The sequence below is a fragment of the Marmota flaviventris genome, chromosome 6 (assembly GCF_047511675.1).
Source record: "Marmota flaviventris isolate mMarFla1 chromosome 6, mMarFla1.hap1, whole genome shotgun sequence".
Taxonomy (NCBI): Eukaryota; Metazoa; Chordata; class Mammalia; order Rodentia; family Sciuridae; genus Marmota; species Marmota flaviventris.
In genome coordinates, this window is record NC_092503.1 from 152593044 (window position 1) to 152737222 (window position 144179).

Sequence of the window (144179 nt, forward strand, 5' to 3'; positions counted from 1 at the left end):
TAGCTAATGAGTTAAATACTTGGGCAATAATCATGTGTAAATCTAATGTTTCATTTAATAATCACTTACCATCTAATCCTTTGTTGTCTTTTTGGTCTAAGCATCCTGTAGTTTTTCCAAAAATGACAAGAAAAACCCCTATCATGAATGCTCCAAATATATTCACTGATGGGTCAAATAATGGTACAGCAGCAGTAGTTACCCCTGATCAAACTTTTACATTTTTAGTACCCAAACAATCAGCTCAAAAGGTAGAGCTTAATGCAGTATTACAAGCTTTTGTGATGTTTAAAGATTCTGTATTTAATTTATTTTCTGATAGTCAGTATGTAGTTAATGCTATAGTATCCCTTGAAGATGCTGGTAGGATTTCCCCTTCCTCTAGTGTTTTCTCTTTGTTTTCCACTATACAAAGTCTAATCTGGGACAGAAAAGATCCATTCTTTATACGACATATCAGGGCACATACAGGATTGCCTGGAGCCCTTAGTTTGGGCAATGAATTAGCAGATAAATCTACACATGACATACATATTTTCTCCACAATAGAAGAAGCTATAAATTTTCATAAAAGGTTCCATGTCAATGCTAATACTTTACAAAAGCGTTTTAAAATAACTAAAGAACAAGACAGACATATAATAAAACAATGTCAAAATTGTGTGACATTTTTACCACAAGTTAATCTTGGAGTCAATCCTTGAGGGTTGATACTTAACCATATTTGGCAGATGGACGTCATATACTTGCCAGAATTTGGAAAATTAAAATATTTGCATGTTACAGTTGATACTTCTTCTGAATTTTTGATGGGCTCCCTTCATGCCGGAGAAAAAACTAAAGATGTTATAGCTCATTGCTTACAAAATTTTGCCACTGTGGGCATTCCAAAACAGTTAAAAACAGATAATGGTCCTGGTTATACTTCTACCTCTTTTAAACAATTTTGCTCATCATTTGGCATTACTCACATAACAGGAATTCCATACAATCCACAGGGACAAGGCATAGTTGAAAGAGCTCATCAAACTATTAAAATGTACTTATTAAAACAAAAGGAGGGAATTGGAAAGGGGTATATATCCCCCAAAGATAAACTTAAAATAACCCTTTTTACTCTAAACTTTTTAAATTTGGATTCATCAGGGCTTAGTGCTGCAGAAAGACATTTGTATCCAAAAAATGTACACAAGCCTAAGGTACTTTGGAAGGATATTCTAACAGGACAATGGAAAGGTCCTGACCCAGTGATTGTCTGGAGTCGGGGTTCTGTTTGTGTGTTTCCACAGGGAGAACAGCAGCCAATTTGGATTCCAGAGAGACTAACCAAAGCGATTTCTACAGACCAAAAAGAAGATGATTTGACTCAAATCCATAACAGCTGATATCCAGAGCTCCAGCTTGGCTATTCTTACATCTGCGACAGTGATTAACCAGGATGCTTTTTTCAATATCTATTTTATTATTGCTTTTTTTTTTTTTTTAGGACTTCCACTTATATTTATTTATACTTTATACTTCTAAATTTAATTTTTAGCATTTTACAGTTTTCATATTATTATTATTATTTTTTTTTATTGTTGGCTGTTCAAAACATTACATAGTTCTTGATATATCATATTTCCCAATTTGATTCAAGTGGGTTATGAGCTCCCATTTTTACCCCATATACAGATTGCAGAATCACATCAGTTACACATCCATTGATTTACATATTGCCATACTAGTGTCTGTTGTATTCTGCTGTCTTTCCTATCCTCTACTATCCCCCCTCCCCTCCCCTCCCCTCCCCTCCCCTCCCCTCCCCTCTTCTCTCTCTGCCCCCTTTACTGACATTCGTTTGTCCCCCTTGTATTATTTTTCCCCTTCCCCTCACTTCCTCTTGTATGTACTTTTGTATACCTCTGAGGGTCTCCTTCCATTTCCATGCATTTTCCCTTCTCTCTCCCTTTCCCTCCCACCTCTCATCCCTGTTTAATGTTAATCTTCTTCTCATGCTCTTCGACACTACTCTGTTCTTAGCTACTCTCCTTATATCAAAGAAGACATTTGACATTTGTTTTTTAGGGATTGGCTAGCTTCACTTAGCATAATCTGCTCTAATGCCATCCATTTCCCTGTAAATTCTATGATTTTGTCATTTTTTAATGCAGAGTAATACTCCATTGTGTATAAATGCCACATTTTTTTTATCCATTCATCCATTGAAGGGCATCTAGGTTGGTTCCACAGTCTAGCTATTGTGAATTGTGCTGCTATGAACATCGATGTAGCAGTGTCCCTGTAGCATGCTCTTTTTAGGTCTTTAGGGAATAGACCGAGAAGGGGAATAGCTGGGTCAAATGGTGGCTCCATTCCCAGCTTTCCAAGAAATCTCCATACTGCTTTCCAAATTGGCTGCACCAATTTGCAGTCCCACCAGCAATGTACAAGTGTACCCTTTTCCCCACATCCTCGCCAGCACTTGTTGTTGTTTGACTTCATAATGGCTGCCAATCTAACTGGAGTGAGATGGTATCTTAGGGTGGTTTTGATTTGCATTTCTCTGACTGCTAGAGATGGTGAGCATTTTTTCATGTACTTGTTGATTGACTGTATGTCCTCCTCTGAGAAGTGTCTGTTCAGGTCCTTGGCCCATTTGTTGATTGGGTTGTTTGTTCTCTTATTGTCTAATTTTTTGAGCTCTTTGTATACTCTGGATATTAGGGCTCTATCTGAAGTGTGAGGAGTAAAGATTTGTTCCCAGGTTGTAGGCTCTCTATTTACCTCTCTTATTGTATCTTTTGCTGAGAAAAAACTTTTTAGTTTGAGTAAGTCCCATTTGTTGATTCTAGTTATTAACTTTTGTGCTATGGGTGTCCTATTGAGGAATTTGGAGCCCGACCCCACCGACTGTAGATCGTAGCCAACTTTTTCTTCTATCAGACGGCGCGTCTCTGATTTGATATCAAGCTCCTTGATCCATTTTGAATTAACTTTTGTGCATGGCGAGAGAAAGGGATTCAGTTTCATTTTGTTGCATATGGATTTCCAGTTTTCCCAGCACCATTTGTTGAAGATGCTATCCTTCCTCCATTGCATGCTTTTAGACCCTTTATCAAATATAAGATAGTTGTAGTTTTGTGGATTGGTTTCTGTGTCCTCTATTCTGTACCATTGGTCCACCCGCCTGTTTTGGTACCAGTACCATGCTGTTTTTGTTACTATTGCTCTGTAATATAGTTTGAAGTCTGGTATCGCTATACCGCCTGATTCACACTTCCTGCTTAGCATTGTTTTTGCTATTCTGGGTCTTTTATTTTTCCATATGAATTTCATGATTGCTTTCTCTATTTCTACAAGAAATGCCGTTGGGATTTTGATTGGCATTGCATTAAACCTATAGAGAACTTTTGGTAATATCGCCATTTTGATGATGTTAGTTCTGCCTATCCATGAACAGGGTATATTTTTCCATCTTCTAAGATCTTCTTCTATTTCTCTCTTTAGGGTTCTGTAGTTTTCATTGTATAAGTCTTTCACCTCTTTTGTTAGGTTGATTCCTAAGTATTTTATTTTTTTTGAAGATATTGTGAATGGAGTGGTTGTCCTCATTTCCATTTCAGAGGATTTGTCGCTGATATACAGGAATGCCTTTGATTTATGCGTGTTGATTTTATATCCTGCCACTTTGCTGAATTCATTTATTAGCTCTAATAGTTTCTTTGTAGACCCTTTTGGGTCTGCTAGGTATAGAATCATGTCATCTGCAAATAGTGATAATTTAAGTTCTTCTTTTCCTATTTTGATGCCTTTAATTTCTTTCGTCTGTCTAATTGCTCTGGCCAGTGTTTCGAGAACTATGTTGAACAGAAGTGGTGAGAGAGGGCATCCCTGTCTTGTTCCAGATTTTAGAGGGAATGCCTTCAATTTTTCTCCATTCAGAATGATGCTAGCCTGAGGCTTAGCATAGATTGCTTTTACAATATTGAGGTATGTTCCTGTTATCCCTAGTTTTTCTAGAGTTTTGAACATAAAGGGATGCTGTACTTTGTCGAATGCTTTTTCCGCATCTATCGAGATGATCATATGGTTCTTATTTTTAAGTCTATTGATGTGGTGAATAACATTTATTGATTTCCTTATATTGAACCAGCCTTGCATCCCAGGGATGAATCCTACTTGATCATGGTGCACAATTTTTTTGATGTGCCTTTGTATCCGAGTGGCCAGAATTTTATTGAGGATTTTTGCATCCAAGTTCATTAGAGATATTGGTCTGTAGTTTTCTTTCTTTGAAGTGTCTTTGTCTGGTTTAGGTATCAGGGTGATGTTGGCCTCGTAGAATGAATTTGGAAGTTCTCCCTCTTTTTCTATTTCCCGAAGTAGCTTGAAAAGTATTGGTATTAGTTCCTCTTTAAAGGTTTTGTAAAACTCTGCTGTATACCCATCCGGTCCTGGGCTTTTCTTAGTTGGTAGTCTTTTGATGGTTTCTTCTATTTCCTCAATTGATATTGGTCTGTTTAGGTTGTCTATATCCTCCTGACTCAATCTGGGCAGATCATATGACTTAAGAAATTTATCTATGCCTTCACTATCTTCTAATTTATTGGAGTATAAGGATTCAAAATAATTTTTGATTATCTTCTGTATTTCTGAAGTGTCTGTTGTGATATTGCCTCTTTCATCCCGTATGTTAGTGATTTGAGTTCTCTCTCTTCTTCTCTTCGCTAGCATGGCTAAGGGTCTGTCGATTTTGTTTATTTTTTCAAAGAACCAACTTTTAGTTTTGTCAATTTTTTCAATTGTTTCTTTTGTTTCGATTTCATTGATTTCAGCTCTGATTTTAATTATTTCTTGCCTTCTACTTCTTTTGCTGTTGTTTTGCTCTTCTTTTTCTAGGATTTTGAGATGAAGTATGAGATCATTTATTTGTTGGTTTTTTCTTTTTTTAAGGAATGAACTCCAAGCAATGAATTTTCCTCTTAGAACTGCTTTCAATGTGTCCCATAGATTCCGATATGTTGTGTCTGTGTTTTCATTAATCTCTAAGAATTTTTTAATTTCCTCCTTGATGTCTTCTATAACCCATTGATCATTCAGTAACCTATTGTTCATTCTCCAAGTGATATATTCTTTTTCCTTCCTTCTTTTATCGTTGATTTTCAGTTCCATTCCATTATGATCAGATAGGATGCATGGTATTATCTCTACTCCTTTGTATTGTCTAAGAGTTTCCCTGTGACATAATATATGATCTATTTTTGAGAAGGATCCATGTGCTGCTGAGAAAAAAGTGTAACTGTTTGATGTTGGGTGGTATATTCTATATATGTCAATTAAGTCTAGGTTATTAATTGTGTTATTGAGTTCTATAGTTTCCTTATTCAACTTTTGTTTGGAAGATCTGTCCAGTGGTGAGAGAGGTGTGTTGAAGTCTCCCATGATTATTGTATGGTGGTCTATTAGACTCTTGAACTTAAGAAGCGTTTGTTTGATGAACATAGCTGCACCATTGTTTGGGGCATATATATTTATGATTGTTATGTCTTGTTGGTGTATGGTTCCCTTGAGCAGTATGTAGTGTCCCTCTTTATCCCTTTTGATTAACTTTGGCTTAAAATCTATTTTATTTGATATGAGTATGGATACTCCTGCTTGTTTCCGAAGTCCATATGAGTGATATGATTTTTCCCAACCTTTCACCTTCAGCCTATGTATGTCTTTTCCTATCAAATGCGTCTCCTGTAGGCAGCATATTGTTGGGTCTTGTTTTGTGATCCATTCTACTAGCCTGTGTCTCTTGATTGGTGAGTTTAAGCCATTAACATTTAGGGTTATTATTGAGATATGGGTTGTTCTTCCAGCCATATTTGTTTATTTATGTTACTAAACATGGTTTGTTTTCCACTTTGATTATTTTCCCCCCTTTAGTGTCCTACCTCCCACTGTTGGTTTTCATTGTTATTTTCCATTTCCTCTTCCTGTAATGTTTTGCCAAGGATGTTTTGAAGAAATGGTTTTCTAGCTGCAAATTCTTTTAACTTTTGTTTATCGTGGAAGGTTTTAATTTCATCTTCCATCCTGAAGCTTAATTTCGCTGGAAACACAATTCTTGGTTGGAACCCATTTTCTTTCAGTGTTTGAAATATGTTATTCCAGGATCTTCTAGCTTTCAGAGTCTGTGTTGAAAGATCAGCTGTTATCCTGATTGGCTTGCCCCTAAATGTGATCTGTTTCCTTTCTCTTGTAGCTTTTAAAATTCTCTCCTTGTTCTGTATGTTGGGCATCTTCATTATAATGTGTCTAGGTGTGGGTCTCTTATGATTTTGCACATTCGGCGTCCTGTAGGCTTCTAGGATTTGGGGTTCTGTCTCATTCTTCAAGTCTGGGAAGTTTTCTCGAATTATTTCATTGAATAGATTGCTCATTCCTTTGGTTTGAAACTCTGTTCCTTCCTGTATCCCAATGACTCTTAAATTTGGTCTCTTGATGTTATCCCATATTTCTTGGATGTTCTGCTCATGGTTTCTTAACAGTCTTGCTGAGCTGTCTATGTTCTTTTCAAGTTGAAATACTTTATCTTCATTGTCTGATGTTCTGTCTTCTAAGTGTTCTACTCTGCTGGTAGTATTCTCAATTGAGTTTTTAAGTTGGCTTATTGCTTCCTGCATTTCTAGGATTTCTGTTTGTTTGTTTTTTATAACCTCTATTTCCCTGTATAGTTGATCTTTTGCTTCTTGGATTTGTTTATGTAATTCATTGTTGAAGTGATCTTTCATTGTCTGATTTTGCTGTCTGATGTCTTCCTTGAGACTCCAGATCATCTGAAGCATGTATATCCTGAATTCTTTATCTGACATTCCATCAGCTGCAGCTATTACCTCTTCTAAAGTTGAGTTGACCTGCAATGCTTGTGGTCCTTTCTTTCCTTGTCTCTTCATACTGTTCGCGTTCCTTTCTTCTTGGTGAAACTGTTGTGCTATTGAATTTTCCCCCTATATATTTATATTGGTCTTGTATAGTTGCAAAGTCTCCCTCGCAGGCACGGGCGGCGGCTCTGCCCCTCCGCCAATTGGGGCAATGTGCCTACCACGCCGGCAGGCCGCTGGGCCTGCTCTGCCAGTCGGTAGCAGGTCCGCCGTCCTTGCAGGCGCGGGCGGCGGCTCTGTCCCTCTGCGGGCCGCTAGGCTTGTTCTGTCGGTGGTCGCCGTTCTGCCTACTTTGCAGGCGCAGGCAGCGGCACTGCCCCTCTGCAGGCCTCTGGGGCTGTACTGCCAGTGGGTCGCAGGTCCGCCTACTTTGCAGGCGTGGGGGGGGGGCGGCTCTACCCTTCCTCAGGCCACTGGGCCTGTTCTGTCTCTCGGTTGCAGGTCTGACCTGTTCTGATGGTGGTCTCAGTTCCGATTACCTTGCAGGCGCGGGGGGGAGGGGGCGGCTCTGCCTTTCAGCAGGCCGCTGCTCCTCTTCTGCCAGTGGGTCGCAGGCCCGCCTACCTTGCAGGAGTGATTGGAAGCTCTGTCCCTCCGCGGGCCACTGGGCCTTTTCTGTCGGTGGTCACCCTTCCCCTACCTGGCAGGCGAGGGGGGTGGGGGGCGGCTCTGCCCCTCAGCAGGCCGCTGGGCCTGCTCTGTGATTGGTCCCAGTTCCGTCTACTATGCCAGTGCAGGGGGAGGGGGCGGCTCAGCCTCTCAGCAGGCGGCTGCTCCTCTTCTGCCAGTGGGTCGCAGGCCCGCCTACCTTGCAGGAGTGATTGGAAGCTCTGTCCCGCCCTGGGCCACTGGGCCTTTTCTGTCGGTGGTCACCCTTCCCCTACCTGGCAGGCGAGGGGGGTGGGGGGCGGCTCTGCCCCTCAGCAGGCTGCTGGGCCTGCTCTGTGTTTGGTCCCAGTTCTCTCTACTATGCCGGCGCAGGGGGAGGGGGCGGCTCAGCCTCTCAGCAGGCGACTGCTCCTCTTCTGCCGGTGGGTCGCAGGCCCGCCTACCTTGCAGGAGTGATTGGAAGCTCTGTCCCGCCCTGGGCCACTGGGCCTTTTCTGTCGGTGGTCACCCTTCCCCTACCTGGCAGGCGAGGGGGGTGGGGGGCGGCTCTGCCCCTCAGCAGGCCGCTGGGCCTGCTCTGTCTTTGGTCCCCTTATTATTGCTTTTTCCCACATCATAAAGTTGTATTTTATTTTTGAACTCATACAGACCTAGGTTAATGTTTTTCTGATCAGTTTTATTTTTTGTCTGTGGAGTTTTTAAACATTGCAATGGAGATTTCACCTGTGTAAAGCTACAAGGCCTTTACTATCGTCTTATGTGATGTATGTTACGTGTGCACACTTCTGTTTTGTGTTGTATGTCTGTATGTGCGTATGTCCATATATCATATATGAGGAGCGCTCATGAGTAAATGGATCCGAATTTTCTTTAATTATTCACGTGATTTTAATGGTTTAATTTAAATTGGGTAAACAGCTGTTGAGGATTGTTTTAATATGTGTAAAAATAAGGAGGTTAACAGATCTGTTTGTTTACTTTCACCTTTCCTTTTCATTATACTTAATAATTCTGTTCAGGATAATGTAAATTGTTCAAAAAATTGTTTTCTTAGTACCTGCTGGAATGTTACATAATTTTTTTTAACATCATTGTCAGAATTCCTATCTTCATCCCAGTGCCGGTGAAGACAAAGATGAAACCAAACTACAGTTTCTTCGATAGTTATCACAACAAACTGTATAAACTGATGCATCAACGAATAATAACTCAACAAGTAATGCTCAATCAAGGAATCGATTTATTTTGGGAGGAAATGAACATATTGATAGATTCCTCCGCTTTGAACTGCTTGCAGAACTTGCCTGGACTATGTATCACTTGTATGTATTGTGATCTATCTGTTGATGCAGCGAATTATGGTAGTGCTGGCGTATCTTTGCTGATGTGTCACCAGTGATGCATTTTTTCCTAAGGAGCCATCAATTGGCTTGGTGTCATGGCATTTCTGTATCCTCCTCCCTTCTGCTAGTGATGGTCTAATTTTGGGGGCCAAAAGAGGTGAGGCAAAGAACCTCACCCCCCCACTGGTGCATAGGCCTATCCACAAGTATGGCTATATGCTGGACCGGTAGTCAGTGACGGGTATGATCCAATTGCAGTGGTACCAACCTAAGACAGGAGGCTGACGCCTAGAGGTCAGCTCATCCGATGACGGGTAAGAACCATATGTTGTATTGGACAACCTAACAGGCACGGTACCTAGCCACATTGCTTGTTGCTTAATTAAACAGAAGGGGGGAGATGCTAAGAGTCAGCCAAGTAATATGATGCATGGCATTTTTGGTTGAAAGGTGACGCCAGCAAGCCATTGAGATGATATGATTATGTTAAGATCTGCATTCATATGGATATTGGACTCCTGCTGTCCACCTTGGCCTGCTATGGGAGAGTTCCCATTGGTTGGGGAAGTGCGGTAGGAGGGAATTCCGGAGGAGGGACTTCCTGTTGGGGTCCGGGAGAACACCGCGTGGGTCGGTCGGCCGGCAATTTTCCCGGGAGCGTCCGGGGCATTGGCGGCAGTTTAAAAAATAAAGTTTGTTCCTGCTTGAGTGGCTCGTGATTTTGTGCCCAGCCAGACTGTGGCAGATTGCTACAACTGTACTACGTAATTATTAGTCATTGTTAATCTCTTACTGTGCCTAACTTATGAATTAAATGTGTTTTCAGGCAACCACTGAGGATCTTGAAATATATCCCCCACGAATAAGGGGAGAATACTGTCTTTGTACCCAGATCTTTGATGGCAGATGCTTATAACATAAAGCCAGAACTAGTCTTGCATTTCCATACGACAGCTTCTCTCTTTAAGCCTGGCAAGCATTCCTCATGGTCTAAGTACTCATGGGCATCAGAGTCTATGCCTACGTTTCTGACTTGATCCAGAGACACTGCCAATGGTGGTCTGGGAGTCCTGAGAGGTTTACACTGAATTCTGGGGCAGGAATCAGGTCAACTCTCAGACCTCCCTGACTCTTGTGACTATAACACCATTACACTTATTATTCTCCTCTTAATTCTCTGATCCTTTCTTCTTAACTCCTCTTTTGCTCCCAGATGAACTGTTCCAAGGTCAAGACCTTAGAAACAGACATTTTCAGTTCTGTGAACGTCAGACAGAATGTCACTGTGAAATACATCTGGGCGTGTCTCCTTTTCCAATAGTAAGTAGAGTAGATCTTCAGTGGCCTTTACAATTTGTTCCCTGGATATAACCTGCTCACGTTTTGCAATTTTTACTTTGTGTTGTACTAGAAAACTAGGTTTCCTCTACCCTTTCAAATATGTCATAAAGTGTGTGTGACACCCTAGGGTGACTATTCTACCTCACGCACATCTTCCATTCCTGACGCTGCGTGTGCGCTCGCCTTTCTAGCCCACCTTCAAGAATGATGGGCTTCCTTAGCCTTCTTCTCAGTTCCTCATCCCTGACCTCTTCTTTGAGCCCTGGAACTACAAGTCCACTGTCCACTCCAATCAGCCCCTTGAGCGTTTTGAAGGCAACTCATGCATGTGATTCAACATGGAACCCAGCGGTTCCTCTAAGCCTGCATCTACCCTGCTCTGCCTTATCTGGGTGAACGCCCTCCCCACCTCCCACCTCCCAGCCCTGCCTCCTCGTTGACGCCTATCCACTGCATGTCCTAAGTGGCTCTGGGTCCATGGCTTTCTCCACATAACTGCCGCCACTCAACACCAAGTCACCACGAGTACTTCCCTGGGTGACTGCACTGCCTGCTACACGGCTCCACATATTTCCTGTTGTCCTCTTTCCAGTGCCTTCTCTGGCTATACCCTGGGAAATTTCTTTTTATTTTAATTTTGAAATAATTTCAGACTTACAGAAAAATAGTAAAAATATAAAGAATTCATTTTACCCAGAACATTAACATTCTTAAATCTTTAATGATTCATCATTCATCACCCTACTCCATGACCTCTCTGTGCATGTATGTAGCATGCTTTTTTTCCCCCATTGGAGAAGAGGTTCCACGCCACATACCCTTTCCCCTGTTAAATATCAGAATGTAAAGACGGTATAGCCTTTTAGAAGCCACGGTGCAATTGTTGAAATCAAGGAGTTGACATTGATTGATCCAAGATCTAACGTATGGGCCTTTTCCAAATCTTCCCAATTATCCCACGAACATCCTTTAGAAGAGAGAAGGCAGTTTTGATCCAGGATCTAACCTTGATCACACATGGCCATTTCTTTAGTTTCCCTCAGCCTGAAGAGTTCCTCAGACTGTCCTTGTCCTCTGTTACTTGCATCTTCTTAAAAGAGTCAGGACACTCACTGGGCAGCAGGTCGGCCTGGCTGGTGCCTCTCGAACTTTCCATGATCTGACCCAGTCTGGCCTGGAGCAGAGACCTCTGGGAGGTGAGGTCTTCTCTGGCTCGCAGGGGGAGGCTCGGGGTGCTGCCTCGTGGGACCCGGTGGTGGCCGCTGACACCAGGAAGGTGGGGCCTGCTATTTCTCTGTTCTGTTATTCTTTTCTCCTTTGTAACCAATGAGCACTTGGTGGCTAAACACCCTGTTCCTCACCAGCTCCCACCCACGAGGTCTAGTAGTTTGCCTCGAGCCCTCGAAGGACTTGCACCATGCCCTCGAAATGGACACCAGATTCTTCACTTGGCCACGGTCCTGAGTGGTCTGCTTCCCCTGGTGCCACACCAGTGAAGAACAAGGCAAAATGAACACCGCCTGAGAAACAGGAGCTCCAGCACAGGAGTGTGAGGGCAGAGGGCCAGGCAGGCAGGGCAAGGCCAGGGAGCAGAGGCCTCTCCAGAGCAGGAAGACGGCCCCGAAGAGAGGGAGCCACCAGGCCATCGTCAGAAACTGGCCCCGGGAAAAGCAATACCGAGAAGCACCCAAGAGGCCCCTGAGACGGTGGGGACGGCCACCCCAGGTACAAAGGACAGGAGGCAAACCAGGATGAGACGGTCACTAGCCAGCAACATAAAAGCCCTTCATGAAAATAAACACCACGACCACGTGCTTCAGCGTGAGCAAGGTGACATGGTGACGTGATACCAACATTGACTGTTAGGAGAGTAGAGGAAGGGGACAAGAATACGGAGAGTTGACCAAACCTGAAATTCAACGGCAGGAGGGCGAGCGAGTTCAGGCCGGTGGTCTCTGGGCAGCAGCAGAAGAGCAGAGCAGTGCTCTAGCAGGAGGGGGTCCTCCACCCCAGCTCAGCCTGCCAGCAGCTTTTCCACACCCCGGATCGCTGACGCAGACGGGACCCAGATACACCATGAGGTAAGTGACCACACGTGTGACCAGAGAGGCCGAAGGCGGCCATGCACTGCAGCGTGCCAGGAGCCCGGAAAGGTGAGTTGGGCTTCAATGTTTTTACAAAGTTAAAAGTCCTTTTCTCTGTCCCTCCTTCCATGGCTCCTGGATTTCCACTCAGTTTCACAGAGGATCCTTGACCTTTCCCACAACTATCCACATCTGTGTCCACCCCAGGCTCCTATGGTGGTGCCCCATCCACAGGTGACACATTCCAAGGTCCCAGTAGATACTGAGGGGACCATGGATGGCACTAAACCCTCCATTCAATGACATCTAGAATGATTTAAAGTGTCTGGGAGAGGCAGAGGCCACCTGCAAATACTGTGCCATTTTATAGACAGGCCTGAGCGTCCACAGATCTTGGTACATGCTGAGGGAACTAGAACGAATCCCCAGGGATACCAAAGAGTGACTGCACATGATTTTTTCCTATGCACACACCCACCCCTACAATAAGGTTTCATTCATAAATTAGGCAGAGCAAGAGATCAACAATGGTAATAAGATAGACAACTCATAGCGACATACTGTAACAAGGGTTATCTGAAACGTACAAATCGTTCATTTCTGGAATTTTCCATTGACTATTTTTGGACCATGGTTCACCCCAGGTAACTGAAATCATGAGAAGCAAAATTGAAGATAAGCAGGAACTATTGAGCCAGGGGTGGTGGCACTACCTGTAATCCCAGCTGCTCAGAAGGCAGGAGGATTGCAAGCTTTGAGGCCAGCCTGAGAAACTTTGCAAGATTCTGTCTCAAAACAAAAGATTTTTTAAAAGGGGCCTGGAATGGAGTTCCGTGGTATAGTGCTTGCCTAGCATGAATGAGGCCTGGGTTCAATGCCCAGAACCACCAAAAAAAAAAAAAAAAAAAAAAAGAAAAGAAAAAAAATAGAGGGGCTATTCTTCATTCTCACATTACTATGTCATTCTGTTTCTGACACAAACTGATGTGAAATTCTGTGGTTATATATTAATGCTGGTTGGTTTTGTTCCAATTCCATTCAAATCACTTAATGTTTCTAAAGTCAAATTACATTTATAGATCCTATTGCCTACTAAGCCAACAAGCCTAGCTTTTTCTTTTACCCTGCTAACTTTTCATCTCCATGCAGCAAGCGGACAAAACATACATGTACGGTGCAGAGTGCCACAGGAACTTCCGTAACACCTGTCTAGACCAAGGAACGGCGTCCGCAGCACCTGGAAGCACTCTGCCCCCTCCCACCCCACCTGCCCTCCTCCTCAAGAGCCACTGCCATTACTTCTAGTGATAGGCCTCAGTCCTTCCTGGGTGTGGGACTTTCTACAAAATGGGACACTATCCTGTGTGTTTATTCATCTGTGGAGTTTTTACTTTTTATTTCTCCTTTTCTGTTCACTATCACAGATGTATTTTTGTCTTTAGACGTTGGATTTCAAGACTTCCCAAAGCTCACTTACATCTAAAGCTTTTTCTGTAAATTATTCCACTTCTAGAAGCTCCAGTGCATGTTTTGCAGGGGAACTGCTTTGACATTTCATTGTCCAATATGTTGATCAGTTTCTGCATGTGTTTATTAGATAAAGAAAGCTCCTTTTGATTGCAAAAACTAATCAGTGTGATTAACATTTTTTGAATATTGGGCCAAACTAGCATTCCCAAAATAAATCAATCTAAGCAAGATTTTTATCCTTTCTACATATTACAGGATTTATTTTCTTATTTTATTTAGTTTTTTTTTTAGGATTTTTGAGTAGGATTCAACTGTAGTTTTCCTTATAATGTTTCTCATATTTTGGCATCAAAGTTATTCAAGCATTAGAGATTATCCTTTTTATAATTTTTTTCCTTTCCTTTTCTTTGAGGGATTGCAGAAGTTTAGCATTGATTCTTTTTTTAAATATCATGAAGAACTGACCCCTGAGATTTCTGAGATTAAAGCTTTCCTGTGGGGGAGGTTGTAGCCACAGATCTATTTTACTTCATAGTTACCTTTCTATTTCTTCTTGGGTCAGTTTTGGTCAGCTGTGATTTTCTGAGGAAGGGGTTGACGTCATTTTACTTATCATTTTGCTGTCTAACTCTGCTCGTGACGTTCTTAAGGTCAGGTACCCGTTCACCTCAGGATCCGCAGCACTGTCTCCTCTCTGAGTCCTGCTAACAACTATGCGTATTTTCCACCTCGTTCTCTCGGTCTGTCCAGGAATTTACGAATTCTATTATTTCTTTCCAAGAACCAGATTTCAGCATTATCAGACCTCTCTATAGTTGCTTTCTATTTTATCCATTTTTCCTCTTACCTTTTAATTTCCTTCTTTCTAGTTTTCTGGATGATCTGCTCACATATTTTCGAGTTTATTCTTTCTCATATAAGTTTAGGGTGATAAACTTTAATCATGGTACCCCCATCTGTTTCATTATTAGTAACCACATCTTGGCCACTTTGTATTTATAAGCTGTCAATTATTTTTTTTTAAACTTAGATCCAGCTTTGCAACCCATCTTCAGCCTCCAGACTAGTTCTCTCTTCTAGGCTATATGTATGCATTCACTTGATACCAGGGGGAGGACCATTCCATTGTCTGAGAATGAGCAGCACAGATGCCTGTACTTTCCACCCATTCCTTCTTCACTCTCCCCACCCGAATCCCTCCGCCCCTGGCGTTCTTCCTCAGCAAGGAGTCGCAATGATATCTCCCTTCTCTAAACTCTTACAGAGCTTAATGTTCATTTTACTCATTTTGACACTTGATAATGAATTCTCTCGCGGTGTTACTTTTTCACATTTGCACATATTTTCAATCAGTCTCTGTGACAGGTAGAGGCATGTGGCATGATGCAGACATAGGACTCGCAGTCAGTAACCCCATAGGATGCAGAAGAGCAGGTGTATCCATGCAGGGGACAGGGCCAGAGTACTGCACCTACACCCCAGCATGTCCTTCCTGAGCCCCCCGGCAGCTCCTTACCCTAGTCCCTGCAACCCTTCCAAGAAGCCCCCTCCAGGTAGTGAGCATGCCTGCCCTGGGACATGCAGTGTGCTGGGGTGGTCTCAATGACAAATGAGAGTTGACCTGGGAACACCAGCCTCCTCTTCTCCCAGGTGGCACAGTTCTGAGATGTGTTCTACACTCTTCCCCGAGGTCCCCAGCAGACTGAGCGCCAGTGGCCACAGAGGTGACCTACTAATCAATGTACCTGCCTTGGTTTCGAACTCATCTGCGTCCCCTTCCCCATCCATTTCTAAATCTTTCCAGGCATCACTTCCCAAACTCCTTCTGCTTAAAATTCACTCCTCAGCTCGGGGTCTGTGGACACAGCCCAAGACTATCCCTTGGCCTTTCTCGCTAAAGGGACTAACATTCAGGTACTAATAAAGCCTAAAAAAAGAAAGTCTGAATACAATCCATTCAAACTAATCGCACAAGGAGGATTTTTATTAATATAGTTTTTGAAACTTACAGTTTGTGACTATCAGAACTAGGTCCCAGAAAGAGACCCAGCGTCCCAACGCTGACACCATCTCAGGCTAGAGGGCTGTTTTTGAGAAAGCCACTCAACTTCTTCAGGACTCAGGTTGCCAGTTTAGAAACGGATGGAACACGGGTTCAACTGACCTCAGATTGTTATGGGGAAACAGGGAGAGTGGATGGGAACAGGCTTTAGAAACAGAATCACAGATAGAACATGGAATGAATGAATCCATGAACTGGAATGTCACTCTTCCATAAGGGGCTGAAACTACTCTTGAAGTGATCAAAAAACTAATCACAAGAAGGAAGGAAAGAAAAATAGACTTGCCTAAAAAAAAAATATGTGGCTTTCTAACATTTCCCTGGTGAAGGGAAGGCATAGACTGAATTTGTGAATTTGATCCAAGTTCCCTGTTTTTTTGTTTTTTTTTTTTTTTTTTGAGAAACAAATGACCTGGGAAGGGAGACCTAGGAAAAAACAGGAGGCCAAGGCTTGTGCTAGACTCTCACATGGGAGCAAGGAATTTATTCACTGCACCTGCTGGACACACAGTGGAGACCTAACTATTTGCTGGCCTGTTAATTTGTGTCTTTCCCAAATTTAGAACCTTGCTCAACTGCCTCCACCATAAGACTGAAATACCAACGAAGAAATAGAACATACAAAATGCGTCTATGTTTCTTTAGAAATTGGCCACTCAGAACGTACTACCCAGGAAACGAGATACTTTACCACAAAGCTGTCGGCCACACCATGAGAGCCCACGCTACAACCACAACGGATGCTCAGTTCTGAGACGGAGAGCGCTTCAGACGTGGAAGAAAACGACGGATCAGGGTGTTGGAGCAGGGGCCAGCATGCTGCTCTCCTGACTTCATGCACATCCCTCGCAGATGGTACCATTAATGCCCAACAGATTTACATGGCCCCAAATCCAACGAGTTGGTTATTGTCACTGTGCCACCACTGCAGAAATCTACCAGCTCAGTAACTCACTGTAACTTCCTCAGGGACCCTCACAATCACTGCTATTATCCCCCCAAGAGGTGGCTCTCTTTCTCCAGAGGCACACTGCAAGCTGGAAGCAGAAGCTCACCTTAAACAAAGCCCTTTGCCCCTAACGCCTCCTTCGGGGGCCACCCACACCCCTCCTGTTTTTGTTTGTTTGTGAGGAGGGCAAGGACCTGGCCGGGAATCCATTCAGTATTAGACCCCCTAGGATCGGTCATGAACATGCGACCTTTACTACAACAGACTAGCATTTGCTGTTCAAGATTAGCAGCAGAGAGGTGAAGGTGGCCATTGCCAGGGATTCAGTGGCTGGGGAAGGAAGGAGGAGGGAACAGATGAATGCAGACTTGGTAATTCAACATGGAAGAGCCGCCTGAAATTCCCCCAAATGGCCACAAGGTGTCACTACTTTACACCACTTCAAAAAAAAAAAAAAAAAAAATCCCATCCAGGTCAAGAATTTCAGATCCTTTGTAGAAAGAAAGGATCTGTCACTCATAATTGAGAAGGGCTCCGTTATTTCTCATGTGCTTCAAGACTGCTCCCTTGCTTTCTCTCAAACCTACCTGAAGAGATACTGCAGGGGCTGGGGCTGGGGCTCAGTTGTACAGCGCATGCCTGGCATGTGTGAGGTACTGGGTTCGATTCTCAGCACCAAATATAAATAAATAAATAAAAATAAAGGTCTCTCAACCACTAATAAAAATATTTTTAAAAAAGGAGATGACAAAAGGTGTAGACTTCAAATAAGGCTGAGATCGAATTCTCTAAAGCTGGGCGACATCATCCACTCACCTGTTTCAGCAGAAACCCAGGCAGGAGCCGGCAATGTCGTACCTGCAGCCCCAACTCCCAGGAGGCTAAGGCAGGAGGGTGCTGGAGCCCAGGAGTTCAAAGTCAGCTAGGATAAGTTAGCAAAGTCCCATTTCAAAAACAAAAAATAACAACAAAAACAAAAAAAAAAACACCACTGGCAGGCCTGTTGCCTGTCCTGACTCTCAGCCTGCTCCCTTTGCAAACGTCTCTCAGCACTTTCCTGTAATCCTATCACCTTCACTGTCTCAGACTCACAGGAAACAGCAGTTCAGCAACATCCAAAAGGAAGCATGTGAGGTTTTAAATTGTGCTTTCTTTTGGAAATATTTTTCTCACACTTCCCCCACCAGGTCTGAAGTTCAAGTTACAGTTCACGCACACGTGGACTTGACCATTCAGTTTAGCCCTGTTCTGTGCTTATGGGTGTTAGAAGAAAAAAAAGACTATCATTAGGACCCAGTTTGCAAATCATTGCTTCAAGTTTTTAAAAGTGTTGAAACACCAAAACTACAATGTTTCAAGTCCATGTTTCAACCTCAGCTATGGTTAGCAGGGACAAAATAAACCTTACATTTATTTTAAGTACTTTATTCATATGAAATCTAGTAGTGCACAATATATTTGTGGATTTTTTTTTTTTTTTTGTGGTACTGGGGATTGAAGTAGGATTTTTTGTTTTTTAAAGGTCCAGAAATCTGGGGGAGATTGATGTATTTTGTTTGTGTTCCTACTGAGATTCATTTCCTAACTTTTTTTTAATTGCAGTCGATAAATAATATTTAATGGCCTTTGAGGTTTGATAAACCTGGGAAAGAGGGAATCTCACGCTGTTAGATGTTTGGTAGGTTTGGGGGAAATTATTCAACTTCATAGATGAAAGAGCCGTTTAACCTATAGGCATATTTCCTACACAAGTGCGTCCCCTGTTCTAGAAGGGTAAACAAACTGACCCTTCCCGCTTACCAGTTTAAGTGGTTCTGAGAAACAGGACTCAGTCACCACGTAGTGATGAATTATAAGACATCTCAAAGTCATCTCTTACTGATAAGAGTCTAAAGAGCTAGGTTGGCGATTGATTTATGTTTTAAAAGTTAAATAACTTGCTAGACGATGTTTAAGCCAGTTCTCACGTTAGCCTCCCTGTTTTCACTCCTCATGTGCTCCCTAGAGCAGAGAGAAGGGGATCGACGTGTCCATGGCAGGGGACATGCTAACACTGTACAGTTAAATGAGAAATTAAAATTCCAGACTCTAAGGGAAGTATTAGACTTTTGTGAAAAACAGTAAGTATACAAAAGAATAACTGGAAATACAAACCAAAACTACAAAACGAAAACCAGAGGTAAAATAACAACTGATTTGGGGGTAATGGATGCCTTATTCTGTTTATGTATTTTCAAGGTCTTCTAGAAAGACTATTATTATTATTTAATTTTTACTTATTATTATTTTTATTATTTGTAAATGAACTACTAACCAAGTGTCCAAAATCAGGGGAATATTTTTCAAACTTATGGTATGTTTATTCACAGAATATTATGCAGCAATTAAAAACACCTTTGAGGAAGCTCCTGTGAGCACGTGGAGGAAAGCCCGTGACACAGCCACTCTGCAGCAAGCTGACAAGCCAGACGCAGGGCAGAGAATTTCTCAGACAGGCCAGATAAGAAGTGACCGAGGCCGCTTCCAGGGAGTGGAACCAGAAAGCTCTAGCCGGCTGAGGAAGGAGAGCACATTTTTCCACACTGATCAGATTGGCAAAAAATAAAGGTCTGGTGAGACCAAATACCCGTGAGAATGTGGCCAAGGGAGATCCCTGCTCATCTCAAGGGAGGGAAGAGTTGAGAAGAGCCCCCGGAGAACAGGAGCACCTGGGCATGCTCCACCCGATCCTGAAGACCTGCTCCACACACCTACCGACCACACCCCTGTGTGCTCTAGAGAAATACAAAATGATGCTCAATGGGGCTGGTTTGTTACCATGGTAACAGTGAGAGCAGCCGGAAGGGCTGCCCGGCTGGGCTGTATCCTCCCTCAGTTCAAATGTCCAAGTTTTATGCAATACAAAGGAATGCGACGGCATTTGGAGATACGGCCTTTAAAGAGTTAAAATGAGCTCATGATGGTGAGCCTTAATCCCATATGACTGGAGTTCTTACAAGAAGGGGAGTTTAGGGGACACACACACACACACACACGTGCACGCACAAAAGACCACAGAAGGCACAGGGAGAGGTCCACCATCTACAAGCCCAGGAGAGAGTCTGAGGAGAAACTAGCCCTGGTGATCCCTTGGCCTTGGATCTGGAGCCTCCGGGACCGTGAGGCCGTGAATGGCTCTTGGTTGTGACAGTGCAATGAGATAACTAGCACAAAGCCCGTCCTAGGAGGGAGTGTACACTCTTCTTATGCAGTTAATGAAACACAACAGTCTTTAACAGAATCACCAACTACCAGAAGCTGTAAAAGGCCAAGACGTAGGAAATGAGGTGTCCAGAGGCTGGAGAACCCGGGGCGCCTTCTCAGCAGGCTGTTCTCACTTCACCCAATCCCCAGTGGACAGGAGTCCAAGCAGCACCATGTTCAAGGGAAATCCTGGATTTAAGGAAGAGAAGATATGGAGTTGCTGGCCCGTTGCTGGGGCCATTTGTAGAGCTGGTCTCCAGATGCAAGGACAAGAATCCCAAGATCAATCTTTAAGATGTCCCTCTCCCTCAGCCACAGAAGCAACCTGCTGTGGTGAGTGGAATTCACTCCCCTGTGCATTTGTCCCCAGACCTCTTGAGACAGGGCTTTACTAGGTACAAAGATTCGAAGAAACACAACGTAGGGTTGCCAGGCATCGGGCCGTGGGGCTGGGGAGAGACAAATGGGATCAAGCCAGTCCCCCCACAAGGTAACACTGGGGATCCAAGAGCAGAACCCAGAGGTGACGGACTTCCCAGGGGGAATGGCATCTTGTACAAGGTATTCCTTTGAAAATGTAGAGGCCAGCCAGCCAACGGCTCCATGTTTCCGCTTCCCTCTGAGACCAGGTGTTCCCTTGAATATGGCATAGCTTTGAGCTCTTTTTTGCTGTGGTAAGTGCCTGCTCAGAAAAGACAGGTCTTAGCCAGGTGTGTTGGTGCAACCCTGTAGTCCCAGCAACTCAGAAGGCTAAGGCAGGAGGATCACAAGTTCAAGGCCAGCCTCAGCAACTTAGCAAGTCTCTAAGCAATATGGTGAGACCCTGTCTCGAATTAAAAAGCGAGGGGGGTTAGCAAGGCGGCTCAGTGGTTAAGCGCCTCTGAGTTAAATTTCTAGGGAAGGAAGGAGGGAAGTTATGAAGGAAGGAAGTGGGGGCAGTTCTTCCGGGCAGCAGAACGAAGAACTAAGTCACAAACAGCTCTCTGCTGGAGAGGCGCTTTACCACGGGGGCAGCCACTGGCCTGAAGCAAGGGGCGCACCCAGGCTGGGGAGAGGGAAGGTACGGGTGGGCGTGATGCCGCAGAGAGCAGGAGCTAACAGGAGGTTTCATGAAGAGCAAGGGCCAGATGAGCTGTCCAGGAAGTCCCCAGCAGCAGTGTGGAGATGGCAGGGACAACGTGACAGGTGACCAGGCAGAATCTTGCCTGGCAGCTGGTGACTCTTCCAGACCAGTGCACAGGGAGGCAGGTGCAACCTGTGACTGCACTGGAGGACTTAAACCATGAGCCAAAATAAACCTTTCCTCTTTAAGTTGATTTTCTCAGGTGCTTTGTCATAGCAATGGAAAGCTGACCAGCACAACTAGTATATCTGGGGATTCTCAACGAAGGCTTAGTCAGCACAGATTTTGTTCCAATCTCTAGCTCAAACTGCCTTTTCTGTCTTACTCAGTTTGTTTTCTTTTCTCCGAACAGTAAGCAAAACTGGAATCAAGTATACCCTCTTCTAAGATTAAAAATATTTCTAGGAGGCTGGGGGTAGAGTACTTGCCTAGTGTGCACAAGGCCCTGGGTTCAATTCCCAGCACTGCAAAAATAAAAATTAAAGAAGTCTCTGTAGCCAAGAAAGAAAATTATACGACAATCAGCAGTTAAACACCTTCCTGTTCTTAAAGGCCACCCTGACCTGTCTACTCACTGACAATTCTCCTTCTCCTCAGGCCTACATTTCTGCCATCTCTTATTTGGCTCCTGAATCGACTATGCCTTAATTCACCAAAGTTCCCTTGATTTCTCTGGCAATAAAGCAGGGTCCTCACAGCATACAGGGGCCACCCCAAGTCTCAGACAACCTTTGCATATCTCAAAATGCGTCAAGACTAAATAAAAGGCGGTTTAGTAATAAAATCAATGGTAGAAGGTCCAAAAGGCCTTTTCTTCACCATAATCAAACCATTTGGCTTGACCTCCACCTCCCCAGGGAAAGGGAGGCCCAGAGGGCACTCCAGCTATCCACCTGGCCCCCTTCGTATTGCCCCTCTCCTGGCATGCTCAGGAAGCTCCCCGGGTAGGGCCAGCCAGTCGGCCTCTGGAAACCTCGACCAGATGAGGCTGGAGTTACTTTCACTCTAAAACTTTGTCTCTCTGAAAAGCAACGTGCTTCTGCAACAGAGAGTGAGATGGACCTCAGAGTCAGCCAACCCAGGACTCAAGCCCGGCTCCCCCACTAACTAGCTGTGCAACCTCAGGCACGCTATCTGTGTTCAACAGAGTTTACGGGGGGCCTCTATTTGGGGTCTGGCTCCAGCATCAAGCCCCAGTAGACCTGACCAAACCTGAGTGGTGCCACTCGTGCTAAGGAGGCGGGGCGAGCTCCACACAGCCAGGCTTTCCTGACTACAGGAGGTGTCACTGCACCTAGTGTAATCTGGAAGTCCCTCTGCTTCATCCCTTACAAAACACAAATAAATAACCCGAATAACCTGATGCTACCCAGTCAGCTATTATTCTACTGTTTCCTTGTTTCCAAATGACAAACTCGCTGTCGCCCACTGCCCACTGGGAGCTCCCGTTCTATGTCATTAGAATAGAGGCTGTTTAGTGAATGAATCAGGAAAAAGAAAGACCCAGTTAGAGCTGGAACTAAATTTGTTGTCAGTTCATCTTTCAACACCTGTTACTTCCGGCCTCCACGGCTTGGTTTCCATTTCTGCAAAGAGCAGAAAATACTGCCAAGTTCCCAGAATTGGATCAGGTACTAAAAATGAAAATAGCTGTCAATGAATGCTAATTTTCTTCCTCTTAGCAGACAGTAGGTAACCTTAACTAAGTTTAGGGAACGAGACAAAGCTCACGTGGGCTGCGACTTTTCTAGAAAACGTCTTTCCTGCTGGGCTTCATGAAGGCATCTGCGGAGCCTGGAAATCACCTCCATGGGCAACCGTGAAAGCACAAACCGCTCCTTTGGCAGCTACGACACTGACCGGCATGGGCATGTTCAAGGTCAATGGGCAACTTCAGGGTAAGGGCAAGGCTAACTTCACCTGGACAGAGCACAGAGAGCAGTGATGCTCCTGCACTGCGTCACCTTTAAGCACTGTGAGATGCGGATGCTCCGCACTTTGCGGAAGATGAGGATAAGGCCACCAATCACTCTCCCTTTTCTGCTTGCTCGGGTTCTCCTGGCGCTCCTGTGGCACCCAGCTCTGGACGGCATCTTTCTGAGCCTACTGTGACCATGTCTTGGGCAGAGAGGGGGCCTTCAGCATCTTTTTCTTGCAGTGCATAGCAGAGTGCAAATCCCCTACCAGGCCTGACACATCTGATAAATAAGTAGATGCATTAATTAACGGATGGACTAACCAAGGAGGTTCAGGCTGTGTCAACCGGGCTGCCTGAGTGATTATTTCATATAACTTGCTTACAGAATTCCCTGAAAACACAAGCTTTTATTTCAAACCCTAATTCTGGAAAGCAGAAATGATGTTTCCCAGTGCAGAAGCAGCTCAATCAAAGCTGTCAAGCGCCATGATGCATTAAACGAATCCCCTCACTCCCTCATTCAATCGACAAACACTTACTGAATCTTCATTATGTGACAGGCACCACACTGCGTGCCAGGGGAGAGAGGAGGTTCAGCCCTGGAGCAACCACACTGTGACCGATGTTTTTAACCTTGGCTGTGGTTCCAATGTGAGGAGTCCAGAAAGACCAGGGGGACCAGCCACTCCTTGACTGACCAGTGACCTTCAGTAATGGTGGCCAAGCAGCCCTCCAATTCCGGGGCACCACCTGCTAATTCCTCTCTTCTTGACCTACTCGATTCTTCCTGCCTTTTCCTCCCTTAACCAGTCAAATTCTCAAACAGAAATGTCTACTGTTTTTTGCAATTACTGAACAATATTCTTGCTCCTTATGGAGCAGGGAAGGGTGGGGTGCGCGCGCACGCACACGCACACACACACACACACACATTAAAATAGAGCACTTCAGATTTGGCTTTGAAAGAAAACAGAAAATGTATTTCTTTTCCACTGAAACTCCCCAATCCAATACATTTTGATTAAGTGCACATTACATTTGGGACAACATAGAAATCTAAGGCAATAAAAACAGACCCAACCTCTTCAAACTCTGACCCTCAGTTGAAACATTTTTCTTATGGGTAAACATTCCTCAAGAGAAAAAGGGCAGGAGTCAATTGTCTCTGTACTGTCCTTTTAGTACCCACTAGAGTCACACTGAGAAGCTGGCCACCCTGCGGTCACCCCTCTTCTCATTACCAAAGTTCTTCTCTCAGAAATGAAGACACTCACGCACAGTGACACCTGACCATAAACCATACAGCCAGAAATCACACAGCGAGCTCAGGGACTCCCCTGGAGTATGCACATGTGTCCTGCCCATGGTGACTTGGACCCTTCTCACTAGTGGGCAAGATGCGCATGTTGCCTGGTCTTGCACCTCAAGGTACTCGTGTTGGAAAGACTGATCAATTCTAGGCACCCACATCCCTGGCCTGCCTGGGGTCCTCCTGGGATTGCACTGTGGAGTAGGGTTGCCCCGGGAGCCGGGTTACAGTGGAGGGCCTCCTGCCCTGGCACAGAGGCACTCCTTAGCTCACACATCCCATTATTACGTGGGCCTCTCCTGTCCCCCGGCTTCTCACCTGCTGTTCTACCTCCTCCGGCCTCCATTCCGCCCGGTCTCGGCTTCCCTCCGGCCTCCGCCCACTTCTGCTCCTCCTGCCCCACCACCACTCTCCTCTGCTGCTTTGGCTTCCACCAACTGAAAATATTGGTGGGGAAGGGTGTCTGTGCTTAACACTTATTATTATTATTATTATTATTATTATTATTATTATTATTCCCTAAACAATTTAATTTTTTAAGGGACTTAGGTGTCCCTGGGCTTTGGATCTGAAGGGGTCCGGAGACCAACGCCCCACGGCTGCAGAGGAGGACGACTGTCCTCTCCCCCAGCACCAGGATCGGGAAAACGCACTGAAAGGATGAGCTCATCACTTCCAGGATCCACTATCCTCAGAGAAGCAGCCGCAGGACACTGCGTGGGAAGACCCACGGCCACCGGCTGTCACCAGATGGGCTAGCAACCAAAGGTCAGCTCTACCACTAGCCCTGGCACTTAGCAAATGTCCGGTTACCAGCTTCCTCCTCTACAGAGGAAATGAACCCTACCTGCAAAACTGGGAATAAAGATCACAAATCAGACTAAAAAGAAAAACCATCCAAGTGCCTGACACGTATAGTAAAACTGATCATGCCGCAATGCCCAAATTTTAGGGAAATAAAGCCACACTGCTGAAAGGTCCTACAAAACAATAAAACTTTGTGCACATTTATTAAAACACACACACACACACACTCCTGAATATCGGTTATTTCGAAGCAAAAAGTAAAGCTTACATTCAGAAACATTTTCATTATACAGAAACATAGTATTTATTCAGTGAGAAACTAAACTTTTACCATTTGATTTGAACAAATTTTCTCCCCCAAGCTCTTTGATTGAAGGCACATCATTGCAGCATATATTTTGTTATTATCTTCATTATTTTCCACAATATCTAATAGCATATTTTCTTCTCCCACAGAGAACATCACCCAATAGTAGTTCCCAAAAGGAGCCACGGTACATTCATAACAAAGATAGAAAAGAAAACTAACTTTAAATTTCTGCTTTCCAATATATGACAAGTCAACTTCAACAAAGCTGGATTCAATCAGCTACAAAAATGGAAAAATGAAAAATCAGCCTGTGTGTACGTTGCGGCCACCATCATTAACACCTCCATGAAAATAGGGGAGTGAGGGATCATCTTCTGCTTCTTACCAAACTTCTATGTAACTCTGAATTTCGTTTTAAAGGGATCATTTCTTCAAAGGGCATTCTGCTGCCTGGGATGGGGTATCGGTGTCTCCTGGGGCCATCTTGAAGCAGGTCATGGAAACGGAAATAGCAGCCCCTCCGCGGCTGTGGACACTCATGGGAGAGGTACTCATTTCCTATCTTGGCTCAGTTCAGAAAAAAACGAAGGGAAAGGGTTACATTCCTGGGGGGAATGCAGCCTCTCTGAGGGCACATGAGTTCATTCAAGTTTTCAGGGGCAGTCCTCCATGACCCCTCTCCTCCAGGGTCTTCTGAGTGTAGTCACCGTATCCACAAACCAATAATGTCACACATCAAAGGGGCTGGAGCTTCTGAGGAACCGCCATGTCTGTGACATCTTCTCAGCAATCACCTTCTAACTTCCAGAGCCAATGTCCAGCCTGCGGCATCCAGAGTCCAGCAGATGAAAACCATGTCAGTAAAGCAAAGACCCGGCAGCCCAGACGGACTGTCTCCCCACCTGCAGCCACTGACAGGTCCTAGAAAATGTTAAAACAAATAGACTGCACATGGCCAATTTAACTGTACAAAAAGGCTTCATAAAAATACTCCCTGCAGTTAAAACAGACAAACAAACAAAAAGCATGTAAACATGGCCTCTAAGTCACTGGAGAGCCCTCGAGCCCTTTCATGGTCTTTCCAATGTTTTGCGATTTTACTTGTTCAGCTTTCTTGGAGGTATCAGTCTGTTTTCTTCTTATTAACAGAATTTGCGGTCTGAGGCTGCCTTTGAAGATGAGCTTGTGGTTTGATTGGCAGAAAAAGTATTATCAGGAGACTTATGATGTGTAAGTAAAAGTACATGGACCTAGGAATAAAAAAAAAAAGTTATACTTCAAAGGACCTACACGGGAAATACCTCCTGAGCACCTCATCTTCAGTAGGCAAGTGGAGACACTGTTTTAGAGGTGCCAAGGAGCCTACTCAGGCTGGCCCCGACCGTCCCTCAAAGCTGTGCAGAGCAAACCAACCAGCCATCTGCAGACAAGCGTCATATTGCTCCATGGAATAATAAGCAGACTAAGAGAAGTAGCTCCATAAGCCATAAATCTTCAACATTCAAAATGCACAAGAACCAACTCCAACCCAATACTCTGACCTCAACACAAATATAATAAATACTTTCCCCTGTATGTTCTTCGTGAGTGTGAGGGGTTCTTCTTGTGTGTCTCATGAAGGATTCTGATTTTGAAAACTGGTCTATAATCCTGAAAATAAGTTCCATCCAAACTAATAAGAAACAAGTATTATGCTTGAGCTCTGACTTTCATTAAAAAAAAAAAAACAAAAAACACATCCTTCAGCAGTGTGCACGATGTAGATGCTGATATTTATTGGGCACAGACTATCAATAAATGTGTGTACTTAGAAACAGCCCACATTAGCAGAACTGTTCCGGATCCATTTGGATGCTGGAATGAGTACTTTCTCCAGGAGAAAGGGCGGGGGTGGGGGTTGGTACCAAGGATTGAACCCAGGAGCGCTTAACCACTGAGCCACATCCCCAGCCCTTTTGATTATTTTTTAAATTCTGAAACAGGGTCTTACTAAGTTGCTTAGGGCTCGACAAATTGCCGAGGCTGGCTCTGAACTCACAATCCTCCTGCCTCAGACTACCAAGTCACTGAGATTATAGGCATGTGCCACCATGCCCAGCTCTCCAGTACCGTCTTAAGATTCAAGAGAAATAGTGTGAGAAGAAGGGGGAAACACAATGACTCATGCATCATTCTTCAGCTTTAAGCAGAACGTTAGGCACAGGAGTCACCAGAAATGCCCTCAACTGCCCCCTCCTTCAGCAGGAGGGATCTCCCTACAGTGGTTTGCAGAAGATTCAAGAGCAGGAATCGATTTTCATTCATTTAATGTTTCAATAAACATTTACTGCTTAAGATGATGAAGCATTAGCCAGGCATGATGGTGCATAATCCCAGCAGCTCAGAAGGCTGAGGAAGGAGCATTGCAAGTTCAAGGCCAGCCGCAGCAATTCAGCCAGGCCCAAGCAAATCAGTAAGAGGCTGTCTCAAAATAAACATTTTTTTCAAGAAAGGAGGGGTGGGGCTGGTAATGTAGCTCGATGATGAAGCACCCCAGGTTCAATCCCCAGGACCACACCAAAACAAGAAAAAGAAAAGTGTAGAGCATTAAACTGGGATCTACAAAAAGACATAAGCTTCCACCCCCTCTCTTGGGACAATGATAACAAGACAACAATCCTTCTGTGGAATCATGGGAATTGGTTCTAGGACTCCCCAAAGGTACTGCACCTTACATGAAATAGTACAGCCTTTGCATATAACATACGCACGTACTTTGGAATACTCCAATCATCTCTAGATTACCTATAATACCTTACACAGTGTAAGTGCTATGCAAATAGTTGTTACACTACATCATTTAGGGAGTAATGACAAGAATGGAAGTCTGTACGCATTCAGGACAGAAGCAATTTTTTTCCACCTATTTTCCATCCCCGGTTGGTTGAATCCATGGCTACCGAACCCATGGATACAGAGGACCGACTGGACATGATTAATGCTCACCTAACCAGGAGCAAAGGGTGAATAGGTACAGTAATTAATCATCTAATTTACTTCTAAGAACATTATTGAGGGTGAAAAAGGGCTCCACAGATAAACATGCTGGTTAACACATATACACTGAGGTTTTCTCAAAATGTGCTCTAGTCATAGGTAACTACAGCTTTCCAAGTCTACACACCTAAAATATACTTTGTCCGGGTGTTTTGCATTAATCTTTTACACATGGCCAAATCGGCATGGTAGCAACTATATTAGATTAAATCCAAACACCAGCCAGGCATGGTGGTGCATGCCTGCAATCCCAGCGATTTGGGAGGCTGAGGCAGTAGGATTGCTAGTTTGAGACCAGCCTTAGCAACTTAGTGAAATAAGTAAAATAAATAAAAAGGGCTAAGGATGTGGCTCAGTGATATAGCACCCCTGAGTTCAATCCCTAGTACCGCAAATATAATTAATTAAATAAATCCAAATACTTTGGCAATTAAGGGAAACAAATTTTGATTCCCTAGAGAGGTTTAGTAACCTCTTCTGAGATTCCATATTTTTCTAGGACTATAAAGAATGGGGTCCTAATGAGAATAAGATATATCCTGTACTTTATAATTTTATTAATTAAAAATGAAAGACTATTTCATCCTTTTATTAAGGAAAAACTCAGCTCAACAGGCCAAGGTGCTGACCCAAATCCTCCAGATACAAAAGTGAATAAGGCACAATTTTTGCCCTCAAGGAGTCTGCCATCTGCAAAATTTCTTCCCACATTCCTACACACTGAATTTTAAAAAGCGTTATCTAATTAGAGACAAATTAATGTATGAGGATTTGGATTTTCAAAATGGTTTCACAGAAAGTTTCTTTCATAATACAGTCAAGTGGCCAGGTGCAGCGGTGCACACTTATAACTCCATCAACTTGGGAGGCTGAGGCAGGAGGATCGTGAATTCAAAGCCAGCCTCAGCAACTTAGCGAGGCCCTAAGCAACCTAGTAAGATCCTATCTCAAAATAAAATACAAAAAAGGGCTGGGGGTGCGGCTCAGTGGTTAAGCCCCCCTGGGTTCAATCTCCAGTAAAAAATAATAATAATATCAATAATAATACAGTCAAGTGTTCATTAAACTTGAGACTCACTGAAAATTTAAACAAAAAGTGTTGAGAAATTTAAAGCTGTAATTTGAGGACACTCTAGACTGAAAGCCCAACTAGACACAAACACAAAGCACAGGAGGGGCCTGAAGGCTGAGCAACGCAGGGAGGGCGTCCTGACAAACAGCTTTGCCCACAGCCTTCTTTGGTGGCCCGTGACAGCAGGGAGCCCGAGTGAGGTGCAGATCCACAAAGCAACCGAGGCTCACTCCACTGAATGGCTGGTGATTCTGACTCTTTCATCAGATTCAAAGGTTCTCAAGAGATTCTGAAAACACGTTTTGAGGCGCGATCAATCTCCAATGGCCATGGGTACACATGAGGCTGCTGAAATTAAATGAGATGGAAGGCTCCATTCCTCAGTCATTAGCCCCATTCCAAATGCTCAGTGGTCACACGTGCTCGTGGCTAATACGTGGGCCATCTAATGCCCAGAGAAAAGAAGATGTCAGTTATCACAGATGCTTCTGTTGGGCTGGGCTGATGCAGACAGGGAGCTTACTCATACAGTATGGATTACACGTATTATCATACATGCCAGATAACTTTAGGTCACATCAACTCGAATGGACCAATTTGGAAAAATATTTTGTTTTATCCTCCACAAAGGTGTTTTAAAACGCATTTTAGATTATTTTTTTTGAAGCAATGGAAAGCTGCTTGACAACAATTGGATTCCACCTAAGTGCCGGAATTAGCATGCGCTTTAGTTGGTTAAATGCATGTTATCATAAACATGTCTTAACTTACTTTGATCTGCAAGCAGCAATTTGCTTCCAAAATAGCTTCTCCTCAACAAATTTTTAGTGATTACACTGCTGATCTTGCCATTAAAGGAACTTTGAGTCTGAAACGCAGAGCTGATTCTGGGTTGCTGTGTGAGTTTTATTCCACGCACCCTCTCTGGGTCTCCACTTCCTCACGGGATGAATGGGGAGACTGCTAACCGATCCCTCTCTCTCCCAGACACCGCTGCGCACTTTAAATTCTCTGATCTGCGCACATCCCTGTTTCTCAGGAGTTCAAGGTCTGAAGCTTCCTGCTTCCCCAGGGGCCTCTCCATGCCTTTCCGATCTCAGAGGCACAGCCCAGAGCCCTGCCTCACAGCCCCAGGGCCCAGCTGAAAGGCCACTTCCGCCCAGAGCTGCCCTCTGCCCCAGGGAGGGTCAGATTCCTGTGGATAGACTCCTGAATCTGTGTCTCAGGGTGTGTTTATGATTTGTCACCCTTATCTCTCTCTCCCATCGGGCTGTCACCTCTGTGGGAGCAGGAATGACCTGTCCACTGCACAACGTCCAGCGCGCTGTAGGGATCCAATGAGACTCGGGGAACACACAGTTTTGCTGTAACATGACAAACATATTCCAGGAAAATCTCGTGATCAGAATTCGGGGGCTCCTGGGGGCAGGGGGTCCTGTCCTAGAGGCAGACAACTCCACACCTGGGAGATTCAGGGACCTGGAGGGTAAGCAAGACCCACAGACCCTCCACCTTCATTTCCTATTATCTTAAGAAAATCCTCTTACTTATGGATATTGACACACATAGTGGACAGGAAAAGATTCAATCCATTCCTAACCAGTCCGGGGAACCCTCAGCTCACAAATAAGGTGTGTTTATGCAGGATCTGTGTCTGCAGAAACAAATGGAAAACAGGCAGACAGAGGAACAGGAGAAAGGGGTAGAGATTTGTCATGTGCACTGTGCATGGGGTCACGAGAAGAAAGCCAAGGGCCAGATGGCTGAAGATTAAACATCCTCTCACCACCGGGGAGGGAAGGGTGGAAGTTGTGGGCAGCTCCGGAGGGAGAACCAATGACTTAGGGGAGAACAGGCCGGAATGACGGGCAACCACCTGGGACAAAGGCTGCCGGGGTGCTGGATGCATGTCAGTTTTTCTTGCAAATTATTCTTCTTTAGAGTCCAGCCTTTAAATAAATAGGAGAATTTCAGAGAAAGTCCCTTATTGCACTTCGGGAGGAAAAATAAGGGCAGGAGACTGGGGCCGGGTGGGGGGGCGAGACCTTGGCCCCCCTTTAGTTCAAAGCATTCTGCATGACAAGGCATCAAAACTTGAGGTGTCATTTCCTGAGCCCTGACGACTGCACTGTGTCTCTTTTTTCAAAGTCGCTTTCCTTTGTCACCATACTATGTTCAAAAGGGAACCTGTAAAAGCCTGTGCTGCTCACCAGATAATGAAGCTACATTTACTGAATTCAAGCCATAGGTCCTGGCCTGGGCCCTCTGCAAATCCTCCTGGTTCAATTCTAAGGACAGTCCCAACCACCACACTGGCGGTGGATTCTACTCTTAGCTACTTTCACGGTGAGGCGACACAGGAAGTTTCCAAAGCTCTGGGCCCAAGCATTTCACAGTAGTGGGAAAACCCAACTAATTAACATCAATGTACAACAATAAAAGGAAGCAACTGCAGGTCAGCAGTGCATTTGCAGTGCAGGTGTTTGAGGAGGAGGGTCTGACTCGGGAACCTCTCACACCTCTGGTGGGAGCCTCCCTCTGGACCCTAAATCCCACACACCCCTCTCCACCACGTGCATCAGGAGAACAAACCCCCATGCACACCCCGCAGAGTCAGCACCTCATGAAGGACACAGAGCGCTGCTGCAGACCATGCAAAGGAGCCCACCTGGGCCCAGCTCCGGCCTTCTGACCCCCACTGTGGCCAGGGAGAGCAGCGGAGGCAGAATCTCTAACCTGGATCAGTCCCTTTGCCCCTCACTGCTTGGAGCGCCCCTCATTGGCACCAGGAACACTGAGGTGTTCCCTGGAACCTCCCCGCAGGTGCTGATGGTGTGTGTTGGGGTCCTGGGGCAGGCGCCTCCTCTGAAGGTCCGTGGGCATCTTTCACTCCGCGGTCCCATTTGGGAATTCTTGGTACAGTCTCACTATGCTGATGGGACCTACCCGGCTCTAAGGCCACCACAGACAACAGAGCAGTCGGCCAGGCGGCAGCAGAGGACAGGGAACTCACGTGTACAAGCTGAGGGTAGGCTCCGCGGCCAACATGACGAACGGCGCCACCGTGTACGAGACGGCCAGCTGAGTGACAGCCCAGGTCACCAGGTCATACACACACTTGAGAGCTTTGGAAGAAAGGAAGTGATGTCTGCAGTTGTTCCTTACCTGAAAGTCAAGCAGGGCAGGGGGCGGGTGAGAGACACATCACCAACCTCCAGAGTTCTCCTTCCCCCTGAAAATACCAGGGTGTCTTTCCTTATTGACAAAAAGTAATACAGGTTCACTGTAGAAAAACATTTAAGAAACAACTAAGAAAAAAAAAAAAAAGACTTTTTTTTTTTTTAACATCTTCCTAAGAAAAAAAGCACTGTTTAAAAATTTGGCACATAGCTGGGTGCAGCGTGCCGCGCCTGTAATCCCAGTGGCTCTGGAGGCTGAGGCAAGAGGATTGCAAGTTTGAGCCCAGCCTCATTTAGCAAGGCCCTGAGCAACCTGTCTCAAAATAAAATGTTAAAAAAGGGCTGGGGATGTGACTTAGTGGTTAAGCACCCCTGGATTCGATCCACAATACCCCCTCAAAAAAAAAAAAAAAAGGCACAGCAGCCCTCCAAAGCGTTTTCTGTTTCTATGTATCACACTTATATTCTTAATGGCACTCATATTAACTATCTCTCATGGACTTTTTCATTTAATTATCTACCATGGACTTTTTCCCATGTCAGTAAATAGTACTCTCCATCATAATTTTAAGTGAATTGTGGAAGTTAGCTTGTCTTCTCACCTCCTGGTTTGCTATCACAAACAGCTCTGTGACGCATTCCCTAGTCAATAAATCTCTACGCTGTCCCCTAAGTGTTTCCTTTGGGTGACGGTGAAACAAACAACGTCACTCTTCCTAACTGTAAGCACAGCTCCCACGCCTGGGCCAAGAGCCGACCAAGGTATCATCTTTGTTCCTATCGTACAGAGAAAGACATTCAGACAGCTCCCTGACCTGGGAAAGGCTGTCGGAGGGTGCGCTCACTGCCACTCCTCAGACACTGTGACCGGTGTGCCTCCGGAGGGACATCTCCTCTCTAGATTGCTGAGGACGGGAACCGGCTGACAGGCAGTGCAGCCCACAGGAGGGGGCTCAGGCCTGGTGCTGCCTGGGAGCCAGGCCCCCCGAGTTCTCCAGGACAGAGCCCAGGCTGGGCGTCTGTGGGACACTGTTAGGTGGCTCCCCCAGGCCTCAGACTTCTTGACTGTTGAGTTCAATCTCCTTCTAGAAAAGACGGACGCTCTGCTCCGTGAACCCTCCCTCTCCCCGCCACCACCTGAAGGTGAGAGAGATTTCCAAGCCCCCGAAAGAAAAGCTCTCTGGCTGTCCTGCATAAACAGAGCTTTATTATGAATGGGAGAAAAGAAACCGTCTGCCCTGCTGGTCGTGAACTAGCAGGTACAATAAGCATTTAGTTTGAAAAGTATTTTAATCAGCAAACAGCATTCAGCCCTCTGCCTTGTCTGCATGTGGACCCCGGCACGCTTCTGCCCAGTGGAGGCAGGAATTCCTCAGGGGAATGTCGTGTTCACTGGGATAACTCGGTACCTACGACGCTCACTGGCCCGTGTGTGGCTCCTGACAGATTCACAGAATGAATGAATTGAAGGAGTGAATACACGGGGCTCTGAAATCCACACCTAAAGTCGACTGCAACAAGTGTCATTTAAAACTCCTGGCGTCTGAACTAAGGAAGACCACCACCACCATCAAGGGCTGAGACTAAACCAAATCCATCACCCTGTATTTGGCCACGGAAGCACTTGGAATTGCGATACTTCTATGTACGTTCATCTTCTTGGAAGACGATCACATTTTTCACTCCTTTAAGTCCTGGCTTTCTAACAAGCGAGTGGCAGGAACAACCGAGGACAAACTAGAGGTTTCTCAAAAAAAAACAAAACAAAACAAAAAAACCCACAAGAATTCAATTTGTGAAGTTCACAAATAATTTTGCACAAAATTAACTGGATCCGACTTGAGACCATAAGAGGTGAGGTTGGTCCCCAAGGGCACAGCTCCTGTCCTGCGAGTTCTCTCTAGACTTGGGATAATAAAACGTTAAATTAGGGGCCGGGGTTATAGCTCAGCAGCAGGGCGCTTTTCTTGCACTGTGAGGCACTGGGTTTGAGCCTCAGCACCGCATAAGAACAAACAAATAAATAAGTAAATAAAATAAATATATTGTGTCCATCTTTAAAAAAATGTTAAATTAAGCAGGACATAACCAAACTGAAGTCCTACAGAGCCCACATTCATTAACAATCATCAACGTCTATAATTGGTAGACTGTGTCTTCGTAGGCTTTAATAATTAAAATGTGTTCATCTCTTAAGGTAATAAACATTGCTCCTAAAATTCCTTTTGTTTTACAAAAACCCTCTGTAAATGACACAGAAATAAAATGGTTGTCTTTGTAGTGATCACAGGTTCACGTACACGGAAGTATTTCTCTAATAGGAAGATTTTTGTCTGTTGTTTGATTTTTCAAAATATCATTCCCACTGTCCCTCTCAGCTCCCCCAATTCCTGCCAGGACCTAAAGGATACCAACAAAGACCCAAGCACCGGATGGCTGAAGGGAAGACCCCACACCCGGAGGCAGCTTACCGCCCGAGCTGCTAACGTGACAAGGACTCCAGTTAGGAAGGTGAAGTAGTATCCGGGGTAGACGCCATGCCAAAGGGCGGAGAGGATGAAGGTCAGCATCGTCGGGCACCAGGGAACCCGCTCATAGCACACGCTGCGAAGACAGGAAGGAACAGTGAAGGGTAAGCGTGCAGAGCCTGCCCCTGCCCTCCCCTGCCCTGCCCCTGCCCCTGCCCTGCCCCTGCCCTGCCCTGCCCCTGCCCCTCTTTAGAGCAGGCCCTGCAGAAGCCATTTCTGATGGGCACCGGCCTCGGGCTGTCTAGGGTCTTGCTATGAAACCACAAAGCCTGTGCTGCTCTGGGGTCCCTTGAGCCCCACCAGACAAATGACCACACCTCGGCCTTGGCAGATGTGATCAATGTCCAGCCTCCACAGACTACACGGCCTGGGCCCGTCGCGCCCTGATGAAGGCCTGAGCAAGGTTCCTGCCTAACAGGAGCTGTTTCCAACCGTGGCCTCATATCTAGGGGGACTTGAGTGAGGGCCACTGCACTGAAAATTTTGGAATCGGCGAAGGGTCCTGAGAAATGGATGTCCTCACTCAAGTCTTTCCTGGACAAGGACTCGGGCACAAAAATCAGAGTGCCAGTCACATGACCTGCTCAGGCCTCACTTGTCCATCGGATTTGGACTCAGGATTCTGCCTTGAAGAGTGACAGGGGTTAAGTATCCCAAGAGGCGTTTTGCATTCCGCATGCTTGCAGATTTTAGAACACCTGCATATCCATAATGAGCCATCTTGGGAGTGGACCCAAGTCAAAGGCACACATTTGTCTGCTTCATAGACACCTTGCACGCATACCCTGAAGGTGATTCCATACAATATTTTCAATGTACCAGTGTTTTGACTGAAACCTGTCCCTTGAGGTTAGGTGTGGAATGTTCCACTGTGACATCGTGTTCATGTTCAAAGTGTGTCAGGTTTTGGAGCATTTTAGATTTCAGATTTTTAGGTTAAGGATATTGTGAGGATCTAGAAAATGTCAACAAAGACTGTGGAGACCTTTGGCTCTTAGGCTGTTTATGAAATCAAAATGATAGGGGATTCCCCCCAAACCTAGTCTACAAAGAGCCAATGGCCCTCTAAGGATGCCACTGCACAGTGGATCCAAAGAGGACCAAATAAAAATGGAACAGAAATCCAGTTATCACCAGCCCCTCACTGCTGATTCAGAAGCAACTGATTTACACCCAAACCAAGGATTATGGCTGCCTCTTCATCAGAGGAGACAGAAGGCATTTAGGGAGATAAACGCAAGACCAAGACCCCATTTGTAATGTTTTTTTTTTTTTTTTTCCCTGAAATAAGTAGTAGGCCCAGTACAGTATATATTTGTTTCTTACTCTTTGAATCTCCTCTTTTAAGAGTGAAACATTTTATTGCCAAAAATTTTGAAGCACTGTTGTCAAAGTTTTATGTACACACATGTACCCTTAGTCATCTCAGTCATCTCTCAGCTCCTGACGGAGACTCTTAGCCCAGGGGACTGCCACCCATAGACAGACGGAGTGTGTGTGATGATCCTGTGCAATGCTGACAGATAGCCATCTCACTAAAGCCAGGCTTTCAAAGCCTGCACCTGCTTTCAGAAGACGTCACCTGAGCACCTGGGACGTCACCGTCTCTCCTCTTGCCCCAGGTTTTGACCAATGCAAGAAGTCACACATCAGAAAGAGGGGATCTGTTGGAAGGCAATGTCTGTGCACTCCCACTAGGGCAGTTTCCTGCTCCAACATATCATTAGTGAATAAGAAGAAGAAGAAGAAATGCTTCTCATTTTGAAACAAAACAAAAGGATAGAGAAATCACACAAAGATGCAAATTTTAAAAAGCATAAACGTGTGGGCCACCATAAAGCTTTCAATGCTAGGGATGAGCAGAGCAAGCATCAGGGCTTTGATGCTGATATGCCCTTCCTCACCCCCGACAGACTGTCCTTAAGGTAACAGCAGCACAGCACAGAGGTCAAGAGCCTGGTCCTGCAGACACACCATTTGGGCTCAAACTTGTCACTCATTAGCTGCGTGACTTGGGTGAGTTGCATAACCTCTCTGTGCTTCACTTTCCTCATCTGTAAAGTGGGGCTAATGATCAACATCTTATGAAGCTAATTTGTGGGATAAATGACTGGCACACAGTAATGACAGTAGCAGGAGATAAAATAAATGTTACATTGTGACCTTCTCAAATCACCGCATTTCAACTTTTTTTTTTTTTTTTTCATTTACAGGGCATAGATAATAACACAGAACAAAAGGGTCAGATGACATTACTACCCAGATGACGGCCGATGGCCTGGGATGTCCCTCAAAGCATGCCCCAGGGTCCCGAGTCAGGAGCCTGCTTCTGATTTCCTTACCACTTCAGCCACGCAGCCGTCTGGATGTTCCAGTTCTCCAAGTACATTTTGAAACTCGTGGCAGTCTAGAGAGAAGAAAATCACACCTATCATTAGCTGCAAAAATACCAAGTCTCGGAAAGTCCTCTCCAGAATTTCCCGGGCGGCAGAGCGAGTGTGGTATTTCACAATGACGGTCTCGGGCAAGAGCCGCGGGGCTGCAGCATCCACGCAGGAACACTTCCTGGTGTTTATAACATCAACCTGGCAACTAAACCTTGGCTTCAAAGTCTGAATTCTTCTCCACACTTATTTTCAAATTATAGGAAAACCGAAGGAACATTTTGTGGATTTCCCTTCTGCTCTGATTAAAAAAATTTTTTTAAGTCATCTGAATCTTAAAAGTAGAATATTCCACAAAGAAAGTTCACCAGAGGAAAAGTGCGATCCTGTGAGTTTAATGCCTTTAGGGAGACAGTTTAAATGTAATTGTCATCTTTGCATTTGGGGCCACGTACAAACCAGGTCACTCTTGGCGGTTAATTCTATAAAGAGCTACAAGAGTCGAGAAGCTTCTAGCTGGGTCTGCCAGAGTAAGAGGCTTTAGCTCACAATAAGGAAATGTCATGGCAATGATGAAAGCCAATCCACCTCCGGGGGAGAGATGTCCCCAAATTAACTGTCAACTGGGTCTTCTCATTACAATATGGATAGTGTGGTACCAAAGGCCAGGGCTAAAAAGCGTGGAGCACACGTAGGAGGACCATGATTCCTGGCGCCGGCGGAAGTCGGGGTGCCATGTCTTCCTGCTGAAGTTTATTAACCACAAGAAAATCCTAGTAGGCCACACAGGGGCCTGGTGACACCTACCAGGAAGGGAGCGAGCAGGCAGTGAAAGGGGAGAGGAAGACAGACAGATGGATTGATCACAGGCGTACAGCTAGATCTGTATGATTTTTACTTTAAAACACTAAGGGGTTTGGCTCACCCATTTTTCTAGGGCACAGCCTCAAGGGACCGTGACTGCGCCAGGCTGCCATGTTCTTCAGCCCCTCGCCCTGTAGCTGATACCAAGGCCACGCCGCCTCTCTCCTCTGGTTTCCTTTTATAATAAACACGTGACTGATCATGTGGGCCCTGAACACACACCCACTGAGAGGCCGACCCTCTGGGGCACCGTGGGCACACTGGTGGGCAGCCAGGAGGGAGGGGAGCCCTCCGAAGGACAGTTGCCCAAGCTCCAGGGGGTCCCTGAGCGCAGAGGAGAGAAGAAGTTCAGAAGTGGACAAGGGAGAAATGTCGCTCCTCCAGAACCCCCCTTACGTCATCTAAATAGAAAGGAGATGACACAGACGGGCCCGTCCAAACATGGGACAGTCGTTGTGAAGGCTGGAACTCTGCTTCCGAGCTCCCGGGAGGCAACCCGCAGGCAAGGCTGCCTTCCTCTCTCAGGAGCAGCGCTGGGTCCCGGCTTGTCTTACAGAGTGTGCCCAGGCGCTCCGCCCACAGGGGCCCCCGGGGCCTCTAGCACTATCCGGGAATGAGGGTTTTGTCCCTGGTGGGCACTCAGTAGCATTGGTTGGCTCTGGCGTGAGTCAGGACACTGTGAACCTGAGTTGACTGTGTGCGGCCATGTGGTTGGACGACAGGTACGAGTGTGTCTCCTGCTTCCTAAAAATACATAGATGGATAAGCAGAAAAGAGCAGAACGAGGAAGAGGAGGAGGAGGAGACAAAGAAGGAGAAGAAAATAAAAACCCAGTCCTTCCCCTAAGCCCCTCTGTTCTGTGGGGTGGAGGGCCGTCCTTGCCTTGGGGGGCTTTCCTGAGTCCCCGGGAAGGAGAGGCACCCCCCTCTCCTCCTGGCCCAGCTTCCGCGGGGGTGGAAGGCCACCCATCTCCCCACGTCCCTGACCTCCTGCACCCCACCACGACCCCTCTGCCCACTCTCTCCCCTGGCACTGTGCCTGCCCTGGTGGCAGGAAACTGAGCCCAGCAGAGGACAGGAGCCACCTGGCTAGGGACATGGAGCTGGGTGTGCTGAGAACACGCCAGCCGGGAGGAGGGAAGGCCCTGGGCTGGCCCCGCTGACCACCCTCTCGCTAACAGAGCAAAGAAAACCACAAGTGGGGCGGCCAGGGACGCCATGTGTGAGGAGCAATTTGTGCAAACCCTTGCGGTCCAGAATAAAGACCCGGGAAGCAGAACCACACAGATCCAGCAGCCCGGAAGCTGGACATCACGACGATTCTTCTTCTTCTTCTTCTTTTTTTTTTTTTTCCTTAATAATGTTATTGTATTTTTTAGACCTTTATTTTATTTATTTATTTTTATGTGGTGCTGCAGATAGAACCCAATGCCTCACACGTGCAAGGCGAGCGCTCTGCCGCTGAGCCACCACCGCCGCCCACGACAATTCTCCTTAAAAGAAAACAATGACAACTGTTTCCAAAGGATTCGCAGAAAACACTTGCCATATTGACACAGCAGCTTCCGGTTCTGCACTCTACTGAAGCAAGCAGGATGTAAGCTAGAGAACAGGACAGTGCACTCCCAGCCAAAAGACCAGGAATGTCAACAGCAGAGAGGTTCTCCTGGCTCTTTTCCAGAGTTTGGTGTCGTCCTTCCTTGAAGCATTAAAGCTATCAAGAAGGCGGGATCTTTAAAGGAACAAGGGTGGGAATCAGAGATGCAAAATGTCCAGGGGCTGCAGGACCTGGCCTTCCCCAGAGCAGCTTCCCCTGGTCATCTGCTGAGGAACGTCAGGGAAACCACACTCAGGGCAGACCACCTGCCCCGGCTGTTGCATGCAGCGGCGAAACGTGGGGGACCACTCACCTCTATTTTCCAGATGTTCAGGTTGGACAGCAGATCCCAGCAGCACCTGCCGTCCTTATCCATGCCACTGAACCCAAAGCCAGCCGCATTGTTCACCGCATCAGCTGTGGGTTTAGAACAATAAGTCAGGGCGCGGAACGACAGTCACATGCTGCTAGAAGATTTATCTAACTGGGCATGGAGAGATGGTGCTAGCTCCTGGGGAAAGGAACCAAAAAATTCAAAGGATCTGGTATCATGAACCAGAAGAATCCAGCTGGCTGTTTGGTGACCTTGATTTTCATTCACTCGTCCCCTAGCACCCAGGGAGACCTGCAAAGAAGAAAGACGCTGGAGGCTCAGAGATGGTGAACTCAAGGATGAATTCAAGGCCCAGGCTGGCCTTGAACTTGCTATCCTCCTGCTTTGGCCTCCCAAGCAGCTGGGATTATAGGTGTGCACCACCACACCTGGCTGCCATTATTATCACCAGAGAGAAGATCAGAAATATCGACATGAACAGCAGGATCTACTGGCCAACAGATGTGCGTGAGAAAGAGACACAAGGACACCTGCGCTCAGAGTAGAGATGGGCATAAACCTGGGACCCAGCAGAGCACCAAAGCTGTCACTGAAACCAGCCGGGCACAGACTGGGGGATGCTCTAACCAAGTGTTTCTGAGACCCACTAAGACCTGACGAACTCAACACACCCTCAGCACAATGACCAAGAAGCTAATTTTCTCTTTTCGTTTATCTTGTTTCAAATTTTGTTAGAATCCTTTAAGAAAATAATCAATTAAACCAATTAAGTCCCAGCACTGTAGAGTCTTAGACCTGGAGGAGAGTGTGGAGAAATCCTCCCTCTAAGAGTTCATGTCCAAACCAAGATGGCGGCAGAAGAGCCGTCCAAAGAGAGCCACCTGTCCTGGGCTGGGGTGCGGCTCCGTGGTGGAGCGCCGGCCTCTCCTGTGCCAGACCTGGGTTCCACCCCTGCACTGAGACAAACAAAACCCTCTTCTGCGCTTCCTCCACTCTGGGCACAGCTGGTGACCCCATGGTGCTCCCTCTCAGTCTCGGCCCACTGTAAAGTGATCGGCTTCCTTTTAGAAGAAAGGAGGAAGGAGCGTTGAGTCTTTCTGTATCATCCTCCCAAATGACCAAGAGTCAAAGAGAAAGACAAAATGAGAGAGTGTCAGAAGGCGTCTGCGGTTCTACCCGCGTGGAGACAGGCTTGTGACCAACAGAGGTGAGCTACACAGGAGAGAGCCCTTGAGGCCACGTGGACACTGAGACCAGAGCTGGCTACCTGCGGCTGGCCCGCGCAGTCATCCCTGAACTCCTGCTGCCACCCCCAACGCTGGTCAGACTGAAAGAACAGGACAGTGACCGACAGCTCCCGACATCCCGGGACTGGGCAGCCACAGCTGCGCAGCGTTTCTCCAGTCCTCACAACCGTCTTAGAGGTGGCCAAGGGCAGGGTCGGCTGTGTGCCGTGTGCCCGGCCCCGGGAGAGCCGTCTGCTTCTCGGAACCCATTCCCTATGTAGAAAATGGATACACTAATGGCACCGATCCTAAGAGGCTGTTGAAAGGAGTAAATGAAAATGAGTGTGTGGAGTGCGGAGAGCGGAGCCTGGCCCAAGGCAGCCCGCAAGAAACCCCGGCTGCCGTGTTCTTCCTGCAGTGCCGGGTGGAACCCAGGGCCCTGCACGTGCCAGGCCAGTCCCCTACTGTGAGCTAGGCCCCCGGCCCTTTTTCTCATATATTTTGAGACAGTGTCTCATTAAGTGGCCCAGGCTGGCCTTGAACTTGCCATCCTCCTGCCTTGGCCTCCCAAGCGGCTGGGATGACAGGTGGGCACCACCACGCCCAGCTGCCATTGTTATCACCGGCATGGCCGCCTCTCAGCAGGCTATGAAGGGGCCTGAGGTTAGTGTTAAGTGAACGTTAAGACCACTCGGAGGGGAACGATGCCGGAATCCAAATGCTGCAGCTCTGACGGCACGACCTGATCAGCTGAGAGCCACTCTGAAGAGCAAGTGGTGAGCGACTCCCAGTCCTGACTCTCAGAACCTCCACCTCTGAAACAAGGTCCGAAGTCCCCACTCTGTGGTAGCTTCTCTGGGACACCTTTGTGTCCCATAGCGCTCAGAGGTAGTGAGTACCCGGGTCCAAAACTAACTTCCTTGGGTTGTGCGAGGCTCTGACCTATTATTTCCGATACATTCATTCCAACACCCTTGTATCGGAGTTTGGATCCTTAGAACACAGCCTGGGCTGGAATTGAGGCTCTCTAATTAGCACTAGTGACAGGAGGGGGAGAATAACCAAAATTGGATGCTAAGTCCAAAGAAAATAATTTTATCATTTCAACATCAACAGTAACTAGAGTTAGTGAGGCTCGGCTGAGATGCATCGTGAGCTGAGGCCAGCTTGAAGGATCAAATTCATAATCACCTATAATTAGTACATCAATTATATGTAAATGGCGTTTTAAAGAGCTGGCTCAAACAATTATTCGGTTAAGCGGTTTAAATATTCCCTGAGACACTCTTCGTTGCTTCTTTATTCATAAATAATACAAAGGTTAATTTCAGACCAGCCTGAGCTCCAGCCTGAGCCGAAACAAACTTCAAACTGAGGCGACAGAAACCAATGAGGCGTTCCTACAAAGCACCCAGAACAAGATCAAGAGAGGGTGGGGGGCTGGGAAAGGGGGGGTCCACAGGGAGGCTTCTCCAGGACGGGTCCTCCCTGTGGGGCGCTCTCCGAGCTGGAGGATGCGGGCGCCCCTGCTGCCTGTCACCCCAGGTCCTGCCGGCTCAAGCTGGACTTTCCCTCGGAGGCCACAGGATGGCCCTTCTTCCCTCCTCTCGGCTCCAGGCCCGGTAGGAAACAGGGGAGCAGAAGGAAAGGAGAAAGGGAGAGGGGAGGATGGGGGGAGGAGGGAGAAGGAGGAAAGGGCTGCGCATGTGCCCAGGCGTACCCAGGTTAAAGAGAACCATTAACTGTTGTGCGGAGAAAACCATACCCAGTGTGGCAAGCGGGTTCCCATCCTGAGTAGGTCTAACACCTGGCCACGAAAGAAAGCCTCATTTCTAAACAGTAAAGCAATAGCAGGCCGGGCCTGGGGCACACACCTGGAATCCCAGTGGCCTGGGAGGCTGAGGCAGGAGGATCACAGCCTCAGCCACTTAGGGAGGCTCCAAGCAACTCAGTGAGACCCTGTCTCTAAATAAAGTATAAAAGGGGCTGGGAATGTGGCTCAGTGGTCACGTGTCCCTGAGTTCAATCTCTAATACCAAAAAAAAAAAAAAGAGCAATAGCAGAAGGAGGAATGAGACAAAGTCTTCCCCACGCCCCATGCATAAGGATCATGGTCTCTGGGCCCTGATAGCCCTTAGGCATGTCCACGGTCCCCCAGGTCGTCTCAGTCTTGAGGGAGGGAAAGCGTCTCACCCAGCTTTGAATTCCTCCCAGCCCAAAGCCTGGTGCTCACCAAAACTCCCTGAGTTAAACTGAACGTAATCAGAAACAAAATGCCCAGCATTGCGGATTTTAGAAGATCTCTGCCTCAGACCTCTCCGGCCAAATGGAACAGGAGTGCCGCAAGGCATGGGCACATGGGCCCATGCGATAATCTGGACTGGGAAGAAACAGGAAGTTGGGGTTGAGTGGGTACAGGGTTCCCACCTGGAGATGAAAAAGCTCTGGAGATGATGGCAGAACAACCTCGTGGACATACTTCGTGCCACTGAATTGTACACTTAACGGTGGTTGAAACAGTGAACTTTGTATTACGTCTATTTCACCACAATTAAATAACAGCAAATGGGCAGGTACAGTGGGTGGCCCATGCCTGCAATCTCAGCAACTTGGGAGGCTGAGGTGGGAAGATCATAGATTCAAGACCAACCTCCATAATTTAGGGAGACCCAACCTCAAAGATTTTTCAAAAACCAGGTGCAGTGGTAGACACCTGTAATCCCAGCAGCTCAGGAGGCTGAGGCAGGAGGATAGCAAGCTTGAGGCCAGCCTCAGCAAATTAGTGAGGCCCCAAGCAACTCAGAGAGACCCTATCTCTAAATAAAATACAAAAAAAAAAAAGCTGGGGATATGGCCCAGTGATTGAATGCCCCTGAATTCAATCCCCAGTACCCACCCCCCCAAAAAAAAAGTTTAATACTGACCAAGTTACTCCACAGGGTGGAAAAAAGTGTGATAAAACCAAATAAAATTGAACATTCTACCTTAAACAGTGGAAAAACTTGAAATTGGTGTCAACTGATTATAAAACTAACTTTCTTAAGGCAGTGAGCCTGAATTAGCAGGTGTGAGGTAAGATGGACTCAGCAGGCCTCCTGGGTTGCACAGCATCCAGGAAGACCAGAGGGAAATCAGACCACTCTGGGATTTTCCCTGACTCTCCTCCGTGTTCAATGGCCAAGTGTGAGCGGTGGAAGCCGGAGTGTCCCAGTTCTGACGTCTGTTCATAACACTAGGTTTAACAGCAGCCAGGACAGGCTGTCCCCCTATCGTGATGGCTGGGCTTATGGCGGGAGGAGGAGATGAGTGCTGTGTTGGAAAGTCAAAAATGACCCTGGCTCAAGAGCCTCCGGTTACGGGGCTGGACTGGTTCTGAACCCAAAAGACTGTCCGGCTGAGCCGTCCAGGGAGCAGGCCCTTCCCGCGAACTTACCCAACGTCCACGCAAAATAATACTTGGGCTTTGAGGCTTGCATGACCACATACAGGTAGCAGAGACGCGTCGGGAAGTCCGCCTTCTGGACAAACCAGTCCTCGGCAAGGCAGGTGACCGGGAAGGTCCTGGTGAGCGTCAGGAACAGAAGGAGAGATACCAGCGTGACACACAACTTGTGCATCACAGCTCCCTAGAAACGGGGGGAACCAGTGTGAGCACTTGGAAGACTCAGGCATGGAGGGCAACTTCAGCAAGAGCACGTGGGGACAGGGTGCTGCCCTGACACTGGCCACGGAGGACCCACGTGTCCAGCACGGACGACAACCTCCTTCAGCGTATTCACCAACAAAGGGCAGGTGGTTTTATTATCCACAACATCAGATTGAAGGACAGCGTTGCAGGGTGACAATTTCCCATCAGAAAGAAACAACCCTTTGCCTTCTGCTTTTATAACCTTCAGAACCCAGAAAATGGGCTTGAATTCCCAGCAAGAAGGACAGAGGCTTAGGGTCAGCGGAGTCTAGGCAAGGGAGAGGACACCTGAGCCGGTGTGTGGGCAGGTGATGGACAGCGTTAGCCTCCCGGGGGGCTCAGGCATAGTCCCTTCTAGAATCAAGTCACACTGACTTTTTAATTCCTTTCAACAGAATGACGTTGCCCAGTCTCTCTGACATTCCAGGAAATGTCATTCTGGAGATCTATAGTTTCCAACTTCATAGAAATTGACTTTTATTTGCAGTATGGCATACTGAGAGCACGTCCCCAGGGCGTGGCCTGGGTGGAAGTGGATGGGTATGTACTAGGTCCCGGGAACAGAGCCTGACTCCCAGCTAAGTCCTCCAACACTGAGAACCCCTGCAGATAAACACCAATAATGGCATTTTAAACCAATGTGAGAAAAGTTACTGGCCAAGCTCTCTGGTAAATTGTTCACTTCCCCTTTTTTGCAGTGCTGGGGATCAAACCCAGGGCCTCATGAACCTTAGGCAAATGCTCTACCACTGAGCTGCACCCCAGCCCTGGCTTGTTCACTAAAGCAAGCAGTGAGTCAACCCTAGCAGCAAAATCTGTTCTCTGGACTCGGAGTAAACAGCTGGCACTAAAGACTTACAGTTGGAGAAGGCTCTGGCAAGCTGTGGAAATCTTTGTGCTTCCCGTTCACTTCCAGCAACTTCATGTGGGTATGTCTCCCTTCAATGAATGCTACATAGTCCTTGAAATGATTGCAAGGGCCAGCGATGACGCTCATGAAATTGAGAAGGTAACTTAAGTATTCCAAAAAAGAGGGTTTCACTCTGTGAAAAATAGTAAGAAGAAAGTTGAAAACTCTCTAGTCTTTGATTTTCCTCTAGGAGGTGCAGGTGAGCGAATCCTAAACACAGTCGTTATCTCTGTGGATGACTAAAGGTGACAAGCCCTTTTTCCTGGGGCAATCCAGCAGGAGAAGAAAATTAAAGAAATACAAACAGGAAAAGAAGAATCAAACTATTTCTGTTTGCTGATGACATGATCCTATATGTAGGAGACCCCCCCCCAAAAAAAAAAAACAGACCTCCAGCAGACTTCTAGAACTGATAATCAAATTCAGTGACGTTTCGAGATGCATGATCAACACACAAAATTCAAAGAAACCAAGAAAACGATTCCATTCACATTAGCCTCAAAATAAAATAAAAGGCTTGGGAATAAATCTGACTAATTAGGTGAGACACCTCCACAGTGAAAATCATAAAACAGTGAAGAAAGAAATTGAAGAACACCTTGAAGATGGAAAGGCCTACCATGTTCATGGATAGTAAAATTCATATCGTCACAATGGTCATATTGCCAAAGGCAACCTACAGACTCAGTGCAGTCCCCATCTAGATAACAATGTCTGTGGAACCAACCTAGATGCCCTTCAATAGACAAATGGATAAAAAAAAATGTGGCATTTATACACAATGGAGTATTACTCTGCATTAAAAAATGACAAAATCATAGAATTTACAGGGAAATGGATGGCATTAGAGCAGATTATGCTAAGTGAAGCTAGCCAATCCCTAAAAAACAAATGCCAAATGTCTTCCTTGATATAAGGAGAGTAACTAAGAACAGAGTAGGGACGAAGAGCAGGAGAAGAAGATTAACATTAAACAGGGATGAGAGGTGGGAGGGAAAGGGAGAGAGAAGGGAAATTGCATGGAAATGGAAGGAGACCCTCAGGGTTATACAAAAGTACATACAAGAGGAAGTGAGGGGAAAGGGAAAAATAATACAAGGGGGAGAAATGAATGACAGTAGAGGGGGTAGAGAGAGAAGAGGGGAGGGGAGGGGAGGGGAGGGGGGATAGTAGAGGATAGGAAAGGCAGCAGAACACAACAGACACTAGTATGGCAATATGTAAATCAATGGATGTGTAACTGATGTAATTCTGCAATCTGTATATGGGGTAAAAATGGGAGTTCATAACCCACTTGAATCAAAGTGTGAAATATGATATATCAAGAAATTTGTAATGTTTTGAACAACCAACAATAAAAAATTTAAAAAAAATTAAAAAAAAATAATACATCCAATTCACAAGTTCCTCAAAAAACGAGAAAACTTAAAGAACAACAACAAAAAAAAGATAACAATGTCACTCCCTACAGAACTTAAACTTACATGGGAGAACAAGAGATCCAGAGGAGCCAAAGCAATGCAGAGCAACAAGACTGAGGATAGAGGCACCCCGATACCTGACCTCGAATTATACTACAGAGCCACAGTCACAAAAACAGCAGAGCACCTGGCATGAGAGACAGACAGGAAGACCAATGGAGCAGACCAGAAGGCACAGAGACAAATCCACATGAACACAGTCATCTGGTTCTTGACAAAGGTGCCAAAGAGTAAGTTGGAAAAGAGACAGCCCCTGGTATGGTGCTGGGAAAACTGGATATCCATGTGGAGAAGAACCAAAGTAGGTCCCTACCTCTCACCGTGCACAAAAATCAACTCAAAGTGGGTCAAAGACCTACAAATTATACTCCAAACAGTGCAACTGCTAGAAGAAAACAGGTAACACTCCAGCACATTAGCATGGACACCAACTTCTTTAATAAGACTCCTAAAATTCAAGAAATGAAACCAATAATCAATAAATGGGACAGCATTAAATTAAAGAACTTCTTCACAGCAAGGAAAACCATGAAGAGCATTGAGAGAGCACAGAATGGGAGAAAATCTTTGCCAGCTGCTCTTTCAACTAGGGGCTCATATATAAAGATCTCAAAAACCTTAAAACCAAAAAAACTAATAATCCCCTTAATAAATGAGTGAAAGATCTAAAGAGACATTTCTCAAAAGAAGAAATACAAATGGTCAAAAAAGTATAGGAAAAAGTGTTGAACATCTTTAGCAACCAGGGAAATGCAAATCAAAAACTACACTGAGATTTCCTCTCACCCAAGTCAGAACGGCAGTCACCAAGAATACAAATCATGGGAATTGCTGGCCAGCTCGTGGGGAAAAGATACATTTATACATTGTTGGTGAGACTGCAAATTAGTACACTTTGGAAAGCCATATGGAGATTTCTCCAAAGACTAGGAACCACCATATGACTCTGCTATCCCACTCCTTGATATTTATCCAAAAGAACTAAAATCGGCATACTGTAATGACACATGCACACCAATGTGTATCACAGCGCGATCCACAACAGCAAGTTATGAAGCCAGCCCAGGTGTCCATCAGTAGATAGATGATAAATAAAATGTGGTCTACATACACGTGGTGTTCTACTCAGCCATGAAGAAGAGTGAAATTGTCATTTGCTGGTAAAGGGATGGAACTGGAGAATATCATGATAAGGGAAATAATCCAGACTCAGAGAGCCCAGGGTCAAAGGTTTTCTCTCATGTGCAGAAGCCAGAGAGAAAACAATAATAAAAAAATAAATAATAATAATAAAAAAAAGGAATCTTGCAAAACTAAAAGCAGGGTAGAAGCAGGGGACCAAGGGGAGAGAGGAGAGGAGGGGAGGGGAAAGGGAAGAAGAGAGGAATAAAGTTGACCAAATTACGCTATGTGCCTATGTGAATATGTCACTGTGCATTTCAATTTTATATGTAACTATGATGAACCAATTAAAAATAAATAAATAAAAGGAAGACCAAAACAGGGCAGGGGGAGGAAGGGAGGAAGAGAAAGGTTAGTACTGAGGATTGAAATGGAGAAACCTATGTCATATGCGTTTATGACTATGTCGAAATGAACCTCACTTATTATCTATAACTACAAAGCCCCAAATTTTAACTTAGTTTTTAATTTTTTAAAAGTTGAAAACTCCTTGGTCTCCCACTTTTCTTCAGAATGTGCAAATAAGGAAATCAGGGAAGAGAGCAACCTTGTTCAAAGCACCCACTGACCAGGCAGGTGGTCAGAACAGGCTCAGGGCTCTGTGGCGCCCTCTGCTGGTCACAGCTGTAACTGCCCAGGGCTGGGCCTGGGGCAGAGGCTACTGGGAGGCTGGGAGATGCTTTTTTCTATGACCCTTATCTGTCTACATCACAAAATGAAGGTAAATGCGCCTAAGGCAGGGTGAGAACCTGACCTAATGTGAGTCTGTGAGTTGACTGGGATGCTCCGAAAAGGGAAAACTCTCCAGGTTGCCAAAATAAACCCAAAACAAATGATGGGTGGAACCAGTTTCCACTTGGAAGAAGCCACACAAACTAGTGCGGCGAGTCTGCTGACTGCTTTGGCATCCAGACGGAGGCCCTGAATAACAGGCCAGGGAGGTGGCAGGGAAAATCTGGTGAAAAGAGTTCTGCTTAAGGCTTCGGGGCAGCTGGGAGTCACCGGGAAAGGCGTTCTGAAACTCCCCAGCTACCCCGCGCTGCGGCTGTGCCCCATCTCCTGGGTACCCCCAGATGCAAAGTGGAGACCACTAGAATCTTCCAAAGGTTCTCCGCGGCTTCCACACCACAGTTTCTCAACGAGGAAACCACCTGGGCCGCCTCCCCTCCCTCGGTGGGCTCCGGGTACCCTCCTAGCCCACACTGGGCAGCTTCTCTGTCCTCAGCCCACTGAGCCTTTGTCGACCCATGTCCATGCTGCTCTCCTGTCCTGGGGGCTCCTTCCCTCTACACCACCCCTTTCACCTGCACTGGCCAAGGCCCACCTGCACTGGCTGCCTCCTGGTGCCCAGCCCAGGCCCATTTCTCCTGTCCCACCTCCTCTCTCTTTGGCACACTGATGTGGTGGACAGATAGCGGTTCACAGAGGGCCCCAGACACATGCCCCTGGAAAATAACTCCAGAGCAGACAAAACGACTTTGGTGAAGGAGAATCTTTCAGGACTAATAAGTTAAAGATTCTTTTACTCCTTGACCTAACAATCCACTTCTGGGAATCGGTCCTACAGCTAGACTCAAGCACATTTAAAATAATCCACGTGGGATTCCTCAGAACACTTGGAATGGAACCACCATTGGACCCAGGTATCCCACTCCTCAGTCTATACCCACAGGAATTAAAGTCAGCACACTACCATGACGCAGCCACATCAATGTTTATAGCGGCTCAACTCACAATAGCTAAGCTGTGGAACCAACTTAGGTGCCCTTCAACAGATGAAGGGATAAAGAAAATGTTACACACACACACACACACACACCAGAATATTACTCAGCCACAAAGAAGAATAAAATCATGGCATTTTCTGATAAATGGATAGAACTGGAGACTAGCATGCTAAGTGTAATAAGCCAATCCCCCAAACCAAAGGCCACATGTTCTCCCTGATATGTGGATGCCACCATACAATAAAGGGGAAGGTGGAAGAATAGAAGTTCATCGGAATAGACAAAGGGGAATGAAGGGAAGGGAGGGGGCACGTGAATGGGAAATAAGGACCTGACTTCCCTACATTCATATATTAATACATGACCAGTGTAACTCCACATCCTGTACAACCACAAGAATGGGATCCTAATTAGAGTAAATCATATTCCATGTATGTATAATATGTCAAAATATACTCCACTATCATGCATATCTAAAAGAACAAATAAAAAATAAAAATAGATAAAATTTTTTTAAAAATAATCCATGTACAAGGTTATCCATCACTGATTGCTTGTCAAAGCCAAAGATTGGTAGGCAATCCAAGCACCCATCAATAGATCTGATAAATAAACAATATAATATTCATAGTATAGAATTAATATACAGATATTACAAAACTGAGGACGATCTCTATAAATACCGATTTGCAGAGGACTGTAAAACATATCAACCTACTTTATTGCAAGTCGATGTTGCTCAGCAGAAAGGTCTTCAGCTCTTCGACCTAATCCTATTTAAAAAAAAAAAAAAATAGAAATACGACCTTTAAAGTGAAGTAGGTAGCTCATCTTAACCAGTCTTACTGAACTCATTTGAAAAAGGCAAATTATTTTTGCTTCATAAATCATCAAGCCCCTGGTTTTCATTTTATAAAAATCCCTGGGAGCATGTGGCTTAGTGGTGGAGCACGGGCTCAGCATGCACTAGGCCCTGGGTTCTATCCCCAGCATGGGGTGGGCGGGTTCCCTGGGTCAGAGAGCTGCCCAGGAGCCTAGGTGAAGAAGGAAAGTCTCTGCAGGCTCCAAAGACAGGGAGCCTTCTGAGCTTTTCTGTTTAATTTGCATACCATGAGCCAGACCCCAGAGGGCCCCAGAACACCCTGCCCCTCCTCCACTGGGGGTTCCTTCCCCTGTATGATGTCACTGCCCCTCGCAGACTGCACCGTGTAAACACCTCCCTGGTTAGGCTGAGGTCCTGAAACGAGCTGGGGGCAGAAAATGGATCCAGAGGGAATAGAAATGGGACTTCCCTTTTCCAGCAAGAGTAGAAAGGTCACCCCCATACAAGGAAGGCACAAAGAAACGGCCAGATTTCTTCTTAAAACCTACCCTTGGCAGAAAACCTTCCAACCCAAGGACGAGTGCGCCCTATAAAATGGCCGTGTTGACTGGAGAGAAGTCACTGGAGGGTTACGAGCAAGAAGTCAACTGTGGGACTGCCTGTCCTGCTAAGGCTGGTGACGGTCACCAACCACGAAGGAACTGCAGCGTGCCTCAGAGAGGGCAGAGCGTCTGTGGAGTGTCCTTGTTCCTCCCACACACGAAGAAGAAAAAATGAGGCCAATAATCACTTAACGCACACAAGGATGTCCCAGAAAGTGAATGTGGTGGGTGAGAACACTTTAAAAATTAAATTTAGGCACAAAGTCCATTTAGAGAAAAAAAAGAAGAAACAGTGTTTAAAAAAAAAATAAATAAAAAGAAAGAAAAATCTCTTCATTTTTTCCCCCTAAGATCTCAACTAATAGTACCATCTAGCAACCCGAGTGGCACTGACGTCAGCTGTTGGTCTGGACTGCTGCTCAGTCTGCAGGGCTCCTCTCATCCGGCCCTTACGAGCCTCCCACCCGGGAGACCTCTCGGTGCTGGGCACACAGGACAGGAAGTTCCCCTGCAAAGACTCCGTCTTGATCTAAAACGATTCAGTTCTCTACAGCACAACTAGAGCGCCCGGTACGAAACAGGGGACACCGGGTCAGACCAAGTGTCATCAGTGCGGAAGATGGAAGGACTAACAAGAAAACCAGCTCCTGGAGACAACCCTCTCCACCTGTCACCCCGTGAAGACACCCGGCAGTCAAGTGCACCGGCCGGAGCTGCACAATCCACAGAAGGTGCTTCTAGCAATCACACCTGGCACCTCGTAAAGCCAGGTAGAGATCTTCCCTCCAACTGAAAATACCCTCCTCCCTTCCCTGGGTCCCAGTAAGAACAGTGTAAATTGCATTTGCTGGAAAAACGACAGATTTTTCCTTCTCCCAATTTCTTTAAATTTTTTTAATTGCTATTGGACTTAAAAGGTACTGGACACAATACCTTTGTTTTATCTTTATGGGGTGCTGAGGATTGAACCCAGTGCCTCACACATGCCAGGCAAGTGGTCCACCATTGAGCCATAACCCCAGCCCTTCTCCCGGCTTTTTATAGGGTCAGGCTAATGTCATCAGATGATTTTTCAAGATGATTATCCATTAAATGATTTCCCATCAAAAGAAAAGATCTACTATCAAAAAATGATTAAACATCCAATGCTGTTTAATTTTTTATTTACCTTATAAGCTTTTTGGAGATTAAACCAAAGCAAAAAGGTTGCCATTTCTTAAGCAATTTGGAAATGAATTTAGAGAGAATCACAGATTTTTAAACACTGCAAACATAAACAGAGAACCCACTGTTCCCGGAGTGAATATTTCAGCACATTTAGACTACAGATTCCCCAGGGAGTGGAGGGTGGTGAGTAGGACGGGTTAAAGAGACTTGGAAAGTTAGAACACGAGGTGGCAAGGTCCACGGGCACTTGTCTAAACCCTGGGGCACACAAAGGAGAGCTCGGAGGGCCACAAGGAGGGTGGTTGTTCTCACCATCATGGACTTGGAAAGCCAGGGTTGTGATCTTCTGAGTGATGATCATCAGAGGCCTAGAAGAAGATGGAAAGGTCAAGATGGAGAAAACACCTCTGGGGGAAGCTGTGATCCTGTTTCTTTGTGTGGTGGTTTTTCATCTTGCAATTTATTCAATAAAATCTAAAAACGGGACATGCACAATATTCAGTTTGTATTTCCCTTCCAAATCGCATTAAATAAGTAGATGTAATGACACTGAAAAAGGAGTCACACTAGACGGTCTCTCGAGAGCGAGGCCCCAGGACCAGAACCACCACATGGGCCTCACCTGGAGCGACTCAGCGACACCCCACCTGACCCGGGAATCTATTTTACAAGATGGCCTCCAACACACACCAACATGGAAAGCGCTGGCTGGGGAGATGCCTAACCTGGCTCCCCCTGGAGAGACAGACCTGCACAGTCGTGTGCCACATCGTGACGTTTCAGTCAACAGTGGTCCCAGAAGATTAAAGTGGAGCTGAGAAACTCCGTCTCCTTAGTGATGTCACAGTCGTCACAAAGCCATAGTGCAACGTGTCACTGGCATGTCTGTGGTGATGCCGGTGCAAACCTGTCTAGATGTGTTAAGTGCACACACACCTGCCCCGTGCTACAGTGGCCCAGTGGGGTCAGCACAGTGACATTCTGTACAGGCTCACAGCCCTGGAGAAAGAGGCTCTACTACATGGCCTAGGGGTGCAGCAGGCTAGACCATCTAGGTTTGTGTGTGTGCACCCTCGCATTCACACAGTGACAAAGCCACCCAGTGAGACATTTCTCAGAACGTGCTCCCTCGTTAAATGACACATACCTGCCTTTCCACCCAACTGTGTTCCCACAGCCTTTGCTCTATTAGAGGCAATTCTCCCATCTTTTACATGGTAAAAGTCGTGTTTGTAAAATGCAGCTCTCAGTAAACAAACCATTTATTGACAAAAATAGTGCCAACCTTAACTTGGTAAGAGTCGTCGAATAAATCTTGCCTCAGAAGTGGAAAGAATGCTAGCACAAATAAGTGAGGGCAAGAAAGGTCTCCTTAACAAATTGCGATGGGGACAACTGGATGTCCACATTAAAAGATCAAAAACAATTCAAAGATGAATCCAAGACCTAAATCTAGGAACTGAAACTGCCAAACTTTTAGGAAAAAAAACATAGGTATAGATCTCATGACCTCAGATATAGGCACCGGTTTTTTAGGTATAGTATCAAAAGCACAAGCAACAGAAGAAAAAATAGATTTCATGGAGATGTACCTCCAAGCCAGTAAAAATATTTCACAGAATGCAAAAAAAAAAAAATGCAAATCATACACCTGACTGGAATATATGAAGAACTCTCACAACCTACTAGAGAAATAACTTTCAAATGAAAAAAGAATGAGTGGCTATTTCTCTAAAAACATACACAAATAGCCAATAAGCAGCTTTGTGTTGAAAAGATGCCCAACAATAGTTATGGATATGTCAGAGACAGGAAGATTGAAACCACAACCTCACAACCACAATCACATTGTGAGACACAACCACACAAGCACTAGGAAGGCTAGGATCCACAACACAGACAGCAGCAGGTGTTGACAGGAATCTGGAGACACTGGAGCCTCACGTGCTGCTGGCAGAAATGTTAATGGTGAAGCTGCTGCAGAAACAGTCTGATAGTTTCTCAAAAGTTAAACAGAGTTACCTTAGGATATAGCAATTCAACTGCTAGATATACACCCCTGAGAAACGAAAATACGTCCACAAGAAAGCATGCATGTGCATGTTCAGAGAACATTACTGACAACAGCCCAAAGAAGTAATCCAAATGTCCATCAACTGACGGTTGGGTACATGAATTGTGGTATGTCCATACGATAGAATAGTATATAGCAGTAAAAAAGGAAGGCAGACACACAAAAAATCACCAGCTCTATGATTCTATATATATATTAAATGTCTAGAATAGGGTTATCCATGGAAAAACAAAGTAGACTGTGGTTGTGCAAGGCTGAGGGAAGTGGGCAGAAAAGAGGTATGACGGCTGATACACACAGGTTTCTTTAGGTAGGTGATGAAAATGTAAATTTAATTACGGTCGTGGCTACACTTTGTTAATTCACTGGGTGAGAATGCTAAAAACCACTGGATTGTATATTTCAAATGATATAAATTCTACCTCAACAAAGCTATCATAAACGTTTTTAAGGGAGCTAGGTGCAGTGGCACATGCCCCTAGTCCCAGCTACTGAGGAAGCTGAGGCAGGAGGATCTCTTGCTCAGGAGTTCAAGGCTAGCCTGGGCAACACAGCCAGACCCAGTTTCAAAAGAAAAGGAAAAGTGGCACCTGGTTTTCCATTTCCCCTGGTTTAGAACTTGTAATACGCCTTCACTCTTGTCAAATTTCCTTCAGGTGTTATAACAAAACAGCACTCACTGGGCGCTCGCAAATGGTGGACTGTATTCTCCCAGTCCTGGAGCCTGGAAGTCCTAGGCCAGCTAACAGACCCAGAGCCTGGTTGAGGGCCAGCTTCCAAGACGGCTGTCTTCCGTCACCTCACAGGGAGGAAGGGCAAAGGCGCTCTGCAGCCCTTTTAACAAGGGCACTAACCCCACGCATGAGGGCTCCACCCTTGGACCCAGGGCCCGCAGCCCAATGCCTCAGCATTGAGGGCGAGGATTCTGACATGACCTTAGAAGGGGACACAAGCAACTGGGCTGTTGCACTGCCCACGAGATGAAACCCCACAGCTCTGACTGCATGCTCTCCTTCACACCCTCAGCCTTAGTCTGGTTTTCTGACTTCTATTCTTACAGCTTCTTGCTGGATTTGCTCTCTTTGCACCCTAAGGACAGACGGCCTGTTATTTTTAAGGCTGAGGGTTTGACCCACGTCTTATCACAGTATCCTGGATCCATAGGATGCTCCACAGCGTCCAGCAGGCCACGTGCAGCAGTGAGGGAAGACGTGGCCGGACCCAGCCATCTTTTGGCCAAATATGACAAGTGTCAACTACATTCACCCCTTCTCTGTGAGTTCACTGGCTTGTCTAGTTCTGCTCATTCTAATTCTTATTTTCCATCCCTTTAAAATAATAAGCATGTAATAAGTAAGTCATGCATATGCACTAACAAATAAACCACTTTGAATAAGTTGTCAACAACTACCCTTGGAAATCTTCACCTTTACACCTAACCTGACATCTCCTTGGCAAAAGCCCGATGGCCAATGGCCACCACTAAAACAAGATTCCTAACGTTGGGCTGAGGCTGGGGCTCAGTGGCAGAGCACTTGCCTAGTGCGAGTGAGGCACTGGGCTGGATCCTCAGCACCACCTAAAAATAAACACATAAAGTAAAGGCATGTGTCCATCTACAACAGCAACAAGAAAGATCCAAAAGATGCAAAATCCCTAATGCCGAGCAAGATGTTGAAAGAAGGGGGCAGCCTGCCCAGGGGAGGAGGGAAGGGCCTCTCTGTGTCCTGCCATAATGGGCAAGAATGACCAACAAGGCCACCAGGACACTCGGTCTGGTGTCTCAGGAGATGCTCCTCAGTGATGCTCACCCGGACCACACTCTCACCCCGAAGAAGAAAAGAAAATCCTGCTCTTCCAGAAAACTGAGGTGCTGGTCCCAGGAATAAGGGCTACACCAGAGCTCTGTGCACGGCCAAGTGGGTCTCACAGACCAACGGGACTCTGTGGCTCACCCTCTGCTGTCCAACAAGGCCTCAGACTCAGCACCCGGACCCGGCTGAGGTGCTTTTCTTAAAGGGACTCCCTGTAAGCAACGCATTCAAGGCAGTTTTCAAATCAGGCTTCAAAGCATGATGGTTTTCTTTCTAATACCTTGTGCCATTTTTTTTGTTTTTGTTTTGTTTGGAAGTTTGGAAACCCTAGGAACCATCCTTCCTCACACAAAACCCAGCACATAATTTTTAAAATGTGTGGTGGGCTCTCTGGCAATCGCTCCATTTGTGAACCAATTAAGTGTCTACGATGTATTTAATTCATAACTTCCTTCTTAGGACCCCAAAATTGATACATCAAAAAAAGAGAGATAATGTATTGGGTTAGCCCACCTTTCTGTCTCTGTAGAAATACAACATTATTGCCCCCTGTCTGGAGAAAACGAATTCCATGTCTGGGAAACATCCACCAGTCCAGGTCAGACCCAGGCAGGACTTCCAGGCCCCCAGCTGGGGAGCAGCACCCAGGCCAGAGGTGCTCCCGCAGAGGCCACGCCTCCCTTGGGCTGCGCCAGCCAATGAATGAGCAGCGCCTGGATACTTAGACCACGCCCTCCAAAGCCAGGCAACTCCTCTGCGCTGGGAACTTAGCAGCAGGACTCCACAGACGGTGGCAAACTAGAACCCTGCTGCAGTCCAGGAGCTCCCTCCCTTTCCTCCCTCCTCTCGGGAGTCACGCCTGCATCTCAGTCTCATGGCTGCCATTCCCCTGAAAGGTTTTCTCCAACAAACCTCACACATCTGTTCCCATCCTGGCATCTGCTTATGGGGGATCCGGACCAATGCGACGGTAGTACTGAGCCCCGACTGCTGTATCAAAAAATACTCATGTTTCAGGAGGCAATCTGTGCCTCTGGATCTACGTAAAAACCATACTGTTCATGACTTAGAAAGGAAAAAAAAAAAAAAAACAGTTATGTCTCAAATATCGTCACACCTCATCCAGTCTGTATTTCAACACTATATTGTTTCTGATTTAAATATCCAAAGAAGTTTCTGACAAGTAAAAACGAACAACTCACATGTGATCATGAATTTATAAAACACAACGCTCTAGTAACTTGTGATAAAGCAGATCGAAAAGCCACAAATTAGAACTCAAACCTGTTCACTGAAAGCAACAGCTTAGAAACCCTACATACTCACTTTTCCGTGGGTGTTAGGAAGAGCACCAACCACACAGCCTTCCCCAGAACAACTCCCCTCTGAGCCCTTTGACTAAAGAATTTCTTTAAATCTATTGAACTGATCAGATACAAAAATGTGGACCCTGCAAGTCACGACGACTCAAGAATCAAATCCCTAGAGCCACTCTCTGAAGATGAAACTTGAATCCCATCCATGTGGCATCAGAATCTATGTTCCTTTTTGGCAAAAACGCAAATTCTGTACACATGAGCACATGCTCCAAGAACAGAGAGAACAACGGGGGCATTTATACAGGGCTCCTTGATGCAGCCAAAGAACTTCTCCTGCACACAGTGGGGCTGGGCTGCACCTGAGCTGCACTCCGTTCTCCGCCTCCTCCTCCTTGGTCTGCACACACTCCCAGTCACAGGCCCTGCACTTGGCTCCTTGGATTCTCTGACCAACCTGAAACCAAGGGCTGAGGCCAGTGTGGTTGGAGGCAGCCCATCTCCTTTCACTGCAGCAATTCTTTTTCATGATTAAAAAATAAATAAATAAAATCATAGTTTTCTTCTTAAACCTAAGAATTTTAGTCTAATTTAGGTAAAGAAATATAATGAGGGGCAGGGTGTCTTTCTGGTCTCCGCGGCAGAAGTGAGATGCCGAAGGGAAAGTCATCCTAATAAGGAAAGCATCCTAATAAGACGCACACGTTGCACACGTTGTGCTGTTGCTGTGGCTCCAAGGCCTAGCACCTTCTGGAGTCGAGCTGTGGCGAGTGTGGTTACTCTGCCAAGTGCAAGAGAAAGTATAACTGGATGCCAAGGCTAACAGACAAAATACCACCACCAGCTGGTCGAATGAGGCACCCAAGATTGTACATGGCGGATCCAGGCATGGCTTCCCTGAAGGAAGGACTCCTGAACCCAAGCGGGCAGCTGTTGCAGCCTCCAGTCCATCTTGGGAGTTTCAACAATTAGCCGCCCAATAAATGTTCTGGCTTTTAAAAAGGAAAAGGAAAAAAACAAAGAAATATAATGGGGGAAGACATTTGGCCTTTGGACTGGGGGGACTGGCTTACTCAGCATGATATTCTCCAACTCCAGAGGATGCTGATCCAAAATTAGCCTAGGTACACGTAGGATTGCATGAATGGTGCGACTCTACATTGTGTACCACCAGAGAAATGAAAAGTTGTGCTCCATTTATGCACAATGAATCCAAGTGCATTCTGCTGTCATGTATAATTAATTAGAACAAATAAAATCAAACATAAAAAAGAAAGAAATATAATGGAAGAAATGAAGAAGAAAAACAGATAGATGAAGATGTTTGGAGTAAAAAGAATAAGGACAACCCCAACACACACACACACACACACACACACACACACACACACACTTTTCCAAGATTTGACCTCTATCCTTTAGCACTCAACAAAACCACCCAGTGTTCACTTTAACAAGTAACCCACCAGGTACATTCAGTGCCATTTCTGTCTGCAAAATTCAATAGCCCATGACTATAAAAAACTAGAGTGACCTGAAGAGGAAATATGGAATAAGCAAATCTTGAAATTTCTTTGCAAATATCTTTTTTCCATACCGTATAACCCAATTATTTGAACATACTGGTCTTGGGCAAACGGGGTGACCAGAATGTCATAAAGTGATAGAAAAAAACATTGCCCATGGAACAGAGGGCAAAGGTCCCCTCTGGAAAGCAGGCCAGCCAACAGAGTGTCTATTGTCCTCCAAAAAGGTAACAGGAACTACAAGTGGTCACTGTTCCAATAGTCACATTCGATGCAGTTCACTGGAATTTTTAATATGCATGCAAATGTATTTAAATAACATTCCAGGGTTTTCATTATCATAGCAATATAAATAAGTAAAATGAATATTCAAATCATCAATAACGGACCCCCAGACAGAACCTGTCTTAATATTTCATTATTTCCTCTCACTCATTTTCTATGCAACTCCACGAAGAAAAAAAATGGAATCTTGACACATGTCTTTGCCTTGTGGTTTTTATGTAATGGAAGCCTTAATCTGATCATTCATCTCTTTTAGATTGTTTTGGGATGCTTCTAGTTTTTCATTACCGACAGCAGTCAAACAGCCTTGTGAAAAATAAAATAAATTTGGCTTCTTTACAGTAATTCAACTACTAAGCATTTAGACTATTATGAGATAGGAACTTTCTGAACACTCTCACTGGAAATTTATGGCAAAATTGCCTTCCAGAGGGTTTTACCAATTTATCCTCCCCCTGGCCGTGTCTAGAGTTTTCATTTCATACTGTTTTCAAAACACACATTGGGCAACTGAACTACCAACGTGAGGGGAGCAATTATCTGCCTGAATCGGGCTGAAACTGCAAAAAGGAAATAGAGTTCTTGCTGCTGCCCTTGGAAGAATCCATTCACAATCACAAACCTAAAAGGAATCAGCTTTATTGCAACTGTTGAGCTTCCCTGGGGAGAACAGCAACCGTGCTGGTGCCTTTCCCAGCCCACAGTCACAGAAAAACAGAACAGACGTTCACCCCTACCTGCACTGATATAGATTATATTAGCAGCACAAATAAAAATGTATTTTACTATTCTCACCAGCCCTGCCCATGGAAACTTGACTACTTTTAGAAGGATAAATAAAATTACAAGTTCCTGGAATAGCCTAAAGTACAAGTTTATGTGTTCTCCAAAATTAAAACCATCTATATGTGTTGTTTGACAAAAATCACTCATCACATCCAACGCCATTCGATTCCTGTCTGTGCTCTCACTCTGAAGGTGTGACAAAATGTGCTAAGCACTAAGATTTGCAGACACGCTCCAAAGAGAACAGTTACCCATCCAGCTGCTCTGAAATGCCACGTTCCACTTCAAGACACTACTTCACCTCTCCGCAAAATCCTACACATGATATTTCAACTGAAATAAACAGTGGGGTTAGATGAATCCCATTCTGGAAGAGAATCTGCGGCTGCTTGTGCGCTCAAAATGAGAACACACGATAGTACAGAACCTCTCTAATTGGCAATTTTTGATTTAAAACATCTTGCCAATTTCCAGGTGGTACGGACCCCTCTATCTGTCAACACAGACACTGGCATACTCCAAGAAGATGGACGTACGTCAGTGAGGCAGTGGGCACCTATGTGATAGGGGAAAATAATGCCATTCAACGTGATCTATGAAAAGATGATAATAAAGACACATCCTCCACGAACTGGATGCCTGGCCACTCAGTGACCAAAGGACTAAACCAGGTGTGATTTTCAGGCAGCAGATGCCTTTTCTTTGTATTCTTTCCTGACAACAGAACCTTTCTAGTTCAAATATTCTGCAGTTTTGTGTGTGACGTCAGAGACTTCTTAATCCAATTTCGAGACTCTGCTTCTGAAAGCGAGGTTGACAGGACCTGATTTCCATCCTCCTGCTGTCAACCCCAAAGTCACCCCATTTCACAAGTATGTTTGTCCGCAAATGCCCTGCACGGGTTTTCCTTTTGATACCTGCCCACAATTTTGACTGCATTAAAAAGAAGCTTAAATTACTCAAGCACTTGTGGTTTTGACAAAACGAATGGAAGAGAAGGTATCACAAGGGCAGCCAGAGACAGGGACCGTGGAGGAACAGGAGACAGCCGCTAATACATGAAAAGGTAAAGAATGAGGAACAGTGTGTATGAGGATCCTCCAGCTGCCATAACAAATCATCACGAGCTGGGTGGCTTACAAACACAGAAATCCTTTTCTCACACTTCTGGAGGCTAGAAGTCCAAAACGAAGATGTCAACAGGGTCGGCTCCTTCTGCCGGCTTTGAGGGAGAATCTGTCCCACGCTTCTTCCTGGTTTCTGGTGAATGACAGCAATCCTTGACATTCCCTAGCAGCCGGCTACATCATTCCAATTTCTGCCTCCACCTTCCCACATAATCATCTCCCTGTGGTCTGTCCTTTATGGCCTTCTTACAGGGACATATTGGACCCAATGCATACCCTAATCCAGTATGACATCATCTGAACTAGTTATATCTGCAATGATCCTTTTCCAAATAAGGAAAAAGTCTGAAGGTCTGAGTGAACATGAATTTTAGGGGGATACTTTGTCAACCCAACACAAAATGATATGGCCACATTTTCACTTTCTAGGAGATCTTGAAATCAACATGTGCACATTGATTCTGCAGCTGCTCACTCCCGTCTCTTGCAGACATGCCTGGTATATCCAGGGTTCCTAGTCAGTGTCTGCTGAAGAATGAATGAACAAGGGTCTGAGGCAGGACCCAAGCCTTTCCTTGCAGAGTGGATCTGCTGAATGGCAGCATCTCTGTTACAGAAAACCCCATCCGCCATCTCCAGAGTGATGTCCTCTAGCATTTACTAGGAAGGTGAAATGGCACAGATGCTTGCAAAGCCTCTGAGTGAGGAAATCTGATGCTTACGACACCTTCCCAATCCTTCCGGCGTCTCATCCACATCTCACTCAACAGCAATTACTTTTAATGTGCTCTCCCTGCTTTGTGATTCTACAAAGGACCCAATCTAGTTTTAGAACAATCACCATCTTTACTTCCACATCCATCTATCATGAGCTTATATGTAAGTCAAGATGGCTAGCTCTTGTGCATCAACTGGACTTGGGTAAGGGGTCTCCAGACAGCTGGGAGACATTGTTTCTGAGGTGTGTGTGAGGGTGTTTCTGGAAGAGATGAGCATTTGGGCAATGTCTAGTCTACCGAGGGCCTGGACAAAATAAAAAGGCAGAAGAAGGGTGAATTTTCTCTTTCTCCCCTCCTCTTTCTCTGAGTTGGAATATGTGTCTTCTCCTGCCTTCAGACACGAGGACACCAGGCTTAGACCCTGAGACACACCTGTCTAGGTCTCTGGCTGGTTCCCTCAGCCTGAGACACACCGTCAGCTCCCCAGCACCTCTGGGTCTCCAGCTTGCAGACAGCAGATTGGGGGACTTCTTGACGATGAGGGGGGTGCCCACATCTGCCGGTTAGGAACATGCCATACTCCAGCAAGCTGATGACCCTGATGAGCAGGCAAGGGTGGCACTGACCAGTGCGAGCCAGGTTGAGAGGCATCCTGCTGCCCCTGGTCCAAAATGCATGACTCCAAGGCAGGTGGAGAGGGTGGCAACCATGGACGCTTTGCAAGGAATCCATCTTTGAGCTGGGTTTTAAGAAATGAAGAAAGAGGTTTCTAGGCTGACGAAGACGGCGAAGGGCTTTCTGATGAGGGGAACTCGAGGCACAGTACTAACCCAGCGTGTGTGGACCATGAGCTTTTTTCCATGTCACGCGTGGGAGCAGGAGGTGGCAGGAAAGCAAGTGGAGATATTCAGGTCCGGATCCCATCTGCTTTGCAGTTGGGAACCTCACTCTGGCAGGTACAGAAAACAGAGACTGGGGAAGGGGCAAAGGGAGGGAAGGAAAGCTGCTAGAAGGTGCTGCAGACTCGCAGTGGTCCAGGGGGTGGCTATGGGCACTAGGAGCAGCAGATGGAGTCCAGTGACGACCAGGCTGCTGAATGATCACGCCTGATGACAGAAGCCGCTGTCCAGGAAGGGCCTCGGTGGACACCTGCCTCACCCTTCTGTTCTCTTGCAGAGCCAGCCACTCCATCTGCCTGGAACACCTGTTCTCCTACCTAGAACTCAGTGTCCTTGGCACCTGGCATTGTACCCAGCACATGGGAGACTCAAAAATTGTCGCAGAAATGAATGAATGAACACTGACTGCATGAAAAAAACAGGGTGATATTCACACGAAACAGGTACTAACGTAGTTTGAGCCAAAGCCAAAGCTTTTTGTTCATCATCCTAACCATAAGCTGTTGGATAATTAGAAGGAGTCTCCTGGAAACATTGAAAAATATGCCAACAAATTCTGTTGTATTTAACTAATTCCCTTATTGAATAGATATTAAGTAGCAAGAAATCCTTTTAATACAGTGGGGCTCTGGGGTGAAAGTAGAGCATGGAGGTCATTGATTAAACACTATGCAGAGATATGGTTATTTTTAGTAGTATCACTTTCTGGCTATTTTATTATCTTTGTTGCTCCCATACTGTGTTTTATAGCAATGCGTGTCACTCAAGAATAAAATCATTTTTGTGAAATTATTTCAGAAAAATTGGGAAGTGTGCTTTTACCATGTGGGGTAGAGACACCCAGATGGAAGAGAAACGGAAAATCCCAGCGGCCTGATGAAGAAAAGAAGCCCAAGCCACAGGGTGAAGATTTAAATGTAACAGTCTCTGTGTCCAAAAGCAACACTCTTTGGCCCTCCTGAGCCTAACTTGGGGGGACAGGTGACCTGCACAATGGCAAAGTTCACACACGTGAGCTGAGTGCAGCCCCTTATTCCAACCTGCTCACCAAGGACTCAACAATTAAGATGCAATCCAGCCACTGAGTTCTCCCTGACCTCAGGCCACCTGCAAGGAACAGAACCAAATCCTTAGGGAAGTAGGTGGATGACCTGCGTGTCACCAGGGGCAGCTCTGCTTACAGCTCATCCTGCAGGATTCATAGAAAGCTGTTCCTCAGCTAACCTCAACAAAACACTGACCATCTGCAGTCCTCACCAGGTGACCAGTTGGGACAAGAGGGCTCCCCCAGGCCAAGGCTGGGGACCTCACACTGTTCCATGCATTGTCCTCTTGGCAGCTGGAGGTCTAGGGGCGTCTCATGGAGAAGACAGGGCAGCCAGGGGACACTCACAAGGTTCAGGCTAACAGCTATTTCAATTCACCAGGAAGAATTTCTAGGTCATTAACCAGAAGGGTGAGCACCAACCCTGCATGACAGGCCTTAGAATAGGGATAGGCAAACTATTTCTATAGAGTTGAATGGTGAATGTTCTGGACTTTGCCAGCTACATGGTTCCACTGCAATGGCTCAGCTCAGCCACTGTAGTGACAGAGCAGTCAGACAACCCGTCCGTGAGCAAGGTCTGGCCACCCTCCAATGGGACTGCTTAAAAAAAAAAAAAAATCAGGCAGTGGGGCAGAACCCCCAGGATGTAGCTTGTGACCCTGACCTTACAGCTGAGCATAGTTTATAATCCCACAGAACAGTCCAATCTTCAACCTCCATCCTGTTCACACAGCATCTTACCAACTGACTTAACTCACCTGATAATTCTTATGCACACTTGATACATACAGACCCTCCAAGATTGAGTCAAAAGTCCGTAGTCAATCCCTACTCCCCAAACTAAGATACTCACCCCGAAAAATCTGTAGTGAGCACTCCATAGTGAAAGATGTATATTCGGCTGATGTGACATATTGTAAGGTATCCCATCGCCACAAAAAAAGTGTATCTAAGAGCAAAAACACAGAAGAGCAGTTTATTATGCAGACCAACAATGCACTTAGGAAATGTTCTCTTCCTCCTCTCCCTCACCCTCTACAGGAGAATGGTCAGTCACACCGGGTCCAGCAAGACATCCCAGGCCATCCTGAGTCCTCACCTCCCCTCCCCCTCAGCTCTGAGCCCTTCATCTCTTCACCAGGACCACAGTGGTCGCTCTCAGTCCCGACGGCATAATGGAATCAGCGAGGGAGCTCAGCAAACTGGGGATGCCTGGGACCTCCGCCAGCCGTCCTGGTCGAGTGGTACCAGGTGCACATGGCATTCCAACGTGCAGCCAGGACTGGAACCACTGACCCGTAAGGTCTTGTACTAGGACCCTCCTCTTGACCAACCATCGTGTTCACAGGATAATCTTTACAAAACACAAACCACCACCATACCCCTGACCACGCCCTTCCTTAAGCCTCGGTTCTCTTGGTGTGCATGCCCCTGTTTTCCTGCCCCCCCTCTGGCTAATTCTGCACAGGACCCTCCCTACCCACACCTCAGGCTTCGATCACCACTCTGTCCTTGGCACGCCCCAGCTTCCTAAGAGGTGTAGACCAGCAACACACACATAGGCAGACCACACACACAGACACACACATGCATACATACACACCCTTGTCATTCACAACATTTATCAATCTGTAATAATAAATTTACCTGATAATGTGTGCAATGGACTGAATATGTGTGTCCTCCCCAAATTCCTATGTTGAAATCCTCTGATGTGTTGGTAGTAAGAAGTGGGCCTATGGAAGGTCCTAGTGAATGGGACTTACGCCCTTATAGAAGGGATCCCGGAGAGCTCTCCTACTCTCTCTCCACCGTGAGATGCAATGAGGATACAGAGATAATTCAGCAGAGCAGGGCCTTCTCTGGACCTGACCATGCTGCCTAACGTCTGGCTTCCAGCCTCCAGAGACAGGAGAAAGAAATGTGTGTTTATAAGTCACCCAGCTATGGCACTGTGCCACAGCAGCCTGAGCAGACCGTGACGATCTGAGGAACTACTGTGCCCTTACCTGTGTGTAAGCTACTCGAAAGCAAAGATGGTCATGTGTGTTGGTAAGTGAATAACTACACGAATGCTACTCGTTGTGAAAGTCTCCAGTGGATCCCACTCTCCAGGCAGGTGAAAACTCCCAGACAGCACACGAGTGCTTCACACTCTGCTCTCTGGCTCAGCATTCTCAGCTCACCTGCAGCCGCCTCACGGCCACCTGAGCTCAGTTACCCTGGCCTGCTCCTGTTCCCCGGCTGCACCCTGTACTCTCAGGTCAGATGTTTTTATACTCATTCCTCGGCCTGCAGCTCCCCTGTCCATCCATCCCACAGGGCATCCGGAAACTCTACTGATCAGATGAGGCTCAGCTCCAATGCCACCTCTTCCCTGTCACCTGGCGTGCTCTTGCTCCACCCACCTCACCCCATGTCCTGCTCCTCAATACAACATGTGGTTCCACTGTCTGCACTTTTCTAGTGCTACCTGACAACCTACATAAGTATAATGCTGAAAGTTATTTACATAGATGTCTGTTTCCCAACGCACTTGACCTTGGGCCTCCCAACCTTGGCTTGACACATAGGCGATTCAGTTACTATTAGGATAAATAAACTGAACTGAACATACTAAATGCTTTTGAATGGTTCAGAGCCCATCAGATACAGACATACACTCAGATGGTCCAACTTTTCCCATAAAACAGGGAAGACGATTATTCTGATATTAAATTATATTGAAATTCACACATTCACATTAAAATAACTCATGAAGATGAGGTCAACCTAGGAAATAGTAAAGTAAGGGTAATAAAAAAATCATTTGGCAGCAAAAAAAGCCTGACAGGAGTGTGAAGGAGCTCTGTAAACTAAATCACTGCATAAGCTCTTTTTACCATTATTTACAAAGATGTTATAGGTTGACCATGCCAAATATGGAAATCTTAAATGCTCCGAAATCCCCAACACTCCAAAATCTAAAACTTTTTGAACATCATGTCACTGCTTAAAAAGTTTCAAATTTTGAAGCTGGGTGCAGTGGCTCATGCCTATATTTCTAGCAACTCTGGAGGCGGAGGCAGAAGAATCCCAAGTTCAAGGCCAGCCTCAGCAACTTAGCAACTTGGCCCTGAACAACTTAGCAAAGCCCTGTCTCAAAATAAGAAATATAAAAGGCCTGGGGATGTGGGGATGTGGCTCAGTAGTTAAGCACCCCTAGATTCAATCCCTGGTGCAAAAAAAAAAAAAAAAAAAACTTAGAATTTTAAATCATTTCTGATTTCAGATGTTTTTGATTCAGGGTCCTCAACCATTAAAGTCTATTTAAATATTCAAAATTTTAAAAACTCCAAAATTGGAAACACTTCTGTCCTAAGCTTTTGGGGTAAGGAATACCCAACGGGTGCTATACAAAGAGATTTTTTTCCTGCCATGGATTCATCCCAAACCCTTTAAGACAGTAAAGCAAATAGCTAAGGAAACTCTCCCCTCAAGAGCAGCAGGAGGAACAGAATGGACTAGGCCTCCTGCCCTCCAGCACCCATCCCCCTCTCAGCCAGTTCATGAGCCCAAGGCAGAAGCCCAAGGCAGATTCGAAAGGCAGATTCCTCCAGGCCCAGGTCAAATGCAGCCTCAACACCAGCCACTTGTCCTTTGACTCCCACAGAAGTCAGCCTCAGGCTTGAACCTGGCTTGGAGGTAAAGCATGTTCAAGTCAACCATCCCAATAGGCCCTCAGCTATCAAGGACGGGGCCAGGAGCTGACTCCTAATACAACAGGGTGAAGCATTCAAGCCCCAGCCTGACCTGAAAAATCTAAGGAATCCAGGAGTGGCACGGAAAACACGTATTCTGGAGACAGACTAATCCAAGTTCAAATCCCAGCCCTGGCAAAGGTCATCTGTGGTGTGAGAAGTTGGCAGAGTGATTATTTTAGGAAAGACGGGTGTGGCAGAGACTGGGCCATGAGCAATGATCCTGTTCCCTTCTTGACCTGCCTGGAGGTTACAGGTGTTTGCTCACTTTGTGAAAATCTGTCAAACTCCACTTACCTGCCTCTCTGAGCTTCCAGTTCCACATCTCAGAAAAATAAAGAAGAAAATATGTACATACATAAAGATCCCAAAGAGTTGTCTTAGAAGGAATATATTTGAAACAAAGAGATACAATGTTCAATACTATGCTGACCAATAGTTTGTGTACTTAAAATAGTGAAATGTCATATGTTTTCAAAGGAGCTTGTCCTGGGATGTGGCACAGAGTAGGGACCGAGAGTAGCACTGTCGTGGCACGGTGCCTCTGTCCTACATTCTGCTCCACTTGGCCCACACCTGGTAAACTGATCCCATGCTTCCTGCCCCACATGGTGGCTTGGGAAGGAGACAGACCTGGCTCCTTTAAGAACTCTCTAAACAAAATCCTGGGTAGCATCAATGCAGAAAAAGGTCAGTTCTAAATGGCAGCAAATGCCAATTCTCTCCTCTTCCCAGCCACTGGACAGAGCTCTGTGGCTCAGGGAAGAGAAAGGAGAAGACACCAAGAATCACTCAATCAAGGTCCTGCAGAGAACTGGTGTCCAAAGTCCCCCAAACTCCACATTTCACAGGTGGGAGATCTCACAGGCAGAGATGCTGTGTGACCTGACTTCCTAACTCACTCCAGGGCCCTTCCCCTGAATTGATAGGAAACAACTTCAGAATTTTTTTTTTGTTTTTTAGTTGACACCAAGTCCACCCACTGGGAACTGGGAACCACCTTCCCACACTGGCAACCACCCAAGCAAAGGGAAAGGGAAGGGCTTCTTGGGGCATCTTTTCTGGTTACTCTGAAAAGCAGAGCCTTCTGCCACTGCAAGGGGACTGGGGAGAGAGTCACCCCTGGCTACAAACCTGGGCCCACGGTGGGATGAATGTGCATGTGAGTCCTCGACCCTCTGAAACGGGGACCGTACCCCGCCAGCCTTACGTAAGTATCGGGAAAGCTGTTAACTCCAATGGGGAGGGAGTTGGAAACATGCAATACAGATCCAGCACCACTATTCATCATACGATTGCCCTCGGAATTCTGTTTAGAAAAAACCAGAAATTTCACACACACCCCACCATCCTTTAAAAAAAATTTATGAGCATTTCATCATATGAAGTATTTCCAACACCCACTCCTTCCAAACTAGAAAACAAATTTCCTATTTCCCTTCTGGAAGGAATGACACTAACTTCTCAAGAAGGCCATTGAAAAGAGAGATGTCGATTCAAATGTCAGAGCTCCCTCGGACACTAAGTAGAAGGAAGGTAAAGCTGAAAAGTAGGCAAAAACATTTTCCTCTGAAAACCAGAAATCGACTACAAGTAGCTATAAAATTATATACTGTAAGGATAGATTTTAATGCTTTTAAAAAGAAAAAAGTGCTGACAGTCTTATGAATCAGGGAGTTCAAGGAAGCTGAGGAAAGACACGTACTTTTTAGAGATGCAGTCAGAAAAGAAGCCACAAAAGGGTCAGTAACTTTTAAAAGCGCTGCAGTCCCTCGTCCCATAGTCCTTATCGAGCCCTTGCATGTGCCAGGTGCTATTCTAGGTTTTGAGGATACAACAGTGAATGAGAGAGAAGCCTTGGTTTCCACAGAACTTACACCCTCAGTGTCCCCCAAAAGACAGTCAGCACTGAGTTTCCAGGAAGACCATGGGAAAGAGACCTTGTAAAACACATCCCCACTCGCTGACCATCCAAGCACAGAGCCTTCAAGTAGAATAAATTACTTCTGTACTTTGAAATAAAAATATATACCACAGCAAAACCCCTTTTTTTTAAGCATACAGCTTAATGAGTTTGGGGTGTACACCCAGAAAACCATCACCCAATCAAAGATGGCGGGACCACATCACCCATGCCTTTTCTGACCCCTTCTTTGTCTCCCTGCATCACGCCTCCCTAGCAACAACCTCGGATCTTCTGTTACTACAGATTAGTCTGCATTTTCTGGAACTGATCTGTGTGGCTCCCTTCATTCAGCATATTTAACTCCAGATGCGTCCATGCTGTTGCATCCATTCAGACCTCTCTCCTCTTCATTGCTGGGTAGTCCTGCACCAAGACACCTAACTAACTTGCTTCCAGTTTGGGACTGTCACAAACTGAGCTGCCTAATCCTGATGAACTCTTTCATGCAAGGCCCAATGAGCATCCCACCTTCTTCAGATCCTTCTCTGAAGACCCCCATCCCTCCCTCAGACATCCTAGAGGAGCTAAGACACACCACCGTGGGAAACCGGGAACTTAGGACTTTGTACATTTCGAAGATCACACGAGAAACTCACCTTGTGTTGCTCAACCCCAGGGTCTTACCTGTGTATACTGGATACACTTGAGGTGACCATGATTCCATAACACATTAACACCAGCACAAAAAGATGTACGGAGTACCTTTAAGACATGAGGGAGGGAGACACTGATTATATTTCATATTAACCCACCCTCTGGCTACTCAGCCTCCCCCCACCCTGCCAAAAGGCAATGATCAGTATGTAAGAGAAAATATATCAAGTACACTTGTCCTGAGTAATCAAAGATGCTACATCTTGAAATGGCACGGGTCATGGCACAATTTGCCAGTTACAGCCCGTAATGTCACAAATCCATAAATGGACTGCTTATATTTTTTCACATCCATATATGACGCAAAGCCTGATTTTAAGAAAAAAAGATCATTGTGCTGACTTCCAATGGGTGGTCAGCTTATTGGTTCCAGTTCTTTCTGTCTTTAATATAGTAAATGGGGGTTCCTGCAGCATCCCCATTATTTCACAATAAAGTATTTGCAATGCTTTACAGTGATGCAAACCTTTTTTTAACTCTCATTTCACAGTACCCTATTTTACAACCCTGTCCTTTTCTTCCCTTGGTGTGACACCAAGAACATCACCTCAAAACACCCAAATGACAACCATTAGCCTTTCTGAGGCTCATACTCACCAGCCAAAGCAAAAGATGACGAAGTAAGTGCCCAAAATGGTGGCGAAGGCATGCCGGACGGCGGAGCTGCTCTTAGCAGGATGCAGGTAGAGGCGAAACCAGAGAGCGGCGAGCAGGGCAAAGAGCTGGCAGGCGACGAAGTTCACCTGGGGAGAAGGGAGCCGTCACGGTCTTGCCCACGCGGATCCACCCTGGCTGTCTTTCAGGGGCTGCATCAAGATGCATCCCAGACTGGGCTTTGGATTTCCCTCAGTGGAGTGTTTGGAGGAGGAACGAGAGACAAAAGGTAACTGCCTTCATGGGGACACCCCACAGCTTCTCCTCCAGGCCCACAGGTGACCAGGCTGCTTCCCCCCAAGGGCACAGGGTCCTAGTGTACAAGGCACCCGTGAGGTCTCCTCCCAGCCCCAGCAGGACCAGGAGGGGAAGGAGGTGTTCTTCAGAGATGCCGAGCTGGGCGAGAGTGTTCCCTTGATTGGTACCTAAGAAATCAGTGTTCTCCGAAGTGGTCATCAGGTGTTTTATGACTTTAATCTTCTCATTTTAAATTAGTAAGAGCATTCCTTAAGGTCAAGATGAGACACTAAATCCCCCCCCCAAAAAGAGACACAGACCTGCGTGAAACCTCCAGAGTCCGCGCAGCCAATTTTGCAAGGTAGCTACAAATTTCCTTGGAAAAGTCACAGTGGTTTCTCTCTCAAGAACATTTTCACATAGGGGCTGGGTGGAGCTCAGTGGTAGCGGGAGCACCCAGCATGGGCAAGGCCCTGGGTTCCACCCCCAGGAACCAACACATACACATGCACACTTTACCTAAGGGGAAATATAAAACGATTCACTGAAATGCAGGAGAGATTTTTTTTTTTTAAAAAAAGAGCAAGCAAATGTGCATCTTCATAGCATAAATTTATACAAATCAAACAGTGATGACTTAACCATTAATGAAAACTAGAAAAGTAATTGAAATTCTCCAATGTAGGCAGGATGAAAACTTCACCTACGAATTCATTTTTAGAAGGCAATTAATCAAAAAAAATATTGAAAATATGAATAAATGCTCAAATTTTCCATCAGGGGATTTTCATGCTCTAATAAACTGCAGCTGTTAATAAGTCATTAGAGCTGCACAAGGGGGTAAGGCTGGAGGAACACTTGAGCCCATTTTGTTTTTCCAATAAAAAGCAACAATACTTTGGACCCTTACAAGTCATAGAAAATATTGCCTTCAAAGAATTTTTATTTCATTATTAAAAATGAACTATTTTCCTCCCTAGTTGGAGATTAGACCCCACCATTGTCCCCAAAAACCTGTGCTCACTGCAGCTCACCTTCACTTGTCACCTTAAAAGACACAGAGAGAGTGCCATATGAGTCTGTCATGCAACATTTGGCCACATCTTTTGTGTAGGCTAAATTAACACCACACACACACACACACACACACACACAGGGAGAGAGAAATGGTCAACTTTGCAAGGTACAAAATGAGGAAGAATCAGCAACTGGAAAGTCAAAAGGTTAGGATGCTCTGAGATGACCAATCGCATTCTCTCATTCTCTCCGCCCAGGGACCTGCACTTCCATGAACCTATTTACCCAAGAGACCAACTGTGGAGAAATCTGCTCCAGCGTTATGGTTTGGCCAATAACTACTGAGCATCTGCACATAAGGAATGTCACAGGGAACAGACCAGTGGTTCTCAAGAGTGTGGTCACCAGGCCAGCAGCCCTGACCTCATCTGGAAACCTGATGGCAATGCACACTCTCGGTCTCCCGGGGCCCACGGAGGGAGACATTTCCTGGTGGAACCCAGGACTGGGTGTTCTAACAGGATCTCCAGCACCCTCGAGTTTAGGAACCACCGGGATACAAGAGAAAGAAACCTGTTCCCTGCCCTCAAGGAGCTTATGTAAAAAGAAGACAACCTAAAAATAATTGCATGGTACCGTCAGAACTGAAAAAGATTTTTTGCTTCACCAAACTTTCATCAAGCTCCTGAAGCTTCTCCAAGCTCCATCTGTGCACTGCCTTATAAGAGCATTTCAGTAGGAACCCTGCTAAGAACCCCTCCATCCTCCAATCAGACATGGTTCCCCAGCTGTTGAGCCATCCAGCTAATCCCCAAGGAGAAGCTGCAGCGCAGGCTGGCTGGAGTGCGGGTGCAAGCAGGGGCCATGGCCCCCTGGAGCCCACCATGCCAGTGCAGGCCTGAGGCACAGAGAGCCAGGGCTGAGGCAAGAGAAGATGCACCAACCTGTCACAATGCGGCAGCCAGGCAGGGCCCATGTGGGCCATGCAGATGCACCACAGCCTGGAACCCTGAGCATCCTCGATCCCACAACCTCAGCCTCCTACTTCCTCCAGGTGCCCAGGTGGGCTGGAGCTCAAGCAGCAAGCACAGGCCACAGCCAGTGGGGACGCCTGTTCCCCGAGTGCTACTGCAGAAGTGCAAATGGTGCTGCAACCCCAAACCCAGAGCATCCATGATCCCACGACCTCAACCTCCCACTTCCTGCTGAGCAGCAAGAAAGCAGATGTGGGGCAGGCCTGAATGGAACTTCAGACATGAGGATCAGCCAAAGGCATTAGTACTTTTCCAAACCCCGATTATCCTAGACTTGGAACAACAGCGTTGACCCGAGGGCTCTATAAACCCCTGACTACCACACTGGAGTGGTAACCCTTATGGGGGCCCCTCTTGCCCCTTAAGAGTTGTGTTTCTGTTTGTCACACTTGAATAAACCCTACTCCTTCCACTCTTGCCTTCCCGTGTCCCCTGGATTTCATTCTCCAGATCTGTGAGGCCTGAAAGAACCGGGAAGGAAGTCCCCATGACCTGCTGAGGTCTGTGGCAACACTGGAGGGCACAGCCGCTGACCAGAGCTGGGCACGCCACTCAGGGGTAGGGAGGAGACTCTCACTCTGCCAGCTGCGACCGAGCAGGTGTCTCCTGCTGGACCTAACTGCTGACCTAAAATGGGCTCTCTGGGCCGCAGAGGCCTGCAGCTTACACAGGCCCCACCTGCCCACAGAAGCAGAGAATCAAGTTTGACCTCAAATTCCGGTTTCATGGTCACCCTCAAAGTGCCTGGCACTTTCTATTAAATTATTCTATAGCTACAACATTTTGCCCAGAATAAATCCAGTAAGCGGTTACCTCTGCTGAGCAGGTGACATTGCTGCCCCTGCCATTCAGACTTGCCTAGTACCCAGTCTGTCTCCCACCCAGCGTTTACACAGCAGCCCGAGTTCCCAGCATCCTTCTGTTGTAAGGAGAAGCAACGCAGCCCAGGACCCGTCTGTCTCTAGGGTTTTGCTCCTAAGTAGAATTTATAAACCTAAAGCAAAGACTAATCTAAAAGTCAAAGCAGTTTCCAAAATAAAAACTGGGAAAGATAATATTCTCCTTTGAATTCTAAAAGCGTGTCTTCATGAATCAAAAGCAAAGGTGAAGAAAGTAACAGATTTTCTAACAATTAAGAAAAGGAAGAAAAACTCTGAATGAAAGAAAGGCTGGTTTTCTGCACAAAAGGAGATGGAGAGTTTGGTGAGCAGGTTCAAGGAGGGATGTCCCCAGTTTGAGGGCGGACAGAACTGGCACTTGGATACGGACAGCAGGGGTGACAACAGGGAGCTACGACCACCGAAACCGGTGGAATCCCTAGGGAGGACTGGAGGCCTGGGGGGGCCACCCCAGTGGAAGAGACGGTTGCCTGGCTTCCGGAAGAAGAGAGGAGGTATCCTCAGAGAAGCGCTGCTTCCAGGAGGTTGAGGGGGTGTCGAATGCAGACCCTGGACCCTGGGTATGTACAGCAGAGGCCAGGTGAGACCTCATGGACCTGAAAAGTTCTTGGGGTTGGACTGAGAACTGGGGTATCCAAACCAAATGTGAAAAAGCTCGTGTTTGAAGGCACAGTCCTCAATCCAGCAAGGTTTGGTGCGGGGCTTTTAGGCACTGATCGGATCATGGGGCTCCTACCTCATCAGTAGATTCATCCATTTAAGGATTAAGAGATGAATCCATTGAGAGCCGGATGGACTACTGGCCCGGGGGACCTGGTTGGATGAAGCAGGCCCTGGAGGCACGTCCTGGAAGGTTTATCCTCCCCTCTGTCTGCTCCCAGGATGCCAGGAGCTGAGCAGCCTTCCTTCGCCATGCCCCTCCACCATGAAGTCCCGCCTTGACTCAGTCCAAAGAAATGGAGCTGGCTGACCACGCACTCAAGCCTCTGAAGCCGTAAACCAAAATAAACGTTTTCTCCTCTAAGTTATTCTTGTCAGGTGTTTGGGTCGTGGCAACCAAAAGCTGACTTACATAAGAAGAGTCTGAACTGACCCCCAGGAGCCAGGGAAGGCTGCAGGCAGCCGCAGAGGCAGCAACAAGATGATAGCAAGACTGAGACCGCAAGGACAGCTTCACTGAGCAGACGCCAGCAAGGACCCAGTGGCAGGCCCAGATGCCACTGGAATAGGCCAGGATGGTCTATGACTCCCTCAGAGCTCAGATCTTTTCCAAGTAAAGACATGGACAGCTCCTTCAGTAACCAAGGTTATGCTAAAGGGAATTGCCCCATTAGCAATGAAACTTGAGTGCTACCCTAACTTCAGTGGGGAGAGATCTTAAGAGTCACACTCTGGGAGCGCATCTGTATGAATTTCAGAACCACCATTATTAACATAACTTGAAATGCGCACAAATGTTCTGCACAAATATACTGACTTGAGCATTATTTGCAGTTGCAAAAAGAAGGAAACTAAAAGTGGTAGTGTTTGCTATCAGCCAAAACTTTCAACTGACTCTTGGAAATTTATTCATGAGATGAAAAGCTAAATGCCCCCAAAATCACGAAGTATCATTTACAGGACAAAACTAAGGAAAAGCAACCTAAATAGAGGACACTAGATGCAAATCCCTCCGTGGGATAGCATGCCATCAATTAAAATCACACCCGTAATAAAATGAAAGACATTCTCCTATAACTAATAAACAGCAGAACATCCAGCAGTACGAATACTTACAACCATGTAAAACAATCCACAGCAACATATGGAAAAGAGCAGAGAGGACATGTAAAATTGAACACAGCTGTTATACCAGGGTGACCAGGACCTAGGCCTTTGTTTTATAAATCTTTTGTGCAATTTTGAATTGTAAAATTCCCTGTAAAATTTTATATACACACACACACACACAAATTGAGGTTCTCCAAAAAAGGCTATGACTAGAATCCAATTCTATCTTATACACACACACACACACCAAAAAAAAAAAATCCTTATTTGATTCTTACTCTGTCTATCCTCTGTGTTGTTATTTATTAGCACCTACTACAAAGGAAGTTTAGGAAGGAGTTAGCCAGAAATGGAAGAAGTCAACCTATTTTTTAAAAATAATAATAATAAGTGTCATCTTGAAGAAAAACACACTTCTTATAGTCAGAGAAATGTCCAGAGCAACAACGTGGGTGGCGAGAGAATGAGAAAGTATGCGCCATGATAGTCTTTAATAACCCTTCACATTTAAAAGAAACATGTGCAAAGTTTTCACTTTCCTGTGGCCCCGCTGCCCCTAGAGCAGAAAAGAAAGGGGCACTTTCATTGGTGATAGCCAACAATATGCTGGCGACAATGAGGGCATTGTGGGGCCCTTCTGCATCGAGAAACAGTGGAGCACAGCTGTTTCCATCAGATTCCTAAACAAAGCGAGGCTGGCATAGCTCAGATTCAGCAAGAGCTCAATTTCCACAGCTCTTGCAAGATTTCAAAGTTGCTGCAAGGAAATAAAACACATGCCCAAGTGTTTGACTTCTTATTTCACCACCACAATGAAACTGTGCTGCAGTTTTCCAGTGTGAGTCTTAAATCTTTCTACCCTCTCATGCAGTCAGAAAGGCATTACGTGGGGGCTTCTGATCAGGGCCATTGTGGCTTCTAACAACAACAAAACAAAACAAAAACAAATAAAAAACATGAAACAAACCTTGTCAGGAGCTAAAAAAAAAAAAAAAAAAAAATTACCTTCCCCCTAATGCACAGATGCAAACATGCTATTTTTAACAAATAGCAAAACTTAACTTTCCGCTCCCTCCCACAGGGGTTTACCAGTGGATCACCAATGGGGTGCAGGCGACGGTCCTGGCATGGAATGTCCTTCTCAGCAACACTGCTTTATCGCTCCAAGACAAAGTCAGCTGATTAAGCAATTCCTTATTTAAGGCAAGCCGCCACCAACAGTACTCTTTTACCTTGCCCCTTACGAATAAATGTGGCTAGGGGAAGAGCACTAAAGACCCTATACTTTCTGTCCAACAGGACAAAAAGTGTACCAAACTCTCCAACTACTGGGCACTTTCAAAGAGACCCTTGTCATACTTTCATTGTCAACTCCTTCGAACATTTTTAAATCTGTAAAGAGCCCACCCTTTCCCCACACTTGTGGAGAAGCGAACGTTCTTTAAGATGGATCATCAACGTGCATAATCTACAGCCAAATTTTCAATGTACTTTTTTAAAAATATCTTTATTTTTTATTTATTTATATGTGGTGCTGAGAATTGAACCCAGTGCCTCTCACATGCTAGGCAAGCGCTCTGCCCCTGAGCCACCAGCTCAGCCCCTCAATGGGCATTTTGTCTCATCATAACCATGAAAGTCCTTTGTGGAGTGTGTTCCCTGTGTGAGGCTCAGGGTAAGACTGTGAGAAGCTCCTGCCGCACCCAGGGGGACTCGGGCCACAGATGGTAATGGCTGCAGTCAGTCCGGGCGTGGTAGAGACGGGATAAATCAGCCAGAGGTCTTACTCCTGTGCTGCCTCCCTGACTCCCAGCCTCTCCGGGCAGCACCTCCACTCGGAGGATGTCCTGGTTGTCTGCATGAGCTGTCTAGGGCTGCCGTAACAAAGCACCCCACATTAAGTGTTAGAGTCTGTAAACAAGTCAAAATAACACCTGGCATTTAGCCAGGGGAATGTTAGAGTTCGTAAACAAGTCTGGATGGTGCCTGGCAAAATGCCAGAGGGAGTGGTTTGAGAAGTAACAAAAGCGAGCCATTAAGTGTGGAGATTCCTGATTGGTTGACTGCTGTATCTAGTTTATGCTAATTAGATAAGCTGTGTGGAATGTATAAATACTGCTCCTGTCCTGCAATAAACGGCTCCTACTCCTGCTGTATCAACGTACACAAGTTGTTCGTCACCCCCCGGTTATTTTGCTGCAGCCGGACTGCGGCAATTCAGTGGCCCCAACACAGAAATGCCCTTCCTCTCGGTTCTCAGGACTGGAAGTCTGAGAGCACGGTGGCAGTGGGGTTGGTTCTGCTGGGGTCGCCCTCCTTGGCTTGAAGATGGCTGTCTTTCCCCGTGGCCTCCCGGGCCTGCCTTCTGTGTGTATCTGAATCTTCATCTCCTCCTCTTACAAGGCTGGACCGCAGCCCACCCTCATGACCTCATTTAAATTGAATCACCTCTTCAAAGACCCTCCATCTCCAAATATAGCCACGTTCCAAGGTCCTGGGAGTTAGGACTTCAACGTGTGAAATCAGCCCGTAACACGGCCCAATAAAAATTCTCTGCTCAAACACATGAAATGAAACAGACTTCACTGTCCTCGCTCCTACAGGTAGAAAGTCAGCAGGACCCAAACCACAGGGGCCCGCGTTAGCCTCTGCACAGGCGGCACAGGGGCCCGAGGCGCCAAGCACACAGCTGCCCAGAGGGCCCGTGGCTGCCCCTGCCTGCTGCTCCCACACCATCCAAACGTGTTAGCCTACTCCAGGCTAGTCCTGCGCAGAACGTCCCTTGCCCTCTGGCCTTTGTTCCAAAGTTTTCAAGCAGGGACAATCTGCAATTGTTGAGCACATATTGTGTACAATAGCTCAACAACCCTCTGCTGTGACTCCGAACGCCCCCCCGTCTGTCTATTAGTTCAGTTAATCAACCCTCGATGTACTGCTGGGAAAGCCAAAGCACAGCCCTCAAAGCGCTCCTCCTCGGGCCAGCTCCCATAGTGAAAGTTGAGTCGCGCGTACTGTCTACATGTGACCGCCTCCCGAGGTCCCTCTTGTACAGGAAGAGATTCGGAGCAACCCTACTGGGTCAAAGTCCTTTCCGAAGATGGATTCTCCCTCTCTGAGGTCTGTATGCTCACAGGCCACGCCATCTCCAGTCCACAGTGAGCCACCCAGCCCCTCTGGAACGAGACAATCCCTCTTAATTCTCAGAGAAACAGTCCTCACCTACTTGGTCGGAGTTCAGATTGCCTCATTCTGCAAATATCACACCAGGTTCACTAGTTGAGATTCAGAATGAAACCTCTTTAAAAACTGACTCAAGTGGAAATAAAGAGGAAAAATCATGCTGTCTGTTTAGCCACAGCAAGGGAACACCCAGAAATACATAGGTGAAATCTTTTTAGAATCCCCTGCAGCCTGCCTCCCACCCAGACATCATGTCCTGAGACCCCTGGCCCAGCAGGCAGAGAAGACGGAACAGAACTGGGATCATGCAGAAGCCCTGAGATACCCATGCACAAACTAGCTGTCGGTTACCACCTCTGGGGAGAAAATCCCTCTTAGAGTCAGTTTTACTGTTGGTGACTATAAAGTCATCTTCTTCCCCTCCCCCCCCCCTCCTTTCCATCATTGGGCCAGGGTTTACAGTACTAACTACAGGCCAGGAATCAGCCTAAGGAGCGGCTACCGTGGAATTTACTCTGGGAGTCTGGTTCCCAAGCCTACCTGCTCAGCCACGACATGAGGGTTGAACTCAGCCTCCTGCCTAATTCCAACATCTCCTTTTCCAAATGAAGAAAAACTGGAGTCCTGGATTCTAGGTGACTTGGCCTGAGTCAGACAGCCCCTGAGCCTCAGGATTGGGACTGCATCTCACGCGCCCCATCGCGCCCCATGTAATAGTCAGCTTTCTGTTACTGCGACAAGACCTGGAGATGAACAAGGTAAAGGAGGAGTGGCTTCTCTGGCTGAGGGTCAGGGAGCTCCACAGTTGCTTGGGCCTGCTGCCTCGGGCCTGTGGCAGCCAGCTCACCACGGCAGGAGCAGGTGCAGGAGGAGAACTGTTCACCTCATGACAGCCAGGGAGGGGCCAGGTCCCCGAGTCCCCTTCAAGGGCACACCTCCAGTGACCTAACTTCCTTCCACAGGCCCATCTCCTAGAGGTTCCACCACCTCCCAATGGCACCATCAGCTGAGGATCGGCCTTTCACAGTGCGCTATTGGGGAACATTCTAGAACCAAAGTACAGCATCCTGATTCAGGCCTAGCACGCCCACCTGAGGCTCTCCAGCCCTGGACACGGGGTGGACGCAAAACAGGGTGCAGGGGGCAAGGGGCCCATGGAGGAAAAAGAGCCCTGGTGAAGAACCCTGGCCCCCAGAGGGAGTGAGGAGTCCACACTGCTGGAGGGAACACCACTGGATGAGGAAGCAGAATGTCTGGGCATGACTCTGCGATCTTGACTGGAGCCTGGGCACGTCAGTTTTACACACAGACAGAGACCACAGGCAACAGGAGGGGACCTCAGTGTGTTTATGTGGATGCCCATGCATAATACTGATCAACTTAAATGAAATGGAAATGTTGTGCATATATTCAACATATGATTTACATAATGTGGATATAGTGTAAATAATACATACATATATTTCACATGTAATGTATGATAATGTGCGTGTGTGTGTGATTTAGGTACAGATAGAAAACCTGCTCATCGGCCCAAAGTCCACCCAGCTGAGTCCGGAGTCATCATCACTCAATCTGGTTCCACAGAGAAAAGTAACCTCAGCTTAAGGACGGCCACACTTTCAGGGCTACATGAAAAAAGTGCTTTGTGAACTACAAAGCTCCAGTATTAGCTTGGCTACAAACTCTAAAGTCCGTGAGCAGACCGCCGTGTGACAAAGGCTCCCAACACTGAACACTAGAACACCACCGAGCTATAAAAGTTTTAGAAAAGACTGATACTGGGTGCTAGGGGCCCCTCCAGATCAAATTGGGTGAGGGCACCTTTTTTTCTTTCAAAGTTCCCTGGGTGATTCTAACGCATAGCCAGGGCTGAGATCCACAGCTTCGACTTACCCCACTAATGGGAAGCGAGAGGCAGTTTGGTGACTGTATGTTACAGTAATTACAGGCAAGAAACAGACAAGAACTCAGGCGCTCATCCATCATCTGGTCCAAGGCCTCATTTTGTGGGTGAGGAAACTGGTTCCCAGAGACAAGCGGGTGAGCAGAGAGGAAGAGCAGGAGGAAAAGATTAACATTAAACAGAGATATGAGGTGGGAGGGAAAGGGAGAGAAAAGGGAAATTGCATGGAAATGGAAGGAGACCCTCATTGTTACACAAAATCACATATAAGAGGTTGTGAGGGGAATGGGAAAAAAACAAGGAGAGAAATGAATTACAGTAGATGGGGTAGAGAGAGAAGATGGGAGGGGAGGGGAGGGGGGATAGTAGGGGATAGGAAAGGTAGCAGAATACAACAGTTACTAATATGGCATTATGTAAAAATGTGGATGTGTAACCGATGTGATTCTGCAATTTGTATTTGGGGTAAAAATGGGAGTTCATAACCCACTTGAGTCAAATGTATGAAAGATGATATGTCATGAGCTTTGTAATGTTTTGAACAACCAATAAAAAAAAAAAACATTAAAAAGAAAGAGAGAGAGAGAAGCGGCTACTACAGCCAGAGTCTCCTGACACTGGCGACAGACCTGTTCCACTGCAGAAGTGGACCCACGTGCCCAGCCAGTGACACCTCTGATGACCATTCTTCTCTGGTGGAAGGAGCATCCGGGCTGCTGGCAGAGCCTCACAGCCTGGGGCTGGCACTCTGCTTCCACTCCACACGCCTGCATCAGGAACTGGCAGAGGGCTACAGGAAAGGCTTGGCACGTTGTGGGCCTAACTTTCTGCAGAAGGTTTAAAAGTGGACAGGGAGACCAACGGGTCCACAAAGAGTGGGTAAAAGCCATCTGGCTGACCAAACCGGCATTCTGTCTCCCAAGACAGAATGAAACCCAAGAGCTTCAGGTCCTTTTCCCGCATCTGTTAGATCTACACTAAAGGAAGTCAATCAAAGGAAGCCACACAGTTTATTTTTTCCATAATTTCATTTAATAATAAAATCAACAAGTGCTCACTTTAAAATTGAATGATACAAAAGAGATGCAAATGAAAAAGTTCATCATCTCCCATCCACAACCTCTACACCCACCTCTCACTCATCTTTCTTCTAAGCAGATCAGAGGATTCTCTTTACTGCTTTTTTCTATATATGAAAAAAAAATCCAAAAGCATTCTCATATATGGAGGTTTCTCCTTTAGTTTAATAAATCATAGTATAAAAGTTACCACGTAATATGGTTTTTCACTGCTAAGAAGATGGACATATTTCCAAGTGAACTCATATTAATTAACTTGGACCGTTTTTTTTTTTTTTTTTTTTTTTGGTACTGGGGATTGAACTCAGGGGCACCCGACCACTGAGCCATATCCCCAGCCCAGCCCTGTTTTGTATTTTATTTAGAGACAGGGTCTCACTGAATTGCTTAGTGCCTCCCCTTCACGGAGGCTGGCTTTGAACTCGAGATCCTCCTGCCTCAGACTCCCGAGTTGCAGCGATTATAGGCACGCACCACTGCGCCCGGCTAACTTGGACCTTTTAAAGCTGCATGTTATTCCATAGCACGAGGAGGAGGGTGAACATTCCCACTCCCTTGATTCTCATAGAGATCATGTAATTTCCACTTCATCTCTTTGGAGGGTCTATTAATGGTGACCAAATATTTGAGATAACTTAAAGGAGAAGAGATTTATTTGATGGTTTCAAGGCTTCAGTCCCCATCCACGTGGCTCCACCCCGTGGGCCTGTGGTGTGGCAGAACATGGTGGCGGAGGAGGTCAGTTCATCTCATGGGAGCCAGGAAGCAAAGGGAGAGAGAGGAAGAGCCAGGGTCCTCACCCCCCCCCACACACACACCCCAGTGACCTCACTTCCCCCCACTGGGCCCACCCCCTTAGCACAAAGGCCCTCTGCACCCTGTGCTCCCAACACTGCCACCAGCTTGTGACCAAGACTTCAAAACACGGCACTAGGGGACATTTAAGATTCACGCCACCACAGAGGAAAAATACAGAAGAAACCTTTCCACCCGTTGTCCACCCTGGCCTGCCCAGGAAGGGAGGAAGTGTCCACCAGCTGATGGGGGGAGAGAAGGCAGTGGGCAGGCCCAGCTCTGCCCCATCTCAGCCAGCCTTAGCACAAAGGCCCTCTGCACCCTGGGCTCCCTGGGTGTCCTGTCCCGGGTGTCCTGTGGGGCCTGCTCAGCAGCACCAGGAGCCCATGGGCTGTTCAAAGGTGAAGCGATGGGAATTTTGTACAAAGCTGCTAATTTCAACAATCACGTGGCAAAAAAATGGTTTTGTATTCATTTCAATTTGCATTTGCCTGATTCCTGGCTGAGCACCTTTTCATTTATTATTGGTCTCTGGCCAATAATAGTTTTATTTTAGTTTTTCGGCTACTAGACTGTTCTATGAAAGGCGAGTGTCACTGCACGAACTACACATGGATTTTAGTCAGCAGTAACTGGGAGTTGGAAGAGACTTAGAACACAGCTGTGAGGCAGATGCTTGGAGATGGACTCCTACCCGAACCCTAGTCGTCTAACCTCTGCCGAGTCCTTTAGCCTGTGTCTCTGACTGTTACTCTGTAACATGGGAGTAATGCAGCCACTCTCACAGAATTCGCATGTCATGTGACCAGCACAGAGTCTGTCGCAGCATTCAGTGTGCAGTTGCATGCTAGCTATTATCACTGTGTTCTCTTTTATTCCATTAAACTGTTCACCCAACATGGTTTGGAAGAGGAAAGCTCAGAGGCACTCATAGTTGACCAACTCCCTGCACAGCCTTCAGTAGAAAGTATATTGGTGATGAAAAGACCTCCCAGAACCACAGTGGCCTAGCAAATTCACGAGCTCCTGCACAGAGAACTAGAGTGTCCTCATACACACATGCAATTAGCCCATCTTCTTCTGTGATGGGAGGGGAGGGGAGGGGAAGGGGGGATAGGAAGGGCAGCAGAATAGAATAGACATTATTATTGCTGTATGTATATAAGTGACTGTATGACCAGTGTGATTCTGTAATGTGTACAATCAGAAAAATGAGAAATTATACCCCATTTGATTCATGTATGAATTGTCAAGATCATTGTACTGTCATGTGTAACCAATAAAAAAAAATAAAAAAATGTCATACTGAAGGAAGTAGTGAAGAAGTTGAACTTAGTAACTTTGTTTTTTTGGTATTTGTTTTGTTTTGTTTTTGTTTTTGTTTTTTGGTGCTGGAGTTTGAATCCAGGGCTTTGTGCATGCAAGACAAGCACTCTACCAACTGAGCTGTATCCCCAGCCCAAATTGGTAATCTGGTAATCTGGGAAAACAGTGTATTGACTGAATTAACTTGGCTAGAGACAAGAAAAATGATAATATAACATGGTACTTTTGCTAGTAAATTTGATTCTCATAGATATATGGCTGTAGCGATTTTGAAACAATTTTTCATGTACCTGTATTAAAATTAAGCAAATTAGTACATGTATTGTGGCGAATAAGAGCTAGTTTTCTTAATGTCAAAACAGATATAAATACACATTTTTTTTGGAGTTTTAATTGTAAGAAAAGTGATATAAAAAATTAAACCATACTTAACTACACACACACACACACACACACACACAAAGAGACCGCATTCATTCCTCAAGTTTTAATCTCTTCATTATTTATTTTTAAATTCCTAGACATTTCAATTTACATTTGAAATAATAAAATTTTCCTCCAAAAAAAGCCCAACCAGCATCAGACAATTATGCTATGAACTATATAGTGTCACTTTTCTTACAAAAAAGTAACTTTCTAATACTCTGTCACTGTGTGTGTGTGTGTGTCTCTCTCTCCTCAAAAGTACGCACACATAGAATCTGGTTGTCTCACATCACTAAGGAGGCATCGGTACAAATATCAGCGTTTTCCCAGTGGATAAAATGAAGAGGTTAAATAAGGTTATTTGAAGAGAGCGAGGAAAACAAACTCCCAAGTGACTTTTCCCCAATGACCGATGCTGCCTGCTAAACAGAAAACTAGCCTTGCACACTTTCTGTCCTGGTGGACCCAAGGAAAAACTCTATCACTCAAAGATAGTGTCTTCCTAGCCATCTCTGCTCTCCTGTCGCCAGCCATTCCACTTGCTGTTGAAGAAGTGATCATGAGTGAGTTCTTCCGGGACGATGGAAAACAGAGCCAGGGCTACATCTTCTTATGCAATACCCCAGGGTGTGACCAATTATCTCAGAGTGCGTTGTGAAATTCTCAAAAGTCTCAAAACAAAATTAATTTTTATTTAGTTCGATTTGAAAATAAAACACAATGCCATTAAACATTTACAAAACAAGAGGTCTTGTGGGGCCTTCTGGGATATAGTACAATCGTCGCATCTCCAAGAATGGAGTGTACCCAAAGCTGGGTGGCCGTTGTGGAATGGGGAACTGTCAAAATAGGAATATTTATCTGGTCCCTGGGAGCTAAGCTATTTTGAGCTTCTGTGATTAATTGCCTTTTCCAAAATACGGGTGTATAATAAGAACTCTGATGCAGACCAAGAGTTGAAATATCTGCACATCCTTGTGTAAAAGGGCCTACCCTACTCCACAGAAGATAGCAAACAAGTTACCAACTACACCGTAAAATTTTTTTAAATAGCAAGCAAGCTGCCTACTAACTCTCCTGCCTTCCATCTCTCTATGGAGTCACAGAAGAAAGAGGGGGGTTTATGTTTTGAAAATTTAATTCCAGAGGATCTCTGAACTCCCACTCCATTTGGAACCTCTCCTTCATGCCACAAATATGGCGCTGCCCTGCCACTCCATGACTGCTCCGGCCAAGTCCCCAACTCCCTCCTCCCTTGCTAAGGCCAGTCTTCACCTGCCAAGACCCCGGACAGCCTCTATAATGCTCATTATTCTCTGCTCCTTCTCCTTGACTCCCTGACCCCACATTCTCTTGTTGTCTTTGACTCTCTGGTCACTGTGTGTCCCTCTCCTCGAGGGCTGCTCCCCTGCTGCCCACCCTTGCAATCATGGTGCCTTTCTAGGGGCCAACCCAGGCTGGCTCCTATTCTTAACCAAGATAACTCTCCACCCTGTGTCTGCAGACACCAGCTGAGGACTTCCAAATCTTCACCTTAACCCAGATGTCTCCCTTGAATTCCCAGGCACACACCCCAGCGCCACCAAAATCCTCCCTTGGATAAACCACAGACATCTCAATTGCATCCTGTCCAGGACAGAGCTCAGTGTCCTCTTCCTTACCTGCTCCTCCCACTGGTCTGCGATCTGAGAGAGGGACCCTTCCACCACCCTGTCCCTGACACTAGAAACCAGACAAGTGGATCACCCTCTTCCATCCCCCCGAGGAGAACCAACCTCCTACACTATTCATTCCACCTCCCTGTTCTGTGTAAAACCCACCCCCCTTGCACACACAGCACGCCCCATCTCCCTTGATTCTGCCCACCATGCATTTCACCTGGATGACTCCTGCAGCCATCAAACTCATCTCCCTGCCTCTCACTTTACCCAGCCTCCCACCCTGCCTCCTTGGTCCTTTGACCTCAGCTCAGTGTCATCTCTTCCAGGAATCCCCCCTGCTGTCCCAGTCCAGGATAGGTGCCCTGCCACCACGTGGCAGCACCTCGGTTTCTGCAGTTGCACGCAGCACTTCCCACGTTGAAGGTTCCCAGGACCCTTCCTTTATGATCACCTCTTCTCCTGGGCAAAAAGCTTCCGAACGCAGAGGCCACACCTGCCCTTTCCACCACTGCACCCGTGCTGCCTGGCACCTACTGGGGTCTCAATAGGGTTGATGAATGAACGAGGGCTGTGCTCAGGAGCCAGTAAGATAGGAGGAAATTTAAAAGGCAGATCAAGGAAAGGCAGAGCAAGAGCCGAAAACACAGGTCCTAAAGACAGTGCTTTCTCTCGATTCCATAAGTAACATGGCCTCTCCCAGACACTCAGAACACCTTTACGCAAAGGCTGATGCATGAGCGTGGAATGCTTGGGAGTCATGAGTGAGTTCTTCAAGGTCGTTCCTCTTGGAGCTGAGCCGCTGGCTAGGTGGCAGAGCGCTTGCCTAGCACGTGTGAGGCCCTGGGTTCAATCCTCAGCACACCATAAAAATAAATAAAAAGAAAATAAAGGTCCTGTGTCCATCTACAACTAAAACTGAATTTTAGAAAAAGTGTTCCTCTGTGAGATACAAGTGCCACTTTTTGGTGATCAAGGTTACTTTATATATCTTTGCTCAGATATTAATGCAAACCAAATCTGATCTCTTTCAAACCACATTCTTGCCCCCAAGTTAAATGGAAAACTTGATAGTTATCCCCATTAATCCAACCCAAACAGCAACAGTGAATAGAAAATCCTATTACATCATGAAAGAAGAAAAATAAAAGAGCAGTGATTAAGCACGCTGCATATAAACTGCTATAAAAACTGCTTCCCAGGGAAGCTAAAATTCTTCATACTATACCTTCCCAATTAGGGCCCCCTGCCTTGCTTAAAGCAAACCAGAACTTGAGGGAGGCCTTTCTGCTTCCCAAATTGGTAGTCAGCCTCGAGCCCCTGTAGGCCTCAGTTTCTGTTCCAAAAAAGAGAAAATTCTAAACAGAACTACAATGAAAAGTCAGGCATGAAAGTCATGCAAATACACACAGATATCAAAAAAATACATATGCATATGTGCCATTGACCTTTCAGACATGATTAGCACATTTAATAATCAGTAATTTACTATTAATAGTATATTTAATAGTAAATATGTCATGTTTAATAGAAATATGCACACATATGTATACATATAAATGAAATACAACACCATTCAACATTTACAAAACAGAGGTCTTGTGGGGCCAACTGGGAAATAGCACAATTATCATAACAGGTGAACATATACATGTAAATGTGTGAATACGTGTGTGTGCGTGTGTGTGTGTGTGTGTTTCAACATACTAGGATGCACAGAAACATGGGTGGGAAAGACAAACGGGGCAGTAACCTATGAGCATATTTAGTTCCTTGCGTGGATTCAATTCTCACCCTTATCACACCAAGTTGAAATGTTGTGTCCTCTGAGTAATAACAACTAGTATTTTCTCAATTTTTGCTTCCATAAAAGAAAACCACTTCTGAAAGTAAATCTAAGATTTAAATCTCAAAGTTTTATAAAATAATCATAGACATTAAAACAGGATTTTTTTAAAAAAAGATATGAAAACTTAGTGGAAATAAGTCATCCAAATGGCTAAGGACTCATTCTGGAAAGCAACCTGCGGTGCGTCCAAGGGCACTTGGCTGTTCATGGACGGGAGGGGACAGAAGAGAACCCAGACTGCGTTGACCTAAGAGGAGGCGCAGTGGAAGGCAGAGGCTGTGTACATGGAGGGCCATCTGCAGACAGGAGGTGCAGGCAGATATTCAGGCTTACGTGGCTTCAGGAGGAAGGGAAATAGTTAAAAAGGGGAAAGACCAAGACGGGGCAGTGACAGTGGCTTTGTCACAAGACAGCTGTGAAGTGTGGACAGGACCTTGGCCTCGACAGCCTGATGTCATGAGGGAAACCTCAGCGCCCTCTCATTACTTCCCAACAGAATGTGAGCGTCTCAGTCACAGGGACCTAGTGCTTAGCACTCTTTGGGCTCCAGCACCCAGGACAGAGCCGGGGACGCAGCAAGCCACTGTCCGTCTCTGCAGGATTCCTGAGGGGATGAATGAACAGCATGATGAAGGAAACTGGACACAACCGGGAGAGAACACCTCATGTCAGGTGCCACTCAGTGGCTTCCGAAACTGGCATGACCCGGCTCCTTCCCTGCTCTGCATAAAGGCCTCCGCCTGCTGAGCACTCTCCCTCGCCAACCGGAAGGCTGCTGGCTTGGTGCTTTCCTCCAGAGCTGAGAAGCACAAGCAAATTGGCTTCAGCCACCCCTTCCCTCGGCCCCGGTGATCCCTGTCCCACAGGAACAAGGCATGGGACAGACAGGGAGAGCCACTGGCCTCCCGCCCAGGGACCTGCGCACAGCCCCCGTGGCTGGTCCTGGAAACCCTGGGCCCATTGCTCACTGAGGCCTCCGCAGGCGCCAGTGGAAGACGGGCCGAATAACAATGCCAGGTGCTGTGCAGAGTTATGGGTTCAAATAAAATGAAAGGGTTTGGAAGGACCTTTAGAAAAGCACACTAAACACAGCCGTGGGTTCTGACCATAATTCTTGTGCACTTCATTCAAGCTGCACCTATATGTCCTCCGCGGGTCATGGTTTGGATGCAGTTTGTCTCCCAAATAAATGATCATGTGCTGAAAGCTTTGTCCCCCGTGTGGTGATGATGAAGGTGGTAGACCGGCCAGAGGTTTGGGTGGTTAGGTTCCTGGGGGCGCTGCCTTCAGAAGGGATTATGTGTTTCTCCCAGGACTCAGGTTAATCCTTAGAAAAGTAGGTTGTTATAAGTGAGGTCACCCCACACGTGCTCCCTGTGCACGCAGCTGGCTCCCTTTCCATTTCCCCACCATGTTGTGACCCAGTCAAGGAGGCCCTCACCAGAGGCCAAACGTGTGAGGCCTCCTAGTCTTGGACTTTCGGCCTCCAAAACAGTGAGTTAAATAAACCTCTTTGTGTAATAAGTATCCAGCTTTGGGTATTTTGTTATAGCAATAGAAAAAGAACTAAGGTAGTTTTTATCTGTCCAGCTAACAGAAAACGAAGACATTTGAGAGGAAAATAGGGAACAAGCTTAGCAGGTACCCAGGCCACCAATCTGCTGAGTGAGACAGAAGAGAGGGAATCCAGTCTCAAAACTGAAGGGCCACCTCTTGTGAGGAACTTGGGGAAAATCCAGAGTGCCTAAACACAGTTCCACTCAGAGAATTCACACAGAATGGAAATCATCAAATAATCAGTGTCAGGAAAGAATAGCCAACGCAAAAGGTCACTGTTTTTTAAGTCCCTTTAATTTCTATTTTCACATCTGCGTTGCGGGTAGTGTCAGAAGGAAAGCAATGACAACCACGAAAGGCCGATGAATCCATCCTGGAGATACCATGTAATAAGACAGTGGAAACAGAGAGCTCCCAGAAAAGCCGCCGTGGGGAACGTTCCGGACACAGAGGGAAGACCTCGAAGGAGCTGGGGGGGTGGAATGTGCATCCACAACCACCCCCTCTCCCAGCACGGGACCCCTTCGAGAAATACCAACCGACAAAAATAATGCAGGAGGAATTTTCAAGGTGGTTAATGACCTTTCTCTCCTTGCTTCTCCTTTACTGCGGTATTTTAATTAAGCTTAGGTCCTTAAAAGAAATTTGTATTTTTCTCTCCAAGAGAAATTGGAAAAACAATGTCCTCCTCTGGAAAAAGTCTCCATAACTGTGATGCCCACATGTAGCCCAGTGGCCTCACGACGGGTATGTGACAAGAGTTCTTTAGAGCTCGACCATGGGGTGCACGGTTTGGGTTTGGGTTTCTGTTTTGGGGTGAGTACAATAGTGTCGTGCCCACCAGCTCCCAATCTGGAGCCTGTCTGGGTTCAAATCTGGACTCACCGACTGCTTTTGTCCTTCCCCATCTACAAAATAGGCCTAGGCCCTACCCCTTGGAGGGGAGGGGTTTTATACATTAAACAGGTAAATATTTATGGTGGTGCCTGCAAGGACGCGCTCAGAGTTTGATGATAATGATGATGATCTTGACTTCAGGAATCACTATTTTATTTTTAAAAGCTCTGGCTTTAAACAGTCCCTAAATCAGGCCAGGGGAAGGGATGGCATTTACTACGCATCCTTCTTCCATTTCAGAGATCATAGAGGTCTGGTTTCACCACTCTGAGTTCTGCGAAGGGTGGAACTTGACGGTTCACCAAGCCATTTCATACCTAAAAGAACCCCCAACACTCGACAGTCCCACCCCCCAAGAACCGTGGGCCTGCTGGTGGCTGCTCTGAAGAACACAGAGAGGAAGTCCCCAGGGGGGTGTTTCAACCATGAGAACGGGGGGTCCCTACCTAGGGGACACCATGACGACACCCACATCTACTTTCATAAATCACCAAGAAATGGGGGGGTGCCACACAGAGTGGGGCTCTGCGCTGCGGCTCCCCGGAAGCCCGGCAGGTGTCCTGGCCTTGTCCTACACGCCGCTCTCTCTGACCTTCTCTCCGGTTTGTCCTCTGGCTCCCGTTTCTTCCCCAAAGCCTGTCCCCCACCCTGTTCCCTCACTACCCCCCTCCCTGTACTTACACCAGTTTCTCTAGGTCCCTGAAGGCAGGACGGTTGAACCCTGGCCAGGTGAGCTGTCATCGGGCATCACTTGCAAGACGCCTGCCCTGCAGTGGCTGAAAGGTTCTCCGACACTCCAAAGCAGCCCTCAAGTCCCGCCATCAACACGTGATGGGGAAGCACTTAGGTTTTCTGTGTTTTAGGCTGATCGAGTACCCAAGGTTTTTCCAGTAGACTTTAAAATTTTTTTTTACTCACCTGAGGAACTCAGCTAAACCAAGATGCAACTTCCTGTCTCCTGTTGTGGTTTTCCTATTTCTGTTTTTACATTTGAACTAAACCAGTCCACAGGAAGAGCAGAAGTAACCGCTGCAGCTCCAGTTAGTTCCCAGGAACCTACGTCCTGTAGGGAAGGGAGAGGGTTGGGTGGAGGGACACAGCACACAAGGACTCAGCACAGGAGGGTCCTTCACCTTTGCTCAGTGAGTGACTCTAAGCTGCCCACGAGGAACCCACTTCTTTCCGAGCAAAAGCTAGGCTTGCTCTGAGACCTACCACCATGAAGTCCCATGGCTGCAATCCTGATCAAGGCCCAAGCCCCCAAACATACCAGTGTTGGAAAAGTGGCATAGAATTCCAGGAAATGTGTACATTAAAATGAGCAGTTGCTATCACTCCAGACACGATGGCCCCTCCAAGTGCACCTGGAGTCAGAGTTGGTGCCCTAATCCTGGACGGCCATAACTAGCTGGGACAGGCACCTCGTGGGCTACGTGACATCTAGTATGAATTGAGCATCAGACCACTCATCTCACCCCTTGGGGTGGCACCCCTCCAACTAGGAAAATCAGGAGTTGGCATTCATATTCTGTATGCTCCTTTCTAACTCAAAAATTTGCATGACTGTGGTTTGGCTGGGATAAAGTAAGAGCCCATGGGAGCAGGCGATGCTATTTGATAGGGAATGATTAAGTGACTCGCTTCATATGAAGTCGCTGATTCCATGCAGACAGCGTGTGAACACACACATTATCCCGGCACTCCATACAGGGACGGGGAGAGAGGCATCGAACAAGTATCCACTCCTCAGAGTTCAGCTCACAAACACGCTGGGTGTCCAGTAGCCAGCGGGGACTCCCCAAGGGCTGCATGTGCAGATGCATGTGCATGTGCAGAATGGCGAGACTTCCCCCTGAGAGCGGGGAGGGAAAGACACTGGCTCTTTCCCTCCTTTCGTAGCCCCTGGGATGTCTCATGTGGAACACTGCCCCGTGACAAGTACCCTTGTACCACAAGGACCTATGTGCTGTCATCTCCATTGTCCCTGTCACCGTGTCTTCTCTCAAGATGGGATTGCTCTTCACACCGCCCAGAACAGACACCTGTCAACAACCCCCGCTGTGCCTTAGTATCCTGCAACTGGCGTGAACCCCCTCATTCCTCTCCCCAGTCACCCCAGAACTCTCCCTGGCTTCGCCATCCCCACCTCCAGCCAAGCCCTTCTCCTGCCCACCCTCTCTGACCAGCAGCCCTGCCCTTCTCCACCCTGGCTCACCCCTCCACTCCCGAGGGCCTCCCTGGAGACCCCAGGCCCCAGAGGCAGCTCAGAGCCCGCCTCTTGCTTCAATAAACACCGCGGCTCTGGGTCACTCACTTCCCACTCTCGGACCCTTAGGCAATCAGCTGCTCCGCTTTTTCACTAACTAAAGCTCAAGATGCACCGACAATGCACCTGACAACAAAACTCCACCTTGAGCCGCCTGGACTTTGAACAGCATTGCTGACCTCCAACAGGACGCTCCCTCTCCCTTCCACCACTCCAGACTGATTACTTGTTATTTTTTTTTTTTTTAATTCAGAAACATACTTGGGAAAACGGATTTAATTAGAGCTTTCATTTAATAAATAGCATCTCTTAGGGAGACTTGCAAAATATTTCAAATTGGAGGTGTAGAAAGGCTTAATCAGAACTTAAATTTTAAGAATGAAACAAAATGAAATGACCAGAAACCAGTTTGATGTGGCCCAAACTGAGCGAACGAGACATATAATTAAAATGGAAATACCAGCCAACGATTCCCTTGAACCAATCGGTTTGAGGCAGTGCTGGTGACAGATTAAAATAGAAACGAGATGATTCCGTCTTGCCTACAAGTACTTGCCCATGGAGGGCACTTCCCAGGCAGCAGTGGGGACAGAGGGGTGATGAATGACAGCCTGGCCACACCAGAGGCCACCCTGGCCATGCTGTGCGGGCACCCATCCTCAGTCCCACCCCAAGACAGGAAGCCCAGGCCACAGCTGGGTGGCCATGGCCCCCAGAAGGGGTGGGAGCACCTCGTGGAGGAGCAAGAAGCCCACCACACTCCTTTCTTAGATCCCTTTTCCCTCACCTCTATGACTACCTTCCTCTGTTCTTCTTCCCCCCGCCCCCGCCCCCAGTTTATTCGACTTTCTCCTCCTGGTCTCTTCTCTCTTCCGTTTTCTTCTTTCTTCAGTGGAGGAAAAGTGACCCAGATTTATTTAATTAGTAAATATTCCCAGGAGCCCGTCTCTGAGTGCAGACCCTGTGTGGCACGGTGCCACCCCTACACGTGGGGGTGTCCACCGTCTACCACACCCACTGAGGCCCCTTCAGTCCCTCCTCGTGTGAGATCAGGCCCTGGGGGTGTCTAAGGGGTGGGCACGTGCCTGTCCAGGGACCAGGTGAGTCCACAAGGGTCATCTGAACTGGAGCCCGTGTCCTGGCACAGAGCCTGGGACCTGCAGGGTCTGTATGCACATGGTGGCTTAGTGCCTCGGCTTGCTGCCGGGGTGTCTTACATGTGTGGTGACCCCAGGGAAGGGGCACTGGCACACACCATTTCTCACAGGCAGCCTGGTGTGACAGGGTGGCCTGGACTTGGGTGTGAGTCCTTGCTTACCTACAGAGATGGCTGGGCGACCCTGGACAAACTGCTTCAACTCCTTAGCTGTAAAATAGGAGTGTGAAGGCCTTCTTCCAGACTCTCAGGAGAACTGAGGGACACGGGGAAAGCGCGTGATGTCTCTTTGCCTATTGGTGCGACTCTGACCACACCCTTTGGACCGGGCCACGTACAGACAACAGACACTTACTGCCCCCCACCATCACCGGGCTGCAGGCTGGGGAGGCCAAGATCCAGGACCAGAGATCCGACGTCTGGTGAGGGCCCCTTCCTCATAGATGGCACCTTCTACATGTCCTCAAGTGGCAGAGGGTGAACAGGCCCTGGCCTCCCCTCTCATCAGGAGGGCAGTGCCCTCATGGCCTGACACTGCCCAAGGCCCATCTCTTCACACCACCGTGGCGGGGACTGGGTTTCCGCAGGTGGATCGTGGAGGGAAGGAGACGTTCAGACAGCAGCGTGTCCAGCAGGTGCTGCCCTTTCCCCTGGGCCCACACACAAGGACCACTCACTTCTAGAACACTGGGACCAACTTTCCTCCGAATTCCCCTCTCCCGGAGTCACCCCGCCCAAGGGACGGGACTGACTGATGGGGAGACCCTTCCTTCCTCTGGGGAGGGGGACGGCGTGGTGTCTGCTCTCCGACCCCCTTTCTGTTGCCTGCCACAGGCTGACCAGTCTCCCTGTCCTCGGGCCCTTCACAGGTCAGGCCCCAGCTGCAATGTCCAGAGGCTCCACCTGAGACTGGGACGCAGCAGCTCAGCCCAGGGTGCAGGAACCCCCACTCTGGCTCCATGGTCACACAAGGCCTCCCTGCTGGCTGTGCCTGCAGCTGATAGAGGCAACCCAGCAGACACCCGCATTGCTTCTCCACTGATTCACAACCTCAGAAGACATTAGAAATATGGATAATGATACAGATTTTGCCCCACAGTGGAAAGGGCCGGCATTGCATTTATTAAAAGAACAAGTGAATACATAGTGCACTATGGACATGAAACTGCCCGGCCTTGCCTCCCACTCCTCCCCAGAGAGCAGTCCGAGGACCCCTCGTCTTTGCTCCCCTTGGTTACTCAAGGTACCTGCCAAGCTACCCTGTCCTCAGGTCTGGAATGTGACCAACATAAACTGTAACCTAATCTACACCGGATCCACCTGGAAAAGGCAATGTGTTCACAGAAGGTAGAGTTCTGCAAAGACCCTACTAAAGAAATTTTAAAAAGAGTTCACTGAGACTCAGAGCAGATGTCCCCAGCAGGCTATAGCTGAACAAACACCACATCCAGCAAAGCCAGGAACAGCTCAGGAGGCACCGGGGTCCCTCTGACCAGGACACTCACCCAGCTCTCTCCCCTGGTTCCTGAGTCTACTTGGTATTTGCCGGAGAGCCTGCTCTGTGGATCTAAACTCAACAGCTATGTACCCATCCTTCACCGTGTGCATCCTGCTTAAAAGGGTGCTGGTCACAGGAAACAGATAAAATAGCAATCTGTTTGGTCAATGTCCGTGCCTGAGCCTCAGCAAGTGTAAGTCCACCAGCAATGACCAACTGTGACTCCACCACAGTGCCCTGGCCAGAAGGGTGGCCACCCAGCTCCACAACTTCGTTCGGATCTCTGCCACGTAAATGGAACAGTACTTTAGGACGCTGTGGGATCTTCGGCCAGTAATTCCAAGCAGGATGAGCAGAAAGAGGTGGGACCCACCTCAGACTCACTCTTGCAGGGAGGCACGCAAGGAGGCCTCCGGGTGCTGGTGTTGACATGGGAGCCCAGCCTCGCGCCATCCAAGCCAGCACCAGTGACGGCAGCATCCCTGAGGGGGAACTGGCAGAGGACCAGAAGCTGTCCAAGGTGATGTCATGTCACAATGGATGGACAGAGGACAGCTCGTGATAATCCAGTGTAGACCATGTGGGAAGGCCACACTGGCAGACAGCAGGCAAGAAAGAGACGGTGACCTTCGGAGAGCAGGACCGCGGCCACTAAGCCACAGCTGAAGGTTAGGACTCCATCCCTGGGAGGATGACTAGCCCCCGTGTGTTTAGGAAACTCTCCAAAGTTTGTGGTAACCAGGTAAGTCTTGTCTTCCCTCAACCACCCTCCACCAAAAGAACAGTAGACGTCCCAAGCCACATCTCTCCCAGGCTCACGGTCCTGTGATACACCCCATTCCATACAGAAGGGAGACCCCCTTCAGCTGACCCCTCTCTCCTCTACTTCCGTCTGCCAGGGGGGCTTCCCCCCTCATTCTCACACTCCTGCACCCACCCTGGGGCGTGTGCACATGCTGGGCTAGAGGTCTGCCTCACCACCTCTAGAAATCTGTGGAATCTAGCATTTCAACTGCAATTAGTGTGTGTGTGTGTGTGTGTGTGTGTGTGTGTGTGTGTTTTAGGAGAGTTTGAGTTTTCATCTTTGTAAGGGAACAGCTTTATTCATCTTTGTAAGAAAGATGGTAAAGTTTTTATGCCAACTTGGCTAAACTAGGACACCAAGATATTTGGTCAAACAGTACTCTAGATATTTCTGTAAAGGTTTTTTTTTTTTTTTTTTTTAAGACAAGATTCACGTTTAATTCAGTAGACATTGAATGAAGCAGATCAGCCTTATGTGGGTGGGCTCACCCAGTCAGTAGAAGGCATTGGCAGAGAGAGGATGACCTCTCCAGAAGAAGAGGGGACCCTCCAGCAGGCGGCCCCTGAACTGGACCTGCTGCTCTTCCCAGGTCTCCAGCTGCCAGTTTATCTGTGAATTCAGACTTGCTGAACCTCAGAGTCCATGTGAGCCAATTCCTTAAAATAAATCAACCTAGGTAGTTAGATAGATGATAGATAGATAGATGATTGATAGATAGATAGATAGATAGATGATAGATAGATAGATGGATGATAGATGATAGATAGGTAATAGACAATCAAATAGATACATTTGTTGGTTCTATTTCTCTAGTGAGCCCTAATACCTAGCACCTCGCACAGTGCCTAATATGTGACAATACAATGCTATCATTTAGGACCCAAGCACTCTGCACTTACTTGCATCACATCCTCTTAGCAAACCTAAGAGTCAAGGTTATCTGCTTTTAACAGATGAAAAGGCTAAAACTTAAGTTGCCCAAGGCTCAGAGGTGGTGAGGCAGACCCCTTAAGACCAATTCTACTTGACTCACTCCCTCACCTAAACAAGTGACTGGCAGAAAGGAAACGGGCTAGCTGTTGCCGAGAGCACAGCCTTGCTTGTGGGCCAGGTGAGAAGAGGAGGCTGCCGCTTGTTCTCCCCAAGAGCGGCTCCCATGTCACTGTCCCTGAGGTGTCGGAACGCCCCGAGCCCGGGTCCTCTTCCACTGTGCAGGTCTGAGCACCTGGAAACACGTGTGCCCCAAGTGCCCTCCCCTGGCAGGATGCAAGACCAGGGCACACAGCAGAATGAGGCGGGGGGGTCCTGTGTGGAATGGAGACACCACACTGCCAAGGCCCCCTGGGCCCCACCGAGGCAGGAAGAAAGGCCATCAGTTTGGGGCAGAGCCCTGCGGGAACCTTTGAAAATGGGAACATTCTACCCAAGGCTCCTCTTGAACTATGTAAAGGGGTGAAACTTTATCTGGCATTTCAGAAAACCACAGGAGAAAGAAAACATCTTCTCCTAGAAGGAAATAAACTAACCAGAAATTCAGAAGAAAAGCCACAGCCCCTTGGGTCAATGCCAATGATCAATTCCAGTTAATTTAACGGGTTCCACGCTCTGACACACAGAAAGCAAAGCAAAGCTGTTGGCATCTCGAGCTGCTCAGTTTCAGCCTGTAAACATGGTTACAAACTATTTACCAAGTTGGTTGGAAACATGTAATACACATTTAAACATCTCTGGGATAAAAATAACCTTGTATGTTTATTCCTCCAAAACATCTTTGACAACCACAACTTGCTTATTCAGATACTAATATAAAGTCCTCCCAAGGCCGTAACGGAGAATTCCCAAACTGCCTGGAATGTTTAAACACCGAGCAACAACCTGTTTGCACTAACCTAACTCAGACGCCAAGCCTTCTTAATATGGCCACATTTTACTAATTCTAAAGAGATGAGCAAAGTGGTTAGCATGCCAAGTTACAAAGAGCCAGACTTTGGCGTCAGGCAACCGGTTCTGCTACTAGCTAGCTGGGTGTCCTTGGGCAAGGGATCAAGTCTCAATGAGCTTAAGTCTTCTTATCTACAAAATGAGGAAGGGCATGAGATTATTGCTGTTCTCAAACTCCCCCAACCAAGTACGTAAAACACGTCCTGGTTTTTCCACACCTCCTCCGCCATTCTCGTATCTGATGGGGTTTCGCAGGATTGACTTTCTGCTCCTCACTTCCCCTCTGAAAAGAGTGTTACATTTTTATTTTACAAACATAAAACCATTTACAAAATCAGAAGAGATTGCACTATCTCTACTTTCAACAAAGGAGGAAAACAGTCGTGTGTCCCTAAGTGAAAACTCCCTGGTAATTAAAAAGACAAAACAAGTAGAGAGAATAAACGCATTGGTCAGGTCAAGGAAGAAAGAAACTTAATCGACTGGAGGCTTCCTACCTAAGACTGCGACACTACCTGGGGCACACGCTAACTCCGTGAACTGTAAAAGGTCCCAGAAGGATTAAGGGGTGCTCAGACACGCCCCTGACCATGGTAGGAACAAGGAACCATAGGCAAAGGATGAAAGGAACAAAAGCCCCCCAACTCTCGGCCTTGGAACGAGCCAAGAGTCCCTAAAGGGGGAAGTCTCAGAGACCTCTGCACAGCACCTAGTACCTGTGCCCTGAAAACCATGTGTCCCCTCCACACCCTCAGCAGGACCGCTGGCAGCATTGCAGGGTGGAGTAGTTCTTTAGATCCTGCTGTCTTAGACGGGGACGTCTCCAGGAAATTCTGACGCAGAAAGACCGTGTGTTAAAAGGTGCCCAGGTGACTGGGGGGCAGCCAGTGTCCGGGAATCAATGCGCTAAGCCAGGGTCACTGCTGTGAGGCTCCTGAGGAGGCCTGAGGTCCTGGGGACACTCCGGGCCCCACCCCACCAGCTGATCACTTCCACCTACGTGGCTTTTCCAAAGAGTAACTGCGCAGAGTGGTTCCCATTTCAGCCAGGCTTCCTTCAGTTGTTGAAAAGTCAAAGCCACGGCTGTTGGGCCAAGCTCTTCACAGCTTCTTCCCACCTCCAGCCACCTCCGCCTGCCTGTGCCAGGGACCTTCGGGCCTGGTGACTCCCACTCACCACTTCCTCTGCCATTCCCAGTGGGCCACCCTCCCTCAGGCTCCTGCACCCTCCACACTCCACCAGGACTGTCCCCAGGGACATCTCTGCTGTGGTCTCAGCTCCTGTCCACTCCCTGGAACCAGGGCGGCTCACTCCCTCTCCTGGGCCACCTGCTGCTGGATGCCCAGGGGGTCGGGGCACACCTGCCTACAGGGATTTCTCTCCTCAGCTGGTTTCCATCTTCACGTGGCCCAAGGAGAGAGAAGTCACCTCTGCCAGCTCCCCCTGGCCGTCCTAAGAACCGCCATCTCCATGATATCCCGACTCTTTTTCTTCCTGCGCCTCCCGCTCCAACCCCGTTGGCTTTAGGACTAGAACATTCCCAAACAGCCACGCCGTCTGGTGTCGGCACCAGTACCTCCTTCCGTGGAGTCCTAAAGATCCCCTTCTTTTCTTTCTCTCAGCTGACACCCTGCAAGCTCTCTCCCTGCCTCGATAAACTAGTACAACTCCCCCAGTCCTGTCGGATCAGGGCAGGACTCTTCTTACTATTTTAGGAATTTTAATTGGCCAAGAATGTATACTCACCCTGGATGACCAGCTATTTTGAAAAACGTACCACTGCAGAATGGCTGAGCTAAGCCATTAGCAGTATTTGCTCGCACACTCCCGTGAGTGGGGTTGAGAACACTTGGACAGTCCTTTTCCACCAGTTTTCAAGAGGGCGACACCCGGGTACCAACTGCGACACGACACGCAGTAGCTCTCCGACCCATGTTCCCTCCCTGACACCTGCTCCGGTGGCCAGGGGCACTTCCCTCGGCAGCCCTAGGAGCCACGCCTGCCCTCTCCACCCTGCACTCAGCTCTTCAGGTTTCTCATGTAGGTGACACAGGCAGCGTCTGTCTTTCTGGGCGGGCTGATCTCACTCAACAGGGCGTTCTCCTGGCTCCTCGGTGGCATCCCAATGGCGGGGCTTCCTTCTTCCTTTGGCTGAATGCTGTTCCGTGGCACATGTGCACCAGCTTTCTTTCTTTCTTTCTGTTTTTATTGTATTTGTTCTTTTTAGTTACCTGTGACAATAGAGTGTATTTGGCATATCGTACATCTGTGGAGTATCACTTCCCATCCTTGGGGTTGACATGACGTGGGGTTTCGTTGGTCGTATATTCACCTATGAACATAGGAAAGCTACGTCCAATTCATCCCACCGTCTTTCCCAACCCTTCCCCCTCCCTCCCCTTACTCCCCTTCAGTCTGGCTCATGCTACGGCACCTGCCTAACACTAGGCTTGTTTCTCCATCTGTCCATTGATGGCCGCTGGCTGACACCATATTTTGGCTTTTGTGAGAGCTTTTTCTTAGATTTTAAATAAGATAATGCTGTGCTTGTTTGGAAACAATCACATGGGAAAACTTTAAAAGTTTCCTTTACCCTCCCCAAGTCCTGATCCTCGGGGTGCTTGAGAGGGTCAAGGTCACCGTGACTCCTGTCTATGCTTTGGTGACTACGTTTCTAAAACCAGACAGAAGATAAACAGACAGAGAGATGGACAAAGTCTTCTTAGTTTTGAGTTTCAGTGGCTCAGGGGTTCCTGGCCTGACTTACTCTTCTTATTCAGAACCCCGCACTCCTTTCCTTCTGAGCTCATTTTCTCTGAACAGTTGTGGGTCCACAGTTGGGATCTACCACATTTGAATCTAATTTTTTTTTAATTTTTTAAAAAAATATTCATTTTTATTTTTTAGTTGTAATTGGACACGATATCTTCATTTTATTTATCCATTTCTATGTGGTGCTGAGGATTGAACCCAGGGCCCCGCATATGCCAGGCGGGCGCTCTACCGCTGAGCCACAATCCCAGCCCCCTCTAAGTGTTCCTCTACTACTTAATGTTTAGGATCTTTCAGTCTTCACACACTCACTGAGAAAGGCTGCCCCTTTGACCACTGACTTGCTCATTAATACTAGACGGGAGTCACGGGGGCTGACAGCTGGATTAAGAGCAGAATTCAGGGTAGGCAGGGACGTCAGAAGAGGGTTGGGCCCAGCCTAGTAAGGAAAAAGCCCTGGGGAGGGGCGGGCTGTGACTCCGACTGCACACATATGGCTGCTGCAGCCACCTGTCCTGCTGCAGTGACACCAGACAGCAAATGACACTGGGTCACTTACCACACCGGACTAGCCGGATAGGGCACTTCCAAAGTACTTAGTGTCCTGAGTCATTCCCACATTCACCCGGTCTCTGAATCATCCTGCTCTGAGGCTCCTCTTCCTGCCCTTAGGCATAAAGCCAGTAAGAGCCCAGGGCAGGAACCCGCATGGCCAAATCCTGGCTCTGTGCTGCCCAGCCATGAACCCACACAGTCACTCGGCCCGGCGCTCTCAGGGAGGAAAGTTAAGAAATAAGCAAGCTGGGCTGTTCTGTGGCTTCGATGACAAGCTCCACGTGAAGCACTTAGCACCACCAGCAACCCAGAAAACTATGTGGAAGCCTTATTCACAGCCACGGGAGCACTGCGGCCAGAAGCTGAAGGCAGAAACATTCCCCATCGAGAGGGTGTGAGGATTCCTACAACCCAGGCCTTCTTGGGAACCAGAGATGTTCTTCTTTTCATTAAAACAGAAAGAAAGAGCCGGATGTAATGGTGCACACCTGTAATCCCAGAAGCTGTGGAGGCTGAGGCAGGAGGATCAGGAGTTCAAAGCCAGCCTCAGCAAAAATTGAGGCACTAAGCAACTCAGTGAGACCCTATCTCTAGGTAAAATACAAAATAAGGTTGGGGATGTGGCTCAGTGGTCAAGTGCCCCTGAGTTCAATCCCTGGTACCTACCCCCTCAAAAAAATAAAAAATAAAAAAAGAAGAAGAGAGAAAGTATATCTTTTTTTATACCCAATTGGTTGGAAAATAAGTAGAAATGGTAGCTGGTGTTCTGTTTCAGAAAACAACTGATTTATTTATTTATTAGAATTCTCATAGCAAAGCCACTTCGGTGGCCATGAACACAGCTCAATGCAACCCCGGGACTTCAGAGATCAGAAGTAATTTGTTCTTGAGAAAAAGACCCATTCCTTTGAGAGTCTCTTCATATTTCCTGGTACATCAACCTTATGTCTGAGGAGATTTCCACCCTCCCATTTCACTACAATCAAAAATGTTTCTTTCTGTCATCCACATCTTTTCCGACAGCCTACTTTTGCCCCATCTTTTCTGCTGTGAGCTTAAATCCCTGTTGTTTCCCACACTGAGCCTGCTCTGTCCTCTACATACTAACTTCCTCCAAAGCCCACCCCACCCAGGCACCTATCCATTCCTTAAGGTGGTTCTAAGAACACATCTGCAACCCAGAAGGTCCAGGGGAGGAAGACAGATGTCCAGCCTGGACCCTTACAAAGTGGACTCCAGAGAGACAGGGAACTTGCTTGTTAAGTTTAGAGTTGCCACAGCAACACCTGTTTCTCCACTGGCTTCAGAACGGATGGGGTGGCGATGGGTGGTAAGAGCCAACACCTCTGTGCTAACTAAACAGCTGGCTGAAATCTTCCCAGGTCACCCACCTCGTTCCATATTTACACCAGCCCTTTCTGCAGGGATTATCAGTGCATTTTACAGATAAGGAATCCGGTGGAAAGAGCTGACCCAAGGCCACACGCCCAAGACACACTGGCCCTAGGCCTCCCATTCAGCCCTTCACAGTCCTGTTCCAGCCATTCCCACTGCCCTGGATCAAGGTGAGCTCACAGGACATCCCAGGGGGAAAACAAATGTCACCTTCATACCCTGGTTGGGAGTTTTTTCCACCTTGATTCCACTGGAATCTCATAACTCCTTGTTTCAGAAAAACCAAGTCCCAATGAATGAGAACCAGCCACCCAAGGCCGATGGTGTCATGAGACGGAAGGCAGAGGCAATTTCTTTTCAGATCCAGGAGTGCACCAAGTGACATTTATTAGGACATATAAGAGAAGTGTGTGTTGGGTATCAGCAAGTCAGGTGGATCCCTGCACATCAAGGCAAGAGGAAGGGGCTCACATGCTAAGCTAGACAAGGTAGGCTGGGCCAACCAGAATATTCCTGAACTCTCTCAAGCACTATTAATGTGTCCACCGCCAGGCAGCAACGTCTGGCGTGAGAAGCTTGGCTATCAGAATGACTCAGGGGCTTGGGATGTGTGATGGAGGCAAGATAGAGGCTACTGTGTTGGATCCCTACATCACCGGGAGCAGAGGCTGGCATGGCTTCTTGTGGCTGAAACAATACTGTCTATGGTCTGTGACAAGGAGAGGCTGGATGGAGAACAGGCAGCATCCTGAAGAGGAAGAATGGCAGCGCCAGGGTGGAAACTTAATGAGGGGATGTCTCAGTGGGCAGGGCAAACGCACGAGGGGTTTTTGGGTGGGTCTCTGAGGTCCCTGTTGTTTGGGGGGTGGAACCCTCCGGGGGTGGGGACTAGGTGGAGGTTAGGTCACTGGAGATGTGCCCTGGGAAAAGAGAGTGGGCCTCTTCCTCTCCCTCTCTGCTCTCCAGCAGCCATGGGGTCAACAGGCCTCCCTTGGCCGCACGTTCCCAGTGCTATTGGTCTTGTATTTTATAGAAACACCCAATCAGAATCGGTCTGCTCTTTTTCTCAATATTGGACAGGCTTCGGTGTTGTGAGGTTTTGCAAGGGAGCTCACAGAGGTGAAGTGCCATTTCCCCCACATCACACCTAGGGTAACATCCGACAGCTCTCGGTGCTGATGTGGGCCTGCCTTGAGCACTGGATAGTGGTGGGTGGTCCAGCTTCTCCACTGCGCTCTTGAGTAGCAAGTGGCTACGCACAGCAAGGAGTAGTGAGTATATTCCCCTTCTTCAAGGCAGAGAGTCTAAAGAAGTTATTTGAAATTCTTCAGGGAATTCCAAATTGGGTTTTTTTTCTTACAATTACTTATTTATTCAATCATTTATTTATATCAAATACGAACTCATTGGATGTTTATTTTCAAATTCAAATCATAATCTAAAAATTCTATCATCTATACTACCTATAACCTCTACTTCTTTAATCTGTACTCCTTAAGGTTAATATTTCTTTATTTGTTTGCTCAAATTATCCCGGCTTTGGCCAATTTCAACTGCTCCTATATCCACTTGACATTCCATTATCATTTATGGGTTTTGTTTTTGAGTAATTCCATACTTTCCAACACTTAAAAAATGCTCCAAACTCCTCCTGTATATTTCCTGGCCCAGTCTTAGAATTGGCTATTCCTTCAAGGAGCCCTGGTACCTTCTACTGGAGAATGGTACTAGAAGCCAAGATGGGGCTTGGGTGCACCTGTTACTGATGGAGTGTCACTTACTACCGACCCTCTCACCTGATAAAGCAAGGAAATACAAGTGTTGTGTGCTAACCCTTGACTCTTCACATACCCATAAATACTCTTGTAGGTAACCACCTGTATTAAGCCAAGCTGATGCACTGATGGACCGGTCATTCCCATGCCTGCACAGCCGAACAGCTAAGAAAGTAAAGAATTCCTCAGAAACCAGAAATGCAAGAAAGAAGAAATCCGAGATTCAAACACCGTCGGAGCTGGTGTTTGCCCAACCAAGCGGCCTAGAGCTTGAAGGGGAGCCTCTGGAAAGAGACACCGCAGGAAGAAATGAGGCTCTGCCCGAAGCTAAGACACATCTTGAGACCAGGATCCCTCTGAAGCCTCTAACAGGAGACAGCTCACAAGAAGAAAGAAAGACTTGCCCTCCCACAGAGGAAGACAGCAGATGTGCGCTTCGAGGGGACTTGGCTCGGGGCAGAGTCAAAAATGCAAAGACTCCCCTGAGGATGAGGGTCTGGGGGCCCGACTTCACACGCCCTGTGTGGCAAAACAGAATCCAAAGCAGGAAATGCAGTTTATGAGCCAGACTGAGAAGGCCCTGGGTGCCCAGAGGAAGTACTGAGACCTTAAATCCAGGCCTCAAAATACTCCCAGAGATGAGACACAAGAGAGAAGGGGCGTGCAATCCAAAGTCACCAAAGACCCCGGAAATGAAAGAAGCCAGTCGCTCCGACCACATGCTCTATGATTCCATTCATATGAAACGTCCAGAAAAGGCAAAGTTACATGGGAAGAAAGTGCATTGACAGGTGCCAGGGTTGGGGTGAGTGGGGGAGGAGGAGGCCCAGGGCAGGGGGAAATGGGGATGGCTAGGGATGGGCTTTCCTTTCAGGGGAGATGGAAATGTTCTCTAAAACTAGGCGGTGACAATGGTTAGATAATCTTGTCACTATACTGAAAAATTCACATTGTCGATGGGTGAATTAGCTGATGTGACAATAATGGGAACGTCGATAAGATTCAAAAAATCTGGAGATTTTTAACAGCTACGTACTCACCTAAGTATCTTGATTTTGACAAATGAACCATGGGAACAGAAACACATTCTCTTGAGCTCAAAGGGGGTCATTACAAAGCAGCAGAAGGAAGGCTCTCTCCTCAGGGTGTCACCGTGGGGCCCTCTTCAGGAAAGGAGAGCAGGGGCCACCTCTCCTGCCCTCGAAGGTCTTGGGGAGTCCTCTCTGGGCTCCTGTGGCTGCTGCCCTTCTCAGCCAGTTCACTGACTTATTGAAGTTCCCGTCCATTCGTTGGGCAATCTGCAGCCTCGCTGTGCTTCTACCAATTTTCTTACTCTTTTCTAACTTCTCCAGTTGTTTTGAAACTCAACAGGGAACCAAATCTAGACACACATTACTCCAATAAATGTTTGAAGGTTGCCAAGTACACAAGAGGTGGCTTTTCAGCCCTCATAGAAAGTCATAAGTTGTCCAATTTCTAAATCACTTTACAGCCCACTCCTTTTCTTCAAATTTTCCCTGCAATTTTAGCCAGCAAAGACTTGCAGCCATAATTCATGGTTCCTGATCATGGAGGAACAGCCCCACCTATATCTTGATGAAATGACTGTTTTTAGTTTATAGCCTCATTATCTTTTAAACCTAGATAACCAAACTGGCATTCAGATAAAGATGTATCTACAACAATCTAAATACGTCATTGGAAAGATTAAAAAAATAAAGTCAACGTAGGTTTTGCAACTTAGTAAACCTGATTATAAAAAGTAGACATTACCTCAATAAGGCTAAAACTAAGGAAAGACAAGATCTTCCATGTGCCTTTGTAAACTCTATCCAAGGACCCATATATTTTTAAAAAAACTGAAAAGTAAAAATTTCTTTTTGTTTTTCTCTCCACAATTTGTACAAAGTGGCTCTCTGAATATCAATCTCTATCATGTTGATTGGCTTCCCTTTGGTTAAACAGCTTGCAGGTAAATTCATGCTTATTGTTGTAGACAGTGGTCAGTAATCTTTTATTTTTAATTTTATTTATTCTAATTCATTACATACGACAGCAGAAAGCAAATCAATTCATAGTACACATATAGAGCACAATTTTTCATATCTCTGGTTGTACACAAAGTAGAGTCACACCATTCGTGTCTTCATACATGTACTTAGGGTAACAATGTCCATCTCACTCCACTATCTTTCCTACCCCACTGCTCTCTGCCTTACCTTCCCTCCCCTTTGCCCTATCTAAAGTTCCTCTATTCCTCCCAAGCTCCCCCCACATCTCCATTATGTATCAGCATCCTTATATCAGAGAAAACATTCGGCATTTGATTTTTTTTTTTTGAGATTGGCTTATTTCACTTAGCATGATAATCTCCAACTCCATCTGCTTACCTGCAAATGCCATGATTTTATTCTCTATTAATGCTGAGTAATTTTCCATTGTGCATATATACCACATTTTTTCTTTATCCAATCATCTATTGAAGGGCACCTAGCAGTAGCACAATAATTAAAATCAAGAATCAATGTTTAAAAAAGAATCAATAAATGGGATGGATTCAAACTAAAAAGCTTCTTCTCAGCAAAAGAAACAATCAATGAGGTGAACAGAGAGCCTACAGAATGGGAGCAAATTTTTACCATACATACATCAGATAGAGCACTAATCTCTAGGATATATAAAGAACCCCAAAATCTTAACACCAATAAAAAAATAACCCAATCAATAAATGGGCCAAGGAACTGCACAGACACTTTTCAAAATGTGGTCAGTTATGGTCTAGAAAGCAGAAAGGAGGCTAAGCTCCACATCGCTGGTGGAAAAAAAAAAAAAGAGAGAGAAGCCTTTCTCTACAGGATGCGTCCTCACGATCTAAACACAAACCTGCATGCTACTGGGGAGGGTCCTGGAACCGTGGAGGGTCCTGGAACGGCAGAGCCGAACTGGCCTTAAGGAGCCACAGAGGGGAGACGGCAGGTTCTGGAGACGCGCTACCAAGGGCAGAGCCACTTACATCCCTGTCGCACAGGGCATTCGAGAATCTTCCGTGCCACACCTAAAACCAGAGTCAGTTCTCCCCTCGGGGCGACAGTGGAAATGCCCAGGGCTTCTGCCTCCCTGGGCTCTCCTTCTCGCAGGTGGCCCTGGAATGGAGACCCTGAGCCGTCCCCAGTCCTGGGCAATGTGAGCAGAGGCGCCCAAAGGGCAGCATATCCAGAGTGCGCTAAGGCCACGGTGATTCTTGGGAGAGCAAAACAGCTTCCAGAGAAGGTGGAAAGGAAGTCTCTGTCTCCAGAGCTCTGCACAGGAAGACAGGAGTCGACCAAGAGACCATGTTATGGGGGAAGGCAAGGAGAAGGGTCCCAGATTCTCACCCGCATCAGAGACATTGGCTTATTTCACTTGGCATGATCATAGTTCATCTCACTGCAGACGGTCAGAGAGCAGAAAGACGCTGGACGCACGTAGCATCAGGTTTCTCTGAAAGGATGTACCTGGGGCTGCCGGTGTGAGCAGGAGATTGGCAAGTTAGAAAAGTGGGGACCAGGGAGGGGACAGAGACTGACTTTTCAGTAGATATCCTTTTCCTCCTGTGATTTTAATACTAAGTGTGTGTACTACGAGGTCAGAAATTTAGAATTTTACTTTTAAACTGTAGCAATACCAAATAAAAACACAAAAAAAAAAAGGTAAGACACAAAATATCCAAACAGTAAATGATTTAAAACAAAGAACAGAAAATAACACCAGGAAAAAAAAAAAAAGTTTCATCCCAGTGACACTCACAGTTAAACCACTTCATGAAATTTCATAAAATGACTTTTGAGTGTAGCAACTTCCTGTCAGCCTGGGCGACCTTTGCTGGGTACCTTTGCTGACTCATCTGCTCCGGATCAGAGCTGCACAGGGGTGAATGAGACAGAGTGGAGAGGGAGGAAAAAAACCCACAGTAATTTTTTTTTTTTTAATTTTAATTCCTTGTTTGAAAAGAAGAGTTTAGAACAGCCTGAACCTGAACTTTTCAAATGTACCCATGCTGCTTCCAAATTAAACCAGAACCTGAGCTCTGGGTCATTGTTTGGGTAAATAAACCTGTGGATGGAATGTGTATGTGACAGGAGGGTTAGGAAATCCCCAGCAATATCAGTCCAGAAATCTCAAGGCGATATTTTAAACTTAATTAAAGCCCATTGTAGACTTTCAGAACCATACCTCAAGTCACTAAAGCAGAAAAGATTGATCTCTAGTAACTTTAAAAAGTTCCAGGGCCCCACTACTACAAGGAAGTTGGTAAGTGAGTCACCAAGCCCACATGTTTTTAGGATCACTAAGAAACATGCTACAAGTGGGTTAATGAGTTCATCTCACTGCAGATGGTCACATTTCGTAAGCCCAGGGGGACTGCAGCCTTTTAATAAAGCATGTTTTGAACCAGTACAAACTCCTTGAAGTGATTTTCCCACTGATGACTCTCCATCCTTCTGCTCCTGGCCAAACTACTAGGGACTGTCGTTAATAAGACCGCAGCAAATCTTCCCTTTATCTCATTTACTGATAGGACTCACTTGCTTAAAATAGACGTTTCCTTGGGCAGCTCACAACCACTGCTACAAAATGACACACACAGAATCCTCTTTCTAAATTGCTGTAGGAGAGATACTTCCAGCTGGGCATAGTGGGACACATCTGTAATCCCAGCAGCTTGGGAGGTTGAGGCAGGAGGATTGTGAGTTCAAAGCCAGCCTCAGTAAAAGTGAGGCTCTAAGCAACTCAGTGAGACCTTCTCTCTAAATAAAATACAATATAGGACTGGGGATGTGGCTCAGTGGTCAAGTGCCCCCGGGTTCAATCCCCAATACCCCTACCAAAGAAATAAAAAGAGATTTCCCGGCTGATTATCTCTGAGTAGGGTCTTTTCCTGAAATCGCTTTTGTAAATGTAATTCAGAGACCATACTACAGAGCACTTGAGAGTATTTTACAGGTGTGACTTCACTTGGCACCTAAGGGAAACTTCTACCTCCTGGTCACACAAATCTGAGACAACTAGCTCAAAAAAAATGATGTTAATATCTGCATCTGTCATGGCCGTTGATGAAACTTTCAGCTCCATACCCTGGAAATGAAAGTGTATTATAATTAAGCAACCCAAGATTAACATTTAACTATCAGCAACTGAGCCACAAATTAACTTTTAAATTCGTAATAGGCCTATTTGATCTGAAATTCAGATACCAAATAACAAACAGGCCCAACTCAGCTGGTAAAAGAACTGGCTCCCAATTTTATTTTAATTTTGTCATTCATTCCAAACCACAAATGTAAACAAAATTCCATTGTAATTCAACAAATATGAATTTAGTCCCTACTCAGCATACAAAGGGGCTTCACATCCATTCTCAGCGGCATTAAATAGAATTTATGGGAGGCCATTGTTTTGTACTGGCCTCCTACACAAGACCTCAACAGATCAGACCAAACCAGAAAGGGCTCATGGTGCTGGGTGAACTTCAAAATGAGCCAGTTCTCCCCCAAAACATTCACAGTGACCAATAGGACGGGGCCCAGCCAAAACCTGAGCCCACATGATGCAGAAGCCTTGTCTTTTATTTATTCATTTATTTATTTATTTGGGGATTGAACTCACTCAACTACTGAGCCACATCCCCAGCCTTATTTTGTATCTTATTTAGAGACAGGATCTCACTCAGTTGCTTAGCACCTCACTTTTTGCTGCGGCTGACTTTGAACTCGCGATCCTCCTGACTCAGCCTCCAGAGCCACTGGGATTACAGGCCTGGGCCCCTGGGCCCCTGCGCCAGGCGAAGCCCTCTCTGTGTTCATCCAATCTACCCTTTGTTTATTGTTTCCGCTTCCCTCTGCCTTTTCTGCCTATAAAGCCCACCTGGTCTGTGCAGCTCAGAGGAGCGCCTTCCTATGGTGTAGGTAGACGTGGCCCGACTCATGAACCGCTAAGGAAAGGCAATCAGATCTTGAAAATCAATCCTTGACACGTTTTTCTTTGACAGTGGTCACTGCCCACAGAGTATCGCCCTTTTCTAAAGAGAGTGATACGGCCTTTGCTGCAACAGCTTCTTCCTGGGGTCTTCTGATTGTCCCACTTGGTTCCCTGCCCCCCCACACCCAATTCCTCTTACCTGTCCTCTTCTCCTAAAGTGGCCTATTACGAATTTGTCCCCCAGCACCCTGTGGACCAGCCTGTAGATGCTAAGGCCCCTTGTCCTAGGGCAAGGGTGTACCACACAGGTCCTGAGGCCGGGAGCACACCATATTGCAAGGCTTGACAGCAGTTGAACAAGTGCTCGAAGGTTTGTCTTCTAGAAGACCCAGACCCCGATTCACCCCTGATCCCCACTCTAGCCCAATCTCTGGCACGCAGCGCTCAGTAAGTAACAGCTGAAGCCTCTCACAGTCAGGCAGAGCAGAAAGACCAATAAATACATATCAGAAACATAAGGCAAGAGCACAACTGTACAGAGTGGACAGGATGCTGTGACGATCAGGAAAAATGGACTCGATCAATTAGCACTTTCAAGGGGAAATGGTGCTGTGTTCACTGACTTGGTAGAACATGGGTGCAGTGTTTATAAGCTAGGAGAACTGGTTACAAAAGTATTAGCATTCATCATAAGAGCTTAAAAAAAAAAGTGCACTGGGTGGCACCCACCTGTAATCCCAGAGGTTAGGGAGGCTGAGGCAGGAGGATCGCAAGTTCAAAGCCAGCCTCAGCAAGTTAGCAAGGCCCTAAGCAACTCAACCAGACCCCATCTCTAAATAAAATATATTTCTTTAAAGGGCTGGGGATGTGACTCGGTGGTTAAGCACCCCTGCCTGGCTTCAATCCCTGGTACCAAAACAAAAACAATAACCTTCGCTTGGGCAAGAATACATATTTTTTTTTTTTAGAAAACCAAATGTACTCGAGACATGGATGCAACTATTTAAAGGCTGGCTTCCTCCGCCTTGTCGGACTAAATCCTCACTCAAATTTGGTCTCCTTTCAAGCTATAGGAAGATGCTGTGTCCAGCTGGCCAGCCCTCGGGTGTCTGCATAAACAGTGTGCAGACATTAAACTACGAGAACTAAAGAAAAAGCACAGGGCTCCCTGGGGCCCTGGGAGGGGGAGGCCCAGGTGACCGAGGGCCAGGAGGAGGTGGTCACAGAGCCTCAGGCACAAGCACAGGATGAGGATGAGCCCGGGGCGGGGAGTGTGAGCAGAGGCTGCAGGGTCCTGGAGGGACAGGAAGTAAAAGTCCCCAGCAGACAGAGGAGCAGGTACTGCCCCTCGTGCAGCGCTGACCAGGAGCCAGCTCAGCACAGGCCTCAGCACCAGGCCTGGCTCCTAGCCCAGCTCTGCCCTTCGCAGCTGCAGGGCTCCACAGGGTCACACAAGCCCGAGGGGCCTGCTCTCCAATTTGAAATGTGAGGAGTGGCTGTCCGCACTGTCATGCCAGTTAAACGAGGTAACAAGTGGTGAGGGTCACCTGAGGCCAAGCTGTGAAGACCACACCTGCCCACAAGGAAGGTCAAAGCCCCAAGGTGCCTGGTCTCTGCTGCATGCCAGGGCGGAGATGGCCGTTGCACACCCTGCTTGCCTCCCTTCCATGACGGTCATACCAGGGCCCCAGATGACGCGGGCAGCCAGCACTTTCCAGGGGGCCAGCCTACCTCCTGGGCTTACCTAGGGACCCTAGGGTGGAGGCTGCTCATCCTCCCACTGCGTAAAGGCTCCTCAGCTGGAAAGCAGAGGGGCTGGACAGAGGGACGTCCAGTGTCCCAGCCCATCCTATCCAACACACCCATGCACTTGAGCACCTGGCGAAAGCCACCTCCCGCCTCCCGCCTCCCGCCTCCCACCTCCCCGATGCAACCTCTTCAGAATCACAAAGGGACTTTCCGCACACTGATATGGGGTCAGCCACTGGAGGCTGGACCAAGGTGGCCACCTCCCCACTGGGCCTCCACCCTTCCCCCAGGCATCTGGGCGCTGCTCTTGACTTCCTCCTCCTCCTGAGTCACCTGCCTTCCTCCCTCCCACCGCTGACCTCCCTCTGCCCCGTGTCCCCACCACAACGGCAAAGTCCCCAAAGGCTCAGGGCTGCTCCAGATCCCCCACCTCTGCGCCACCACCCGACTAAACCTGTCCTCCTCAGCCTCTGCCTGGCCTCCCAGCACGAGGAGCGCTAAGCGGCAGTGGCGCTGAGCGCCTGATGGCACCGCAGGTGGACTCTCTGGTCTTTCTGCTGGAAATCGGAGGCTCCCTCCACAGTCTCCACTTCCAATCCCAGATGCACGGGGCACTTTCAGTGTTGGGAGGGCAATCTGCCCCGCGTCCCAGCTCCTGAGCTGGCTGAGCTGAGCTGACCTTCACCCCTCCCCTCGTGGCCACATTCAACCTTCAGGATGGCCCAGAGAGGCGTCACCAGAAATCTCGCCCTGGGACTCGGGCCCCCAGATCTCACTTCCTCGGCACCTGTTCCCGAGGCCCTCATCTCCAGACAGCTCCCTTCGCACCGTCACCACTTTCAACCGCTGTCAGCATCTCTCAAGACCATGCTTCACTCCCCAAAGCCTTCTGGAGACTTCCAATGCTTCGCCTCTGCTCCTGAAAAGTGACGCTCACAGGAAAGACACTGACGGGCATCTCTGGGCCCCAGGACTGAACGGCTTTTGGTGGGCTGGCTGCGCTCAGCAGCCCACTACAGTCCCTCGGATCAGCCCCTAAAGACTATGCAGCAGCTGGGTGGCCAAGGCAGGAGGATCCCGAGTTCAAAGCCAGCCTCAGAGAGTTAGGAGGCCCTAAGCAGCTCAGCGAGACCCTGTCTCAAAATAAAATACAAAAAGGGGATGTGGCTGGGGATGTGGCTGAGTGGTCAAGTGCCCCTGAGTTCAATCCCCGGTACAAAAAAAAAAAAAAAAAGAAAAGACTATGCAAAGCCTTCAGTCATCCCCAGAACCCCCACTTCCTCCTTGAGGCCACCTCTTACACCCCTTCAGAAAATGAAAGTCCTTGTACCACTTAAAAAGTCCAGTGCCTTCCCTTGGCCATAGCAATGAGTCCCCAACTTCTGTTGGCAAAAGAATCACCAGGGAGCTGGGGATGTAGCTCAGAGGTAGAGCGCCTACCTAGCACGGATGAGGCCCTGGGTTCAATCCCCAGCATCACAAGGAAAAAAAGAAAAAACAAACACAAAGAATAGAATGAATCACCCATGGAGTCTCCTGGCCTGATATTCAGATCAGTAGGTAGAGGCTGGATCTCAAAGACAACCATGACAGCAATTTCTTGGGCACACTAGGGCTCTACCACTGAGATACATCCCCACCCCTTTTTATTTTTTATTTTGAAGGACAGCCTCACTAAGTTGTGAAGACTGGCCTCAAACTTTCGATCCTCCTGCCTCAGCCTCCCAAGTCACAGGTATTGTGGGCATGCACCACTACACCAGTTATATTTTTAAAGGTTTGAAAAAACAACATCAACAAAAGAAAATTTTGTGACACCTGAAAATTTCATGAAACTCAATTTTCAGCATCCATAAGTGAGGCTGGAGGGGACACAACTGTGCCCAACAGCGTACATGTCACCTATGGCTGCTTTGATGCCACCCAGGCAGAGTCGAGCATTTGTGACAGGGACTGTATGGTCCGATATGTGTTGTCTGGCCCTTTGTAGGAAAAGCTTGCTGACCCCTGGTCTGAAGGTCAAGTGCCTTCCTGGGGCCCTGCTTCCCTGTCCATCCCACATTCCCAGAGTCCACACAACCGCACCGAGCAGTCACCCGCAGGGACGCTGGGTTCCCGGGAGGAGGCAGACAACTTCAGGCCTCACGGCTCTTCCCACCCAGCAAGGCCCTCCCCACTTGGCCCCACAAACTCTTATTCATCCCTCAAGACCCAACTCCTGTCCGGCCTCAGGTGTGACAGCCAGGCCCCCGCCCTCCACCAGCGTGGCTGGGCTCCGCGCCCCAGGTCCCCGCGCCCCAGGTCCCCGCCTGGCTCGGTTCTCTTGTTCCCAGCCTTGTGGGTACAGGTGGTCCCCCAGCTCCAGGGCACCCTGTCCAGGCTCCACCTGTGGCGCCCTGGTCGGGGTGTGTGTCCCACCTGAGCTGTCGAAGGGTGGCGATACTGTGTTCACGCTGGCCTCATCCCCACCTGTCATGGCCCCGCGGTGCCTGTTTGCAGCCTAGACAAGTTACGCCTTCCCATAAGGAGCACCCCAGGAGCGGGCGCTCATGGGGACGTCAGTCCTGAGGCCAAGGAAGGAAGGAAGGGGGCCTCCCCATGGTGACGCGCCTGGCCTGCTGTGTGTGCGCCATTCACGGGAGCCGGCGGCTGGGAAAGCCCAGTGAGGGCAGGCTGCTGGAGGCAGAACCCGGGGCACAGCCGGGGCAGCATGGAGAACAGCAGGGCTGGGCCTGGGCGGAGGAGCCTCCTCCACAAACGCAATCTACTGTCCACCTTAAGAAGGAAGCTCCCGGCTGGGGATGTGGGTCAGTGGGGAACACGTGCTTAAACTGTTCAAGGCCCCAGCTTCACCCCCAGCTCCAAAAAAAAAAAAAATGAAACAAGGTGTTCTACATTGAAGTTTAATAATGTATAACACTGGCATATATTGTTACTAATGATCAGCTTTTATTGAGCACCTACTATTTCCTGAGAATGCAAAGGAAGATAAAAACCCAGACCACAAGGATTCCTAAAACGAGTTTGGAGTTCAGCTTATGAACCCAGAAAGATCACGATCTTGTAATAACAACATTTGCCAAGTGTTAAATGCAAACAGCAAAGTCTACAGGCGTTCATTGTGGCCTATGGGTTTCCTCTCTCTGTTCCCCAGGCACCTTCTATAAACCTCTGAGTGGCACCACCTATACTTAGCATAGGTCTCGACTCCTCCACTGGTAGATGAGCTCTTCCAGACGGGGAACTTAGGGGGTTTCTTATTTTCTTTTTTTTTTTTTTAATCCTTCCTTTTCTACCACTCAGCCAGGTACCTGGTACTAATAGAATTGAATAAATATTTAATTGATCTAATAATGACTGTGGAATGTGAGCCGAGCTTTCAGTGAAGGGCAACACTTAGATAAGAACAGGACTAAAGGTTGGGCATTCCAAGCGCGACCAAGGGAACCAGCCAGGTGACCGAAAGCTCGGGGCAGGCCGAGAAAACCAAGGTCACAGGCCCCCATGGGGTGACCAAAACCCACTGCAGTCACCACGGGTCACCATCGGTCCAGAGTGCCGGGTCTTTAAAGCTGGTCCTCATTCCTCCAGATGGGACTGCAACAGAAGCTCACCTGACAGTCCTAGATCTTTCCTGCTTTAACCTCAGAATCAGTTCCTAGATTCTTACTTCCTGGTCTATTTTTCCTTTTTTTTTTCCTCCTAAATTGTTGGGGTGGGTAAAATCCTGGCTCAAGACTGAACTGAGGGCTGGGGATGTGGCTCAAGCAGTAGCACATTTGCCTGGCATGCGCAGGGCCCTGGGTTCGATCCTCAGCACCACATAAAAATAAAATAAATATATTGCATCCACCTAAAACTAAAAAATAAATATTAAAAAAAAAAAAGACTGAACTGACCCCTGGCATACACAGTCTGAGGGCACCTAACAGGTAAAGATACCAGATATCCTTGGCGTCCAGAATTTGTGGCCACCACCAGAAGGACCTCAAGGCTGGGAAACAGTCTCTTTTTTGGCTTTCCAAGTTCCCAGGACCTCCAGGTGCACCACACACACAAATAACAGCAACGTTAAAAGATCAGTCTGGAATCATCTTTCACCATTAGAAGGTTCTAGTGACTGCAGATCACACCACACTCGGCAACCAGAGCAAAGTGGGGAGGCATGAGAAGACGACGTTTAGAACTCCATTCTCTGTTCCTTGATTCCCCATAAAAGGAAAAGAAAAGCTCCTGCTTCATTTACCCAGGGTGAGTGCAGCTTTGTATCTAAATAACCCAAGACCTCTCAGGGGACAGCGCTCAAAATGCAGAACAGGTCCCCAAGTCCTCAGGTGTTTCCTACACTCTGATCTGAATTGCTACATTGTATTTGTCTCTATAAATACAGTGACTTTGCCTTTAACATCTTCAGTAGTTTGCCTTGTATAAGTCCCTAGAAACAAGGCTGAGGGTGTGTCTCAGTGGCAGAGTGCTTGCCTAGCATGTGTGAGGCACTGGGTTTGGCCCTTAGCACCACACAAAAACAAACAAAATAAAACCATTCTGTAACCACAAAAAAAATTAATAAATAAAATAAACATTTTAAAAAGTCCCTAGAAACCTCAACTTCATCCTTAATATACATATCACTGTACACAGGCACCCTTTAAGGGTGCCCAGAAGCTAAAGAGACAAATGGAAGAACCAGATGAAAAGTAATAACGAGTTCCTCACTTGCAAACCAGATGATCAGAAGATGTTCCGTTTTTGCAGATAATCAACTACTCGACCCAGGGACAATCAATCAATCAGAAATTATGAGTCAACGCAGGAACTACCAAGACACTGAGGAGACGATTCGATGACTCTAAGTGGCTCATGAAGAACTATTTGGGTAACTTGATGTGTATTTTATCATTTTTAGCTTATCTTGGGCTAATCGCCACTCTTCCCTGGGACAGGGACTGCATTCCACCTCCACCTCACTGGTCCCCTCCTGTGCCCCAGGAAGGGCCCCAGCAGACAGAAAGAGAAGGGCCAAAGTTCACTGCTTCCCGGTCAGATGTAGGGGAGGGGTCCAGCCCTCACAGGGCCATGGTATGGACTTCTTCCCTTTTCCCCAGCAGCTGGAGATGTGGGTAACTCAACATCCTTTTCCTGGCCCTGCTGGGAGTGGGGCCCAGGGCCTCGTGCCTGCCAGGCAAGCGCTCTCACTGAGCCGCACCCCAGCCCCTCCGTCTTTGGGTTCCCTGCCTAAACCAGTCTAAGCACTTCATCGAAGTCTCTCCTTTCAACCAGTTAAATCCTGTTCCTTGCCAACACCCTGAGGCAAGGATCTTCCTAACCTAGGACACTCTGTATGAAATTTCTCAGTCCCAAAATGTAGATCTTACTGCCCTCTCCTACTTTACACACAGGGCACGGAGGCTCGGAGAGGGTAGAGAAGCAGCCAGAGGTCACAAAAGTAGTTGGCTGGCAAAGCAGGAATTCATCCAGATGGGTCTGACATCCAAGTCCTTAGAAAGCTTCAAAAGTGTGAAAGAAAACACACCAAGCTCCCAAATTCTCAGGCCACAGTTTAGCCTCAAACCACATTATTTACAGTCTGGGTTTTCCCTGGGTCTAAGATAAGCTGCCTGGGGCATTGCCCTATGGGTGCTTCTTTCACCAACAGTCATTCAGACTGAACCCAGCAGTGCACGCCTGTAATCCCAGCGGCTTGGGAGGCTGAGGCAGGAGGATGGAGAGTTCAAAGACAACCTCAGCAACTTAGTGAGTCTCTAAAGAACTTAGCAAGACCCCATCTCTAAATAAAATATAAAAAGGTCTGGGATGTAGCTCGGTGGTAAGCACCCCTGAGTTCAATCCTCGGTACCAAAAAAAAAAAGTCATTCAGAGTTGACCTTGTTGGAAAGTGATCAGGACAACCTAAGACCTAACAGATGCCAAGTGTGTCATTTCCTTGGCACACATTTTCCCCTGGGCTCATTCCAGAAATCCCCTAATTCCTCTCAATCTTAAATATCTTTATGGTTCCTTCATTCTTTTTCATAAATTAAAATCAGAAATCCAGAAGATGGGGGATGCAGGTGAATGCAGTTATAAGTGTTAATAACTCTACACTGGCACCTCAAAGCCATGACCTGTGGGGTCCTTCATCTATATCTCTGTTCGAAAAGCTCCCTGGATTCTCTTCTCTAGCAGTGCAGGATGCATTTTTTAAAAATGAATTAAAATAAATTCCGATAGGAAGTGGAGAGATAAGTACAAAATAAATCCCCCTGAAGGAAACTCAAGATAGAGCTATATTCCATTTCAGAAACAAAGTATTTGCTATTGTGTCTGCCTCTGCCTGTGTCCGGGGCCTCTCCGGCCTCACAGGCTGAAGAGAGACTGAAGAAGGCATCCATGCCCTGGCCAGACATTCTCTCAAGTTCCTGATTCTCTGGAATTTGCAATAGTCAGATCCTCAGAGTGGGCCAGGGAGAGGGTGGCTCAGTAAACAGTAGCTGAACAAGGCAAAAGGCCAGGGCCGCTTCCTCATTGCTGGAGGAATGAGAGTGGAAAGGGAAGCAGGTAGGCGCTTGTCAGAAAATGAAAAAGAGCACCAGTGGGGGGGGGGGGGAGGGGCGGGGGACCCTGCAAAAACAGCGCAAAACACAGAGGCAGGCGCTTCTCCAGCACACCCTGCACGGGTCCACTCAGCACAGAGCTGGTCCAGCCCCAGGCCCCCAAGGAACAGGAGAAGGAAGGTAGCCTCAAAGGCTGTAATGGCAGCAGACCATTCCTGGACAGCCCCAGAGCTACCGGGGCCCCTCTGCTCCCACTCACAAGCCTCCTACCTCTGGAATTAACAAGGTCCTCAGAAAACAAAGTATCCCTTTTCCTCACTCCTGCCTTTCTGATGGCATCACACAGGACACAAAATAGCAGTCACACCTGTTGACCCAGGCTCACTGATTTAGTCTGCAACCAGGTCTCTCATTCAAACCCATGGACTGAGAGGTCTGCGGGTCAGTCGGGATCACCTAAAAATAATAACGACTTAGCTGGCCTGGCTGAGCCCGCGATCGCGCTGTAGGGAGGATCTAGGTACAGAAGGATGCCAAATTCAAGGCGGCTTAGCAATACTGTTCTCAAAAGAAAAAAAATTTAAAATGTTTAAAAAGTGTTAAAATGCAGCTCAATGGTGGAGCACCTCTGAGTCTAGTCCCCAATACTGAAAAAAAAAAAAAGTTAAAAAAAAAAAACGACTACAATGACGGAGGAAACACTGGATTCATTTATCAGACCATCTTAGAATTTGAACACAAACCAAAACTTGGGGGGGTGGGGAAGTTCAGTCGAACTTGCCATGCGGGTGTACAGAATATTTTTTAGTGCATTTACAGAAAGAAGAACATTAAAACCAACTTAAAAAAAAAAAAAAAAGAGCCAGGCTCCGTGGCCCACGCCTGTAATCCCAGCGGCTCAGGTGGCTGAGATGGGAGGATCCTGAGGATCGCGAGTTCAAAGCCATGGACTGAAGTCCTTCAGAGCTGACCTGAGCGCAAGGCGCTAAGCAACTCAGTGAGACCCTGTCTCTAAATAAAATTCAAAATAGGGCTGGGGTGTGGCTCAGTGGTCCAGTGCCCCTGAGTTCAATCCCCGGTACCCCCCACCTCCTATCCCCCGCCCAAAAGAAGCCCACCTGTCCAGTACGGGGCAGGGGGACGGGTGGATGACTTTCCCCGACTTCGGGGTGGCGATCGCTCGGGGTGGCGATCGCTCGGGGCGTCGGGGTGCCCGCGGGCGGCGCAGTTACCTGGTCCAGAGGGATGCCCAGGAACTCGCTGAGCGGGTGCAGACAGGTGGAGCCCGTGGTGCGGTAGGACGCGCGGGGCGGCGGTGGCTCTGGTGCCATCCTGCATCTTCGGGAGGCGGCTGCCCCGGCCCCAGCCCGCGCCACCCTGCGGGGCGTCCTCCTCCCGGGCCCGGGTGCTGCGCCAAGAGGCGGCCGCTGCCGGGCTCGTGGGGCACCGTGCGGGAGGCCGGCGACGCGCACCGGCGAAAACGCTCTGGGCGCAAACTTGGCGCTGGCGCAGCCGCCACGGGCCTGGGAGGCCGGCCGAGCGCGCCGCGCTTCCCGCTCCACTCCTCTCTGCGCCCATTGGCCCCGCGGCCGGGGACGCCCGGAGGGGGCGGGCGGGAGGCGCCGCGGGGACTGGGAGCCGGGCCCCGCCCCGCCCTCCGCGGCCCAGGGGGACAGCGACGCGCGGGCGCCGCCCGGCCTGGAGGCTGGTGCGCGCGGCCCCGGGGGCGGGCGACGCTCCTTCCTTCTCGGGAACCCGCCGCCCTCTCTCCCCGCCCACGGAACTGTCGCACCCGGTGCGGGCGCCTGCCACCCGGGAGCAGCCCCGGCCCCACCCTGTCCGGGTTTCGCCGCGGTCGCCGCGCCCTCCTCGGGTCCCCGCGCCTTCCTCGGGTCCCCGCGCCCGCCGGGGCCTCCTGCGCTTTCCTTTCCAGCCGCGCGAGACCCCGGATCCCCGGTACCTGCCTCGCCGGGTCCGGCCGCTGTTCGGACCCCCGATCCCCGCAGGCGCGGGCCACTCACGCACACACGGAGGACCGCTCACTCCTGATGGCCGCGTCGCTGTGGGGGGAGAATTACTTTACCCGGGTCAGGAGCGCATTTACTGTTCCAAGATGCGCGTGGTCATGATGTACTTGAATGGAACGGCCCTAAATAAGGGTCCCTTGCCCTTTCACATCGTCCCAGGCCCCCAACACCCTTGTGTCGCTTGGGAAAGTTTTCCCATTTATTGATAGATTTTGAGAGATATAAAAAATCTTAAACTGGGCGTGGTGGCGCAGCCTGTAGTCCCTACTACTGAGAGGGAGGCAGGAAAATCGCCAGAGCACAGGAGTGACCAGCCTGGGCAACGTAGGCGGATCCCGTGTCTAAAATAAATATCCAGAAAAATCCCGCCGACCCTTTCCAGGAATTTCCGGATGTTAGGTGGTGAAGCCTTCTGGAAGCGGCACTCTGGGCATATGGGTAGGAAGCCAGAACCCAGCGCCTGTGGCCCCTGGGTTCCCCTGGGAAACATCTGAGCGCCATCGCTTGGACGAGGGTTAGCTGGGGGAGCATCCGACCCAGCAGGCAGGCAGGGACTTGGGCAGACCTTCTGAAAATGGCCTCCAGCTTCAGATTGACCTGAAAGCCGGTCAAGCACTGGCACCAACTTCCTCCCCAGGGCAAGGGCCTCTGCTGCCCTCTCCAAGGTTTCAGGGTTTCATCACCAACAATTGCACCCAATAGTGACTTTCCAGGCCAGAATTTCTCCATCGATGTCCTCCGCCAAAGAGGGGTAAAAATGTTGCTGCCACCCTCCGTGACCCAGTAGACATTTTAGAGGAGGTCATCAGCAAGCCACAGTCCTTGCTTTACTACACAAGAAAACTCCCACTTTCCGCCCCCCCACACACACACACACATACACACACACACACATACACACGTGCAGGCATGTGACTTGAGGATGACCAGGCTAGGCAATCTCAGTAAATATCTCAGAGTCCTGGGAAATGACCAGACTTGAAGCAGTATCCATCTTGTCTTGAGCAAGACAACAGCTTAAGTGAGGCATTTCAGATGGGAAGGGGCCTGAAAGTATTGTTTGAAAGAAAAAGAACCAGGAAGGGTGAGGTGCACCTGCAGTCCCAGCTAAGGGGGACACCCAGGAATGCGAGGTCAACCTGGGCAACATAGTGAGGCCCTATCTGAAAAAAGAGAAAGTTGGAAAAAAAAACTGGGAATGGGTTTGGGGAGCCACTTAGATGCAAATAACCAGAAAACAGAAGTAGGCCAGTTTTGGTCATATTTCTGAAGCAAATGCTTCAGGCCGTGGATTGTTTTGTGAGCCAATCTAGGCTCTTGAGACTTTCAAGAAGAGTCTTCACATAGGCAGGCATAGAGGGGGTGGGGGTAGTCCTCCGCAGGTGGTCTTTCCCTCAACAAAACACAGATTAAATTGTCTGAAATTTTCACTTGAAAATGCAGTGACTGGCCAGACGTGGTGGCACATGCCTGTAATCCCAGCTACTTGAGAGGCTGAGGAAAGAAAATCTCTGTTCAAGACAGGCCTGTACAATCTCCCAAGACCCTGTCCCAAAAGAAAAAGAAAGAAGAAACCACTAGGGACGTAACTCCGTGGTAGAGGGCTTGCCTGGCATGTGAGAGGCCCTGGGTTCCGTCTCTAGCACCACAAGAGGGAAAAAAGCAGCAATTATGCTTAGATCCTGTAAAGAAAAGGTCACAGAACTCAAAACTTCATCTTTTTACTGATAGACTAGTACAATTACTGCTAAAAGAACCGTTAGATGACCCAGTACCAAGAGAGTGGGTCAGGTCCATGACCCATGAACAGGCCTCTGAGGCGAGATATGATTCTAACAGCTGCACCATGGTCATCTGTTTCCATCCCCATGTCAAGGTGGATTCGTAAACACGTTAGATTCCAGCATGTTAGATTCCACTTTTCAAAAGCAGCTGTTTCAGTTGCCAGTTGTGACAACCCAGGTGGAATTCTACTCATCCAGATAGAAAACAGGCTTAGGGAGTTCAAGTCACTTGGAAGTATTAAGGGAGGTTAAATAAAACTCATTTGTCTGATTCCGGAGCCTGGACTTTGGGTCAGCATACGTTGCCTCCTCTAAAACAGGAGCCACCTTTCCCCCAACACAGGCTGGTCATGGCATTCCTGTGGTCAGGGCATTACAGCTACTCAGAGGCACTTGGGGGTGGTGCCCAGGCCTGTTATCTCCTGCAGTCGTTTGGAGCTGGATATCAAACCCAGCTTCTTAAACCTTCCTATGGAACCATGCTCAAAATGAATGCTGTTCAGGAGATCCGCCGCACATCCTGAGACAGCTAAAGTCCTGGCACAAAGACCTGGAAAAGATTCCATCCTGCTCAGAAAGGCGACACCGTGGACTACTAAAACACTCACTGTGGTCACATGCCAGTCCAGACACAACAAACGACCAAAAGTGAATTAAGACCATCCTCAGGTATAAGCCTTCAAAAAGAAGATGTCAATGATTCGACGGCGACCAGTCGAGATTCAACCAAAGATAATCAAGACCTCCTTCAGTGATGGAACCATGTAAAAATAAAATGGCCCTTTTAATAATGTGTCTGTGAAATGATGCTCTGTGTTCAGAGCATATTCGTTTGTATCATTTTCTTTGATCCTCCCAACAACTGTTAAGGGATCGGAAGGGCAGGTGTTATCACCACCTTAATTATTAAGTCATCATCTCCATTTTATTCATAATTCCAAGTTTCCAGTCACTTGCAGCTAGGTTGTTCAGCTGGCACACAGCAAAAGTAGAATGCAGACCTAGGCATCCCACTGTTGCTTTTAATTATCAGAAATCTTTTTATTATACTAGGAGTCCACCTTCAGGAAAACAGCAGAAATGATTGCTTGCTGAGACATTAAATTCCAGGATTAACATTTGAGATCTAACACATAGAAGGGCCAAAATAGACCCACTTTGGGGTTTTGTTTTGTTTTGTTTTGAGCAGTTTCTTTAAGGATTATGCACAAAACTCTAGAAAATGTAGGTGTTGCAATCAGTGCTGTTTCTTCGTGTTTTAGCTCAATTGATCTGTGTTTACTTGGAATGCATATTGCTACCTGCCAGTCAAACGTGTTTTCCAAGCTTGGGACTACAGCTAAACATTGTTTTTATATTTTCACACATTCAGAAAATGAAGAAACCAACTGACCAGCTACTCCATCTACCTACCGGCAGAGTTACTGTATTTCCCCCTTAGAATACGGTATCATTTAGTCATTTGAGATGAATCAAGACAAATCATCTCAGTGAGCTAGACCATCACATCCAGGAGACGTTGATATGAGCCAGGACAACTGAATCGGTAACAATTCTGAAAGAAAGCAGTCGAGAGAATGCAGACCAGAAATCAGTTACCTATAACTGGGTGCAGAAATAAAGCCTGCTAACAAAACTCCGTTAATTAGAACTACTCAGAACAATATTTTAAAAAGTGATTTTGGACAGCTTCTCAGTGGTCATCACTTGAGCCTGAAACACAGATGAGGGGCAGGTAATAAACATCCCAAATTCAATTTTCTTTCTTTCTTTCTTTCTTTTCTTTCTTTCTTTCTTTTTTTTCCATACAGGGATTGAACCCAGGGGTGCTCAACCACTGAGCCACATCCCCAGCCCTTGTAACAGTTCAAGAAGTATTATCAGTTCTGCTAGGTGAAGCGTACCCTTTGTGAGCTGACATTATTTTTTAAAGATTGAGGAATGTTTTTATTTATTCTTTATGGGTATACATGACAGTAGATATATTTTGACATATCATATATACATGGAGTATAATTTCCCATTCTGTGGCTGTCCATGATGTGGAGTTACACGGGTCGTGTATTCATATATGAACATAGGAAAGTTATGTCCAATTCATTCCACTGTCTTTCCCATTCTCAACCCCCCATTCCCCCTCCCCCATCCAATCCAGTGAACCTCCACTCCTCCCTCCCCACTGCCTATTATGAGTCAGCATATGCATATCAGAGAGCATTCGGTCTTCTTTTTTTGTGTGTGATTGGCTTATTTCTCTTGGGATGACAACCTCCAGTTCTATTCTTTTACCAGCAAATGCCATAATTTCATTCTTCTTTATGGCTGAGTAATATTCCATTTTGTATATGCACGACATTTTCTTTACCCATTCATCTGTTTGGAGGTAGCCAGGTTGAGATGCTATGAACTCTTGCCTGTGCCTGCACAGGCATTGGGAATGGGTTCCCCTCAGTGGAATGGGCTGGCTGAGAAATAAAAGCTAAGAAAAACAGAATGACCAACAAAAAATCACAGGACACAGAAAGTAGTTTCAAAAACAGAGGCAGGACAGGCGAGCCAGTCAGAGGATGGAGCTTCTGTATTCTGGCAAAACGGAGCCTGTGCGTGCTCTATTTATATCAGGGACATCAAAGGCAGGGATAAGGTTTCGAGGGCAGAGTCTTGCTTCCTGGTGTCTTGCAGGCAGCAGGTTGACTGACATCTTGGCAGGTCACACCCATCTCAGGTGCCGTGTGGGATCTGGCAGAGCTTGAGGGGACGTTCACGTGCATCGGGTGATCAGTCCCTGTGGGGGCGCCACGGGAGGTTCCCAGTGCCAGACTTGTCCCCTCATCAGGCCATGATGCACGACACAGTCCAGCCCAAGGGCGGCGTGTGACAATGAACACTGATGTGGCTGCGTCACTGCAGGATGCTGATTTTAAGTCCCTTGGGTATAAACTGAGGAGTGGGGTAGCTGGGTCAAATGGTGGTTCCATTCCCAGTTTTCTGAGGAACCTGGGAGCTGACATTTTAGCTTAGGCTTTTTGAGAGGAGACGATTCGCATGTCCTTGCATATTTAAGTGGGGTCAGTGGTCAGAACAGAGTCGTGTCAATGCACAGGGCACTGCTTGACGAGACCCCATCCTGCCACTTGGTGGTGTCTCAGAGTCCCTTGACAGGTCGGGTTCGTCTGGCCCCAGCCCACAGCCAGAGGTCAACCTTCTCAGTCCTGTGTCCACTGTGTCCACTTGCTGCAGTGTTTTCCCATCTCTGCTTCTGCTCCACGTTTCAGTCATTGACATCTTGCCTGCCACCCTCCTGGATTGTCCTGTGATCTGGGGACGTCACAGTCGGCCTCAGTGTCCCTAGGCTTGGGCCGAGTGCCCAAGGGCTTCTTGAAGAAACGAGCACAGTACTTGGACTGTACGTGGATACACTCCTCGCCATTCCCTCGTGGATATTCAGAGACTTTATTTTATTTTTTTCATATTTCCTTCTTCTTTGGCTGAGCTCCAAATAATCACTATTTCCAAAGAAATGTCCTGCGGATGATCAAGTGTGAGGAGGGTGATGCTGACAATAGAGAAAGAGACAAAAACCAAGGCTGCCGGGACTCCACGGTGGGCTGTGCGCAGCCCTGCAGCCCGTGGGGTTCCTAGGACACTTGGGGTCCTGGGTAGGGGATGCGCTGGGCCACTCCCTCTGGGATCCCACCGTGGGTCCTGGAGCCGGGGCCACAGGCGGCTGCGGTGTTGACCCTGCCGCCTGCGCTGGCTCTTCCTTGGAGATGGTCTGGATCTCCCTCCGCCTTCACTTCCCCGGCTCTTCCCTCTGTCCCGCAGCCCGAGTCCCAGGGTGGACACAGCAGCGAGCACAACGTGCTGTGGGATGAATGGACGGACTTTTCCTGCCAACCGGCGCAGCAGCCAGACCCAGGACTGTCCCTTCTGTTTTTCACGTAAGTCCTCGTGACCCAGCTTTTGTTCTGAGCTGCATGGCCCTCTGTCAACACGTTAGACGGCCAGCCCTGGGTGCTGAGTAGACAGTGAACCCTGACATTTACAGGACTAACTGGGTATTCGCCCCTATTCTCCAGCCCCTTTTATTTCCCCTTATTTTTTTTTTTTCATACTGGGGATTGAAACCAGAGGGGCTTAACCACTGAGCCACATCCCCAACCCTTTTATTTTTATTTATTTTTTAATTTTAAGACATGGTCTCCCTAAGTTTTTTAGGGTCTTACAAAGTTGATAAAGCTGGCCTCGAACTTGTGATCCTCCTGCCTCAGCCTCCCAAGATTACAGGCGTGTGCTGTCACACCCTCTCTGAGCTCTTTTTGCAAACTCCTAATGTACTGTTTCTCTTCTAAACATTTGTCAATGATTACTGGTCAATGCTGTCTGATTATCTTATACCTCAATCACTGATGTTCCCAGAGATCACAAAAATCTGCTAGTGGGTATTCAGGCCAGCACATTCCATAGGGGATATCAGGCTCAACTGACCATAGACTTCTCCCAGATCAGCATTCCCATTTACACTTGCAGAAACAGTGCTTTTGTTTGTGCAGAGGGATTTGGCCTTCAGCAAGGGTTTGTTAAGGGTTATAATTAATTAGGCACTAGCTAGGTGCTTGGGATATGCTCCATCCACCAGCAGACGGAATCCTCCCCTTCCCAGAGCCTGCACCGCCAGGGAAAGACATAAACCGAGTGCCCAATATCGCCGTGTTAGATGAGGACGATGCACAGGGAGGGGAAGGAAAGGGCAGGGTGAAGGGTCGGCGGCAGGCGGCATCGCAGGAGATGAGGGAGGTAACACAGCAGATTTCTACACACAGAACATTCTAGAAAGAAAAATTACCTCCAGCAAAGGCCCTGGACAGCAGCAGGCCTGGCAGTCAGCTGGAGCAGAGTGAGGGGCGGAGAGAGGAGGGGCCCGAGCCAGCTGGCCAGAGAGATGGCCACGGGGCTCCCGGAGGCCGTTGGTGATGGTTTGGGCCGGTCCTCTGATGGCCAAGGGGAGCTACTCTGGGTACCAATATTGAAAGATGATGTGCTCTATTTAGTCTCTTTGTGCTGTTGTGACAAAAGGCCTTAGACCAGGTGATTCATCAACAACAGAAAGGTGCTGCTCCCAGTGCCGGAGTCTGGGAAGTCTCTGATCGGGGTGCCATCGGACTTGGCCAGTGGCCTCCCAAAGCCCCACGTCTCCACAGTGAGATGCTGTTAGGCACAGGAATTCGGGGGCACATCAGAACCACCGCAAAATGACTGCATCCTACCATCTTTTTAGATCATTACCAAAAAGAGAACCGAGCTTCCTCACTTTGGATTCTCATCTTTTCTTAGGGTCTCATGTTGCGAGAAAAGGGGGCGGGGGAGGCGATGGAATCACTTGCAGCCTTTGGGACATTAAACTGCAAAAGTGATTTGCATTCATACCGAGCACAGGGTGACCTGCGGGAATCCGAGGCGGTTCCCAGCGGTTCTCCCGCCAGCATCCCTGCTTAGCATGTTGGTTTATCAAGGTGACACTGACAGCCTGACAGCCGAGTGTTGTGCAGACACACGTGTACCCCAGATTCAGCCAGAGTCACGCTGCCACGGAATTCAGATGCACCCCCCAAGCCAAAGATCCCATGCTCTGGGCAAAGCCCTCTGCCCACTGCCAGGTTCTGCCCACGGCGGGGCATTGCTCTGATCTCAGCCTCTGTTCCGGATCTTTCTGTCCTCACTGGCTTCTTTTCCCACCATCCACACACAGCATTCCTGCAGCGACTCACTGAACATGCAGATCTTCACACCTCCACGGCAAATATTGAACGTCACTGTTTCCACCAGCAGACTTTTAAAAAAAAAAATTTCTTTTTCTTTTCTTTCTTTTTTTGAGGCAGAGTTTTGCTGTTACCCAGGCTGGCCTTGAACTTGCAGGCACCAGCATTCCTCCTTCCTCATCCCCCAAGAAGTGAGAGCCACAGGCAGGCTCCTCCGTTATTTTAAGGCATAAGGCGGTTTTGTCTTTTCCTTTGTTGACATACTGGGGGGAACCCCAGGACTTGTGGGTGCCAAGCAAGAGCTCGCCCACTGAGCTCCATCCCCAGCCTGTTTTCTCAATTTTCTCCTGAGACAGGGTCACACTAATTTGCCAAGCCTGTCCTTGGGCTTGCAATCCTCCTGCCTCAGCCTCCCAAGCTGCTGGGATGACAGGCGTGCACCACTCGATGAGACTCTGTCCTAAAATAAAATACAAAGGTGAGAGGATGTGGTTCGGTGGCGATGGCTTGCCCAGTGTGCACGGGCCCTGGCTGCCTCCTGAAGAGCTGCAGCAGCGACACGCCCCGCCAGGCACACACAGCTCTAGTGACCACAACACGGCAATATCATCCCAGTGGATAAAGTGGTGAGCTCAGAAACAGGCCAGAGCCTAGACGGAAACTCCATGTGACAGAGGTGGAATTGTAGACCCGTGGGAAAGGCAGAGAAGTCAGAAAATGTCTGCAAACCTGTCCATGTGGGAGAAAATGAATGTGATCTCTACGGCACAGCACACCCACGGACTCACACGGAACCAGAGGTAAACAGGCGGCTGGGGCTGGGGCTCCGTGGAGAGCGCTTGCCTAGCATGGGTGGGGCACTGGGTTCGATTCTCAGCACCACGTTAAAAAATAATAATGATAAAATAAAGTTGTTATGCCTATCTACAACTAATATATATATACACACAGAGTGAACCCTAGTGCAAACGAAAGTTCAGTTTACAATAATGTATCAACATTGACCCATCAATGGCAACAAATGTACCACACTAATAAAAAAAGAAACAGAGGGCACTGGGGTCCAACGGAGGTAGAGTATGTAGGCGATTCCTTTTTCTCTCCAATTTTCCCGGAACCTGCAGCTGCTACATATTCATTCTCTAAAAACAAGGAAAAATAGAGGATTTATGCTGTGTCTTTGTAGGGATCCAGTTTGATGTACCCACAGGCGTCTTTCGACAGTGACCGTTTGGCCTTCCAGGTGACCCTGGCACACGCGCCAGACCTTAGAGCACACACGGAGTTACTTAGATAGTCAACTGAGAGGGCCGTACCCATCCCTAGTGCCTAGGCTGTTTCTTAACTAACTTTAGACGTGGTAACACTTCTTGAGAAAGTCAGCTACATTCTGGTTGGCCCCCGACCACCTCTGTCCACCTCTGTCTACCTGAGCATGTAAACCCCGTTCTCCTTCCTTGGAGTCTTGCTGATGACCACGACAGGCTTCTAAGCCCCTAGTAAATAGCACCTGGTATAATCTTCGATCCTTCTGCCTTTTTTTGTATGAAGATTGAACCTGGAGACTCTTAATCCCTGAGCCACATCCTGATCCCTTTCTATTTTCAGATAGGGCCTCACCTCTTCTTCTCAGAGTGATTTATTAGAGGAAATAAATGCATCAGTATGATATAGTGAGATGGGATATAACAAAAGTTTGTATAAAATATATAGAAACTAAATGCATCAATATTGATGATAACTGGAGCCAGGCCCAGCTATGGCTTATCATTGTAGGTTGAAAGGATAGATTAAAGGGCTGGAGATGGGACTCAATGGCAGAGCACTCACCTAACACACTTGGGACCCTGGGTTCAATCTCCAGCACCACTGGAAAAAAAAAAAATAGAAAAAAAAAAGCATAAAAATATCTTGCTAATTGAAGTCAATGATATAAACATTCACGACATTCCATAACAGAGGCAGAAAATTGCTTTTAAAGTAAGAAGAAGATAGGAAACCACAATCATTTTGCTCAGACATTGATGGAGCGTATTTATAAAGCCTCTCCCAACATGGTCCCAGGCCACACAGAACGTCACAGCTCGGAGACTGATCCTGCTCTGGCTATTAACTGGGCGGGGCACGGGGGTCTATTTAAGGAGTCAACATTTTGTGTCAATTAGTTTTCCCAAGTAAATAACCAACACATGGGACTCCTGTGTAACCCATGATGGATGCGGTGGACGGAGGACACTGTTTCAAACTGTTGCCCGTCTTGATTGTGAATCGGCCTTGTGGAAACTCTGAGCCACGTTGCTGGTCCTGCCAAAGAGAGTGATCCAGGTGTAGCGCCTGGGCGTGTGGAAAGATCTTTCCCCCAGCGGTCACTTTTCTTGACTAAGCTGCTGTCCCTTCAGAAACACTGTCCTGTGAAGATCCCCTCCCATCCTGGCCTCTCCTCCTGAGGGCCGGTTCTTTGTCCCTGTCTGCGTCTCTTACAAACCATCGCACAGAACTGGAAATAATCCAGATAAGTAGCTATGGGGCTCTTACGTCTGCCAGCCTGTTTGCATGCCTAGCTTCTCTGGCCGGGTCTTCATCATTTCTTTTAGCTTTAAATGACAGAAATCCCAATTCAAGCATCCTTAGGAAGGAGGTGTGCTGTGGCGCTAATTGTTAGCATTAGAGACTGTGAGGTTCAAGGGGCTGCAGACTCATCCCACCCCAGGTCGCAGGGCTGTGGGGACTGGGCTCTGCATCTCAGGCCCTGCCTCCCCGGGGGGGGGGGTCCTCCTCCCGCAGCCTCCTGCAGCGTGGGGTGGCCTCCCTTTCTCTCCCTTCTGCAGCCCTCCAGTGCAGCCTCCCAACAGGACCGAGTCCCCTGGGCTCTGGGCGCCTGGTGTGCACCTCTGAACCCGGGAGGCCGCACCCTCTGTGTGGCCAGCTGGCCACGTGCCCTGCTGGGCAGCTGGGATCCACTTAGCTCAGCCCAATCCTCCAGACTAAGGGGGCCACGGCCATTTCCAGAAAAACAGGGTTCCGTTGCCAAAAGGAGAAATGAAGGTCAGGCCACCAACAAAAACGGATGTTCCCCCGTCAGCTCTCCGTTTTGAATATGTTGACCCTGTCAGGTGTAAGCATTGTTTTTTCCTAATTCTAACTTACCTGTCTTCACTGCAGAGTTTTTGTTAAGTCACTTAACGCGTCTGAGTTAATTTCCTCACGATAAAATGAAGGAGAAAAGGAGAAATAATCACGAAAGCTATTTCTACTGTTAATCCCAGCATCTGGTGACATGTGTGTCGAGTGGGGGGGAAATGAGACTTTAAAATGTATTCTCAGTTGAGATCAGTGACAAGATCAGAATTTCTGTGTCCTCTGTTTTATCAAGGATGCTGACTCCCCGGGAGCCCCTAAATTAAATTCCAGTAGCGTCATGGAGTACCTGTGATCAATTAATAAGCAAGTGCTCTTAGGAATGGAGTAAGGCTCTCGGGAAGTATTCAAGGGAAGAATTCTTATTTCTTAATTGTAAACGATCACCAAAAGACGGGGATCTAAAGAAACAGTTTGAATTACAGGCTCTGGTTAACTCAGATTTAAAAAGGGGGGGGGGACCAAGTATATGGGGGAAAATACTGACTTATAAAAGTCTCAGGAAGCCTACAGTGCACGGTTATTTGAGGCCTCATTGTGCAGCTGACCTGATGTATATAAAAGGAAAATTGGGGCCTGGGACTCAGAACTGCATGCCGTAGCCGCCTCTCCCTCGGTATTTGCTGGCTGCAGAATCTGGTCAAGTTCCTGCCCCATCGAGTCTCTTCCTCATCTGTAGAAAGGATGTATTCCTTCTAGCACAAGAATGGGGAGACATAGATAAAGCCCCTGGCACTCAGGCTTTATGGGATCGATAGATTCCCATGGTCCTCCAACAGCCCAGTCTTACAAAGGTTTTAGTCAACGACTCGTCTGCAACCAGAGAGCCATTCTCTTGATGTCCCAAACGACATGACACTTAAGGGATGGGAATTTGTTAGATAACAGCTGGAGTCCGACGACTTCTCCACAGCCTCGCTGTGCACCCCTTAAACAATCCTTACTTAGGGCTCAGATGGAACCCAGAGTGCCTTGCAGGTTAGGCGAGTGCTCTAACCCTGAGCTGCACCCTAGGTCATCGATAAATAATTAAAAACCTGGGTTGCCTCGTCTATAAAATTAAAATAATATTTCCCATTATCCACATCCTTGTGAATGGAAAATGAAATCACTTTAAAGTGAAATTTTTTTTCGGTGGTGCTAGGGATAGAACTCAGGGCCTTGTACATGCTGGGTAAGTGCTCTGAGCTACATGCCCAGCTCTTGGGAAAACTTTTTAAAAGTGTTCTGTGTAAATATGTATTGCCTGGGGGTGCCATGTTCATGTGTGTAGGTGGTGCACTGGGCAACTGGCTGCATGGAAGGGGCCGCTGTTCACTTTGCAGACATCACAGATGTACAACAGTTTTCCGACTGATGACAATATAATGCCACATTAAGAAATCGGTAGGACTATTTCAAACAAAAGAAATCGTCTTGGAATGGGAAAGTCTTTTTCTAATTTTCAGCACCTTATAAGTCAACGTGTCCATGTGGTTACTTACTCTAATTAATTTCAAAACACACAATAAAACTCGTACATAAAAATTGTAGAGAAATATGTTTGCGACAATCGTAAGCCTAAAAATAGAATAGATGGAGTGAGCTCCCTGTTCCTTGATGTTTTCAAGCAAAATTCAACATTAATAGTGAAGGATATTACATTAGAAATGCCTGGATCCAGTCAAAAGCTAGAACTGATCATCTCTATAAGAAAGAAGTTAAGGAGCCAGTCTCTGTGGCACGTGCCTGTAATTCCAGCAACTCAGAGGCTGAGATAGGAGGATTACAAGTTCAAGGCCAGCCTCAGCAACTTAGTGAGCCCCTGTCTCAAAAATAAATCAATAAATAAAATAGGCTGGGGTTGTAGCTCAGGGGTCAAGTGTTCCTGAGTTAAATCCCCCAGGACAAAGAGAGAGAGAATTAATGGACAATGTACTGGGTATTGTTGCTATCTCCTTGAATCCTGATAAGAGTCCTCTGAAGCTCATGTTTTTGCATTCCCTGCTTTGAGGATAAAAAGATCAAGCAATTTTATAAAATTCATACAAAGCTAATAAGTGGCAGCCAATGGACTCTCAGATCAGTTTCCTACAGCTGCTGTAACAAATCACCACAAACGTAATGGCTTAAAAACACCAAAAACATTATCTCTCAGTTCTGTCCTTCAGCAATGCAAAGTCTATCCCTGGGCTGAGGTCCAGCAGTCAGCCAGGCCCCTCTGGACTGGAGGCTGAGGGGGAACCTGTCCTCTTGCCTTTGAACTCGCGATCCCCTGCCTCAGCCTCCTGAGCTGCTGGGATTACAGGCGTGGGCCACCGCACCCTCCTGGGTGGCCACAGGTCTGAGCATGCTTAGTTCAAGGTCATGTTCAAAAAGGAAAGGTAGCCTCATTGGGCATGCTCCGTTTCACATGTTAGTAAATGAAATTTCCTCTAGGTCACCAAAAAGGAGGAGCCCGTGACTCGGGTCACCTTGGTGTTTTCTCATAAGTGACTACAAAAAGCTTTAGCCAAAACAGAAAGAAAGAGTGACTTTGAAGTCGTGTCACACAGGAGTTTGCTGCTAAGGGTGGCTGCCTCGATCTGATCAGCAGCTGACAAAGGCGTGGCTGTGCCTGAGTCCCCAACACCCCTGGCTGTGGAAACCTCACATGGTGTCTTACAAGCCCCATCATGATGGGACACTTGCACAGGGATGGCTATGCCAAGCTTCACCTGTCACCACCGGGGTCATTAAGACCGTGACTTTCTAACTTCAGGACTCAACTACGGCGGGCAGTGATTCAGAAAGGGTGGACGTGTAGACTGAGGGGCCAAGTCCTCAACAAGGTCCTCAGAACTACGCGGGGGGATTTTTTCTTTTAAATCCACACATAGAATTGTGCCTACTTGGGGAGCACAGAGGGGTGATTCATGTACACAGTGGGTAATGACCAGAGGGTGACAGCACTCCCGTCTTATGATTTCTTGGTGTTTGGAGCCTGTTCTAGTTCTTCATAGATTTTCAGTAGGTCATCAACTACGGCCATCGACTGTGCCATAGAACATTGGAACTCACTCCACCTGGCTCACTGTCCTTTGGTGTGGGGAAGATTTTTGTTGTTGAGATGGAAAAAGGAGTATCCAAGGGAGGAGCGATCAAGAAGAAGGGGTCTCAAAAGAGGAGACACTAGCAGGAGAGCCCTCTCCGAAGGGTCTTTATGTCAGACCCTCCAAATGAGGTGGCTGTAAACTCACACCATCAGGCAGAGAGCAGCGGACCGGGGTAAGAGACGAAAATGTAAGGGTCACAGGACAAAATGACAGCCATGTGTGAAGGTTTTAATTGGTTTCAGGTCTAGAATCAGGCAACACTTCATTCCATAAATTCTGATGATCTGAGCAAAGGAGGTTGGTTTTATAGGCAGAGAAGGGCTAAAGGAAGCAGATTGGTTACTTCAGGTCCTTTCCCTGACAGGTGGGGACAGGCAGAGAGAACAACAGGAAAATAACTGACCGGTTCAGAACAGATTGTTTCAGGCCACCTTTCAGGTGGAAGGAAATCTCATTGCTACAGGGATTGAAACTGGACTTTTGGGGCAAGTTGGCAGTTATCTCTCTAATCCTGATGTCTCAGGAGGTCAGATAAACAGCTTCGTGTCGTGTTGAGATATTCTAACAGGACAATGGAAAGGTCCTGACCCAGTAATTGTCTGGAGTCGGGAGTCTGTTTGTGTGTTTCCACAGGGAGAACAGCAGCCGATTTGGATTCCAGGGAGATTAACTAAAGCGATTTCTACAGACCAGAAAGAAGATGATTTGGCTCAAATCTATAACAGCTGATATCCAGAAGTCCAGTTTGGTTATCCTTACATCTGCAACAGAACCAGGATGCTTTTTTCAATATCTATTTTATTATTGCCCTTTCCCACATCATGAAGTTCTATTTTGTTTTTTGAGCTCATACAGACCTAGGTTAATGTTTTGCTGATCAGTTCTATTTTTTGACTATAGAGTTTTTAAACATTGCAATGGAGATTTCACCTGTAAAAAGTTATAAGGTCTTTACTATTATGTTATGTGTTGTATGTATTATATTATGTGTGCACACTTGTGTTTTGTGTTGTATGTTTGTATGTACGTATGTCCATATATCATATATGATGAGCGCTCATGAAAAAATGGATCCAAATATATATATATATATATATATATATATATATATATATATATATATATATATTTTTTTTTTTTTTTTATTCACGTGATTTAAATGGTTTAATTTAAATTGGGTAAACAGCTGTTGAGGATTGTTTTAATATGTGAACAAAAACGGAGATTAACAGATCTGTTTGTTTACTTTCACTTTTCCTTTTCATTATATTTAATAATTCTGTTCAAGATAACGTAAATTGTTCAGAAAATTGTTTTCTTTTAGTGCCTTCTGGAATGTTACATAATTTTTTCTTTAGCCATTATTGCCAGAATTCCTATCTTCATCCCAGTGCCAGTGAAGACAAAGATAAAACCAATCTACAGCTTCTACAATAGCCATCACTGAACTGCTTGCAGAACTTGCCTGGACTATGTATCACTTGTATGCATTGTGAACTATCAGTTGGTGCAGCGACTTGTCGTAGTGTTGGGGTATTTTGCTGATGGTGTCATTGGTGGTACAATTTCTCCAAAAGGAGCTGTCAATTGGCTTGGTGTATCCTCCTCCCTTCTGCTTGTGATGGTCGTTCAGCTAAAATTTGGGGGCCAACAGAGGTGAGGCAAAGAACCTCACCCCCCTGCTGGTACAAAGACCTATCCACAGGTGTGGCTGTATGCTGGACCTGTAGTCAATGGCGGGTAAGATCCAATTGCAATGGTACCAACCTAAGGCAGGAGGCTGACGCCTTGAGGTCAGCTCATCCAATGACCATATGTAGTATTGGACAACCTAAGGCAGGCACGGTCCCTAAGCCACATGCTTGTTGTTTAAACAGAGAGGGGGAGATGTTGAGAGCCACAGCTGAAGGGGCCCCAGCAAACTTCCAGCTGCCAGCTGATGATTGGCTCACAGTGGCCCCAGCAAACTTCTAGCTGCCAGCTGATTGGCTCCTCTTGTGGTGATGCTCATTGGGCTGTTTCCCCGCCCTTTCAGACCACGGAGCTGCTCATTGGGGGACTTTTTTGGCTCCGCCCACACGACCCAGCCAATCAGCCTCAAGAGCAGGAGGAGTGGGGGGGTTGGGGGGGTTGAGAGGCTTGTGGGAAGCCGGTGGCTGCAGTTGGGCTCTGAGGGAATTCCTGAAGAGCTGTGTGGTGCGGAGTGTGTGTTCTAAAAATAAAGTTCGTTTCTGCTTGATAAGTGGCTCCTGAATTGTGCCCAGCCAGACTGCGGCAGTATCGGGCTGGCAATGGGGGAGTTTGGCATGAGTGACTCCATTTTGATTTTTAGCCTGGTCTGTTGGGGTTTAGTCCAAAACAAACGCCTCCTGCAGCCGCTGACCCTAGTCCTGGGGAAAGCGAGGACGGCAGCTGGGAGAAGAGTGTGTATGCTAATGTGGACCTAAAGGCAGGTTGAGTCACCCAGTGCAAGACCAAAGAGCCACCCAGCACAAAGACAAATTCTAGTTGCCCAGAATAGTGTCCCCCCCAAAAAAAAGGGTGTCCAAGGGGTCTGGTGGTACAGATATTTTGGATTAGTTTGGTTTTTGTTCTAAAGGAGAAGGGAAAGGAGGTTACAGCAAACTAGGAATAGTTTATTTGATAAAGCCAGGTGTGGAGGCACACGCCTGTAATATCAGCTACTCAGGAGGCTGAGGCAGGAGGATCATTAGTCTGAGGTCACTCTTAAATATTAAATATATATCTACAAACATGTAAAAGAGAACTGGGGATGGCTCAGCAGTAGAGCCCCTGCTGGGTTCAGTCCCCAGTACTGCAAACAGTAATATAATAAACTCCGCCAGCACTCACCTCTGCTTCTTATTGCCATCTGCATAGAGAAGGAACTTTGTCACAGCACCAGGTGGCACCACACCTATGCAGTGTATTTTACCTAACAGGTGTGGCCAAGCCAACACCCAGGTCCTTTGTGTGATCAGCCAAGTAAGAATTTGGTGGCTGGGAACCAATTCTTTTCAGTTTGGGGGGAACTTCCTCAAGATTAACTGAGCTATGTGATTCACAACAATCTGTCATCTATTTTATAAAGAAATAGAAGAAAAGAGGTTGATGGTTCCCAGCACAAAGAAATGATAAACATTTGCAGAGATGGAGATGCTAGTTACTTTGACTGGAGCCTCATACCTTGTGTAAATGTATCGAGTTGTCTCTGCGTTCTCCATAAATACGTACAATTATTATGTGCCAACAAAAAGTAAAATACAAAAGTTTTTTTTTTAATTAAGAAAAGATTGGTTGAGCTACTTTTTTCAATATTGGTTCCTCCTACTTGAATGGCATTCAATGAAGACATTAAGATTAATTTAATGAGGAGCTGGAGAGAAATTATAATTTCTCTTCCATCCTTTGACTTGTTTAAATTTCATTGCATTGAATCTTTTCTTAGAAGGTGCCACCTATTCTTTAAAAAAAAAAAAATTGGTACCAAAGATTGAACCCAGGGGCACTTAACCACTGAGCCACATCCCCATCCCTTTTTATTTTGAGAGAGGGTCTCGCTAAGTTGCTTAGGACCTTGCTTTTGCTGAGGCTGGCTTTGAACTCGCGATCCTCCTGCCTTGGCCTCCTGAGTTGCTGGGATTACAGGTATGCTCCTCGTCCTCGTCCTCCTTCTCCTCCTCCTCCTCCTCCTCTTCCTCCTCCTCCTTCTTTGATAGATGATCTATTCTATTTTTTTTTCATTTGATTTATCCTTAGACGGTGGTACATCTGTGCTATGAAATACTAGTCAATAAGAAAAAGGTAAACCAAAACACACAGGAACACATGTGTCACAAATGCCCTAGGTGGAGGATGCCATGCACAAGAGGCTACCTACCATACAACTCTCTTGGTATAAAATCCCAGAAAAGCAAAACTGAAGGAACAGGCTTGGTGTTCTGGACGGGGGAGAGGCCTGAGGGTCACAGGGAAACTTTTTGATCTGACAGAAATGTCTTCGACTGTTGCTGGTGTTGCACACCCTCCTAGTCAAAATCCCATGAACTGTATGGCATGCACCCCGAGAAAAGGGCACACTTTGCTCTATGTAAACTCGACCTCAATAAACCAGATTTAAGGAGGATACTGAGCTTGGAAACCAAATCAAAACCGCTTAGGTACTTAAGACACTTATTTTCTAATACCAGGTGACATTTGTGTATCCAATTTAACAAGCACCATCAAGTGTCAAGCCTGGGATAAAGGTGTGAGCCGCTCCCCCCCCCCCCCCCCCGCTATAAAGGATATCTTAAAGATGCAAATTATTATCCAGATGAGCGGGTCCCCTGGGCGAGGTCTGAAAGGGTCCCCCGGACCTGGGGTGCTCCTGCCTCCTGGCATGCAGTTGTGCTCACAGGTGCTGAGGCTCTCTGAACCCCATCGCTCAGGGTTTACGGAGGTTGGCCATGATCAGCCTCCAGGCCTCTCCCTCCCCTGGCAAAGGGGCAGGGGAGGGGGCTAAAGCCACAGCCATTGGTGATGGAGTTTGTTCCTCTGCAACCTGAAGCTGTGGAGGCCCCCAAGAGCCAACTCGTGACCTCAGGTGTAGCTGACAGAGGTCCATCACGAAAAGCAAAGGAAATTCCAAGGAAGGAGAAGCTTTTGTGAACCAGGATCTCATGCTGAGACAGAAGATGCTCCCATCGTCCCTCCACCCAGGAAGGTGGAGGGGTTGGGAGCTCTGTGCCAGGAACCTGGGGGAAAAGCAAATCTGCATTTCTTGTTATTTTACAATGTCACACTGAGCAAGGTGAAGAGTTCAAGGCTGGATGCCCAAATCATGATGCATAAAAGGAAAAATTGGATCTTAGTGAAATGAAAAAGTTTTCCCTGTGAGGGACCCTCCCAAGAGGCTAGAAAGACAAGAAAATATTTACAAACCGTGTATCTGACAAAGAAGTGGTACCTTGAAGATAGAGAGAACTGTGAAAATCACAAGGAAAAAAAAAAACAATTAGAAGAGCAAAAGTCATGAGAAGTATTGAAGAACCACTGCATATTCCAAGGGAAAGAGGATCAGCATCGTCAGCTACCAGGGAAACGCAGGTTAAACCACAATGAACATCACCTCACACCTATGCGAGTGGCTAATATACAACTGAGAGACACCAGAAAGTGCCATCAGGGCAGGAGAAGCCAGGCTGTGCCCACGCTGCTGGTGGGCATGGAGCAGCACAGCCCCTGGGAAGTAGCTCAACAGCTCCTATAAGAGGAAACACAGATTTACCTTACAACCCAGCAATTCTACGCTTGGGTGTTTATGTCACATAAATGGGAACTTATGTTCACACAGGAACCTGGACATGACTGTTTATAGCAGCTTCATTCACACTTGCCCAATGTCTTTAAAAACCTCAACATCTTTCAGCTGGTGAATGTTTAAATAAATGGTGGTATAATTCATATACCACGGAATACTATGCAGCAATAAAAAGGAGCTCACTGTTGATACATGCAACAACTTGGCTGGGTTTCAAGGAAACTTTGCTGAGTGAACAAGGATATGTCAAAATGTCACATGTTGTGTGATTCCATTTACAAAATGGTCTTGAAATTACAAAATCACGGGCAGAGATGGATTCGTGGTTGCAGGGCTCGGTGATAGCAGGACCGTGTGAGGGAGCACGTGGTGGCACACAGCTCTATGTGTTGACTGCAGTGGGATTATATCCTTCTACACATGTGGTGACATTGCACGGAACTAGCCGGGCACAGTGGCCCTTGCCTATAATCTGAGCAACTCCAGAGACCAAGGCAGGAGGATGGCAAGTTCAAGGTGTGTCTCAGCAACTTAGCAAGACCCTGAAAGAAAGGGCTGGGGATGCAGCTCAGTGACAGAACACCCCTGGGTCCAATCCCACACACACACTCGTGCACATGTGTGTATGCACACTTCATTCAGTGCGTGTAAAACTGGTGAGACCGGAATGAGCTCTGTGGAGAGAGAGTACCAGTACTATTTTCCTGGAACTGACATCATTCAGATCAGGCAAGATTGTCACCGGGGAAACTGGGGGAAGGGTACCTAGGGCCTCCCCCTACGTTCTTTGCCACTTTCTGTGAATTTATTCTTTGATAAGAAAGCTGTGTGTTCTCTTCCGTTTACTTATTTATTCATTTATCTGTATCATTATGGACCCGAGCGTTTGTTTTATCCTTTGGGCTATAATCCAGTCCTGGGTGGTTCTTTTGCACAGATTGTGGTAGCCCAGGCCACAGGAGCACTTGGAGAGCAGCCCCTGTGTGCGAAGATCCGATCCTGCGGAGATTCAGACCCCAGCCCCCTGCGGCTGCTGTCTCTCCCCCCCTCGGGTTCTTTCCATTATTTTTCTGTAAATAGCATTTCCCACAAATGTTGGCCCCAAACTCTGAACCCCTGTCAGCAGTTGAAGTTCTTCCTGCCTCTGCTGGACCCAGAGCCTTTGACTGGTGGAAACTATACCTTCTGGGCTACAAAGATGCCAGAGTATTTTCTGAGAACTATTTTTTTTCAGTTATCTAATAGGAAGATACATAAAAATTAATAGAAATTGCCCAAGACCTTTACACTCAAAATTACAAAATACATAAAAAAACAGAGATGTAAGAAATTCTGTGTTGCCAATTACCGTGTCTGTTCTTCCAAAATGGACCTATAGATTCAAGAAAATTCACATCTAAAAATAAAAAAAAAAAATCTAGGAGCTGGAGGCCCAGCCACGGTCCCTTGTAAGACTGACACGGCACGTCTGAGATTGAACTTGACCAGGGGCACGAGGTCTTTTCTGTTGAAATAGAAGAGCAAAGAATGTGGAATAACCAGAGCAATTTTTTTTTGTTTTGTTTCGTTTTGTTGGTTTTGGTCCTGGGGATTGAACTCAGGAGCACTTAACCACTGAGCCACACGCTCACCCTTTTTGTGTTTTATTTAGAGACTTTTATTTATTTAGGGTCTCGCTGAGTTGCTTAGAGCCTCACTAAGTTGCTGAGGCTGGCTTTGAACTCGTGATCCTCCTGCCTCAGCCTCCCAAGCCTCTGGGATTACAGGTGTGCGTCACCGCGCTCGGCCAAAGCAATTTTTTTAAAAACAACAGAATTGGACATTCAGAGGAAGGTCCTTGCGGAGGACACTCCTGGTGATTGTTCTTGTGGAGCTGAACCCAGACCTTCTGATCTCTAGTCTTCCAGGGCTTTCCACCCGGCTCCTCACCCCTTGGCCAGACCTTTGGCTGAGGTCCAGGGATCTGTCAGCAGTGTCACCTAGGAACCCTTCTTCCCCACAAAACAGGTGAGGAGCTTCGGCCACTTGAGAAGGTCTCCCCCTCAGCAGTCTTTCAAGGCTCTCCCCATGAGGCCGAAACGCAGCCCCTCTGATTCTGAGCCTGTGCCCCCATGCTGAAGCCCCTCTGGGGTTGTCCTGCGGGGCCCCCCATGGAGCCCGGGTGAACCGTGGCAATGCTGTGGAGTCTGAGGCTACCTTCTCACGGAGCCCTCTCGCCCTTGGTCAAGTTCAATCTCAGACGTACCGTGTCGGTCTTACAAGGGACCCTGGCTGGGCCTCTCCAGCTCCTAGATTTTGTGTTTCTACAAACCCATCCGAATCAGCAGCTCTGGTAGCAAGATCACCTGTGCCTTACCCAGGCATTCATCTCTGCAGACCAATAACCCACCAGGGGCTTTTTTTCAAAAAGAACATCATTCTTTGTTGTAGAGTCGTGGTATCATTCAGAATCCCAGAGGCCTGATGTGTGATTCTCCACCCAGGGCTTCACATAAAAGCCACACTGCAGCTTTTACAACCATGGATCTTCCAACACCATAAGATCTGCTGGATTTCACGGCCCACGTGAGCCCTCTCCTGCACCAGGACCCTCTCAAGCCTGCAGACCTCCCGGTTAGTGAGTGGCAGCCCTGTTGTCCGGGTAGAACATTTTCCCTCTAGAATTCAGAGGCCCGACAGGCACTGTGCTCCCCTCCCCTCTTTGTGTGAGAAGATACAAGATGCAGCCATTTGTCCTGGATAAGGAGGGCAGATATCAGTACACCCCTGTCTACAGACCCCCGGAAAACTTCCTAAACGGGCGGGTGCGTGAGTCCTTGCAGGGTTTCTCTCTTGCCCTATGGAGCACTGTGTCTCCAATTTACTCAGCACCTCTCCCTCATCTTGCATGAGCCACGGGATATTATTGCTCTAAGGCTCACTGGTTGAAATATTTAAACAATAAAAGTGATCCAGATGTCCACGACTGTCCATAACAGAATACATCATTCTATGACATTACATGAGTGAAAAGGTAGACATTCAAACGAAATAGATCTGTAGATATACAAAGCTTTCTATTACAGGGAAAAGCAGGTTACAGAGTACCATGTGTGGTGTCAACCAATTTCTATACCAGGAAAGTGTTTTTGCTTGTATTTATGATTATGATTTGG

General features: G+C 47.2%; 1 protein-coding gene and 1 pseudogene across 3 annotated transcripts; one reads left to right on the forward strand and one right to left on the reverse strand.

Annotated features, from left to right (window-relative positions):
* Positions 1 to 25448: 25448 nt before the first annotated feature.
* Positions 25449 to 121454, reverse strand: Mboat1 (membrane bound glycerophospholipid O-acyltransferase 1). Of its 3 annotated transcripts, none has more exons than XM_027948140.2 (13): positions 121173 to 121454; positions 71830 to 71975; positions 71203 to 71280; positions 65726 to 65821; positions 53591 to 53646; positions 51405 to 51459; positions 46246 to 46429; positions 45132 to 45324; positions 40452 to 40555; positions 37637 to 37701; positions 35238 to 35370; positions 32601 to 32752; positions 25449 to 26729 (listed from the first exon to the last, which is right to left on the reverse strand). In XM_027948140.2, the coding sequence occupies exons 1-13, from the start codon at positions 121269 to 121271 to the stop codon at positions 26603 to 26605; spliced, it is 1488 nt and encodes a 495-aa protein (XP_027803941.2). In that variant the 5' UTR covers positions 121272 to 121454; the 3' UTR covers positions 25449 to 26602. The 3 variants fall into 3 exon arrangements, with proteins under 3 accessions (XP_027803941.2, XP_027803942.2, XP_027803943.2); XM_027948141.3 differs by lacking the exon at positions 121173 to 121454 and adding an exon at positions 92198 to 92396; XM_027948142.2 differs by lacking the exons at positions 51405 to 51459; positions 53591 to 53646.
* Positions 59134 to 59465, forward strand: LOC114102667 (large ribosomal subunit protein eL37 pseudogene; annotated as a pseudogene).
* Positions 121455 to 144179: the final 22725 nt, after the last annotated feature.

Bases quoted from the DNA above. Each gene is read 5' to 3' on its own strand.
- Mboat1 (XM_027948140.2), bottom strand. From the start codon at position 121,271: ATGGCACCAGAGCCACCGCCGCCCCGCGCGTCCTACCGCACCACGGGC. The intron at 53,647-65,725 runs GTGAGTATCTTA...ATCTTCTTCTAG, and splicing joins CTCACTACAGATTTTTCGGG to GCCTCTGATGATCATCACTC. The intron at 51,460-53,590 runs GTGAGAACAACC...TTTTTTAAATAG, and splicing joins GGCTTTCCAAGTCCATGATG to GATTAGGTCGAAGAGCTGAA.